The 144,179-nt window shown below is 34.8% G+C and overlaps 6 protein-coding genes and 1 long non-coding RNA gene across 16 annotated transcripts; 4 read left to right on the forward strand and 3 right to left on the reverse strand.

Moving 5' to 3' along the window:
• The first annotated feature begins 390 nt into the window (after positions 1-390).
• On the forward strand, positions 391-81,877 carry LOC122397536 (TGF-beta-activated kinase 1 and MAP3K7-binding protein 3). Of its 10 annotated transcripts, none has more exons than XR_006259116.1 (10): positions 391-610; positions 23,243-23,471; positions 37,864-38,353; positions 55,003-55,392; positions 63,535-63,744; positions 72,089-72,240; positions 72,797-72,890; positions 74,672-75,359; positions 81,527-81,583; positions 81,664-81,699. XR_006259116.1 is itself a non-coding variant. In XM_043396767.1 (10 exons), the coding sequence occupies exons 2-10, from the start codon at positions 23,358-23,360 to the stop codon at positions 81,687-81,689; spliced, it is 1,797 nt and encodes a 598-aa protein (XP_043252702.1). In that variant the 5' UTR covers positions 391-610; positions 23,327-23,357; the 3' UTR covers positions 81,690-81,877. The 10 variants fall into 10 exon arrangements, 2 of the variants coding, with proteins under 2 accessions (XP_043252702.1, XP_043252703.1); XR_006259115.1 differs by having other exon boundaries at positions 23,327-23,471; XR_006259117.1 differs by having other exon boundaries at positions 23,327-23,471; positions 55,006-55,392.
• A 47-nt stretch (positions 81,878-81,924) lies between these two features.
• LOC122397538 (pre-mRNA-splicing factor Syf2) lies at positions 81,925-87,251 on the reverse strand. The gene is made up of 4 exons (XM_043396769.1): positions 87,025-87,251; positions 82,683-82,823; positions 82,319-82,614; positions 81,925-82,243 (listed from the first exon to the last, which is right to left on the reverse strand). Exons 1-4 carry the CDS (start codon positions 87,115-87,117, stop codon positions 82,078-82,080), a joined length of 696 nt encoding a protein of 231 aa, XP_043252704.1. The 5' UTR covers positions 87,118-87,251; the 3' UTR covers positions 81,925-82,077.
• Positions 87,252-88,283: 1,032 nt separating this feature from the next.
• On the forward strand, positions 88,284-98,104 carry LOC122397188. The gene is made up of 2 exons (XM_043396167.1): positions 88,284-88,696; positions 96,326-98,104. The coding sequence occupies exons 1-2, from the start codon at positions 88,574-88,576 to the stop codon at positions 97,802-97,804; spliced, it is 1,602 nt and encodes a 533-aa protein (XP_043252102.1). The 5' UTR covers positions 88,284-88,573; the 3' UTR covers positions 97,805-98,104.
• A 2,961-nt stretch (positions 98,105-101,065) lies between these two features.
• Positions 101,066-113,253, forward strand: LOC122397184 (centrosomal protein of 162 kDa). The gene is made up of 6 exons (XM_043396158.1): positions 101,066-101,202; positions 101,386-101,655; positions 101,726-101,825; positions 101,891-105,345; positions 105,480-105,641; positions 111,803-113,253. The coding sequence occupies exons 1-6, from the start codon at positions 101,164-101,166 to the stop codon at positions 112,025-112,027; spliced, it is 4,251 nt and encodes a 1,416-aa protein (XP_043252093.1). The 5' UTR covers positions 101,066-101,163; the 3' UTR covers positions 112,028-113,253.
• Positions 113,254-118,618: 5,365 nt separating this feature from the next.
• LOC122397158 lies at positions 118,619-120,523 on the forward strand. Its single transcript, XR_006259084.1, has 3 exons — positions 118,619-119,319; positions 119,440-119,663; positions 120,380-120,523. It is a non-coding gene; the product is annotated as an uncharacterized LOC122397158 (long non-coding RNA).
• A 628-nt stretch (positions 120,524-121,151) lies between these two features.
• Positions 121,152-123,486, reverse strand: LOC122397464 (odorant receptor Or1-like). Its single transcript, XM_043396615.1, has 2 exons — positions 122,042-123,486; positions 121,152-121,823 (listed from the first exon to the last, which is right to left on the reverse strand). The coding sequence occupies exons 1-2, from the start codon at positions 122,401-122,403 to the stop codon at positions 121,403-121,405; spliced, it is 783 nt and encodes a 260-aa protein (XP_043252550.1). The 5' UTR covers positions 122,404-123,486; the 3' UTR covers positions 121,152-121,402.
• A 3,502-nt stretch (positions 123,487-126,988) lies between these two features.
• On the reverse strand, positions 126,989-136,038 carry LOC122397362 (zinc finger CCCH domain-containing protein 13-like). The gene is made up of 4 exons (XM_043396483.1): positions 135,662-136,038; positions 135,222-135,386; positions 130,248-133,841; positions 126,989-127,074 (listed from the first exon to the last, which is right to left on the reverse strand). Exons 1-4 carry the CDS (start codon positions 135,859-135,861, stop codon positions 127,035-127,037), a joined length of 3,999 nt encoding a protein of 1,332 aa, XP_043252418.1. The 5' UTR covers positions 135,862-136,038; the 3' UTR covers positions 126,989-127,034.
• Between the last annotated feature and the right edge of the window lie 8,141 nt (positions 136,039-144,179).

The raw sequence follows: 144,179 nt of genomic DNA on the forward strand, positions 1-144,179 counted from the left end.
CGAAGTGTTAAATTGAACAAAATCGATTCCAAAGTAGATTCCGATGGCAACGAAAAAGAACATACCTCGGCGACGTCGCTGTCCATTCGTGCGAGTTTTAAAATAGCACGCGGTCTCCCCTTCCCCGTGATCGCGACTGTTGCGTCTTCCATTCATAAATAGGGAAGCACTTGTACGAGCGGCCATCTTGACTACGGTGATCAATCGCGTTCTCTTTTATTTCGATCTCCAAGAACGCACGATGTCGCGTAAATCCTCAAAAGTTACGTAATAATAAATTAAAATAAAATGATCCCAACCTAGCGAAATAATTTTACCGAATAGAAATTATTTTCCCGCGAAGAGTTGTTCCGTTGACTACCGTCGTTTCAGTATGCAGTGCACAGCTGATCAGTGGCCACGGCGGACGGTCGACGCTTGCTCGTGCTTTGAAACCATCGAAAACGACGGAAAAGTTACCGTTATCCACGGCACTTTACAGTGACAGTTGTAATCCGAATCGTCGACGCGTGGGGAAAATATCGCGACGCCCGCAAAGTGTCTCCGTTAAGTGTTCGAAGTGTGCGTTACCGTTCCTCGTTCGTTGGACATTTCCAATGGTTGCCGTCCGGTGAGTTCCAAGCATTAAATCTGAAGCCGGATTCCCCTCTATGTAAAGTAATTACTTCATAATTCGATTCGATCTTGGAACGTACGAAAATTCCACGACCTTTTTATCACGCTGGTTATCTCGAAAACATGTTGTCGGGGAAAGAGGGGGAACGCGACTTTTAGTCTGACTTTTGGTCGCGTTCGGTCCACGCGACACGAAAATACACCTGCTACGGAATGCGCTGGAAATGCAACGCAACAACAATACATTCGTCGGTTATCTCCTTTTTAATCGCTTACCAAACCGAGTTTTCTGTTTACGGCCACGCGTGTTGATTTTTAAACGTTAGATCTGTTAGCTGTGTGGTATAATATCTATTTCACCAGATATACATCGATATTGATCACGCTCAACGTCATTTGTAATTTGATATAATTGATCGATCGCGATTCCTCGATAAACCATGCCAAACGTGTTCGAAATGAAATTTTTTGGCACTGACGGAAACGAGATTCAAAGGCCAGCGATATGTATTTATAATCGTGTAAAAGTGAGCTTCTTGGAGAGTTAATAGCTAACTTTAGGGGTACGTAAATTATTACGATCGTAAAAAAAAACGGCATATCGAGCAACTTGTGCCTCGTTTGCGATGTTCGTCTTTGTAACATTATCGCAACGAACGACCCGTTACCTTATATTGTTTCGGACAAATTATATGCGAAATTAGTTCGAAGGGAGATACGTAAGAAAATGCTGGATTTTTCGCTGATTGGATTACGAAATGTTTACGTAGTAGTTGATGCTGACGTTTTCTACGCCGAGGAGTAACATTATTTTCAGGATAGTGTTTATTTTTGCCTCCGGTCGTAACTTATTGTAGCTCTGCTTAACGTTAACGGTACCGTCCCTCGTCAATTATTATTCGCACGAGATTCGACCATTTTTTCACCGCTGTGACCCAACTCGGCCATACTTGTTCCGTTCTCGTGGCCCTGAAATTTGTATTCGTAGGGTAACTGATCGCAGCGTCATAGCAATTGGTATTTCTTACCTTCGTAAATTTAGAAAACATATAGTTACTGGTTAGGGCATATTATAAAAGTTACTGTCCTGTTTTCACAAACGGGTTCAATATTTTTTATGACACGCCTGGGACAAATTTTAATGGGAGATTCTAGGGGCCAAAATAAGACGAAAATCAAGAATACTAATTTGTTGATGGAGGCTTCGTTAAAAAGTTATTAACGTTTAAAGTTCCGCCTGTGGAACGGTGCACTATCGCGCGTGCGCAGCTGTTCGCAGATTGCTGTTCTACAGGCGAAACTTTAAACGTTAATAACTTTTTAACGAAGCCTTAATCAACAAATTGGTATTCTTGATTTTCGTCTTATTTTGGCTTCTAGAATCTCCCATTATAATTTTTTTCGCCCATTTTTCTGGGTCTCTAGGGCTTCATTAATACGCATTGTTTGAAATTCGAGTCATTAAAATCCTTCAATCCGTCCAGAAGTTATGATTTTTTAAACATACGCATGAAATTTCGGGGAAACATTTCTGGCCACACGGTATATCTTCGGTAATGAATTTTTTTCTCGAAAATGCGCAGGATTTCGGGGGTACGTCTATTCACCAAAAATGATCGTAATTGATCCTCGCAACCAAAAATAATTTTTCCAGAACGATTTGCCATTTTTTTTTTTCCGTCTAATAATTTCACACATTCTCGATTTTTTTTCTGGAAAGTGGGTAGGATTTCGAGGATGTGTTAATTCACCAAAAATGCTTGCAATGAGCCCCTGTAACTAAATATAATTTTTTTAATACGATTTGAAATTTTTGAATTTTCTCGAAAAATTTCACACCTCGAATTTTTTTTTCGAAATTGGGTAGGAATTCGAGGGCATGTCTAATGACCAAAAACTATTACAATTGACTTCTGTAACCGAAAATAATTTTTCCAGAGTGATTTGAAATTTTTCAATTTCACCGGAAAATCACACTGTCGATTTTTCTTACAAATTCGTTTTTCATTTTTAATAAATTTGTTTGACGCTCTACAGAAAAATTGTTTAATACTTTTTTGTAGGTACACATGAGTTCTACTTTAGAAAAAAGTTTCATTGAAATATGTTCACTATTGTAGGAGTTACGGTCGTTTGAAAATTTGGACCATTTTTATGGGGTTTTTCTCACTTTACGAGGTTGAGGAGCAACTTTTCGAATATTTTTGGAATTTCTACATATTCTCCACCCAAATACGCGTCGTCTGCCTTTTGAAACATTAACATCCTTTAATCTGTTCAAAAGTTATGATATTTTAACGATATGAACGAAATTTCGAGGAATCATTTCTGGACTGACATTATATTTTCAGTAATAAATTTTTTTCTCGAAAATGCGCAGGATTTCGGGGGTACGTCTATTCACCAAAAATGATCGTAATTGATCCTCGCAACCAAAAATAATTTTTCCAGAACGATTTGCCACTTTTTTTTTTCCGTCTAATAATTTCACACATTCTCGATTTTTTTTCTGGAAAGTGGGTAGGATTTCGAGGATGTGTTAATTCACCAAAAATGCTTGCAATGAGCCCCTGTAACTAAATATAATTTTTTTAATACGATCTGAAATTTTTGAATTTTGTCGAAAAATTTCACACCTCGAATTTTTTTTTCGAAATTGGGTAGGAATTCGAGGGCATGTCTAATGACCAGAAACTATTACAATTGACTTCTGTAACCGAAAATAATTTTTCCAGAGTGATTTGAAATTTTTCAATTTCACCGGAAAATCACACTGTCGATTTTTCTTACAAATTCGTTTTTCATTTTTAATAAATTTGTTTGACGCTCTACAAAAAAGTTGTTTAATACTTTTTTGTAGGTACCCATGAGCTCTACTTTAGAAAAAAGTTTCATTGAAATATGTTCACTATTGTAGGAGTTACGGTCGTTTGAAAATTTGGACCATTTTTATGGGGTTTTTCTCACTTTACGAGGTTGAGGAGCAACTTTTCGAATATTTTTGGAATTTCTACATATTCTCCGCCAAAATACGCGTCGTCTGCCTTTTGAAACATTAACATCCTTTAATCTGTTCAAAAGTTATGATATTTTAACGATATGAACGAAATTTCGAGGAATCATTTCTGGACTGACATTATATTTTCAGTAATAAATTTTTTTCTCGAAAATGCGCAGGATTTCGGGGGTACGTCTATTCACCAAAAATGATCGTAATTGATCCTCGCAACCAAAAATAATTTTTCCAGAACGATTTGCCATTTTTTTTTTTCCGTCTAATAATTTCACACATTCTCGATTTTTTTTCTGGAAAGTGTGTAGGATTTCGAGGATGTGTTAATTCACCAAAAATGCTTGTAATGAGCCCCTGTAACTAAATATAATTTTTTTAATACGATTTGAAATTTTTGAATTTTGTCGAAAAATTTCACACCTCGAATTTTTTTTTCGAAATTGGGTAGGAATTCGAGGGCATGTCTAATGACCAAAAACTATTACAATTGACTTCTGTAACCGAAAATAATTTTTCCAGAGTGATTTGAAATTTTTCAATTTCACCGGAAAATCACACTGTCGATTTTTCTTACAAATTCGTTTTTCATTTTTAATAAATTTGTTTGACGCTCTACAGAAAAGTTGTTTAATACTTTTTTGTAGGTACACATGAGTTCTACTTTAGAAAAAAGTTTCATTGAAATATGTTCACTATTGTAGGAGTTACGGTCGTTTGAAAATTTGGACCATTTTTATGGGGTTTTTCTCACTTTACGAGGTTGAGGAGCAACTTTTCGAATATTTTTGGAATTTCTACATATTCTCCGCCAAAATACGCGTCGTTTGCCTTTTGAAACATTAACATGCTTTAATCTGTTCAAAAGTTATGATATTTTAACGATACGAACGAAATTTCGAGGAATTATTTCTGGCCTGACATTATATTTTCAGTAATGAATTTTTTTCTCGAAACTGAGTAGGATTTCGGGGGTATGTCTGTTGACCCAAAATGATTGTAACTGACCCCTGCAACTGAAAATAATTTTTCCAGAACGATTTGAAATTTCTTTTTTCGCTGAAAATTCCGGCGTCGAATTTTTTTTTAAATTCGTTTTTCACTTCTAATAAATTTGTTTGACAATGTACGGAAAAGTTGTTTAGTACTTTTTTGTAGGTATCCATAAGCTCTACCTCCAGACTAAATTTCAATTAAATATATTCACTATTGTAGGAGTTACGGTCGTTTGAAAATTTGGACCATTTTCAAGGGGTTTTTCTCACTTTACGAGGTTGAGGAGCAACTTTTCGAATATTTTTGGAATTTCTACATATTCTCCGCCAAAATACGCGTCGTCTGCCTTTTGAAACATTAACATCCTTTAATCTGTTCAAAAGTTATGATATTTTAACGATATGAACGAAATTTCGAGGAATCATTTCTGGACTGACATTATATTTTCAGTAATAAATTTTTTTCTCGAAAATGCGCAGGATTTCGGGGGTACGTCTATTCACCAAAAATGATCGTAATTGATCCTCGCAACCAAAAATAATTTTTCCAGAACGATTTGCCATTTTTTTTTTCCGTCTAATAATTTCACACATTCTCGATTTTTTTTCTGGAAAGTGGGTAGGATTTCGAGTATGTGTTAATTCACCAAAAATGCTTGTAATGAGCCCCTGTAACTAAATATAATTTTTTTAATACGATCTGAAATTTTTGAATTTTCTCGAAAAATTTCACACCTCGAATTTTTTTTTCGAAATTGGGTAGGAATTCGAGGGCATGTCTAATGACCAAAAACTATTACAATTGACTTCTGTAACCGAAAATAATTTTTCCAGAGTGATTTGAAATTTTTCAATTTCACCGGAAAATCACACTGTCGATTTTTCTTACAAATTCGTTTTTCATTTTTAATAAATTTGTTTGACGCTCTACAGAAAAGTTGTTTAATACTTTTTTGTAGGTACACATGAGTTCTACTTTAGAAAAAAGTTTCATTGAAATATGTTCACTATTGTAGGAGTTACGGTCGTTTGAAAATTTGGACCATTTTTATGGGGTTTTTCTCACTTTACGAGGTTGAGGAGCAACTTTTCGAATATTTTTGGAATTTCTACATATTCTCCGCCAAAATACGCGTCGTTTGCCTTTTGAAACATTAACATGCTTTAATCTGTTCAAAAGTTATGATATTTTAACGATACGAACGAAATTTCGAGGAATTATTTCTGGCCTGACATTATATTTTCAGTAATGAATTTTTTTCTCGAAACTGAGTAGGATTTCGGGGGTATGTCTGTTGACCCAAAATGATTGTAACTGACCCCTGCAACTGAAAATAATTTTTCCAGAACGATTTGAAATTTCTTTTTTCGCTGAAAATTCCGGCGTCGAATTTTTTTTTAAATTCGTTTTTCACTTCTAATAAATTTGTTTGACAATGTATGGAAAAGTTGTTTAGTACTTTTTTGTAGGTATCCATAAGCTCTACCTCCAGACTAAATTTCAATTAAATATATTCACTATTGTAGGAGTTACGGTCGTTTGAAAATTTGGACCATTTTCAAGGGGTTTTTCTCACTTTACGAGGTTGAGGAGCAACTTTTCGAATATTTTTGGAATTTCTACATATTCTCCGCCAAAATACGCGTCGTCTGCCTTTTGAAACATTAAAATCCTCCAATCCGTTCAAAATTTATGATATTTCAAAGAGGCCGGGGTACATTTTTCGTTCAGGAATTTTTTTCTCGAAAATGCGTAGGATTTCGAATGTATGTCTAATTACCAATAATGCTTGTAATTGACCCCTGCATCAAAAAATAATTTTTTTAGAATCATTTGAAATTTTTTAATTTCGTCGAAAAATTTGCCCACCTACTCGAATTTTTTTCTCGAAAGTGGGTGGGAATTCGGGGGTATGTCTTTTCACCAAAAATGCTTGTCATTGACCTCCGTAACTAAATATATTTTTTTTAGTATGATTTGAAATTTTTTAATTTCGTCTATAGATTTCAGTACCTAATCGAATTTTTTTCTCGAAAATGCGCAGGATTTCGAATGTATGTGTAATGACCAAAAATGATTGTAATCGACCCCTGCATCCAAAAATAATTTTTTCAGAACGATTTGAAATTTTTGAATTTAATTTTTTAATAACTTTTTAACGAAGCCTCATTCAAGAAATTAATATTCTTGATTTTCGTCCTATTTTGGCGTCTAGAATCTCCCATTGAAATTTGTCCCATAAGTGGCCGAACACCCTGTGCTTTCCACCATGTACTTTCATTCACAGAAAATAATAAAGAAAATCATTCGAAGAATTATAAAAATAGAAAATATAATATAATATTTATTTAAAAAAAAAAATTGAAACAATATGTTTTTCAAATATAACAGTGTTAAAATCGTCGCAAATTGAAATATTAAACATTTATAAATATTACTATTAATATTAAATTTGTAAAAAGGTTATAAGTATGTTATTCGTAATACGATTCTTTTCGAAGTTTTGCATTAATGTGGTGGCTCTGAAGAACGAATTAAGCAAAGACTATGTTTAAAATTTATGTTAATATTTAAAGTCTACGCAATATATGCAACACTCGTGGGGTTAAGAGCAAGTAATTTTCGTAATTAATGTGGTAGTTTATTGCCTCGTTTAATGGACATTTAATGCTATGCGCACTACTTCACTCTGATCTATGTGCGCAGTCTCGTGATCAACAAGTGTCGACTAAAATTGGATAAGACAATTTTGTCTCTGTTCGATGTACCGAGCTTCGTGTAGTTTAAATGCATTAAGATAATTGTATATAATATATAAATATTTATTATATATGAAGTTTTTTCTGGCCCACGGGAATCGAACCTGGGACCCCAAGATTGGGAGTCGAGCGCCCTAGCCACAGAGCCACGGAGAACTCTATTTATTTGTTAATATATAAATATAAAATTGTTAATAAATTATGACCTATATATTAACCAGTTAACTGTGATTGACGAGTATATTCGTCATGGAGAAATGGCACGATTTTGTGTATTGACGAGTATACTCGTCATGCATATAAAGCAGTGACCATTGGTTATTTAAATTGTAATTTTCGAGAAACACAAAATATATTCTGAAATTTCAAAATATTTAGAATATTTTGAGGCCAAGCATTAGTAATAAAGGTGTCAATTTTATAAAATAAACACATCTTTTTGATCCAATATCTTAACAGCAACACTTACTCTGTGATTCACGAGTATACTCGTCATCGCTCGATTTTGGCGACACATATAGGTGCGCGCTCGCAAAAGGGGGCGCCACAGCTAACTGGTTAATAGATAATTTATTCATTCAATAAAATCATAGATATTTATATATTATCAAGCTATAGATATATATTTATAAATAACTATAGATATCAAATTAATAGATTTATACAGTTGATATAATATATTTATTATTTATAATAAACCTTTGACCTTTTCGTGTTTTCGCAATTTGCCAAATTTTTTATTAATTTATCCGATACTATTGCGGATTTGATGTGAATTATGGTCCGTGGTCTCATTTTAAATAGTAAAAATTCTTTGGGACGTTCAATAAAACGCTGAAAATTATTCCAAATGAGTGAAAATATTCGTGGAATTCGCTTTTCCCCGCATTGCCAGGGGTAGACGAAAACAGCCACGCTGTGTCTCCTGGGTTATTTCATGACACAAATATCTTCCCGGCATGCTGGAATTTCGCTTTTCCTTTTTCGCCTGTCCCGACGAACGACACTCTCGTTCCTCTCTTAAAATCCCCTCTGTTACCGATAGAAACATTCTGCGTGTATGGTGCAATTAGATCTATTTCTTTTTTTAATTTTTTTATTTGAAAATTTTAGACCCACTTTATCCGATGATAATTTTATATGCGTACTTTTACAAAGGAAAACAATATAACAGTTTGGTAACAATATATGGAAATATAAAACGTAATTATGTAGGTTTATCTCAATTTTGCATATTTTGGTCTACACTCGTTTTTTATGCCCCCATTTTATCCGTCATATACAGAGTATTCTCCCAACTCTGGAAAAAATTTTAATGGGAGTTTCTGGAGGCCAAAATAAAACGAAAATCAAGAATACCAATTTGTTGATGGAGGCTTCGTTAAAAAGTTATTAACGTTCAAAGTTCCACCAATACTGAATTTTTTTCCGAAAAGTGGGTAGGATTTCGGGGGTATGTCTATTGACCATAAATGATTGTAATTGACCCCTGGAACCGACAATAATTTTTTCAGAATGATTTGAAATTTTTCAATATCGTCGAAAAATTTAGGCACCTACCCCTGTCGATTTTCCTTGTTTTTTATTTTTATTAATTTTGTCCGACGCCCTATAGAAAAGTTGTCTAATACTTTTTTGTAGACACTCGTGAGCCCTACTTCAGAAAAAAGTTTCATCGAAATATATTCACTATTGCAAGAGTTATGGCTGTTTGAAAATTGCACCCATTTTTATGGGGTTTCTCGAACTTTACGAGGCTCAGGAACAACTTTTCGAATATTCTTAGAATTTCTAAATATTCTTGACCAAAATACGCGTAGTTTGCCGTTTGAAACATTAAAATTCTCCAATCCGTTCAAAAGTTATGATATTTTAAAGATATGAATGAAATTTCGAGGAACCATTTCTGGCCTGAAATTATATTTTCGGTTCAGAATTATTTTCCTCGAAAATGCGTAATATTTCGAGGTTATGTCTGTTCACCAAAAATGATTGTAATCGACCCCTGGAACCGACAATAATTTTTTCAGAATGATTTGAAATTTTTCAATATCGTCGAAAAATTTAGGCACCTACCCCTGTCGATTTCCCTAGTTTTTGATTTTTATTAATTTTGTCCGACACCCTATAGAAAAGTTGTCTAATACTTTTTTGTAGACACTCATGAGCTCTAGTTCGGAAAAAAGTTTCATTGAAATGTATTCACTATTGCAAAAGTTATGGCTGTTTGAAAATTGCACCCATTTTTATGGGGGTTTCTCGAACTTTACGAGGCTCAGGAACAACTTTTCGAATATTCTTAGAATTTCTAAATATTCTTGACCAAAATACGCGTAGTTTGCCGTTTGAAACATTAAAATTCTCCAATCCGTTCAAAAGTTATGATATTTTAAAGATACGAATGAAATTTCGAGGAACCATTTCTGGCCTGAAATTATATTTTCGGTTCAGAATTTTTTTCCTCGAAAATGCGTAATATTCCGGGGTTATGTCTGTTCACCAAAAATGATTGCAATCGACCCCTGGAACCGACAATAATTTTTTCAGAAAGATTTGAAATTTTTTAATATCATCGAAAAATTTAGGTACCTACCCCTGTCGATTTTCCTTGTTTTTGATTTTTATTAATTTTGTCCTACACCCTATAGAAAAGTTGTCTAATACTTTTTTGTAAACACTCATGAGCCCTACTTCGGAAAAAAGTTTCATTGAAATGTATTCACTATTGCAAGAGTTATGGCTGTTTGAAAATTGCACCCATTTTTATGGGGTTTCTCGAACTTTACGAGGCTCAGGAACAACTTTTCGAATATTCTTAGAATTTCTAAATATTCTTGACCAAAATACGCGTAGTTTGCCGTTTGAAACATTAAAATTCTCCAATCCGTTCAAAAGTTATGATATTTTAAAGATACGAATGAAATTTCGAGGAACCATTTCTGGCCTGAAATTATATTTTCGGTTCAGAATTATTTTCCTCGAAAATGCGTAATATTTCGAGGTTATGTCTGTTCACCAAAAATGATTGTAATCGACCCCTGGAACCGACAATACTTTTTTCAGAATGATTTGAAATTTTTTAATATCTTCGAAAAATTTAGGTACCTACCCCTGTCGATTTTCCTTGTTTTTGATTTTTATTAATTTTGTCCGACGCCCTATAGAAAAGTTGTCTAATACTTTTTTGTAGACACTCATGAGCTCTACTTCAGAAAAAAGTTTCATCGAAATATATTCACTATTGCAAAAGTTATGGCTGTTTGAAAATTGCACCCATTTTTATGGGGGTTCTCGAACTTTACGAGGCTCAGGAACAACTTTTCGAATATTCTTAGAATTTCTAAATATTCTTGACCAAAATACGCGTAGTTTGCCGTTTGAAACATTAAAATTCTCCAATCCGTTCAAAAGTTATGATATTTTAAAGATACGAATGAAATTTCGAGGAACCATTTCTGGCCTGAAATTATATTTTCGGTTCAGAATTATTTTCCTCGAAAATGCGTAATATTTCGAGGTTATGTCTGTTCACCAAAAATGATTGTAATCGACCCCTGGAACCGACAATAATTTTTTCAGAATGATTTGAAATTTTTCAATATCGTCGAAAAATTTAGGCACCTACCCCTGTCGATTTCCCTAGTTTTTGATTTTTATTAATTTTGTCCGACACCCTATAGAAAAGTTGTCTAATACTTTTTTGTAGACACTCATGAGCTCTAGTTCGGAAAAAAGTTTCATTGAAATGTATTCACTATTGCAAAAGTTATGGCTGTTTGAAAATTGCACCCATTTTTATGGGGGTTTCTCGAACTTTACGAGGCTCAGGAACAACTTTTCGAATATTCTTAGAATTTCTAAATATTCTTGACCAAAATACGCGTAGTTTGCCGTTTGAAACATTAAAATTCTCCAATCCGTTCAAAAGTTATGATATTTTAAAGATACGAATGAAATTTCGAGGAACCATTTCTGGCCTGAAATTATATTTTCGGTTCAGAATTTTTTTCCTCGAAAATGCGTAATATTCCGGGGTTATGTCTGTTCACCAAAAATGATTGCAATCGACCCCTGGAACCGACAATAATTTTTTCAGAAAGATTTGAAATTTTTTAATATCATCGAAAAATTTAGGTACCTACCCCTGTCGATTTTCCTTGTTTTTGATTTTTATTAATTTTGTCCTACACCCTATAGAAAAGTTGTCTAATACTTTTTTGTAAACACTCATGAGCCCTACTTCGGAAAAAAGTTTCATTGAAATGTATTCACTATTGCAAGAGTTATGGCTGTTTGAAAATTGCACCCATTTTTATGGGGTTTCTCGAACTTTACGAGGCTCAGGAACAACTTTTCGAATATTCTTAGAATTTCTAAATATTCTTGACCAAAATACGCGTAGTTTGCCGTTTGAAACATTAAAATTCTCCAATCCGTTCAAAAGTTATGATATTTTAAAGATACGAATGAAATTTCGAGGAACCATTTCTGGCCTGAAATTATATTTTCGGTTCAGAATTATTTTCCTCGAAAATGCGTAATATTTCGAGGTTATGTCTGTTCACCAAAAATGATTGTAATCGACCCCTGGAACCGACAATACTTTTTTCAGAATGATTTGAAATTTTTTAATATCTTCGAAAAATTTAGGTACCTACCCCTGTCGATTTCCCTAGTTTTTGATTTTTATTAATTTTGTCCGACGCCCTATAGAAAAGTTGTCTAATACTTTTTTGTAGACACTCATGAGCCCTACTTCAGAAAAAAGTTTCATCGAAATATATTCACTATTGCAAGAGTTATGGCTGTTTGAAAATTGCACCCATTTTTATGGGTTTTTTCAAACTTTACGAGCTTCATGAACAACTTTTCGAATATTCTTAGAATTTCTAAATATTCTTGACCAAAATACGCGTAGTTTGCCGTTTGAAACATTAAAATTCTCCAATCCGTTCAAAAGTTATGATATTTTAAAGATATGAATGAAATTTCGAGGAACCATTTCTGGCCTGAAATTATATTTTCGGTTCAGAATTTTTTTCCTCGAAAATGCGTAATATTACGGGGTTATGTCTGTTCACCAAAAATGATTGTAATCGACCCCTGGAACCGACAATAATTTTTTCAGAAAGATTTGAAATTTTTTAATATCGTCGAAAAATTTAGGTACCTACCCCTGTCGATTTTCCTTGTTTTTGATTTTTATTAATTTTGTCCGACGCCCTATAGAAAAGTTGTCTAATACTTTTTTGTAGGTACCCATGAGCTCTACTTCGGGAAAAAGTTTCATCGAAATATATTCACTATTGCGGGAGGTATGGCTGTTTGAAAATTGGACTTTTCTCGCTTTACGGTCTTAGCATTAAAATAAGTGCCAAGACAAATTTTAATTCGTGTAGTTTACAATTGCGTTGAAGTTTTGGTCTCCCAAAACATTGTACGGTTCCGATAGAATGTAAAATGTAATTTATTCGGGTCTAGTGAACCGTACAGTGAAATTACAGAGATGTTTTATCCCTATTATAATACACAAGGACGAGATTTCTCCGCGACCGCGTGGCGAGCTTCGCAGTCGACCAGTACTCCAACGTACAGCGCCATCGCGCGGCCATATGCGCGCCACAGTTTGGCAGATAAAACTTACTGTCCTTCCACGAGAAGAAGGGCACAGCGTGTTTACATTCCCACTCGTGCTGCAGTCGACTGACTCTCTCATCGCCACCGGCATTGGTCGGTATTGGCCCAATGCGGTGACGAAGATCGACAGCGGTCGTATCGAGAGACCGAGCGAGACAAAATATTCACTCGTGTCAGCAGCATTGGCGGTGTTCTGTCTCGCTCGGTCACGAATTGTCTGCCATCAATCTTCGTTACCGTTTTCGACCAATAACAATCAATATCTGTGGTGGTAAGAGAGTCGTCGGATTTCAACGAGAGTGGGATGTAAACACGCCGCGTAAACAGCTGTATTCGACGACTATATCCGTCGTGCGTGAAATTTAGTTACCATTTCCTATTTAAATTGTAATTTTAACGAAAACTAAAAAATAAAAGATACCAAAGCTCTTATATTGTCTTTTTATTTTTCTCATTTTAATTTTATAACCCACTGTACAGTATCTACGTCAATGCTTCTTGGCCAGCGAAAAGAATCTTTTCCACTTTTCCGCCGCGAAGAAAATGTCCGCTCCGCCCCCTCTTAGAAATTCGTGATACACGAGTCACGTTAAATTAGCATTGGATATGCACAATTTACGACGGGGTCAGGACAAATTTGATACGTTGTCGTCTTTCCGCATCGAGTATCTACCTACGCGCGTTTATTTTGCATTTTCGTCATTACCGTGTCGAAGATACCGTGTTGGCAAAGTCTGCCGCGGAAAACAGCAAAAACGTCCGCAAATTATTTCGAACGCTGGTCGAAAACGTTCAGAGCACTTATGGAACAGGAGAATCGTTTTTCGAATTTGAAGAAGAAAGATGGACTGTAAACCAGATTTATCGCCCCAGTTTAAATATCCGTAACACGTTACATTTCTGAAAATATTTCAGTTTGCACAAAATCCGAAATTGTGTGCCAAAACGTGGTCAATTTCGAGTGAAATGTCTCAGTGAAGTTAGGGAAAGTTCCGTTTGAAAATAGCTACCTCCTATTCGATAAATGTACCCAGCATCCGTCTTTCTTTTATCTTTTCGAAGATAGAAAAGGACAGTATAAAGAGAGACTCGCAAGTTCAATATTTAATTCAATATTACTCTACCAAATATTGACCAAATTATATCGTGTTTAGTCTCATTTTAATCAGAAAAATTTCCCCCGTATGATAGTGAAATTTTTATTAACAAAGAGTAAAAAATAAAAAACTTTCTTCTGCGCAGTTGTGTGGTCACAGACAGGGGCATTTAAACGAATACCGTTACGTCTCCGGTTACATTTCGTATCGTTGGTTCGAGGAGGCTCCCCCTAGCGGTGGGGATAAGAATCATTTACCGGAACAGCTCTCGAGGACATTTATTTTATCGAGTTTTTACATTATTCGGTTTGCAATGGAAACGACGCAGCCGGTTAGAAAGCACCCGACACTTAACTCCGTAGACGAAGGCGCGTGCCAATAAACAGTTTTCACTCTGATTGATGTTTCACTCACCTGACACTCGGGTACTGCCAGGTGCGAAACGAAGGGAGAAAGAGAGAAGGAAATTATTAATTCTAGCGCTTTATTTTCTCGTATGGCCACGCGCCAAATGCGAATTGCACGCGCGCAGTTTCTAACCACTCACAAGGAACCATCGCGAACGGTCCGGCTTCGATTTTGATGAAACTTTGTACACTTATAAAGCAGCCAAAAATAATCGACACGTATTTTTTTTTAGCTGCGGTAACTCGAGTTTAAGGGGTGAAACCACCCCTTGAAGTTTTGGCTCGAAACGGCTATCTCGAAAACGGAAAGAGATACAAAAAAATTGTTAATGGGCGAGGTTGATGGTTTCTTATGTACAATAACATGGTGTTAAAAAATTTAAAAAAATACAATTTGTTTATAACAAAAAAAAATTGATTAACTTAATTTTTCATTTTATTGAAATTTTCGTAATGACAAAAAATGACGAGCATTTTATTCCAAATCCATTGGTATGCGATTTTTTAAAATTGCCTCCTACAGTTTTGCAGATTTTTATGATTTACATCTTGCGCGCGCATCCATTATGGTAGTAGCCGTTCTAACTTTGATTTTAATGAAGCACTGTACGCTTGCACTACTTCTAGAGGACAAAATCGGGAAAAATACAAGAATACCAATTTGTTGATTGAGCCTTCGTTAAAAAGTTATTAAAAAATTAAATTAAAAAATTTCAAATCCTCCAGGAAAAAATTATTTTCGGTTGCGGGGGCCAATTACAATCATTTTTGGTCAATACATATACCCACGAAATCCTACGCACTTTCGAGAAAAAAATTCCTAATCGAAAATGTAATTTATGGCCAGAAATGTTGTACGAAAATTTCATGCGGATCTTTAAAATGTCATAACTTCTGAACGGATTAAAGGATTTTAATTTTCAAAAATGCAAACGATGCGTATTTTAATCAAGAATATGTAGAAATTCTAACAATATGCAAAAAGTTGATCCTTGACCCAGCAAAATGAGAAAAACCCCATAAAAATGGTCCAATCTTCAAACAGCCATAATTCCTACAATAGTGAATATATTTCAATGAAACTTTTTTCTGGAGTAGAGCTCATAGGTACCTACAAAAAAGTACTAAACAAAATTTCCGTAGGACGTCGAACAAATTTGTTAAAAATGAAAAACGAATTTTTAAGAAAAATTGACAAGTGCCTAAATTTTTCGGCGAAAAAAAATTTCAAATCGTTTTAAAAGAATTATTTTTAACTAGGGAGATTAATTACAATCATTTTTGGTGAATAGACATACCCTCGAAATCCTAACCATTTTCGAGAAAAAAATTCCTCATCGAAAATATAATTTCAGGCTAGAAAAGTCACTCTTTGGAACGTCATAACTTTTGAATGGATTGAAGGATTTTAATGTTTCACGCGGCAAACAACGTGTATTTAGATGAAGAATATGTAAAAATTGCAAAAATATGCAAAAAGTTGATCCTTGACCCCGCAAAATGAGAAAAACCCCATAAAAATGGTCCAATCTTCAAACAGCCATAATTCCAACAATAATGAATATATTTCAATGAAACTTTTTTCTGAAGTAGAGCTCATAGGTACCTACAAAAAAGTATTGGCCAACTTTTTTGTAGGGCGTCAAACAAAATTATTAAAAATGAAAAACGAATTTTTAAGAAAAATCGACAAGTGCCTAAATTTTTCGGCGAAAAAAAATTTCAAATCGTTTTAAAAGAATTATTTTTAACTAGGGAGATTAATTACAATCATTTTTGGTGAATAGACATACCTTCGAAATCCTAACCATTTTCGAGAAAAAAATTCCTCATCGAAAATATAATTTCAGGCTAGAAAAGTCACTCTTTGGAACGTCATAACTTTTGAATGGATTGAAGGATTTTAATGTTTCACGCGGCAAACAACGTGTATTTAGATGAAGAATATGTAAAAATTGCAAAAATATGCAAAAAGTTGATCCTTGACCCCGCAAAATGAGAAAAACCCCATAAAAATGGTCCAATCTTCAAACAGCCATAATTCCAACAATAATGAATATATTTCAATGAAACTTTTTTCTGAAGTAGAGCTCATAGGTACCTACAAAAAAGTATTGGCCAACTTTTTTGTAGGGCGTCAAACAAAATTATTAAAAATGAAAAACGAATTTTTAAGAAAAATCGACAAGTGCCTAAATTTTTCGGCGAAAAAAAATTTCAAATCGTTTTAAAAGAATTATTTTTAACTAGGGAGATTAATTACAATCATTTTTGGTGAATAGACATACCCTCGAAATCCTAACCATTTTCGAGAAAAAAATTCCTCATCGAAAATATAATTTCAGGCTAGAAAAGTCACTCTTTGGAACGTCATAACTTTTGAATGGATTGAAGGATTTTAATGTTTCACGCGGCAAACAACGTGTATTTAGATGAAGAATATGTAAAAATTGCAAAAATATGCAAAAAGTTGATCCTTGACCGCGCAAAATGAGAAAAACCCCATAAAAATGGTCCAATCTTCAAACAGCCATAATTCCAACAATAATGAATATATTTCAATGAAACTTTTTTCTGAAGTAGAGCTCATAGGTACCTACAAAAAAGTACTAAACAAAATTTCCGTAGGACGTCGAACAAATTTGTTAAAAATGAAAAACGAATTTTTAAGAAAAATCGACAAGTGCCTAAATTTTTCGGCGAAAAAAAATTTCAAATCGTTTTAAAAGAATTATTTTTAACTAGGGAGATTAATTACAATCATTTTTGGTGAATAGACATACCTTCGAAATCCTAACCATTTTCGAGAAAAAAATTCCTCATCGAAAATATAATTTCAGGCTAGAAAAGTCACTCTTTGGAACGTCATAACTTTTGAATGGATTGAAGGATTTTAATGTTTCACGCGGCAAACAACGTGTATTTAGATGAAGAATATGTAAAAATTGCAAAAATATGCAAAAAGTTGATCCTTGACCGCGCAAAATGAGAAAAACCCCATAAAAATGGTCCAATCTTCAAACAGCCATAATTCCAACAATAATAAATATATTTCAATGAAACTTTTTTCTGAAGTAGAGCTCATAGGTACCTACAAAAAAGTATTGGCCAACTTTTTTGTAGGGCGTCAAACAAAATTATTAAAAATGAAAAACGAATTTTTAAGAAAAATCGACAGGGCGTAGGTACCTAAATTTTTCAGCGAAAAAAAAAAATTTCAAATCGTTCTAAAAAAATTATTTTCAGTTGCGGGAGTCAATTTCAATCATTTTTGGTCAATATATATATCCCCGAAATCCTACGCACTTTTGAGAAAAAAATTCGGGAATGTGTGAAATTTTTCAACAAAATTAAAAAATTTCAAACCATTCTGAAAAAATTATTTTCGGTTGCAGGGGTCGATTGCAATCATTTTTGTTCATTACACATTCCCCCGAAATCTTGGGCATTTCGGAGAAAAAAATTCAGTACGGGCGGAACTTTAAACGTTAATAATTTCTTAACGAAGCCTCCATCAATAAATTGGTATTCTCGTATTTTTCCCGATTTTGTCCTCTAGAAGTAGTGCAAGCCTGCAGTGCTTCATTAAAATCAAAGTTAGAACGGCTACTACCATAATGGATGTGCGCGCAAGATGTAAATCATCAAAATCTGCAAAACTGTAGGAGGCAATTTTAAAAAATCGCATACCAATGGATTTGGAATAAAATGCTCGTCATTTTTTGTCATTATGAAAATTTCAATAAAATGAAAAATTAAGTTAATAAATTTTTTTTTGTTATAAACAAATTGTATTTTTTTAAATTTTTTAACACCATGTTATTGTACATAAGAAACCATCAACCTCGCCCATTAACAATTTTTTTATATGTCTTTCCGTTTTCGAGATAGCCGTTTCGAGCCAAAACTTCAAGGGGTGGTTTCACCCCTTAAACTCGAGTTACCGCAGCTAAAAAAAAATACGTGTCGATTATTTTTGGCTGCTTTATAAGTGTACAAAGTTTCATCAAAATCGAAGCCGGACCGTTCGCGATGGTTCCTTGTCAGTTCCTTCCTATCGGATGAATATCCTTCGATGTTACGCTAAACGTTAAGTATTTTCAATTCGAGAGCTACGTTCATGTTTGGACACTTGTACAAGGTAATTGCTCATTTGATGATACATCGTTTCACGCAAGTTTACCGTTTGCTCGCTGATTATAACGGTTTGTGGTACATTTATACGTAGGGTAACTTTTAACCTCAGAAACCGAAGTGCGCGCATGCGCAGTAGATTCTTTTCTCGAATCGATGGCATCGCGTAAGGGACTTTTATTTTCGAAAAGTGTCGGGCAAAATTTTATTCGAATATCGAGTTAACAGCCTCTGTATGTACCTTATCTTCCTTTTCATTTAATTCTGAGTTTTTGAATGTATACAAGTTTGATACAATAAAGATCATTATTATTATTTTCGAATAATTTCACAGAAATGTAGATAATCAGTAAAACTAAAATTGTCATATCAATTTTTATCCATTTGTTGCGGAGCACTTCGTTCCATAATTTTATTTTATTTGTGTATTTGATATCTTTATTACTCAAAACAATAAAAAAAAAAATACAAAAATTTTACAATGACAGAAATATTTTATACAGAGTAAAGGAAGAAGTTCAGGAATAAGACAGTTATTTCTAAACCCTGAATTAAAGAATTAAAACTAATTATTTAGGGATAATAGAGAAACAGTCGTTTATTTATAACGACTATAATAACGTTATTGTGAGAATTTTCTCTGCTTATAAGGTTCGTAATTAACATGGATCGTGTCTTTGAGGAAAACGTCTATGATCGTCCTTGTGTATTTATAAGTATGTATATACGTAGCTTGAGCTCGCGAATTCGATTTAGAGATTCGAACGAACGAAAGCATCTTGCATGGAGAGTGAACGGTATTTCGGATAATTCGACTGGATTTTCGTAAATCTGTCGACAGAGTCGGGAGAGAGATTTATCGTAACTTTGCGCAACGCGGACACGTGAGTGCACCTGCAGGGCGAGAGGCGCATGCGCGTTCGCGTGGGAGCGTGGCACGCGCAGTGCCGGCTAATTATGTAGCACTCCTACGTGGCATGCGGCACAGGTGTCCACCGTTTCGTTACTCGTTGCCAATTCCGTAACGTACCGGGTGTTTCGGATTTAGAGACCTTTGAAACCCAACCACCGCTCAAAGCAAACCTTTCGCAAACGTATCTTTGAACTCGAACGAATTCCAGGACGAATTCCTTGGCACTTGCCTCTCATTGTTTAACATTATTTTTATTATTAACCCCTTTGGCGTACAATGACGAGTCCGACTCGTCATGAAGTTCCTTACTTCAAATTCCGCAGTAACTATACTCGTCATGAAGTTTAATATAGATATTAAAATCGACAGATCGTGACGGTTGCAAATTAACCTATAAATATACAAATAAATTTTTTCATGAGCATTGCATGTACGAACAAATTCAAACGAGATTAAATAGTACACGGTGGAGAAAATACTTTTAATTAAATCGTACGTCAAGAAGTTAACGGAATTGAAATTACAAGGCGATTTACGCGACAGAGGTTCTCAATCTAATTGCCAGACTCCTAGGATGATCTATTCGAGCGTCAGTAAGATAATAATACGTATATCGTGAAGATTAATATTTCATCTTTTGTGGTTCATTTTTGATATTTCGTTTCAGCAATTCCAATTATTTCCACTTATGCCCTACGATTTATACAGGGTGTTCTGCATTTTTCCGTACACATTTCAGCAGTCTGTAAAGTGTTATATAACAAAAAATTCAAAATAAGACGAAAATCAAGAATATCAATTTCTTGATTGAGGCTTCGTTAAAAGTTATTGAAAAATTAAATTAAAAAATTTCAAATCGTTAAGGAAAAATTATTTTTGGTTGGGAGGGTCATTTACAATCATTTTTGGTCAATAGACATACCCTCGAAATCCTAACCATTTTCGAGAAAAAAATTCCTTTCCGAAAATATTATTTCAGGCCCAGAAATGTCACTCGAAAATTTCTTGCGTATCTTTAAAACGTCATAACTTCTGAACGGATTGGAGGATTTTAATGTTTCAAACGGCAAACAACGTCTATCTTGGGGAAGAATATCTAGGAATTCTAAGAATATTGAAAAAGTTGTTCCTTGACACCGTAAAGTTAGAAAAACCCCCATAAAAATGGTACAATTTTCAAATAGTTATAACTCCTGTAATAGTCAATAGATTTCAATGAAACTTTTTTCTGTAGTAGAGCTTATGGGTACCTACAAAAAAGTATTAGACAACTTTTCTGTTGGGCGTTAAACAAAATTACTAAAAATCAAAAACAAATTTTTAAGGAAAATCGACAGGGTGCCTTTTTTCGACGAAAGTAAAAAATTTCAAATCATTCTGGAAAAACTATTTTTGGTTGTGGGGGTCAATTACAATCAATTTTGGTCATTAGGCATAACCCCGAAATCCTACGCATTTTCAAGAAAAAAATTCAGGAATGTGGACAAATTTTTCATCGAAATGGAAAAATTTCAAATAATTCTGAAAAAATTATTTTTAGTTACGGGAGTCAATTAGAATCATTTTTGGTGAATACACACACCAACGAAATTTTACGCATTTTCGAGAAAAAAATTCATTACTGAAAATATACTGTGTGACCATAACTGTCTGTTACCCTGAAAATTGTAAAGTATCAAATCATTCTAAAAAAATTCTTTTTGATTGGGAGGGTCAATTACAATTACTTTCGGTGAATACACATACCCCCAAATTCCTACTCAATTTCGAGAAAAAAATTCTTTTCCGAAAATATACCGTGTGGCCAGAAATGTTTCCCCGAAATTTCATGCGTATGTTTAAAAAATCATAACTTCTGGACGGATTGAAGGATTTTAATGACTCGAAATTCAAACAATGCGTATTAATGGAGCCCCAGAGCCCCAAAAAAATGGGCGGAAAAAATTATAATGGGAGATTCTAGAAGCCAAAATAAGACGAAAATCAAGAATACCAATTTGTTGATTGAGGCTTCGTTAAAAAGTTATTAACGTTTAAAGTTCCGTCTGTGGAACAGCAATCTGCGAACAGCTGCGCACGCGCGATAGTGCGCCGTTCCACAGGCGGAACTTTAAACGTTAATAACTTTTTAACGAAGCCTCAATCAAGAAATTGGTATTCTTGATTTTCGTCTTATTTTGGTCCCTAGAATCTCCCATTAAAATTTTTCCCATGGTTGACCAAACACCATATATAAACAAATTCTTATCTCTTCAGTATATTAAGAAAAAACATTGTCTTTTATATTCGGCTAATTCAACTGGCTTGAATTCTATATTCTATTTTTAATGTGTCTTATATTAATATTCATAAAAAATTACGCTTCGAAAGGTGCTATAGTGCTAAACTTATAAAAATCAAATTAAAAACTCGTAAATTCGACAGATGGCAAGTGTTTAAAAACATGCATCGACAAAATTTCTGTAAAAATGATCAATGGTATTACAAATTCCTTTACTAGTATTTTACAGTATTTTACAGTCTTATTTTGGTCCCTAGAATCTCCCATTAAAATTTTTCCCAAGTTTGGCCGAACACCCTGTATATTGCAAAGAATAGATAAGAATAGCAGTTTTCTTAATACATGTAAATTTAGAGAAAGAAAATAACACCATCAATGGGGCAAAAATAGGTCAATGTAACTCAAAAATGACACACTGTATAAAATTGTTCCAATTTCCAAAAATCATCGAACAGCTTTCAAAATCGATATGTAGCTATCCCTAGTATAGTACTATTGATTTCTAGTGGCAAAATAATTAAATTGCAAATAGAAAAAATTCGAGTTAGGTTAGGGTCGAAAAGGTTAACCTTTCAAAACTTATCCAAGTCCCAAAAAAATTCAGGACTTCCAAGATTTCCACGGCCCTGAAGACTTTGAAGGCTTCGAATCAGATTCGAAATGATTCGAATTTTCCTTTTACAAAGGACTCTTACAAAATGGCCCCCCGGTTAAATTAGCTGAACTTTTGATATGATGTAGTTCATTATGTCTTGATGAAAAGTTCCAACGGGCCCAAAAGCTCGTAAATTGAACAATCAAAAGTGAATAATAGTGCTCCATATTCGAGACTACCACGTTTGAGCATATTCGAGTGTAAGAATCACTGTTACACACTGTCCCATTTATCTGATCTCTTAAAACTCAATGATAGTACTTTGGGCCCATGACCCCCTGACCCCCTGCAGAAAGATGATGACGATGAATCACAGATCGACACTTCGTTGTCAAGATTACAAGACTTGTTACAAGACTAAAAATTTGTTCACAATTTTGGGCCCATTGGGGCCTTTCATCAAGACATCATGAACTACATCAAAAGTTCAGCTAATTTAACCAGGGGCCATTTTCTATGAGATCTGTGCTTCGAATCGATTCGAAACGTTCCAAATCCCATCGCTGACTTTTGGGCCCCACGCAGGCTAAGCCCCCATCATAAATCGTTTGAAAACGAAATATCGTCGAGCTAAATGCCCTCGACGTCGCTAACAAACTCGTATCGCGCAGAAATGATTTTTTTCGTCCATCGAGACTATTCTGGGAGGGTGATATTGATAAACTATCGAGATAAAAAAGAAAGAATGAGGACCACTGTAATATACATTGATTCGTGTTCTCGCTGCCCGCTGAACAGAGTCAGTGATCGTGTCTCGTCGTCGGCTGTTTCTATCGACGAATACGCATGAACTGGTGTAACGAGAGAACCTGGCACCCGCAGGTAGGCCTTGCCAGGAGGATGGGGGCCCACGATGGGGGAGTGCCATTGCTCTAACATCGCTATCATGCAGCTGTTCCATGAGCTGAAGCAGCAGTTCCCTGCGCTCCCTGATCACGTCGTCTCCCAGTGCATCGCCCAGGTACAGGTGCTCTTTGCCCGCCACGCTGCTCTCGGGAACTCGATCCGGAATAAGTACAGTACTTCAGTGTTGTACAGGTCGTGACTAATCTGCATCTCTCGGGTAGACAGATCGGTGTTCAAACGGACGATTCGACTACCGGTAACACCGATTTCTCTGCGCACTAAGGTCTGGTAAACGAATCGACTCGAGAAACTTCCTATAGACTACTTCACGGAGAGGAACTCTTTTATTTCTTACGTCTAGAATGCACACACTTGGTGTACACTTGAGAGTTTTACTCTCGAGAACAATGGTAAAGTTTGTAAAGGAGCGATATAACACTTTTCAGGACAGTAACATGTAAAGTTCGTAAAGATTTGATAAAGTGTGATATATTTTCACAGTTTATCAGGTGACGTTCCTTCTACCACCGACAATGTGTACAACTTTTATCATTGTTATCAATAGACTGTGGATTTTTATGCAAATTCATATTTTGCGAATTAACGGAATGAGAGCTTTGTAAAGATTTCATGTGTACGACTGTGTGGCAGACCACGCGACCCCTGTGTACGACAGTCTACTTGCGCGCGCATGCGCGGAACCTCGCCCGTAGCAGTACTGCGATGTTACGGCCAGGTGGCGTAGCTTCTCGAGCGCTTTCTCGCGAGAGAATTGCAGTATCGCGGATATATATGTCGGGACGATCGTCTGGTCATAAATTGCTTTTGCACGAAGCGGAGACGGGGCATACTAGTTCCTTATATTTTTGCATATTAAGTGCACTGTGTAATTTTTTGAAAATTAAAATTTCCCATAAATGCATAGACATCCGCAGTCTAGTTATCAATAATTTAAGTTTTCGATCGAATAAATTTGTTATAGATTGATCTTATCGGTGTTTACCTTGAAAAGTTTGACTCTGTTTCGATGTTTCGTCCTTTAGAGGGCTCTAAGCTTGGTTTCACTAATTTTTAAAAGCTACCATCGAGTGTGAGAACCTTTTTATGGGTACAGTATTGAAAATAAGGGTTCCTTTACGAAAGGTGATAAATAGACTGCGGATGTTTGTGCATTTATGGGGAATTTTAATTCTCAAGAAACTACAGAGTGCACTTAACACATTACCGACCGATAGCCTATTAATCGACTTTTTTACCGGCCAATACTTACCGACCGATAGCGTATTAATCAACTTTTTTACCGACCGATAGCCGATTAATCAACCGCTACCGGTCGGTAAAGTGTTAATATGCAGAAATATAAGAAATACTTGAAGTAAGATACGAATTATTATATTCAAGGGTTGAGACATCTACAAAGCTCCCGTTTTATTAATTCTATTAATAAAAATATGAATTTGCATAAACATTGGCAGTCTAGTGATAAAACAATTTCTTACGTGAAAGATCTTTCTCTTGATATGTATTTTTAACCTGATCCCCAAGAATAAAACTTTCAAGTATAGACTGAGATATCGAGGACTTCCGTTTTTTGAATCTGTTCCTCCAGTTGAGTCGATTTGTTTACTAGCTGGACCATAGGACCATAGGTACTTTTTATGGTCTTTGAATTCGTATTTAACCCGTCGAGTCGATACGTATGTATGTGTGATTCGAATTAAAACAAAATAACTTCATTTTAGAATTCCATTATTCCCATTAATAAATATGCATTTTATGGATTTGTTATTTAAAAAGTATACAGGGTGTTCCGGACAACTCTGGGAGAAATTTTAATGGGAGATTCTAGAGGTCAAAATAAGACGAAAATCAAGAATACCAATTTGTTGATGGAGGCTTCGTTAAAAAGTTATTAAAAATTTAAATTAAAAAATTTCAAATTGTTCTAAAAAAATTATTTTTGATTGCAGGGGCCAATTACAATAATTTTTTGGCCAATAGACATACCCTCGAAATCCTAACCATTTTCGAGAAAAAAATTCGAGAAGTTATGAAATTTTTCGACGAAAAATAAACTTTTCAATCGTTCTGAAAAAATTATTTTCGGTTGCGGGAGTCGATTACAATCATTTTTGGTCATTAGGTATACACTTGAATTCCTAACCATTTTCGAGAAAAAAATTCGAGAAGGTATGAAATTTTTCGATAAAATTAAAAAATTTCAAAATGTTCTAAAAAAATTATTTTTGGTTGCGGTGCTCAATTACAATCATTCTTTGTGAAAACACATATCCCTGAATTCCTACCCACTTTCGAGAAAAAAATTCTTTAACGAGAATATAATTTTTGGCCAGAAATGTTTAGCCAAAATTTCATGGGCATCTTTGAAACATCATAACTCTTGAACGGATTGAAGGATTTTAATGTTCAAAAAAGCAAACGACGCGCATTTTGGCCAAGAATATGTAGAAATTCTAACAATATTGAAAAAGTTATTCCTTGGCCCCGTAAAGTAAGGAAAAACCCCCTAAAACTGGTCCAATCTTCAAACGGTCATAACTCCTACAATAGTAAAGGTATCTCATCGAAATTTTTTTCTGAAGCAGAGTCCATGGATACCTGCAAAAAAGTATTAGACAACATTTCTGTAGAGCGTCAAACAAATTTAAAAAAAAAATCGACATGGTGCTGAAATTTTTCGGGGGAAAAAAAATTTCAAATCATTCTGGAAAAATTATTTTTAGTTGCGGGTGTCAATTACAATCATTTTTGGTCAAAGGACTTAACCCCGAAATCCTACCCATTTTCGAGAAAAAAATTCGAGAAGGTATGAAATTTTTCGACAAAATTAACAAATTTCAAATCGTTCTGGAAAAATTATTTTCGTTTGCGGGGGTCAGTTACAATCATTTTCGGTCATTAGACATACACTTGAATTCCTATCCACTATCCAGAAAAAAATTCGAGAATGTATGAAATTTTTTGACAAAATTAAAAAATTTCACATCGTCCTGGAAAAATTATTTTTGGTTGCGGGGTCAATTACAATCATTTTTGGTCATTAGACATATGCTTAAATTCCTACCCAGTTTCGAGAAAAAAATTCGAGAAGTTATGAAATTTTTCGACGAAAAAAAAAACTTTTAAAACGTTCTGAAAAAAATATTTTTGGTTGCGGGGGTCATTTACAATAATTTTTGGTCATTGGACTCAACCTCGAATTCCTACCCGTTTTCAAGAAAAAAATTCGAGAAGGTATGAAATTTTTCGACAAAATTAACAAATTTCAAATCGTTCTAAAAAAATTATTTTCGGTTGGGGCGGTCAATTACAATCATTTTTGGTCATTAGACATACCCCTGAAATCCTACTCACTTTCGAGAAAAAAATTCGAGAAGGTATGAAATTTTTCGACAAAATTACAAAATTTCAAATCGTTCTAGAAAAATTATTTTCGTTTGCGGGGGTCGATTGCAATAATTTTTGGTGAATAGACCTACCCCCAATATCCTACCCATTTTCGAGAAAAAAATTCAAATACGAGCAAAACTTTAAACATTAATAACTTTTTAACGAAACCTCCATCAACAAATAAGTATTCTTCATTTTCGTCTTATTTTGGCCTCTAGAGTGTCCCACTAAAATTTTTCCCCAGGAATAGCCGAACATCTTGTATAGTATTTGACTTTTCAAAAAACTAATTTGCTGATCCCTGCCATGGACAATTACACGCGCTACTCGTTGGATCGAGTACTCTGAAAAGAGCTACTCATTTGCATAAAGTGTTCTCGTAACTAGTCTGCAAAGATCTGTCGGCTCTTTTGTCATTGCTAAAAAAAAAAACAGCAGCACAATAACGACTAACCCAGCCATATACACACGAACATCATAACCCACGCATAATACATATCATTCCTCCCATTTGCACGAGCGTGGAACCTGTGTTCATTGTACTATGTACGTCCTTGTGTGTTGAGCGTTTGTATTTTGTTCCTTTTTTAATTTTAACAACAACGCACTCGGGAAACAACGGTGTTCTTTTAACCAGCTCTAATCATTTGCGATAGTAACGATCAGCGACGGAAGTTCTGAGGTTTTTCGTTCCAAGGAACTATCGAGTATACCACGTAATAGTAATTACACAGTAATTACGCGGTATAGTTGTCACGGGAATCTCAGAACTATCCGTAACAATGTCCACGGAAGCCTCAAACTTTTAACCATTTGCGGTCCGTCTGTCTCGTCGCAGGTTCTCAACTTACTACGAAGAATACTTTAGGATTAAAACAAGTATTCTTCTGTACCTCATGGAACAAGTCAGTCTGCGAAAGGTAACAAAAGTCACAGCTAATGTTAGTCTATGTTAATACGTTCGCTGTCCCGTGATCCCAGTGGGTTAGGACTCGTCTCACTCAGGAGTAGGAGTCTTTGCAAGTAGAAAACCTCCAACTGTATCACTTCAATTTTAACGCTCTTTTTTCAAATGATAGAATACTACGAATGGTATCTGTTGGAAATTAACAACACTCTCTGATAAACAGTTCAATATATATATTTATATTTGTTTCTACAATGGGCCATGTAGCCACACGCGTTCACTCGACCATCGACCAAATACCACTGCCTTTGTTCTCGGGCCACGCGCCCGGCACCGGCAACCGGCTCGCCCCGAAGGCTCCCGAGCCTACCCGAGTCGCCCCGAAGGCTCCCGAGCCTACCCGAATCGCACACGAAAGACGCGCAGTTGCACCGCGCTCCTTTCTTCCAACAGTATTAGATCAAACATGTGAAAAAATAGTTCATACATTAATTTGGCATTAGATCCCTAATCAGCGGCTTTAAATATCTTAATATACTGATCTTGGTGCAAATCAGAGAGCTATTTCATATTTTATCCGCGTTTTTGTCATTTTTTGTGCAATGTACGACCATGTGCTACCAGATCGCCATTTTTCATTTTTTACTCTGAAGGGAAATGCAATCCAGGCCTTAGTGTCGCCGATTTAGTTCAAATTTTGCAGAGTAATATATTTGATCCCCCTATTTATGAAGCTATATAATTATATGGACCACTAACTAATAGTTTATCAAATACTTGCAATTAAAGATTCACCATTTCATAAATACAATTCTATTCAAGATGGCCACGTCTAACGATCTACTTTACCGACGAGTCAGAATCGTCCACAGCGAGCTCAGGTTCAAATCCACGGCAAATGAGAATAATTTCTTCTTTCTTTTCTATTTTTTATCAACTTTTTTTACATACAAAGACTAGTAATGGATTTTAAATAAATTATAAATAAAATGAAAATGAAAAATTTAGTCCCTAGTCTACAATTCTCAATGGGGACTTCCCCGGGGTTCTCAAATGGACCACTAACTAATAGTTTATCAAATACTTGCAATTAAAGATTCACCATTTCATAAATACAATTCTATTCAAGATGGCCGCATCTAACGATCTACTTTACCGACGAGTCAGAATCGTCCACAGCGAGCCCAGGTTCAAATCCAGGGCAAATGAGAATAATTTCTTCTTTCTTTTCTATTTTTTATCAACTTTGTTTACATATAAAGACTAGTAATGGATTTTAAATAAATTATAAATAAAATGAAAATGAAAAATTTAGTCCCTAGTCTACAATTCTCAATGGGGATTTCCTGGGGTTCTCAAATGGACCACTAACTAATAGTTTATCAAATACTTGCAATTAAAGATTCACCATTTCATAAATACAATTCTATTCAAGATGGCCGCATCTAACGATCTACTTTACCGACGAGTCAGAATCGTCCACAGCGAGCTCAGGTTCAAATCCACGGCAAATGAGAATAATTTCTTCTTTCTTTTCTTTTTTTTATCAACTTTTTTTACATATAAAGACTAGAAATGGATTTTAAATAAATTATGAATAAAATGAAAATGAAAAATTTAGTCCCTGGTCTACAATTCTCAATGGGGATTTCCCCGGGGTTCTCAAATGGACCACTAACTAATAGTTTATCAAATACTTGCAATTAAAGATTCACCATTTCATAAATACAATTCTATTCAAGATGGCCGCATCTAACGATCTACTTTACCGACGAGTCAGAATCGTCCACAGCGAGCTCAGGTTCAAATCCACGGCAAATGAGAATAATTTCTTCTTTCTTTTCTATTTTTTATCAACTTTTTTTACATACAAAGACTAGTAATGGATTTTAAATAAATTATGAATAAAATGAAAATGAAAAATTTAGTCCCTGGTCTACAATTCTCAATGGGGATTTCCCCGGGGTTCTCAAATGGACCACTAACTAATAGTTTATCAAATACTTGCAATTAAAGATTCACCATTTCATAAATACAATTCTATTCAAGATGGCCACGTCTAACGATCTACTTTACCGACGAGTCAGAATCGTCCACAGCGAGCCCAGGTTCAAATCCAGGGCAAATGAGAATAATTTCTTCTTTCTTTTCTATTTTTTATCAACTTTGTTTACATATAAAGACTAGTAATGGATTTTAAATAAATTATAAATAAAATGAAAATGAAAAATTTAGTCCCTGGTCTACAATTCTCAATGGGGATTTCCCCGGGGTTCTCAATTGGACCACTAACTAATAGTTTATCAAGTACTTGCAATTAAAGATTCACCATTTCATAAATACAATTCTATTCAAGATGGCCACGTCTAACGATCTACTTTACCGACGAGTCAGAATCGTCCACAGCGAGCCCAGGTTCAAATCCAGGGCAAATGAGAATAATTTCTTCTTTCTTTTCTATTTTTTATCAACTTTGTTTACATATAAAGACTAGTAATGGATTTTAAATAAATTATAAATAAAATGAAAATGAAAAATTTAGTCCCTGGTCTACAATTCTCAATGGGGATTTCCCCGGGGTTCTCAAATGGACCACTAACTAATAGTTTATCAAATACTTGCAATTAAAGATTCACCATTTCATAAATACAATTCTATTCAAGATGGCCGCATCTAACGATCTACTTTACCGACGAGTCAGAATCGTCCACAGCGAGCTCAGGTTCAAATCCACGGCAAATGAGAATAATTTCTTCTTTCTTTTCTATTTTTTATCAACTTTTTTTACATACAAAGACTAGTAATGGATTTTAAATAAATTATGAATAAAATGAAAATGAAAAATTTAGTCCCTAGTCTACAATTCTCAATGGGGATTTCCCCGGGGTTCTCAAATGGACCAATAACTAATAGTTTATCAAATACTTGCAATTAAAGATTCACCATTTCATAAATACAATTCTATTCAAGATGGCCGCATCTAACGATCTACTTTACCGACGAGTCAGAATCGTCCACAGCGAGCTCAGGTTCAAATCCACGGCAAATGAGAATAATTTCTTCTTTCTTTTCTATTTTTTATCAACTTTTTTTACATACAAAGACTAGTAATGGATTTTAAATAAATTATAAATAAAATGAAAATGAAAAATTTAGTCCCTAGTCTACAATTCTCAATGGGGATTTCCCCGGGGTTCTCAATTGGACCACTAACTAATAGTTTATCAAATACTTGCAATTAAAGATTCACCATTTCATAAATACAATTCTATTCAAGATGGCCACGTCTAACGATCTACTTTACCGACGAGTCAGAATCGTCCACAGCGAGCCCAGGTTCAAATCCAGGGCAAATGAGAATAATTTATTCTTTCTTTTCTATTTTTTATCAACTTTTTTTACATACAAAGACTAGTAATGGATTTTAAATAAATTATGAATAAAATGAAAATGAAAAATTTAGTCCCTGGTCTACAATTCTCAATGGGGATTTCCCCGGGGTTCTCAAATGGACCACTAACTAATAGTTTATCAAATACTTGCAATTAAAGATTCACCATTTCATAAATACAATTCTATTCAAGATGGCCGCATCTAACGATCCTCTTTACCGACGAGTCAGAATCGTCCACAGCGAGCTCAGGTTCAAATCCACGGCAAATGAGAATAATTTCTTCTTTCTTTTCTATTTTTTATCAACTTTTTTTACATACAAAGACTAGTAATGGATTTTAAATAAATTATAAATAAAATGAAAATGAAAAATTTAGTCCCTAGTCTACAATTCTCAATGGGGACTTCCCCGGGGTTCTCAAATGGACCACTAACTAATAGTTTATCAAATACTTGCAATTAAAGATTCACCATTTCATAAATACAATTCTATTCAAGATGGCCGCATCTAACGATCCTCTTTACCGACGAGTCAGAATCGTCCACAGCGAGCTCAGGTTCAAATCCACGGCAAATGAGAATAATTTCTTCTTTCTTTTCTATTTTTTATCAACTTTTTTTACATACAAAGACTAGTAATGGATTTTAAATAAATTATAAATAAAATGAAAATGAAAAATTTAGTCCCTAGTCTACAATTCTCAATGGGGATTTCCCCGCGGTTCTCAAATGGACCACTAACTAATAGTTTATCAAATACTTGCAATTAAAGATTCACCATTTCATAAATACAATTCTATTCAAGATGGCCGCATCTAACGATCTACTTTACCGACGAGTCAGAATCGTCCACAGTGAGCCCAGGTTCAAATCCAGGACAAATGAGAATAATTTCTTCTTTCTTTTCTATTTTTTATCAACTTTGTTTACATACAAAGACTAATAATGTTAGTAAATATAATTCCAGCTTTGCTACTACACAAATTATTTAGTTTTAACTCAGCATACTACTTATCACATACAAAAATGTCCACTTTCTCCCGGATTAATAAGAAAAATGTATTCTAACATTCTACAAAAAATCGTTAAAATCAAAGGGGTACAGTTTGGAGTCCCTTTATTAGGCTCATGTATTGTATGAAGAAAGAAAGATGGAACCTGTAAGGAGTAGTTGATCGTATTGGGTCAGACATTTAAATCAGCCTTCCTAATCGTTATTATTAGACTGCGGATGTTTATGCATTTATGGGAAATTTAGATTGTCAAAAAACTATAGAATGCATTTAATATGCAAAAATATTCAAAAATATTTTTTGTTATAAAAGTATAACAAAAACTCATGCAAGATAAGAATTATTGCATTTAGGGGTTGAAAGAACCCTCTACGAAGCTCTTATTTTATTAATTTTGTTAATAAATATATGAATTTGCATTAAAATACGCAGTCTAGTTATTATTCACGAACAATTACACGACTCTATCCACATAGTTCTCAACGTGAAACTGGTCTTCCTTCTTCCTTATAATGCAATGATTCACGGTCAAAATAGGTCACATAGCGATTTTAGAATTATGTCATATTTAGGGTGTCCCAGTTATCTTGGCAATTTTAAATAATTTTATTGTTCTTAACGATACGAATCAGTAATTCAGGAATATAGTGTTTGCATCAAAGGGGAAAATATGGTAAGTGAAAGTTTGTCCCCAAGATTATCGTTTTCAAGATTTCAAAGCCATGCTCAACAATTTTGAGAAAATGGTACTTATGTAAAACGCGTTGTAAAATTTCGGTGAAACATTATATTTAAGATTTATATTCTAGTCTCAAGATCTGATTAGATTTTGAACAAAATTGGTGCATTGACAATTATGGATTTTGTACCTTTTTGGTGTTGCTAATATATCTATACGGGGCGTTCGACTATCCCGGGGAAAAATTTTAATGGGAGATCCTAGAGGCCAAAATAAGACGAAAATCAAGAATATCAATTTGTTGACTGAGGCTTCGTTAAAAAGTTATTAACAATTAAATTAAAAAATTTCAAACCCTTCTGAAAAAATTATTTTCTATTGCAGGGGGGAATTACAATCATTTTTGGTCGATAGACATACCCTCGAAATCTTAACCATTTTCGAGAAAAAAATTCGAGAAAATATGAAATTTTTCGATAAAATTGAAAAATTTCAAATCGTTCTAGAAAAAATATTTTCAATTGCAGGGGTGAATTACAATCATTTTTGGTCGATAGACATACCCTCGAAATCTTAACCATTTTCGAGAAAAAAATTCGAGAAGGTATGAAATTTTTCGATAAAATTGAAAAATTTCAAATCGTTCTAGAAAAAATATTTTCAATTGCAGGGGTGAATTACAATCATTTTTGGTCGATAGACATACCCTCGAAATCTTAACCATTTTCGAGAAAAAAATTCGAGAAAATATGAAATTTTTCGATAAAATTGAAAAATTTCAAATCGTTCTAGAAAAAATATTTTCAATTGCAGGGGTGAATTACAATCATTTTTGGTCGATAGACATACCCTCGAAATTTTAACCATTTTCGAGAAAAAAATTCGAGAAGGTATGAAATTTTTCGATAAAATTAGAAAATTTCAAATCGTTCTAGAAAAAATATTTTCAATTGCAGGGGTGAATTACAATCATTTTTGGTCGATAGACATACCCTCGAAATTTTAACCATTTTCGAGAAAAAAATTCGAGAAGGTATGAAATTTTTCGATAAAATTGAAAAATTTCAAATCGTTCTAGAAAAAATATTTTCAATTGCAGGGGTGAATTACAATCATTTTTGGTCGATAGACATACCCTCGAAATTTTAACCATTTTCGAGAAAAAAATTCGAGAAGGTATGAAATTTTTCGATAAAATTGAAAAATTTCAAATCGTTCTAGAAAAAATATTTTCAATTGCAGGGGTGAATTACAATCATTTTTGGTCGATAGACATACCCTCGAAATCCTAACCATTTTCGAGAAAAAAATTCATTACTGAAAATATTATTTCAGGCCCAGAAATGTCACTCGAAAATTTCTTGCGTATCTTTAAATCGTCATAATTTCTGAACGGATTGGAGGATTTTAATGTTTCAAACGGCAAACAACGTGTATTTTGGTGAAGAATACCTGGGAATTCTAAGAATATTGAAAAAGTTGTTCCTTGACACCGTAAAGTTAGAAAAACCCCCACAAAAATGGTCCAATTTTCAAATAGTTATAACCCCTGCAATAGTGAATATATTTCAATGAAACTTTTTTCTGAAGTAGAGCTTATGGGTACCTACAAAAAAGTATTAGACAAGTTTTCTGTTGGGCGTTAAACAAAATTACTAAAAATCAAAAACGAATTTTTAAGGAAAATCGAAAGGGTGCCTTTTCTCGACGAAAGTAAAAAATTTCAAATCATTCTGGAAAAACTATTTTTGGCTGTGGGGGTCAATTACAATCAGTTTTGGTCATTAGGCATAACCCCGAAATCCTACGCATTTTCAAGAAAAAAATTCAGGAAAGTGAACTTTTTCATCGAAATGGAAAAATTTCAAATAATTCTGAAAAAATTATTTTTAGTTGCGAATGTCAATTACAATCATTTTTTGTCATTAGACATACCTTCGAAATCCTTCTCACTTTCGAGAAAAAAATTCGAGAAGGTGTGAAATTTTTCGACAAAATTACAAAATTTCAAATCGTTTTGGAAAAATTATTTTCGCTTGCAGGGGTCAATTACAATCATTTTTCGTGAATACACACACCCCCGAAATTTCACGCATTTTCGAGAAAAAAATTCATTACCGAAAATATAATGTCTGACCATAACAGTCTGTTACCCTGAAAATTGCAAAGTATCAAATCATTCTAAAAAAATTATTTTCGCTTGCAGGGGTCAATTACAATCATTTTTCGTGAATACACACACCCCCGAAATTTTACGCATTTTCGAGAAAAAAATTCATTACCGAAAATATACTGCGTGAAAATGTTACTATAACTTTTTAACGAAGCCTCAATCAACAAATTAGTATCCTTGATTTTCGCTTTATTTTTACCTCTAGAATCTCCCATTAAAATTTTTCCAAGGAGTGGTCGAACACCTTAATTAATAGTAATTAATGAACGTAGTCAAAAATTTGAAAAAATTTAATTTATCTTTTCTTCTTCGTTACATCGATTTACATTATATTAATATACATTTAAAAAAATTTTTTAAACTTTGACTTAAGCCACTTTCATAATTTAAATAATTATTAATGCATATAACGCCCTCTTTGAAACCATGCTACTTTTGTGTACTATAATTTTTCATACAACGCATTATATGTTTTACTGTTTGCAGTATTCTTCTAATAAGTGTGAAAACCTTGTCGAGACAACCATCGAAATTTAAAAGACATTTTATCGCTTATAAAATTAATTTAATTTTTGTTTATCTTTTTATAAAATTTTTTACTACTGCATTTGTAAATTCTTCCCGATTAAAATAACACTAAACATAAAAAATTCCATACATTTATTCCAAGAATACTGTATATTACAATCCTAAAAACAGTATTTGATCGATTTTGACTATGAACCGCTGTATTATACATATTCCATGCCAGATCGAACACTTTTTAGAGCAACATTTTGCATTTGGATGAAACTTGGATGTGTTTCAGCCCTAAATGATATTTAACACTTTACCGACCGGCAGCGGTTGATTAATCGGCTATCGGTCGGTAAGCGTTGGTCGGTAAAGAAGTTTATTAATACGCTATCGGTCGGTAAGTGTTGGCCGGTAAAACAGTCGATTAATAGGCTATCGGTCGGTAATGTGTTAAACGTGTATCGAAGGATTTTTCGAAATTTTGAAAATTGTTGATTGTACAGCTATTTGAACAATGATACAAACATTTGCTCAATAAATTATAACTGTTAAATTGCCCAATAGAATGAGAATGAGCTTGAAGGGAAAAGACTCTCAAATAAATATTAATTTATTTAAAAAAAATTTCTTCAACTTTATATATAATTCTTTTACAGAGATATGCTAGCTTCTAGTAGTTAGAAGACATTTTAAAATCTGAAAAAACTTGAAAATATAGTTATGTATCCTCTTCACAGAATAACTTTTAAAAAAGGTAACAATTTAATATTATCCATATGAGGAGTAATCGAAGTTTATTGAAACGATTAGCGTGATTGCGTTGTACAGTATGGTCCATTAGAAACAAGGTATTTTATTTATTTTAAATAATAAAAAAATCTTGTAAATAGTTTGTCTATGAAAGTGTAGAAAAGATTTGATAACTTCCTAACGACTAAGTTTAGGGCATAAGTACGTTAGTACTTTTATGTAGAGCATAAAAAACTACATCGACTGGCGCAGTGAAAAATGTAGGTTTCCATTTTAAAAAAAAGTTCAGTTGCATATTTCTGATGCACCAGTGCACAAAAGTGCATAAAATTAGTTGCATATACCGCATCGTCTGATACCATTTAACTTTGATTTGTAACATATTTTTCTATTCCCAACCGTTTCGGAGATATAGCCTGTTCCAGTTGCGACACCCTGTATACGACATAGGGGATCAAATAATCCTTTGAAATTCGTTATAAGATATCCAAATTTAAAGCAAATCCAAAACATTGCTCCAAAAAAATATGTTCGATTTAGCGTGCACACGGCAGCTTTGACTTGGGGGCCCAGAACGCTTAATTTTCGTCCATGGGGGACTGTAAATGGGTTAAATGTTTATGCGCTTCGCGAGCACACTTGGACCGCCACTAACGTGGTCGGAATTGGAGTAATCGAGTGCATCGATGGGGAACACCAGTAACGACGAACTGCCTTTAGCGCCCCAACGGAATGGCGGAGAAAGCAGGAACCACATAAAGAAAGATGGCGGGTGTGAATCTTTGCTTCTCGTTCTTGCAACGCATGAAATTCGACCTTACAACAATCGACATACGATTTCGCGTAATTTTCCTATTTTCCTATTTTCTGCGATCATTAGTTGTCTCAGATAGTTTATTCGAGTTGTCAAGCAACTGTTTCGCTCGTTTATTATCGTCAAGTGAGCACAACAATCAGGTAAGAGCGTCCATTACACTTTTATGCGCGAATTTTTTGCATTTCGTATCTTTTATTTAATTTTTTAGTTTGCCTTGAAATTAATGTGACTTCGAGTGAAGGTTATGTGTCAAGTAATTCTTCATTACAGAATATATAATAATAGATCATCCAAAATTGTTAAAATACTTTATTTATTATTTATTATAATGAATCTTGTAATAAAGAAACAAACACTCTTATTATCGATTATGAAAGAGAAACTTAAATCTACGAATATTCCTCGACATGTGCTTTCCACATTTTTGCACACAGCGCCCCCTGTTTATAAAAACTGGTAAATTCTAAAACACCAAAGAAAAGATGAATTTGAAGTCATATTTCTAACAAAAATTACTCATGTTATAAATATTTTAAACAGTATTAAGAAATATAACAATCCGAATGAAGTGTTACACGTAGATGAATCGCTAAAGGAAGTTTGTCGTTACTATCGTCGCCATCGATGCACTCAGTTATGACCGCAACGTCAGATATTGGCCATACTCGGGTGGTACGACTGGTCCGCAAAAGGTTAACGCAGCTTGCATCGATCCCTTAGGAAACCACCCAGGCCCGTCTAGTCCAACCGAAACAACGAGTGTCAGAAGATATTCCTCGATAAAGTTAACCAAACAATCGTTAGCAAATCGGGGAGCGGAAATTGGCTGACTCGGGTGAATGTGTGCGTTGCAGAACAGTCACGACCGGGAGACATGCGCGAGAAGCCTGCGCGCCACCCAAGATTCACGACCGTCTCCGGGTGCGTTCCCGCCAGCCGCGCTCTGCGGTGTACCTCAGCACCAGCAACAACAACAACACGCGCAACAGCAACGGATGAGTTTAGCCACGCAGCAACGTTGCTGCGCCATGAGCCAAGCGCAACGAATCACCTGTACGAGCAGTAACGCTCGACCACACAGGCCAGCCTCGCTGGACATCGGCGCGTCAAGGCGCTGCCCACTCAGCTGTACACGCGCAGCCGCGATATCGACATCGTCACCGATCGCGGTTAACCCTCTCACCCCCTCCTCAGCGCCGGCTGCGTGCGCCGCGAGAGGTTTCTTCGAGGATTGCACGGGACCAGCCGACGCGAACTGCACCAACCACGTACAGAACACGGGAAACGAGCCAGCTGGATTCGAACTGAACGTGAACGTTGCCTGCAGTCCTGCTAGCAATCGCGGTACTCATCCACAGTAGCCAGCAACACTAATCTCTAATACAGTCCACTTGATCAAACGCAATAGTATTTTTGGTATATTCCTAGCAAACGGCCTAGCAAATCGTTCACCGATCTGGATGAGTTATACGTCATTCGATTCGTCTAATTCAATACATTATTGATATGCATTTCATTATCTGCGGAAATTCGTTATTTTTTTTATAAACTTGTCGTAAAGTTACGGTAAAAAAGTAAGGTTAAGTATATTTTGACAAGTCCACAGGTGGAAACAAGCGACTGTCGTTACTCTGATCAAAATGCTAGGTAGTCAAATGCTAATTTGTTAAACATTTATCGAATGAAATTTCTACTATTTCTGCTAATATTTCATTGAATAAATCACCATTTTTCTATTAGGTACATTTACTAAATACATAATGGCTCAGGCATTCGATGAAGTTACTCTTCTTAAAAATATAAAATATCGATAGTATTATATGTTATAAAAAAGATTAAAAAATGTGTAGCATGCCTCCGAGTGGTTTCAATTTAATTCGTGTAAGCATCGGTAATGGGATCCTCAAAACTGACGCTGTGATTAATTTTCAAGCGACCTCTGTGATATTTTCTATGACAAAATGTTGATTCATCGATCTCGACAATCTACTCTACTCTTCCAATTGCTGGGCAGTATTTTTATTTAATTTTAGTTATATAATAATACGACATTGCTCATAATTATATGTTAGTATATATGTTAATTTTAAAACATCTATAGCTGAGTTTGTTTTTAGAAAACCACGTTCTTTGCTTCGCAAATATCTTTATATTACAATGTCTTTTACGTTTAGTTTAATCGACAGATCCTGGAATAGTTATCCTGCATTGCCAATTTTCATAACATTTCCACGTTGCAGATAGTACAAGAAACAGAAGAAAAGCAGAAATTGTTTCGGTAATCATTTGTTTCAACTGTCATTTCTGATTTTCTTCTGTTTCTTGTACTTTGCGAATTTTGTTCAACCGTGCTATAAAAATGACCGAATTAGTAGTTCCAGAAGCGTGGACCTTATTTAAATTGCACGAATTTTGTAAAAATAAAGAAGCTTTATTAAAATTTTTGCAAGATAAAAAGTTGATTGCCAAAAATCTAAACACTAGATTGCCCAAGGAAGTCATTTTGACTGCTTTTTAATTTCAATTAGAAAAACAATTATGTATATAATGACACAATTTCTTAGAATTTTGTGACTTTTTGCAAAACATATAAATGCGTTTATTAATAATTGTAGTTACCTCCCCCCTCCTTCATTTCCGGTATATATACAGGGTGTCCCGTAAATAGTGTAAGAAACGGAAATGGGGGGTAGGTGAGACAATTCTAAGCTACAATTTCCTTTGCAAAAATGTCGGATGGGGCTTCGTTTTTGAATTATTAACGAAAAACACTTATATCGCCCAAAAGCAGTCATTTTGACTGCTTGGGAAATTTTAAATAATCAAATGACTTATTATTGAATTGAGTAAATTTCTTATATGACCAGTTCGACTCTGTTTTGAAATAACAGTTTTCATTTTTTTTCGATTACCAACACATGATAACATACAAGTACATGATAAATTGTCGATTTGGGGGTACCTAACCCAGACCTAACCCAGACCTAACCCAGATCTAATCCAGACATAACCCAAACCTAACCCAGACCTAACCCAGACTCTAGATCTGGGTTAGGTCTGGATTAGATCTGAGTTAGATCTGAGTTAGGTCTGGATTAGATCTGAGTTAGCTCTGGGTTAGGTCTGGGTTAGGTCTGGATTAGATCTGAGTTAGCTCTGGGTTAGGTCTGGATTAGATCTGAATTAGATCTGAGTTAGGTCTGGGTTAGGTCTGGATTAGATCTGAGTTAGCTCTGGGTTAGGTCTGGATTAGATCTGGGTTAGGTCTGGTTTAGGTCTGGGTTAGGTCTGGATTAGTTAATAATCCAAATTATCTTAACCCTTTGCACTCCTATGTCGAGTGTGATTCGACATCAATTTTGATCTCAGGAGCACCTTCGTCAAGTCTCACTCGATATTCTTTCAAGTCCAAACCAAACAGATATGATACACTTGGAAATTACAAAATACAACAACAGTGTGAATGAGACCTAACCCAGATCTAATCCAGACCTAACCCAGATCTAATCCAGATCTAATCCAGACCTAACCCAGATCTAATCCAGACCTAACCCAGACCTAACTCAGATCTAATCCAGACCTAACCCAGACCTAACTCAGATCTAACTCAGATCTAATCCAGACCTAACCCAGACCTAACTCAGATCTAATCCAGACCTAACCCAGACCTAACTCAGATCTAACTCAGATCTAATCCAGACCTAACTCAGATCTAATCCAAACCTAACCCAGACCTAACTCAGATCTAACTCAGATCTAATCCAGACCTAACCCAGATCTAATCCAGACCTAACCCAGATCTAATCCAGACCTAATCCAGATCTAATCCAGACCTAACTCAGATCTAATCCAGACCTAACCCAGACCTAACCCAGACCTAACCCAGATCTAATCCAGACCTAACCCAGATCTAATCCAGATCTAATCCAGATCTAATCCAGACCTAACCCAGATCTAATCCAGACCTAATCCAGACCTAACCCAGACCTAACCCAGACCTATTGATAAATTGCAGTTTCTCAATAAGCTAAAGTAGTACTTGTTATTCGAATCTTTATGCAGTGATACTTGTTCTAACAAGTTGTTTATTTTATTTCTGCGCCGTAAATTCATAATATTATAACATAATATTAAAAATTAATTTTAAACAAATTTTTTTACACATTAGTTAGTCTTTCACAACGCAGTAATTTTGACTGCTTTTGGGCAATATAGGTATATACTAAGTTTCAGTCTTTCTAGCGTTAATTGTCCACAGTGTGGAAACGTAATGAAATTAGACAATGAAAATTGGCGTTGTAGAAAAACAATTGCAGCATCTCTTAGTGCTTGCAAACGAAAGCGAACTTGTGATGTAAAAATATGTGTAAAACGTGGAACGTGGTTTTCAAAAACAAAGCTTTCTTATGAAATGGTATTAAAATTAACTTACACGTTAGTCCATAATTTTGATCAATATCAGATTGTACGAGAATTACAATTGAATAAAAATACTGTTTCTCGATGGAATTATTTTGTAAAACAAGTTATGACTGATTGGCTACAACATTCGTGTGAAGTACTTGGCGGACCAGGCAAAATAGTAGATATAGACGAATCTAAGTTCGGACGAAGAAAATATCACAGAGGTCATCGTGTAGAGGGACAATGGGTTTTTGGAGGAATAGAAAGAGGAAGTGGAAAAATATTCCTGGTGCCTGTTGAAAGTAGGGGCACAGAGTCCCTGCTTTCAATAATTAAACAATGGGTGTTGCCTGGCACAACAATTATTTCAGATTGTTGGAAAGCCTATAACATCTTAGAGAAAGAGGGGTACAAACATCTTACCGTAAATCACAGCTTACATTTCAAAGACCCAGAAACAGGCGCTCATACAAATACGATAGAAACTACGTGGAGGCATAGTAAACACTTTTTGCCTGAATATTGTCGGCTAGTATTTGTAATTTTGCACGTTTTTTAATATTTTCTGTAACATATAATACCACAAAATTTTCTATTTTTAGCAAAAAAGATAATTTCATTGGGTATTTAAGCCACTACGTATTTTACAAATTTTCCAAGCAAGGAAAGGATGATTTATTTAACCAGCTATTAAAAGAAATTGCAGAAATTTCATTTGATTCTACAGATAACCAAAATATACCAGACCTAGATGATAATGAAATTTAATAATAAAAAAAAGTTAATCCAACGCGCTGCATACAATAGTAATTTATTATATTCTCTACCCGTAAACACTGTTTGGGGGGGGACAACATTTTTTGCTCTTGCTGCGTACACTGTCTACCTACAAGTACTGTCTGAGTTGACATGAACATAGCAACGATAGTCACTTGTTTCTATCTGTGAACCTGTCAAAAAATGTACCTAACCTTACTTTTTTACTGTAACCTTACGACAAGTTTATAAAAAAATAACGAATTTCCGCAGATAATGAAATGCATATCAATAATGTATTGAATTAGACGAATCGAATGACGTATAACTCACCCCGATCGGTGAACGGGCCGTATGCTAGGAATGTTCCAAATTATGTATTTTATCTTCGTCAATTTGAGAATATCGGACGGCACGATTTATGAGATGACCTAATAACAAGTGTTAGCAAAGAATGACAAAGGAAAAAGGTTTCCAGTCTCCTGTAACCAACACGGTACTCTACATCGAGTGTTTTTCCTACATTTTTCTAGAAACGACGCGACAGTCAATTTTTTAAATGAAACGTTTTGTTATGCCCTGTGGGAACGTGCATCGAGACGAATTCATCCATGTTCTACACGATTATCTGAAAAGTCATACAATGGCTGATACGAAAAAAATATTATAAATATTATAAGTCGTAAACAACAAAAGATATAAAAAATTAGTTGAAATTGAAGTTATAGCGTTTTTCGAGGCGTATAAAGCTGCGTGTGAATTTTTTTTTGAAAAAATCATTGTTTTTCTGCAAAATTGAATTCCCCCTTCCTCATATTTTTCGAAAAACTTTTTTTCTAATCGATAAATGTTACTATTTATGGTGAATTCAGCGATGTATTTTAATATGTCGGAGTTAAACTCTCGTTATGTGACATGATGGGAGCTTGGGGAACAGGCAGATAATGAAATGAGACAGTAATAATGTCCGAAACAAATTTACTGTTGGTACAAAGTATAGCTTATCGTCTAACTTAGCGCGGTACAGTTCCCAAGAGAGACTCTGGCCCCTGAGCTCGGGAACCAACCACTCTTCACCTTGGTTCCCGTGCTCCAATCGCCCCACTCATGGACTCTGTATAGCGCTGCTCGATCGCGCTTGCGCTCATAACCGATCTAAGGACTCCACAAATATATAATTATTTATATAGATATAAGAGATAAGTTATTGTTAGATTTTAATGAATTTATTTTAGAACAATATAATACAAACTACGCGTACAAAACGCGTTTCAAAATCGCGCGCGGTACAAAATCTAGTTCTTCCCGAAACAGTGTGTTACTTCCTCGGACGCTACGACGAGAAAGGCGGGGAATCCCGAACTCTCCCGAACAGCCGCGAATCAACTGGAGAAAAGACACTCGTCCCGAGGCGGCGCCTTCGGGAAATGCGCGTGCGCAATGACCCAGTGATTAGCGCGCCAAAATTCAACAGTTATTTTATATTTCGGATTTTACTCTTTCGATGTTTCGTGATATTGAAAGAGGATTCATAGTCCACGATAATGATATTCGAAAATTAGAAGCAAAAGAAAACATTGATTTGCCAACATTTTCAGCAGGAAAGTCGTGGATATTTAAATTTAAAAAGCTGCATGGAACAGTGTCACGTAAAATAACAAAATATTGTAACATACCGAGAACGTGAAAATTCTCAAGAAATAGATACAGTTATCGATCATTTTATTGAACGTGTGAAACTCAAAATTAATACTTATGGTGCAAAAAATGTATTTCATTCGAAACTTTATTCAATTCGCCAAATGTTCGTGTTTCTGCAACCGAAAATAATTTTTTCTGAACGATTTGAAATTTTTGAATTTTGTCGAAAAATTTCACTCATTCTCGAATTTTTTTTCTCGAAAGTGGAGAGGATTTCGGGGGTATGTCTATTCACCAAAAATACTTGTAATTGACCCCTGTAACTTAATATAATTTTTTTAGTATGATTTGAAATTTTTTAATTTAGTCTAAAAATTTTAGTACCTTCTCGAATTTTTTTCTCGAAAGTGGGTAGGAGTTCAAGTGTATGTCTAATGACCAAAAATGATTGTAACTGACCCCCGCAACCGAAAATAATTTTTCCAGAACTATTTGAAATTTTTTAATTTTGTCGAAAAATTTCACTCATTCTCGAATTTTTTTCTCGAAAGTGGAGAGGATTTCGGGGGTATGTCTATTCGCCAAAAATACTCGTAATTTACCCCTGTAACTTAATATAATTTTTTTAGTATGATTTGAAATTTTTTAATTTAGTCTAAAAATTTCAGTACCTTCTCGAATTTTTTTTTAGAAAACGGGTTAGATTTCGGGGGTATGTCTATTCACCAAAAATTATTGTAATCGACCCTTGCAACTGAAAATAATTTTTTTTGAACGATTTGAAATTTTTGAATTTAATTTGTTAATAACTTTTTAACGAAGCCTCCATCAACAAATTGGTATTCTTTATTTTCGTCCTATTTTTACTTCTAGAATCTCTTATTAAAAATTAAAGTTAGAATACGCGAAGTATGTATAGGTGTTGATTTGATGAACACAGTATGGATGAATGAGATTATAAACTATCAAAAAATATTATTCTATATTTTCAGGTTATTTTTGTGTGTACATTAACACCTTTTCAATTGTACTACTGGATCGGAAATATTGCGTATATTGTAGAATTTCTACAAAATAAATGAATTTCATCGTATGATGACGAAATTGATCTTACAATTATGCAAATGACATGTAAAACGAACGGAGATATGGCACTTATCAAAGATCGTATCAACGTCGCAAGTATAGGTCGAACAACAGTCAATGCAAATAGATAACAATATTTTTAAAATGCGAACGAAATAATTAAAATAATTATATATTATAATACATCGCTGAATTCACTATAAATAGACTCTTTTATCGATTAGAAAGAGCGAAAGTTTTTCGGAAAAATAGGGGTAGAGGGAATTCAATTTTGCAAAAAAAATTGATTTTTTCATAAAAATTTATACGCAGCTTTATAGGCTTCAAAAAACGGTATAACTTTTATTTCAACTATTTTTTAACACTTTACCGACCGGTAGCGGTTGATTAATCGGCTATCGGTCGGTAAACGTCGACCGATAAAACAGTTGATGAATAGGCTATCGGTCGGTAAGCGTTGGCCGGTAAAACAGTCGATTAATAGGCTATAGGTCGGTAAAGTGTTAATATCTTTTGTTGTTTACGACTTATAAGCACGTATATACTTAGAAAGGGTGGTTGGGATAAAAGGGTTGATATCTCCCTCAAAGTGCAAAACGAATTACATCTTTCTTCTCAGATAGGTCTAATAAATATTTACGCCAAGTTTCATCAAAATCGGAGTATATCAATTCGCGATGTTCCCTTGTTAGTACAAAGATATAAACAATTTGAAAAACAGAATAAAACAACAACGTGCATTGGATACCTAGCGTAATATTAACACTTTACCGACCGGTAGCGGTTGATTAATCGGCTATCGGTCGGTAAGCGTTGGTCGGTAAAGAAGTTGATTAATACGCTATCGGTCGGTAAGTGTTGGCCGGTAAAAAAGTCGATTAATAGGCTATCGGTCGGTAATGTGTTAAGATGCAGTCGACAATTCCAAAAATTATTTTAATTAACACGTTGATTACGTTAACAAAGTGTTTCAATGCCCAAATCTAGAGGTTAAGTAGATGAAGCAATAAGGTCTGCATGACGTATCAATTTGTCAACAAATTGGTCATTAGAGAATTATTCAGTTACATAACTAAACTGCGTCCTTCCGAAGGAAAGAAATTGTCAATTCTCGTGGAACACTACGAGGTAGCATTTCTACTTGTTAGCAAGATCATACATGAAATATTAAATGACGTTCCTAAACTTAATCATTAGAACATAAAATTGACTATAATTCAGGAACTAAGCAAAGTAAATCATACCTTTGTATGAACTTTTTTTTATTTTTCGGTGTTAAATTTATCCATAAAGCTTTACTTATTAAAATACTTGCAAGTTTGTACAAATTTGTGTATTTTATAAAGCGGTTCTCAATTTAAAAAGAAGATCTATTGGCAAATCGTGTGAAATAGTGTTACATAAAAGGTCAGGATCATGTTTCATCAGATGCTGCATATTAATGAAGTAGAAAGTACTCTGAGCCAATACTTAACACTTTACCGACCGGTAGCGGTTGATTAATCGGCTATCGGTCGGTAAGCGGTGGTCGGTAAAGAAGTTGATTAATACGCTATCGGTCGGTAAGTGTTGGCCGGTAAAAAAGTCGATTAATAGGCTATCGGTCGGTAATGTGTTAACAGGGACAACTCAAAATATAATTCTTCGAGCTACACTGTGCAATGTGCATTAACACGTTGACTGCCAGTCCAAAATCCTAAAATTGTCTACGAGACCAAAACTTCGATTTTAGACAATCGTAAATTACACAACTTAAAAGTTGTCACAGTTACTTTCGTAACCTCGTTAAAATTTACGAAGCCTATTAAAATTTATTTTCTTTAACATCTTAACTTGAGAATTAATTGTTCTAGTTTCACTGTTAAAAGTTCTGTCACTCACGTATGGATGGCATATATTTCTGTTTGCTTAACGACACAACTATGTAAATTCAATTTTAAAATATCAGGTGGAAAAAACAGTGGAGGAGCTTTCATCAGATTGAAATTCGTGAATGTCGCTGACGACTGATAACAGTAGGGTGGATCTTACTTAGCATTGGTAAAACTTTTTTTGGGACGAAGCCTGTTAGAATTATAGTTAGAAAAAATAACCTATGCAAAATCTGAAATTGATCGAAGAACGGGAAGATGGGCCACCATCGAATTTAAAAATTTCATAATTTTTCATCATTATAGACTATTGCTGATACATTTCTATACCATTTTGAAATTTTCAAAAATTCAGTTTCAGCATCTTTTACGTAATGAAGTAGACTTTTGTTTAATGTCGGTTTTTCATTTTTCCAACATCGCTCCCCCATTTCTAAAAATCTGAAAAAATTATAGATTAATAATCATAACAAGACACTAACGCTGTAAAAATATAAACGTGGTCATTTAATAATTTCTATTAAAAAAAAATATTTTTATAATTTTCGAATTTTTTAAAAATCCATTTCGCGGTGAAAAATTCTGAAAAAATTCACAAACACGTACGCCGTGGAGCAAAATACCACCAATTTTTTTCTAAATCTTTGATACGATACAACAAAAGATATACAGCTTAAAGTGAAAATTACGTTACGCCCTGTAACTACCCTCTCAGTAAGGGTACGGGGTTGATATTTGACACAAATGGTTTTCTTTGAATGGTCTATTAACTGATATGTTCACTGATCAGTTTGGCTCAAGGGCACTTTTGACCATCTTATACGGCTACACCCTTTGCAACTATTTATGATATTTAACACCAGAATCATTAACGTTAGCCTTTTTTTTATAGTAAAGTTGTAGAGGATGTTATATTGCGAATGGTGAAGGCAATGAACAACGAAGTCATAGATAATTCTTTCAAATGGTTAAAAATTATTCCTTAAGGTATAAAAAATGATATTAACACTTTACCGACCGGTAGCGGTTGATTAATCGGCTATCGGTCGGTAAGCGTTGGTCGGTAAAGAAGTTGATTAATACGCTATCGGTCGGTAAGCGTTGGTCGGTAAAAAAGTCGATTAATAGGCTATCGGTCGGTAATGTGTTAACACGGATCTAGATTATTTCCTTTTCGAAGAAACAAAAAGATACGACATGTACATATTTACTATACCAATGAAACTTTTAAGAAAAGGTCCTAACGTGGAAATATGTTGAGAAATATAAATGTGAGTTTAACAATTACAAATTATCAATGATACTGCTGTATGTGGGGTTGTGCTGGTGGAAGAATATATAAATATGATAAAAAAATGAAAATAGTATATATTACAAATTATATCAGAATATAAAAAACAATTTTCAATGTAACGAAAGATAGTTTAATGAATGATATGTACCTCCCATTCGATAGAATTTATTAAAAGCGTATTTTAACATAATAAAAATATTTTCATTTTTCACTCCTCTAGATTCCATGTTCCTATTCCTTAATTATTTTTAAAATGCATTTTTCTACGATATTATGTATTCTAATATATAAAAGTAACATCCTTTAAATGAAAGTACATATGTAAAAAATTTCTTTAATAAAAGTTGTACTATTCAAGGACAAACAAAATTTTGTTCTCAAAATCATGATTTTTGTAACGCAATCGTAGTTTTTTTTGTGTACATTTTTATGTAGCATGAACTAAAAGTGGTAGAGAAATGTATTATAGTGATGGATTAATGGCGAAAAACGAATTGTAAAAATTTTCATATTCAATGCAGCACATACTTCCGTTGCTCGATCAATTTCAGATTTTGCATAGGTATTTTTTTATCCAATGACATAGTTGTGAGAAGCATCGAGAAAAAACATTGACTGATGGTTGAAAAATGAGGTTCACTCGAGTCTTAACACATTACCGACCGATAGCCTATTAATCTACTTTTTTACCGGCCAACACTTACCGACCGATAAAACAGTTGATTAATAGGCTATCGGTCGGTAAGCGTTGGCCGGTAAAACAGTCGATTAATAGGCTACCGGTCGGTAAAGTGTTAAAATATTAATAGGAAAGTCCTGTATTCGTGTCACCAATTATGAGTGTTTCAGTGTTTTTTAATTATTTTATTTCTTTTTCAAATTGCTCTTTCACCTTTACGTATGATTCGTATTATAGTGATGGACTAATGGCGAAAAACGAATTGTAAAAATTTTCATATTCAATGCAGCACATACTTCCGTTGCTCGATCAATTTCAGATTTTGCATAGGTTTTTTTTTATCCAATGACATAGTTGTGAGAAGCATCGAGAAAAAACATTGACTGATGGTTGAAAAATGAGGTTCACTCGAGTCTTAACACATTACCGACCGATAGCCTATTAATCGACTTTTTTACCGGCCAACACTTACCGACCGATAAAACAGTTGATTAATAGGCTATCGGTCGGTAAGCGTTGGCCGGTAAAACAGTCGATTAATAGGCTACCGGTCGGTAAAGTGTTAAAATATTAATAGGAAAGTCCTGTATTCGTGTCACCAATTATGAGTGTTTCAGTGTTTTTTAATTATTTTATTTCTTTTTCAAATTGCTCTTTCACCTTTACGTATGATTCGTATTATAGTGATGGACTAATGGCGAAAAACGAATTGTAAAAATTTTCATATTCAATGCAGCACATACTTCCGTTGCTCGATCAATTTCAGATTTTGCATAGGTTTTTTTTTATCCAATGACATAGTTGTGAGAAGCATCGAGAAAAAACATTGACTGATGGTTGAAAAATGAGGTTCACTCGAGTCTTAACACATTACCGACCGATAGCCTATTAATCGACTTTTTTACCGGCCAACACTTACCGACCGATAAAACAGTTGATTAATAGGCTATCGGTCGGTAAGCGTTGGCCGGTAAAACAGTCGATTAATAGGCTACCGGTCGGTAAAGTGTTAAAATATTAATAGGAAAGTCCTGTATTCGTGTCACCAATTATGAGTGTTTCAGTGTTTTTTAATTATTTTATTTCTTTTTCAAATTGCTCTTTCACCTTTACGTATGATTCGTATTATAGTGATGGACTAATGGCGAAAAACGAATTGTAAAAATTTTCATATTCAATGCAGCACATACTTCCGTTGCTCGATCAATTTCAGATTTTGCATAGGTATTTTTTTATCCAATGACATAGTTGTGAGAAGCATCGAGAAAAAAACATTGACTGATGGTTGAAAAATGAGGTTCACTCGAGTCTTAACACATTACCGACCGATAGCCTATTAATCGACTTTTTTACCGGCCAACACTTACCGACCGATAAAACAGTTGATTAATAGGCTATCGGTCGGTAAGCGTTGGCCGGTAAAACAGTCGATTAATAGGCTACCGGTCGGTAAAGTGTTAAAATATTAATAGGAAAGTCCTGTATTCGTGTCACCAATTATGAGTGTTTCAGTGTTTTTTAATTATTTTATTTCTTTTTCAAATTGCTCTTTCACCTTTACGTATGATTCGTATTATAGTGATGGACTAATGGCGAAAAACGAATTGTAAAAATTTTCATATTCAATGCAGCACATACTTCCGTTGCTCGATCAATTTCAGATTTTGCATAGGTATTTTTTTATCCAATGACATAGTTGTGAGAAGCATCGAGAAAAAAACATTGACTGATGGTTGAAAAATGAGGTTCACTCGAGTCTTAACACATTACCGACCGATAGCCTATTAATCGACTTTTTTACCGGCCAACACTTACCGACCGATAAAACAGTTGATTAATAGGCTATCGGTCGGTAAGCGTTGGCCGGTAAAACAGTCGATTAATAGGCTACCGGTCGGTAAAGTGTTAAAATATTAATAGGAAAGTCCTGTATTCGTGTCACCAATTATGAGTGTTTCAGTGTTTTTTAATTATTTTATTTCTTTTTCAAATTGCTCTTTCACCTTTACGTATGATTCGTATTATAGTGATGGACTAATGGCGAAAAACGAATTGTAAAAATTTTCATATTCAATGCAGCACATACTTCCGTTGCTCGATCAATTTCAGATTTTGCATAGGTTTTTTTTTATCCAATGACATAGTTGTGAGAAGCATCGAGAAAAAACATTGACTGATGGTTGAAAAATGAGGTTCACTCGAGTCTTAACACATTACCGACCGATAGCCTATTAATCGACTTTTTTACCGGCCAACACTTACCGACCGATAAAACAGTTGATTAATAGGCTATCGGTCGGTAAGCGTTGGCCGGTAAAACAGTCGATTAATAGGCTACCGGTCGGTAAAGTGTTAAAATATTAATAGGAAAGTCCTGTATTCGTGTCACCAATTATGAGTGTTTCAGTGTTTTTTAATTATTTTATTTCTTTTTCAAATTGCTCTTTCACCTTTACGTATGATTCGTATTATAGTGATGGACTAATGGCGAAAAACGAATTGTAAAAATTTTCATATTCAATGCAGCACATACTTCCGTTGCTCGATCAATTTCAGATTTTGCATAGGTATTTTTTTATCCAATGACATAGTTGTGAGAAGCATCGAGAAAAAAACATTGACTGATGGTTGAAAAATGAGGTTCACTCGAGTCTTAACACATTACCGACCGATAGCCTATTAATCGACTTTTTTACCGGCCAACACTTACCGACCGATAAAACAGTTGATTAATAGGCTATCGGTCGGTAAGCGTTGGCCGGTAAAACAGTCGATTAATAGGCTACCGGTCGGTAAAGTGTTAAAATATTAATAGGAAAGTCCTGTATTCGTGTCACCAATTATGAGTGTTTCAGTGTTTTTTAATTATTTTATTTCTTTTTCAAATTGCTCTTTCACCTTTACGTATGATTCGTATTATAGTGATGGACTAATGGCGAAAAACGAATTGTAAAAATTTTCATATTCAATGCAGCACATACTTCCGTTGCTCGATCAATTTCAGATTTTGCATAGGTTTTTTTTTATCCAATGACATAGTTGTGGGAAGCATCGAGAAAAAACATTGACTGATGGTTGAAAAATGAGGTTCACTCGAGTCTTAACACATTACCGACCGATAGCCTATTAATCTACTTTTTTACCGGCCAACACTTACCGACCGATAAAACAGTTGATTAATAGGCTATCGGTCGGTAAGCGTTGGCCGGTAAAACAGTCGATTAATAGGCTACCGGTCGGTAAAGTGTTAAAATATTAATAGGAAAGTCCTGTATTCGTGTCACCAATTATGAGTGTTTCAGTGTTTTTTAATTATTTTATTTCTTTTTCAATTGCTCTTTCACCTTTACGTATGATTCGTATTATAGTGATGGACTAATGGCGAAAAACGAATTGTAAAAATTTTCATATTCAATGCAGCACATACTTCCGTTGCTCGATCAATTTCAGATTTTGCATAGGTTTTTTTTTATCCAATGACATAGTTGTGAGAAGCATCGAGAAAAAAACATTGACTGATGGTTGAAAAATGAGGTTCACTCGAGTCTTAACACATTACCGACCGATAGCCTATTAATCTACTTTTTTACCGGCCAACACTTACCGACCGATAAAACAGTTGATTAATAGGCTATCGGTCGGTAAGCGTTGGCCGGTAAAACAGTCGATTAATAGGCTACCGGTCGGTAATGTGTTAATATAATCGTGTTATTATTTGTAACAATTGTTGAAAATTAAAGATATGTGAAATAATTAAAAGTAAATATTGTTAGTGTGAATATTATACGGTTTCACAGTTTTTGTCAATTATAGTGTTGAAAAAAAAAAAAAATAAAAAAGTGAGAAACAAAAAAAGATCCAAACATGAATGATGTTAGTGCATTATTCAAAACAGCTATCTAAAACTTTGAAATTTTATACAGAGTGTCCCGCAACAAATGATGTGGCTAACAAGGACGTAATTCTGCGTTTAAATATAAATCGCCATTTTAAAAAAAAATTGATATTTCACCTGTTTGGGGAATGCGCGTTACACATGCGCAGAGGGTGAACTAACCAAATATATATTAATAATCATTATACGAGTATATTTATAGAGATTAGAGTATTTTAATATTTGTAAATATTAAAAAACATATTATATGATTTCAAAAATGTTCTACAATCCCAAAAAATTTTAACGTGAAACTTACGCGAAGGGTCGTAACTTGTAGTTTAAGAAACTTGGTTTTATACAGGGTGTTCGGCTAACCATGGGAAAAATTATAATGGGAGATTCTAGAGGCCAAAATAAGACGAAAATCGAGAATAGTAATTTGTTGATGGAGGCTTCCTTAAAAAGTTATTAACGTTTAAAGTTCCGCCTATTTTGAATTTTTTTCTAAAAAGTGGGTAGGATTTCGGGGGTAGGTCTATTCACCAAAAATTACTGTAATTGATCCCCCTAAACGAAAATAATTTTTTTAGAATGATTTGAAATTTTTTAATTTCGTGGAAAAATTTCACATTTTCTCGAATTTTTTTCTCGAAAATGCGTAGGATTTTGGGGGTATGTGTATTCACCAAAAATGCTCGTAATTGACCCCCGCAACCGAAAATAATTTTCCCAGAACGATTTGAAATTTTTGAATTTTGTCGAAAAATTTCACTCATTCTCGAATTTTTTTCTCGAAAGTGGGGAGGAATTCGGGGGTAGGTCTATTCACCAAAAATGATTGCAATTAACCCCCGCAACCGAAAATAATTTTCCCAGAACGATTTGAAATTTTTGAATTTTGTCGAAAAATTTCACTCATTCTCGAATTTTTTTCTCGAAAGTGGGGAGGAATTCGGGGGTATGTCTATTCACCAAAAATGCTTGTAATTTACCCCTGTAACTTAATATGATTTTTTTAGTATGATTTGAAATTTTTTAATTTAATTTTTTAATAACTTTTTAATAAAGTCTCAATCAAGAAATTGATATTCTTGATTTTCGTTTTATTTTGGCCTCTAGAATCTCCCATTAAAATTTTTCCCAGGTGTAATGAAAATTGTTTATTATTTATGAAAATTGCTAAACAAATGGGGCTAATCTTCTAATGTTTTTTTTTTCTATTCTTCATTGTTTGTAGTTTGTACTTTGTCCTGTTCACGTCGACTCCTTTCAGTCTTAACACGTTCACTGCGGTTTTTCGTAGATTTTCACATTTCCGTGTACAGTATAGGCGCAATAATAATAATTGAAAAGCGGTAGAAAAATTACAAGGATATCATTTTATTGTGTAATAAAAATTCAATGAAGTATAGTTCGTATGGAACAAAATACAATATGTGGTATACAGGGTGTTCAGTCACCCTTGGGAAAAATTTACATGAGCGATTCTAGAGGCCAAAATAAGACGAAAATCAAGAATACCAATTTGTTGATTAAGGCTTCGTTAAAAAGTTATTAACGTTTAAAGTTCTGCCTGTAGAATGGCAATCTGCGAACAGCTGCGCATGCGTGATAGTGATCCTCACTCATAAAACTGTAAGGCTGTGGATACGTCACTCAGTAGAGTTTCTCACGCTCGAGTGAGAACCACTATCGCGCGCACGCAGCTGTGCGCAGATTGCCCATCTACAGGCGCAAATTTAAACGTTAATAACTTTTTAACGAAGCCTCAATCAACAAATTTGTATTCTTGATTTTCGTCTTATTTTGGCCTCCAGAATCTTCCATTACTATACAGGGTGTTTCCTTAACTTTTGCCCACCTTTTTTCGAGCACTTCTGTCAATCTGACAAAAAAATGTTTCCAACAAAAGTTTATCAATGTCTCATGTACTACAAGATAAAACAGTGAATTTAAAAAAATTATAATTTTTTCAATAAGAAGTCGAGGACAACTTGATTTTTTTAAATAGCATTGCATATTTTTTACTTCATATTATTATAGCTTGTCTTAAGACGAATTCAACGACCTGCCATAGCATGACCTTCGGATGACCTTGAACCGAGAAAATTGACTCCAATGCCCTGCTCACAATGCCCGCATAGTTCGTTAATATCTCGATTTTAAGTTCAGAAATCGTTGGATAGGAACACATGGTCTAATTCCGTCTTGTTTAAAATTCATTTTTATATTTAATTTTTCTCAAGCTAGAAGAGCAATTGACGAGAAAGTTCGGCACGTTGCTATATCCTACGCACCGCAGTGAATACGTTGACCCTTTCCCGTAGCGATAGTTCGTTAGAAGATTTCATAACGCAATCTTTTTCTGATTTCATCGTGAACCAGCAGACTTTCGAACGGTGCCTACGATCGGTGGCGCCTGTAAACGAAGCGATCTGATCGTCGATCCGCGGCCACATTACGCGGAGCCATTGTTAAACGTGGAGAACACGGGGCCGCAGATCGATCACACGCGAAGCTACACATCGGTCAGCCTGACGCTGAGGCCGCCGTCCTCGGAACCGCAACCACCGATCGACATCAGATCACAGGGCTCGAGCCTGACCTACTCGAGCTCCTCCCTCGATCCACGGGGTTTTCAGAGTCGTCTGCAGATCAGCATCGGCGCGGGAGCCGTTGGCGGCGTAGCTGCCGCGAGGATCAGACCGCCCATGAGGCCCAGCAGGCCCAACAGCTTGATACCACCGGTTCAAACTGGACCTCAGAGGCCACCAGGTCCGTATTATTCAGTTCCTATATTATTAACCCCTTAAGGGGCCTTTCTACCTTGTGGGATTAAAAAAATCGATATTTTTTTTTTTTTGCATTTTCCTTTAGTATGTAGTCTCGAAAATATGTCTACCAAATATTAACCCTTTTAGTGCCTATGCGAAGAACACCGAGCCAATTTTACGAGTTTGTTATGGTTAGAGAAAAAGCTCATAAAAACCAAACTAAGAATATTTATAAAATTCAAAAAGCAGCATATTACGAAATAAAGAAAGAATAAAGTAATGGCAATTGAATTTCAATATTTATTGCAAATCATATAAATAACATGATTATAAAATATGATAAAAAAACATAGAAACAAGTTTCTCTTCTACAAACAATATTTACACATAAGAATAATCATTGTTTGATCACAGTTTTATGTAGGTCACGTAGCATAAAGTATAAGTAATTGATTTTCAATGATTTTTTTAATAAATAATCAATTCAAAATATGACGAGGCTTTGTTAAAGAGTTATTAACGTTTAAAGTGGAGACCTTACTGAATTTTTTTCTCGAAAACGCGCAAGGATTTCGAGGGTACGTCTATTCACCAAAAATGATCGTGATCGACTCCCACGATCGAAAATAATTTTTCCAGGACAATTTGAAATTTTTTTTAACCCCCGTTGAAAAATTTCACACCTTGTCGAATTTTTTTCTAGAAATTGGGCAGGAATTCAGGGGTATGTGTATTCACCAAACATGATCGAAATTGACCCCCGCGACCGAAAATAATTTTTTCAGAACGATTTGAAATTTTTTTTTCGTCGTAAAATTTAGGCACCCAATTAGATTTTCGGTAAGGAATTTTTTTCTAAAAAATGCGTAGGATTTTGGGGGTATGTGTAACGATAAAAAATGATTGTAATTGACCCCTGTAAATAAATATAATTTTTTTAGTGAGATTTTAAATATTTCAATTTCACCTAAAAAGTTCAGTACCTACTCGAATTTTTTTCTCGAAAGTGCGTAGGAATTCAGGGGTATGTCTATTTACCAAAAATGCTTGTAATCGACTCCTGTAATTAGATATAATTTTTTTAGTACGATTTGAAATTTTTAAATTTCGTCTAAAAATTTCAGTACCTACTCGAATTTTTTTCTCGAAAGTGGGTAGGATTTCGAGGGTATGTCTATTCACCAAAAATGATTGTAATTGACTCTCGCGCCCTAAAATAATTTTTCCAGAACGATTTGAAATTTTTTAATTTTGTCGAAAAATTTGTTCACCTTTCTAAATTTTTTTCTCGAAAGTGCGAAGGATTTCGGAGGTATGTGTATTCACCGAAAATGATTCTAATTGACCGTCGCAACCGAAAATAATTTTTCCAGAACGATTTGAAACTTTTTTTTTCCGCCGAAAAATTTCAGCACCTATCTTTTTCTTAAAAATTCGTTTTTCATTTTTAATAAATATGTTTGACGCTGTATGGAAAAGTTACTTAGTACATTTTTGTAGGGATCCATGAGCTCTACTTCCATACTAAATTTCATCGAGATACGTTCACTATTGTAGAAGTTACGGACGTTTGAAGATTAGGCCATTTTAATTGAGGTTTTTTTCACTTCACGGTGTTAAGGAACAACTTTTCGAATATTGTTGGAGTTTCTATATATTCTTGGCCACAATACGCGTTGTTTGCCGTTTGAAACATTAAAATCCCCCAATCGGTTCAGAAGTTATAACATTTTAAAGATTCACATATTTCAGGGAAGCATTTCTGGCCTCATATTAGATTTTCAGGAATTTTTTTCTCGAAAGTGTGTAGGATTTCGGGGTATGTCTATTCACCAAAAATGCTTGTAACTGACCCCTGTAACTAAATATAATTTTTTTAGTACGATTTGAAATTTTTTAATTTCGTCTGAAAATTTCAGTACCTACTCGAATTTTTTTCTCGAAAGTGCGCAGGATTTCGGAGGTATGTGTATTCACCAAAAATGATTGTAATTGACTCTCGCACCCTAAAATAATTTTTCCAGAACGATTTGAAATTTTTTAATTTTGTCGAAAAATTTGTTCACCTTTCTAAATTTTTTCTCGAAAGTGCGAAGGATTTCGGAGGTATGTGTATTCACCGAAAATGATTCTAATTGACCGTCGCAACCGAAAATAATTTTTCCAGAACGATTTGTAACTTTTTTTTTCCGCCGAAAAATTTCAGCACCTATCTTTTTCTTAAAAATTCGTTTTTCATTTTTAATAAATATGTTTGACGCTGTATGGAAAAGTTACTTAGTACATTTTTGTAGGGATCCATGAGCTCTACTTCCATACTAAATTTCATCGTGATTCGTTCACTATTGTAGATGTTACAGACGTTTGAAGATTAGGCCATTTTAATTGAGGTTTTTTTCACTTCACGGTGTTAAGGAACAACTTTTCGAATATTGTTGGAGTTTCTATATATTCTTGGCCAAAATACGCGTTGTTTGCCGTTTGAAACATTAAAATCCCCCAATCGGTTCAGAAGTTATAACATTTTAAAGATTCACATATTTCAGGGAAGCATTTCTGGCCTCATATTAGATTTTCAGGAATTTTTTTCTCGAAAGTGTGTAGGATTTCGGGGTATGTCTATTCACCAAAAATGCTTGTAACTGACCCCTGTAACTAAATATAATTTTTTTAGTACGATTTGAAATTTTTTAATTTCGTCTGAAAATTTCAGTACCTATTCGAATTTTTTTCTCGAAATTGCGCAGGATTTCGAGGGTATGTCTATTCACCAAAAATGATTGTAATTGACTCTCGCACCCTAAAATAATTTTTCCAGAACGATTTGAAATTTTTTAATTTTGTCGAAAAATTTGTTCACCTTTCTAAATTTTTTCTCGAAAGTGCGAAGGATTTCGGAGGTATGTGTATTCACCGAAAATGATTCTAATTGACCGTCGCAACCGAAAATAATTTTTCCAGAACGATTTGAAACTTTTTTTTTCCGCCGAAAAATTTCAGCACCTATCTTTTTCTTAAAAATTCGTTTTTCATTTTTAATAGATATGTTTGACGCTGTATGGAAAAGTTACTTAGTACATTTTTGTAGGGATCCATGAGCTCTACTTCCATACTAAATTTCATCGTGATTCGTTCACTATTGTAGATGTTACGGACGTTTGAAGATTAGGCCATTTTAATTGAGGTTTTTTTCACTTCACGGTGTTAAGGAACAACTTTTCGAATATTGTTGGAGTTTCTATATATTCTTGGCCAAAATACGCGTTGTTTGCCGTTTGAAACATTAAAATCCCCCAATCGGTTCAGAAGTTATAACATTTTAAAGGTTCACATGTTTCAGGGAAGCATTTCTGGCCTCATATTAGATTTTCAGGAATTTTTTTCTCGAAAGTGTGTAGGATTTCGGGGTATGTCTATTCACCAAAAATGCTTGTAACTGACCCCTGTAACTAAATATAATTTTTTTAGTACGATTTGAAATTTTTTAATTTCGTCTGAAAATTTCAGCACCTACTCGAATTTTTTTCTCGAAAGTGCGCAGGATTTCGGAGGTATGTCTATTCACCAAAAATGCTTGTAACTGACCCCCGTAACTAAATATAATTTTTTTTAGTACGATTTGAAATTTTTTAATTTCGTCTGAAAATTTCAGTACCTACTCGAATTTTTTTCTCGAAAGTGGGTAGGATTTCGGAGGTATGTGTATTTACCAAAAATGATTGTAATTGACCCCTGCAATCGAAGATAATTTTTCCAGAGCGGTTTGAAATTTTTTAATTTAATTGTTAATAACTTTTTAACGATGCCTCGGTCAAGAAACTGATACTCTTCATTTTCGTCTTATTTTGGCCTCTAGGATCTCCTATTAAAATTTTTCCCAGGGTTGGCCGAACACCCTGTATAATATGACGACTCCAGAATACATACGTTTCCACCACAAAGTAGTGTTGAAAGGGTTAAACCCAAAAATAATTTTTTAAACGCTTATGCAATAAAATTAGACCCCTTATAATGTTTTACAAATTTTGTTTCGAGACAGAGCTTTCTTCTAATGCGAAGAATAAGACACCATCGCATACGCAACGATATATCGTTTGTTGGCACTTTTCGCAAGTGTAGCGAACGACGATATATCGTCGTTCGGCGCTAAAAGGGTTAAATTGAAATTCGGAAAACTAACGAAGTTATGGCCTGCTGAAATGTACCGCGCGCAGGTATAACAACTGGACGTGAAACTTTAAAGCTGTTTTTCTCGAAACTACATTTTTCGGCACTGCGTGCGTGATAACTAGAAAACTATTCAAGATATCAACATCAAATTTATACAGTATGTTCAGAACTGGTCTCCCTATAGCATGAACTAGGATAATTGCGATATATGCAATACTTTTTCTTTTATTAACAAAAAAGCAACCAAATATATGAAAATATTCAGTATTTTTTCGTAAAATAGCTGCCATTTTGCCATTTTTTGTTTTTTTTTAAATGATCCTAGTTCATGCTATAACCACACTCATCTGTATTAAGAATATCGTTGGTTTTAGGATTTCGAATAACTTGTTCGCAAGATATCACGTACGCAGTCGGGTGCCGTTTCGTAAAAACTGTTGTTTGATGATCAACAAAAACAACGTAATCAATAGATATTATGCGTTGCAAAAATTCGTAAATATAGCTAAATGTATAATAAATGTATCTACAAAATCCGGAATTAATCGCTCTTTAATAACCCGCAAAAAAAAAATCACAAAGAAACACGTATTTTTCATGCCTACAAGGTAGAATGGCCCCTTAACGCACAGTTTTTTTTGAAAAAACCGGCCAAAAAAAATCAATTTTTTTTTTTTTTGTAAAAAAAAACACAATTTAGGTAAAACACATTGTCTTGGTAAAAAAATTTTAAAAATACAAAAATAATCAAAATTTTTATTACAATTTGGGATTTTGATCCACATTGCAGAAAGGAGTCGATTATTGCAATGTTACGCGTACATCGACTTTTTTTATCTTTCTTTTTGAATTGCTATTTCGGAAAAACACATATTTTTACGAGTGAAAATATTTATTTACACTTTTACATTGTTATTTTCAATTCTCGACTATATTTGAGTGTGAAAAATTATAGCAGCATATAATACAACGCCCTTACGGGGTTAAGGGGTAAAACCACTGTAAAAACCCGAAATAAAGCGTTTTTTTTTGCGATATGGAAAAGTAAGGGGATAATAATATTCAAGAATGTTATTAACCATGTCCGTTAAGTGTTTAACAAAAAATATTTATTCAAAAATAGTGCAAAATAACGACGCTGGAGGCGCTTTGCGGCACGCAGTGTAACTGACGCAAATTTTGTATCTGGAAAACAAAAATTGTCTCTTAATCTACATGAGTATAGCTAGAAAAATATTTAGGGAGTTTTTGAAACATTAATTTTTGTATGATTTTATATGGCGAGCATTTGAAGTAAAAAGTTCAATTTTGTACAGAAAAATGGGGCAATCATTTGTTAATAAATAATGTTAAAATTAACTTATCGAAGATCCCTTACGTATTCCTCTATGCTCATGTACATTAACACATTACCGACCGATAGCCTATTAATCGACTTTTTTACCGACCGATAGCGTATTAATCAACTTTTTTACCGACCAACGCTTACCGACCGATAGCCGATTAATCAACCGCTACCGGTCGGTAAAGTGTTAAGAGAAAATTTTTTTGTTTTTTTTTTTCAGATACAAAAAGGGTCAAATGACCCCAAACCGAATTGAACGAACGATGGGTCATTCGATAGCTTATAAAAAAAAAACCCCTGCGTGCCAATTTTTAAATTGAAATCTCGACCGTGGGGGTAGTAATGGGGTGAAAACGAAAATCATGTTTTTGTACAATTTCTCTTGACCTATTGAGTAAAAAAATGTAAAAAAATTCGGAGATATTTCGGGTACCGGGGCACATATTTTGGGAGATTTTCAGATTTTTTGATCGAAGAACCAGGTAGTAAAAAATAAAAAACCGCAAAAAATGCAGAAAAATGCCGATTACGTATTGAAGGGGGTCCGGAACTACTTTTATATTTTTATAGTAAACAGGTATTGCTATTACTATTATTCTCAATTTTTTTCAGATTTTTCATTTTGGCGCGTGGCAGTAAAAAAAAATAAAAACTGATTTTTTCCTCATTTTTTGCATTTTAGAGTAACTTACACGTTGAATTTTTATGTATTATTGAAACTACATGTAGCGACCAGTTAACAAAGTATGTAAACAAATATATTTTATTTGTATCTATTTTAAAAGCATTTGCGGCCTTTTTCCGTATGAAAAATTCGGAAATATGAATTAATATTTCTTTAACAATTTTTCCAAAAAATCTGAAAAAATTACGCATTAATAGTCGTAATGTTACGCTATAGCTGTAAAAATATGAACATTGTCACGTAAGTAATTATGGCAATATAAAGCATTTTCACCATTTTTTAATCATTTTTTATTTTTTTGACTACGTTCCTCACCTTCAAAAAATCTGAAAAAATTACGCATTAATAGTCATAATGTTACGCTATAGCTGTAAAAATATGAACATGGTCACGTAAGTAATTATGGCAATATAAAGCATTTTCACCATTTTTTAATCCTTTTGTATTTTTTTTACTACGTTCCACCCTTTTAAAAAATCTGAAAAAATTACGCATCAATAGTCATACTGTTACGCTATAGCTGTAAAAATATGAACATTGTCACGTAAGTAATTAAGGCAATATAAAGCATTTTCACCATTTTTTAATCATTTTGTATTTTTTTGACTACGTTCCACACCTTCGAAAAATCTGAAAAAATTAGAAATTACTAATTATTTTGAGAGCTTTATACTCTATAAAAACAAACGTGGTGACTTGATTACTTCGACAAAAAATCGCCAATTAAAATATTTTCGAATTTTTTAAAAATCGAATTTGCATCCAAAAATTCTGAAAAAATTCTCGAATATGTACATCAATCGATAGAATAACCATGATTTTTTTCATAATTTTTAATTGAGCAGAGCGGGAGATATTAAGGATAAACCAAAAAATGATTTTCACCCTGTAATTACCCCTGTAGTAGTGATACCGGGTTGAAACTTTCTGAAAAGGGGTTTTTTCGAACTACCTATCGAGTGGTATTAGCCCCGTTCAATTTGGTTTGGGACCATTTGGGTGTAATTTGTTTAACATGCGTATCTTTAAAACTTCATAACTTTTGAACGGATTGGAGGATTGTAATGTTTCAAACGGCATACAACGCGTATTTCAGTGGAGAATACGTAGAAATTCCAAAAATATTCGAAAAGTTGTTCCATAATCCCGTAAAATGAGAAAAACACCCATAAAAACGGCCCAATTTTCAAACAGCCATAACTCCTACAATAGTGAACATATTTCAGTAAAACTTTTTTCTAAAGTAGAGCTCATGGGTACCTACAAAAAAGTATTAGACAACTTTTTTATACGGCGTCAAACAAAATTACCAAAAATGAAAAACGAATTTTTAAGAAAAATCGACTGCGGAAAAAAAAAATTTTAAATCGTTCTGGAAAAATTATTTTTAGTTGCAAGGGTCAATTACAATCATTTTTGGTCATTAGACGTACCTTCGAAATCCTTCTCACTTTCGAGAAAAAAATTCGAGAAGGTATGAAATTTTTCGACAAAATTACAAAATTTCAAATCGTTCTGGAAAAATTATTTTTAATTGCGGGGGTAAATTACAATAATTTTTGGTGAATAGACCTGTCTCCGAAATCCTGCGCATTTTCGAGAAAAAAATTCAGTACTGACGGAACTTTGAACGTTAATAACTTTTAAACGAAGCCTCCATCAACAAATTAGTATTCTCGATTTTCGTCTTATTTTGGCCTCTAGAATCGCCCTGTATATTAATAACATGTATTTTCTCTTATTTAGTCATCGTCGTTTCGAGCCAAAACTTCAAGGGGTGGTTTCACCCCGTAAACTCGAGTCACCGCGGCTAAAAAAGGATACGGGGTCGATTATTTGTTGGCTGCTTTATAAGTGTACAAAGTTTCATGAAAATCGAAGTTGGATCGTTCGCGAAATTGAACTTGTTCGTCGTTGAACTGATCGAAACGTTGGGATTTCAGGGCTTCCAGCAGGACCTCCTAGTCAGTTGCCGAGGCCTACGACGACTATGAGCGCCCCCACCACACCCTCTGTACCGACGACAACGAATGTCGTTCCTCCCATCAGCCTTCCAACGACACCGTCAAGACCGACGACCTCGCCGCCCTCTAGCCCCGTTGGCGAACGGATACAGGCCAATTCCGATCAGAATCGATCGCCGTTGAATCAAGGTACTTATATCACCCCCCCTGCCCCACGCGTCGTCCACCGAAATAACTCTCGGTTGAGCTATTTTTATTTTTTCCTATATTTGCCCGATACCGAGTGAGCGGCCATCTTTGTATTTTTTTCGTGGACCCGAATTGTACAGAATTTTCATTGTAACAGTCGTCACGATTATTTGAACGTTCTCGATAATGTAAACAGAGAAATATTATAAACAGAACGAGTTGCTTGCAATTGAAAAACCATGAAACTGATATATACACTGATTCTGACGTTATTAACACCAGATATACGGGCATTGATCGCACGTATATTTATTGATACATTTCATTGTTGACGGTTACCTTACAATACGATTTTTTCTTTTAATTAGAATATGTATTCGTGCCATTGCATCCAAGTTGTTAAAAAAATAATATTTACGCATTCTGCAATTTTAAATGTGGAATCAAACATCCGTCAAATTGAAAATTTCCGTAAATCGAGTGTTAACAACATTCGTCAGTTTTGTCGTAAATGTTTTGGTCGTCGTTTTATAGCTCTCGGCATTATGGGATAATTATAAACTTAAGAGAACGTTTATTTATAAAAATTGTTCCGTTAGAGTAAGAACTATATATACGTTACGGTTAGGTAATGTTAGTTAAAAATAAAATGTTTATTTGCGACGGAAGGAAGAGACTAATCAAATTTACGATTGCAGAATTGTGTTAAATTCGAAGATTGTTCGTAAAATTTTTCATGTTATGAAAATACAGTGTAATGTGGTACATATAGTCATAAAACAACGTTCTAAATATGAAATATGGGATAAAGTAAACACATTGATATAAAAATACAAGTAAAATAGAAATGTAGAGTGGTACCTTTGAAAATGAATGTACAAAATTGATGAAATATTATATTAATTAAAGTATAGAGGAAGTAATTATTTAGGAAAGTGTATAATGCCTAAGAAGACGTTATTATCGTGTAATTTACGGTCGCTGAGACTTTTTAGATACTTCCGGGAATCTGACAAAAAAATATTATGAACGAAAATTAGTTAATGTCTAGTTGTTAATCCAGTACAATATTAAAAATTGTCAAATTACTTTTCCTTCGTTCGAAATCTTTTTAAATAGCATCGTACCATTTTTTTCAAAATATTTACAAAATACTTCTATTTTTTACAAAATACTTGTATTTTTTACAAAATACTTGTATTTTTTACAAAATACTTGTATTTTTTACAAAATACTTCCATTTTTTTTACCAAATACTTTCATTTTACCAAATATTTCTATTTTTTACCAAATACTTTCATTTTACCAAATATTTCTATTTTTTACCAAATACTTTCATTTTACCAAATATTTCTATTTTTTACCAAATACTTTCATTTTGCCAAATATTTCCATTTTACCAAATACTTCCATTATTTACTAAATACTTCCATTTTTTAACCAAATACGTCCATTTTTTACAAAATACTTCTATTTTTTTTTACAAAATACTTCTATTTTTTTACAAAATACTTCTATTTTTTACAAAATACTTCTATTTTTTACAAAATACTTCTATTTTTTACAAAATACTTCTATTTTTTACAAAATACTTCTATTTTTTACAAAATACTTCTATTTTTTACAAAATACTTCTATTTTTTACAAAATACTTCTATTTTTTACAAAATACTTCTATTTTTTACAAAATACTTCTATTTTTTACAAAATACTTCTATTTTTTACAAAATACTTCTATTTTTTACAAAATACTTCTATTTTTTACAAAATACTTCTATTTTTTACAAAATACTTTCATTTTACCAAATATTTCTATTTTTTACCAAATACTTTCATTTTACAAAATACTTCCATTTTTTTTACCAAATACTTTCATTTTACCAAATATTTCTATTTTTTACCAAATACTTTCATTTTGCCAAATATTTCTATTTTTTACCAAATACTTTCATTTTACCAAATACTTTCATTTTACCAAATACTTTCATTTTACCAAATACTTTCATTTTACCAAATACTTTCATTTTACCAAATACTTTCATTTTACCAAATACTTTCATTTTACCAAATATTTCTATTTTTTAACCAAATACTTCTATTTTTTACCAAATACTTCTATTTTTTACCAAATACTTCTATTTTTTACCAAATACTTGTATTTTTTACAAAATACTTGTATTTTTTACAAAATACTTCTATTTTTTACAAAATACTTCTATTTTTTACAAAATACTTCTATTTTTTACAAAATACTTCTATTTTACAAAATACTTCTATTTTACCAAATACTTGTATTTTTTACCAAATACTTGTATTTTTTACCAAATACTTGTATTTTTTACCAAATACTTGTATTTTTTACCAAATACTTGTATTTTTTACCAAATACTTGTATTTTTTACAAAATACTTCTATTTTTTGCAAAATACTTCCATTTTTTTAACCAAATACTTCCATTGTTTACTAAATACTTCCATTTTTTTTTACCAAATACTTCCATTGTTTACTAAATACTTCCATTGTTTACTAAATACTTCCATTTTTGCAAAATACTTCCATTTTTTACCAAATATTTCTATTTTTACCAAATACTTTCATTTTACCAAATATTTCCATTTTACCAAATACTTCCATTATTTACTAAATACTTCCATTTTTTAACCAAATACGTCCATTTTTTGCAAAATACGTCCATTTTTTTTTTTACAAAATACTTCTATTTTTTACAAAATACTTCTATTTTTTACAAAATACTTCCATTTTACCAAATACTTCCATTTTTTGCAAAATACTTCTATTCTTTACAAAATACTTCTATTTTTATTTTTACAAAATACTTCTATTTTTATTTTTACAAAATACTTTTATTTTTACAAAATACTATTGAATTATATTAATGCTTAACTTGAATATTAATAAGGTATTATATTACATTTAATGCTAGAACAGTTGAGTGCTATTCTGTAATTATTTTTTTGTAATTTCGTGCTTCTGAAAAACTCTACTTTTTTTTATTTTTTATTATTGAGGTATACAGTCCTTTCGTATAGCTTGAAATTATGTACAAATTTAGTATAGTATGGTTGAGTATGATTTTTTTTAACAACTTATTTAACAAAAACCGTTTTATTTGACTTCGTTGAGTTTTTCTCTTGATACTATCTATAATTCTATAATTTCATTTCACGCATTGAATACTGACTAATTTTTGTTTGTAACACATTTTAATAATTACAATTAAACCTTTAATTACCACTCCTGTAAAAAAAACCTAGTCTTATAAAAGTAATTTTGATTAGACTCTGGAAAACATCAATTAAAAGAAGCAACTTTTTAATGAATATTAGAGAATTTTATTATTGATGTCAGTTTTAAAAAAAACGAATATGACCCTGATTTTTTTATTATAGTAAAACTGTGTTTCGTCAATGTTTAATTTTGTATATCGTTACCGATTGAATGCTGAACTAGTTTTTGTTCATAATCCTTTCTTGTTACATTATTGAAAGTATCTAAAAAATAAATAATAAATAATAATTACATAAATATGAAAACAAATACATAATTACTAGCATTGTGTAAAAACCCGCGACATAATTACTATTGTGGGTATTTGTTCAAAAAGATCTTTATTTAAATATTAAAAGTGGCTAGGAACTAATTTTAAGACTATTTGAATAACAGCTACGCTTAAACTGATATAACTTAGAACGACAACTTAAAACAACAACTTAAAACGACAACTTGAAACGACAACTTAAAGCGACTTGTTACGGCAACGTCTTGTCAAGCGAGTCTCCTTTTTCCGCTCGAAACATCCCATTTTAAAACCTTTTCCGCCCCACCATTCAAGCTTCTTTCGGGCGCGTACATGAACAAATATGGTCATGCTTGCGTTTCGCACCCCTGCGCGAGAGGACCCCGAACGCGTCACTGGGCCCCGCTGACCCAGGGGTTTTCCCCGTCCCTTTCGACCTGTAACGCTTTCTCTTTTAACCTATAGTTCTTACTCCGCTCAAGTTCCTCGCATTTCCCGATACCACACTATAAATGTGGATTAAAGTCTTGGAGACAACAACGTGAAGAGTAAAAAATGCCCAGTTACAAGAAATGGTTTTTTAACAGCACTTTATTGCTAACGGTCGTTTAAAAAGTGAAGATGACCCTGATTTTTTTGTCTTTCGACGGTGTTTAATTTTGCATACTGTTGTCGATCGAATGTTGGATTAACGTTTATTTATGATACTTTTATTGCTGAATTATTTGAAATGTATAAAAGTCACGGTGACCGTTACAATGAATACAAATATTAGTTGCAGTGATTACAAACACTTTTAAAAAATGGAAAATAAATACATAATTACTAGCATTATGTAAAAACCCGCGTCACAATTACTACATGAAGAGTAAAAAATGACCGGTTACAAGAAATGGTTTTTTAACAGCACTTTATTGCTAACGGTCGTTTAAAAAGTGAAGGTGACCCTGATTTTTTTGTCTTTCGACGGTGTTTAATTTTGCATACTGTTGTCGATCGAATGTTGGATTAACGTTTATTTATGATACTTTTATTGCTGAATTATTTGAAATGTATCAAAGTCACGGTGACCGTTACAATGAACACCCTGTATATGTAGGAAACGTACTTACACGTACATTTACCTGTAGACTGACCAGTCAGCCCGTCGCACGTATACGTAGTACGCCCACGCACGGAACACTGAGAACGATATTTACGCATTCCTGACCCCACGCTCCGTCTATAGATAGCCAGGCTCGCGGTTACTCTACGCGGACCACCTGATCCGCTTTTCCTTCTCACGGACGACGCACAGTGGGGTATTTGCACCTAAAAAGTAAAACACCTAATAATTAAAATCCTATATCTATTTTGTATTTTTTTATTTTATACAGGGAAATTCTAGAGGCCAAAATGAATCGAAAGTCAAGAATATCAATTTCTTTGCTTCGTTAAAAAGTTATTAACAAAATTAAATTGAAAATTTTTCAAATCGTTCTAAAAAAATTGCAGTCAGTTGCAAGGGTCGATTACAATAATTTTTGATTATTACACATACCTCCGAAATCCTATCCACTTTCGAGAAAAAAAATCGGGTAGATGCTGAAATTTTTCGGCGAAAAAAATATTTTTCAAACGGTTCTAAAAAAATTATTTTCAGTCGCAAGGGTCGATTACAATAATTTTTGGTTATTACACATACCTCCGAAATCCTATCCACTTTCGAGAAAAAAAATCGGGTAGGTGCTGAAATTTTTCGGCGAAAAAAATATTCTTCAAATGGTTCTAAAAAAATTATTTTCAGTTGCAAGGGTCGATTACAATAATTTTTGGTTATTACACATACCTCCGAAATCCTATCCACTTTCGAGAAAAAAAATCGGGTAGGTGCTGAAATTTTTCGGCGAAAAAAATATTTTTCAAACGGTTCTAAAAAAATTATTTTCAGTTGCAAGGGTCGATTACAATAATTTTTGGTTATTACACATACCCCCGAAATCCTACGCATTTTCAAGAAAAAAAATTCCTTACCAAAAATGTAACTTGAGGACGGAAATGCTTCTAAAAAATTTTATGCGAATCTTTAAAACGTCATAATTTCTAAATGGATTAAAGGATTTTAATGTTTCGAACGGCAAACAACGCGTATTTTGGCGAAGAATATGTAAACATTCAAAAAATATTCAAAAAGTTATTCCTTAATTCTGCAAAATGAGAGAAACCCCCTAAAAATCGTCTAATTTTCAAACAGCCATAACTCCTACAATAGTGAATACAATTTCAATGAAACTTTTTTCTGAAGCAGAGCTCATGGGCACCTACAAAAAAGTATTAGACAACTTTTTTATAGGGCGTCAAACAAAATTACTAAAAATCAAAAACGAATTTTTAAGAAAAATCGACTGGGGGAAAAAAAAATTTTAAATCGTTCTGGAAAAATTATTTTCAGTTGCAAGGGTCAATTACAATCATTTTTGGTCATTAGACATACCTTCGAAATCCTTCCCACTTTCGAGAAAAAAATTCGAGATGTGAAATTTTTGGACAAAATTACAAAATTTCAAATCGTTTTGGAAAAATTATTTTCAGTTGCAAGAGTCGATTAGAATAATTTTTGGTTATTACACATACCCCCGAAATCCTACGCATTTTCGAGAAAAAAATTCAGTACTGGCGGAAATTTAAACATTAATAACTTTTTAACGAAGCCTCTATCAACAAATTAGTATTCTTGAGTTTCGTCCTATTTTGGCCTCTAGAATCTCCCAGTACAATTTTTCCCAGGAATAGTCGAACACCCTGTATAAAGTACCGATTAAATTAAAATAAATGATTACACGAAGTCCTAATTAAATTAAAAGTATCTAATTATGACAATTCCTGAAAATTAGATGAAAATAAATAATTACAAGAATGTTGTGCCAGGTTATAAATATCATTTTACGACATTTTTTCTATATCATTACAGGTTATAAATTAAACTTTACTAAAATATTAGTATATAATCATTTGATGATATTTTTTCTTAACACATTACCGACCGATAGCCTATTAATCGACTTTTTTACCGACCAACGCTTACCGACCGATAGCGTATTAATCAACTTTTTTACCGACCAACGCTTACCGACCGATAGCCGATTAATCAACCGCTACCGGTCGGTAAAGTGTTAAGTATTGGCTCGGAGTACTTTCTACTTCATTAATATGCAGCATCCGATGAAACATGATCCTGACCTTTTATGTAACACTATTTGACACGATTTGCCAATAGATCTTCTTTTTAAATTGAGAACCACTTTATAAAATACACAAATTTGTACAAACTTGCAAATATTTTAATAAGTAAAGCTTTATGGATAAATTTAACACCGAAAAATAAAAAAAAGTTCATACAAAGGTATGATTTACTTTGCTTAGTTCCTGAATTATAGTCAATTTTATGTTCTAATGATTAAGTTTAGGAACGTCATTTAATATTTCATGTATGATCTTGCTAACAAGTAGAAATGCTACCTCGTAGTGTTCCACGAGAATTGACAATTTCTTTCCTTCGGAAGGACGCAGTTTAGTTATGTAACTGAATAATTCTCTAATGACCAATTTGTTGACAAATTGATACGTCATGCAGACCTTATTGTTTCATCTACTTAACCTCTAGATTTGGACATTGAAACACTTTGTTAACGTAATCAACATGTTAATTAAAATAATTTTTGGAATTGTCGACTGCATCTTAACACATTACCGACCGATAGCCTATTAATCGACTTTTTTACCGGCCAACACTTACCGACCGATAGCGTATTAATCAACTTTTTTACCGACCAACGCTTACCGACCGATAGCCGATTAATCAACCGCTACCGGTCGGTAAACTGTTAAGATACGAAAGTACCAATGCTCATATTATATTGTACTACGCATTTTTAATGGCTCTTTTTCCAAAAATAATTCTAGGTAACTTAGGTGAGCTTCAAGAGCTCCCCCCCACCCTCTCAATTTTTAACGATACGACTTATAGTGTAATCTTTCTAGGGTTAAAAGGATTATCTGATCTAGAATATTAAAAAATCGTATTGTTTTTCCCGTTTTTATAATGTTAGGTATAGAGGTTATGTATTGAAAAATAGATAGTCAAAATTCGTAAAATTGACAAAATCATAGGTAGACAGCGGATATTTGTGCAAATGCATATGTTTATAGGGAATAAATAAATTTATAGATTTTAGACAGAAATTTGAACTATATAGAGAAATTGAATTATCTAAAAAGATTGAATTATTATATACTGAATTTATATATAATATATTGAATTATTATAAATCAATGACAATGTCATTGAATTACGATGCAACTGAAATACAATATAATGAAATTAGCACAACTTTGTTACATGCTAATCAATCAAATAAACTTGATCCCCATTTATTTGTTTCCTGTACATCTGTGGTTACTTATTTAGAGTAACGAGTATTTGTAATTTATAAACACAAAACATTATAAGTAGACTGCGTATGTTTATGCATTTATGGGAAATTTTAATCCTCAAAAAACTACAGAATGCATTTAATATGCAAAAATATAAGAAATACTTAAAGTAAGATACGAATTATTATATTTAGGGATTGAGACAGCCCTCTGCGTAGCTTCCGTTTCATTAATTTTATTAATAAATATGTGAATTTGCATAAAGATCCGTAGTCTAATTATAAGTTTCAATGGGTTTCAAAGTTTCGAGATTTCAAGTGTCCTTGTTTCATTGTACGTTACTGTTCCTTATTTCTGCGTAATACAATGTAAATTGTTTCTCCGTCCTTACAGTGGCGGAGCACCAAAGGAAATTGGTCGCTGAACAGTTAGTCAGAAAAGAAAGACTCGCCAAGGAACTGAGGGCCGAGAAAGGACGACTCGAAGCAATGAAAAAGGAACTGCAGTCTCTCACGAGGCCATATGATTCCTTAATGCCACCGCAGGTACAAAATTAGATTACATACCTTTAAGCGATGACCATTGTGTTTTCTTTTTAAATAGAAGCCTGTGTTCGCAAAGTTTTAGAAGAAAATGTTTGTAAATATACTCCGTATTACTTCAGGTGTTTGTTCATTAATTATAAACGATAGTTACAAGTGCACACAAGTCGCAGTAAGGATTTAGAAAAGCCGCAGTTTGATCATTGTTGTTATAGTAGCCTGTCTGTTAGAATTATTGCTTTTCCATTTACAGAATTACGTAACAATACATAAACAGGTCACCAGTTATTGAAAACTATTTATAATATAAATTGTTCTTAAACTATCCATTTAATTTCTCGATAACATTTTTAATAATTGGAGAACGGTTCCAGACTTTACTGTAAGTAGCAGCGAACGACAATGGTTCTAATCATGACATAAACGAGCCAAAAACTAACAGTATAATTTTGACCAACAGTTTATATCCAAGTTTCAGCAAAATTGTTAATCCAGAAGGTGTCGAATTTCTCATGCAATGACCTTATTCGTAATTCAGACAACAATGTTTGTTTCGCAGGAATTGAAGAAAAAGTTAAGAAGCGAAATCTATCAGCTGCAGGTTGAATGTGACATACTAGCGGACGAAGTGGATCAGTGGTCAGACCCAAGGGGTAACAATTTTATTTAAAATTAAAAATAATAACGCTTAAGTTCTCAGTTTACTTTCAACTCGAGCGTTACTCTCACATAATTTCGAAATTCAGGGTTTACTCTCGACTTGAAAATAAACTCTTAATGCAAGTGTTAATTGAGCGTTAGTCTGAATCAGAAATAACGCCTAAATAAAGATACTTTTGGTAAGTATTTAAGTAAAATATGTATTTTAGAAAAGCAAGTGTGAATGTTCAACTTTTAAAGTAAATTCTAAAATTCTACTCGTTTAACCTTAAATATTAAATGTACACGCTTGAACATGAGAGTCAACTTTGAAATATTTAGCGTAATCACCCAATTTTTAGATTTAGCTTTCAAAAGTTGAGTGTGGATACTCAACGTTTAGCGTAAACACTTGAAATTCAGGGTTTACTCTCGACTTGAAAATAAACTCTTAATGCAAGTGTTAATTGAGCGTTAGTCTGAATCAGAAATAACGCCTAAATAAAGATACTTTTGGTAAGTATTTAAGTAAAATATGTATTTTAGAAAAGCAAGTGTGAATGTTCAACTTTTAAAGTAAATTCTAAAATTCTACTCGTTTAACCTTAAATATTAAATGTACACGCTTGAACATGAGAGTCAACTTTGAAATATTTAGCGTAATCACCCAATTTTTAGATTTAGCTTTCAAAAGTTGAGTGTGGATACTCAACGTTTAGCGTAAACACTTGAAATTCAGGGTTTACTCTCGACTTGAAAATAAACTCTTAATGCAAGTGTTAATTGAGCGTTAGTCTGAATCAGAAATAACGCCTAAATAAAGATACTTTTGGTAAGTATTTAAGTAAAATATGTATTTTAGAAAAGCAAGTGTGAATGTTCAACTTTTAAAGTAAATTCTAAAATTCTACTCGTTTAACCTTAAATATTAAATGTACACGCTTAAATATGAGAGTTAACTTTGAAATATTTAGCGTAAACACCCAATTTTTAGATTTAGCTTTCAAAAGTTGAGTGTGGATACTCAACACTTAGCGTAAACACTTGAAATTCAGGGTTTACTCTCGACTTGAAAATAAACTCTTAATGCAAGTGTTAATTGAGCGTTAGTCTGAATCAGAAATAACGCCTAAATAAAGATACTTTTGGTAAGTATTTAAGTAAAATATGTATTTTAGAAAAGCAAGTGTGAATGTTCAACTTTTAAAGTAAATTCTAAAATTCTACTCGTTTAACCTTAAATATTAAATGTACACGCTTGAACATGAGAGTCAACTTTGAAATATTTAGCGTAATCACCCAATTTTTAGATTTAGCTTTCAAAAGTTGAGTGTGGATACTCAACACTTAGCGTAAACACTTGAAATTCAGGGTTTACTCTCGACTTGAAAATAAACTCTTAATGCAAGTGTTAATTGAGAGTTAATCTGAATCAGAAATAACACCTAAATAAAGATACTTTTGGTAAGTATTTAAGTAAAATATGTATTTTAGAAAAGCAAGTATGAATGTCCAACTTTTAAAGTAAATTCTAAAATTCTACTCGTTTAACCTTAAATATTAAATGTACACGCTTAAACATGAGAGTCAACTTTGAAATATTTAGCGTAAACACCCAATTTTTAGATTTAGCTTTCAAAAGTTGAGTGTGGATACTCAACACTTAGCGTAAACACTTGAAATTCAGAGTAAATGCCAAAAAATTAGTGTAAAGCTTAAAAACTGAGTATTTTTTCTGTGACGGTTGCCTTATTATTTCCAACGCAATGTGTGTATTGTTCTGTTTCTTTCGCAGTGCCTCTAGGTGAGACGAACGAAGAGTTTTATCAGGATATTTACACCGGTCAGCCTTTACCTCCGGTGTCTGGTAGTTTTAATCCACCACCTTTGCCGAGCCAGCCACCAGTGTGGCAACCAGAAATATCCGGAAATAACATCGACAGAGACGAACGGGACGGTCCCTCTTGGGTCTGTAGAATGTGTACATTTGACAATCATCCGTTAATGAACAAATGCGAACAGTGCGATATGCCGAGGCTGTTGGATCATGGAAACACAGGTACGACCGCGAAGAAACCGATAAAGGAGCTTACGACTTTGTTAAAACGCTTTGCCGTCGACCCACCGCCCCCGCCATCGACGGAATAGTAAACCGACGTGTGTGCCTTAACAGCATGTGATTTTTCCATGATACATTTACCAAATTTATCGACTTCTATGCATCAGTACTGTGACAAAGTGCACGATCAAAGGTGATAATAATTACTTCAGGATACCTGCTCCTAAGAATATGTATTAACGACCACAAAGACAAATGACGTAATATAAATAAAACAGACCCACAGCGTACTTGATTGTAACGCATGTCTAATCTGTTGATGTATCATACGTTACTTAAATATCATTAATATCGCCGTGCTGTGTTGTTGTTTTCAACGGTGAAACAAGATGATAACCGAAAACCGTGTTTTTTATGCAAACTGGTGAGTAATGAAATTTTTTCAATCTATAATGTTACCCGCTTACAAGGAACCATCGCGAACGGTCCGGCTTCGATTTTGATGAAACTTTGTACACTTATAAAGCAGCCAAAAATAATCGACACGTATTTTTTTTTAGCTGCGGTAACTCGAGTTTAAGGGGTGAAACCACCCCTTGAAGTTTTGGCTCGAAACGGCTATCTCGAAAACGGAAAGACATAGAAAAAAATTGTTAATGGGCGAGGTTGATGGTTTCTTATGTACAATAACATGGTGTTAAAAAATTTAAAAAAATACAATTTGTTTATAACAAAAAAAAATTGATTAACTTAATTTTTCATTTTATTGAAATTTTCATAATGACAAAAAATGACGAGCATTTTATTCCAAATCCATTGGTACGCGATTTTTTAAAATTGCCTCCTACAGTTTTGCAGATTTTGATGATTTACATCTTGCGCGCACATCCATTATGGTAGTAGCCGTTCTAACTTTGATTTTAATGAACCACTGTAGGCTTGCACTACTTCTAGAGGAGAAAATCGGGAAAAATACAAGAATACCAATTTGTTGATGGAGGCTTCGTTAAGAAATTATTAACGTTTAAAGTTCCGCCCGTACTGAATTTTTTTCTCCGAAATGCCCAAGATTTCGGGTGAATGTGTAATGACCAAAAATGATTGTAATCGATCCCTGCAACCGAAAATAATTTTTTCAGAATGGTTTGGAATTTTTTAATTTTGTTGAAAAATTTCACACATTCTCGAATTTTTTTCTCAAAAGTGCGTAGGATTTCGGGGGTATATATATTGACCAAAAATGATTGAAATTGACCCCCGCAACTGAAAATAATTTTTTTAGAACGATTTGGAAAATTTTAGTTTCACCGAAAAATTTGTCCATCTACTCGAATTTTTTTCTCGAAAGTGAGTAGGATTTCGTGGGTATGTCTATTGACCAAAAATTATTGTAATTGACCCTCGCAACTAAAAATAATTTTTCCGGAACGATTTGAAATTTTTTAATTTTGTCGAAATTTCAGCAGGTCGATTTTTCTTAGAAATTTGTTTTTTATTTTTAATAAATTTGTTCGACGTCCTACGGAAATTTTGTTTAGTACTTTTTTGTTGATATCCATTAGCTCTACTCCCATACTAAATTTCATTGAGATAGGTTCGCTACTGTAGAAGTTATGGACGTTTGAAAATTGGACCATTTCTATGGGGTTTTTCTCACTTTACGGTGTCAAGGAACAACTTTTTCAATATTCTTAGAATTTCTACATATTCTTCACTAAAATACACGTTGTTTGCCTTTTGAAACATTAAAATCCTCTAATCCGTTCCAAAGTTATGATATTTTAAAAATTCACATGAAATTTCAGGGAAGCATTAGATTAGATTTTCGTTAGTGAATTTTTTTTCTGAAAAATGCGTAGGAATTCGAAGGTATGTGTATTGATAAAAAATGATTGTAATTGCCGCCCGTAACCGAAAATATTTTTTCCAGAACGATATGAAATTTTTTAATTTTGTCCAACAATTTGTGCACAAATCCCTTGTCGATTTTTCTTTAAAATTCGTTTTTGATTTTTAGTAATTTTGTTTGACTTTCTATAGAAAAGTTATGTAATACTTTTTTGTAGGTACCTATGAGCTCTACTTCAGAAAAAAGTTTCATTGAAATATATTCACTATTGTAGGAGTTATGGTCGTTTGAAGATTGGACCATTTTTATGGGGTTTTTCTCATTTTGCGGGGTCAAGGAACAACTTTTTGCATATTTTTGCAATTTTTACATATTCTTCATCTAAATACACGTTGTTTGCCGCGTGATACATTAAAATCCTTCAATCCATTCAAAAGTTATGACGTTCCAAAGAGTGACTTTTCTAGCCTGAAATTATATTTTCGATGAGGAATTTTTTTCTCGAAAATGGTTAGGATTTCGAGGGTATGTCTATTCACCAAAAATGATTGTAATTAATCTCCCTAGTTAAAAATAATTTTTTTAAAACGATTTGAAATTTTTTTTCGCCGAAAAATTTAGGCACTTGTCAATTTTTCTGAAAAATTCGTTTTTCATTTTTAACAAATTTGTTCGACGTCCTACGGAAATTTTGTTTAGTACTTTTTTTGTAGGTACCTATGAGCTCTACTTCAGAAAAAAGTTTCATTGAAATATATTCACTATTGTAGGAATTATGGCTGTTTGAAGATTGGACCATTTTTATGGGGTTTTTCTCATTTTGCGGGGTCAAGGAACAACTTTTTGCATATTTTTGCAATTTTTACATATTCTTCATCTAAATACACGTTGTTTGCCGCGTGAAACATTAAAATACTTCAATCCATTCAAAAGTTATGACGTTCCAAAGAGTGACTTTTCTAGCCTGAAATTATATTTTCGATGAGGAATTTTTTTCTCGAAAATGGTTAGGATTTCGAGGGTATGTCTATTCACCAAAAATGATTGTAATTGTTCTCCCTAGTTAAAAATAATTTTTTTAAAACGATTTGAAATTTTTTTTCGCCGAAAAATTTAGGCACTTGTCAATTTTTCTGAAAAATTCGTTTTTCATTTTTAACAAATTTGTTCGACGTCCTACGGAAATTTTGTTTAGTACTTTTTTGTAGGTACCTATGAGCTCTACTTCAGAAAAAAGTTTCATTGAAATATATTCACTATTGTAGGAATTATGGCTGTTTGAAGATTGGACCATTTTTATGGGGTTTTTCTCATTTTGCGGGGTCAAGGAACAACTTTTTGCATATTTTTGCAATTTTTACATATTCTTCATCTAAATACACGTTGTTTGCCGCGTGAAACATTAAAATACTTCAATCCATTCAAAAGTTATGACGTTCCAAAGAGTGACTGTTCTAGCCTGAAATTATATTTTCGATGAGGAATTTTTTTCTCGAAAATGGTTAGGATTTCGAGGGTATGTCTATTCACCAAAAATGATTGTAATTAATCTCCCTAGTTAAAAATAATTTTTTTAAAACGATTTGAAATTTTTTTTCGCCGAAAAATTTAGGCACTTGTCAATTTTTCTGAAAAATTCGTTTTTCATTTTTAACAAATTTGTTCGACGTCCTACGGAAATTTTGTTTAGTACTTTTTTTGTAGGTACCTATGAGCTCTACTTCAGAAAAAAGTTTCATTGAAATATATTCACTATTGTAGGAATTATGGCTGTTTGAAGATTGGACCATTTTTATGGGGTTTTTCTCATTTTGCGGGGTCAAGGAACAACTTTTTGCATATTTTTGCAATTTTTACATATTCTTCATCTAAATACACGTTGTTTGCCGCGTGATACATTAAAATCCTTCAATCCATTCAAAAGTTATGACGTTCCAAAGAGTGACTTTTCTAGCCTGAAATTATATTTTCGATGAGGAATTTTTTTCTCGAAAATGGTTAGGATTTCGAGGGTATGTCTATTCACCAAAAATGATTGTAATTAATCTCCCTAGTTAAAAATAATTTTTTTAAAACGATTTGAAATTTTTTTTCGCCGAAAAATTTAGGCACTTGTCAATTTTTCTGAAAAATTCGTTTTTCATTTTTAACAAATTTGTTCGACGTCCTACGGAAATTTTGTTTAGTACTTTTTTTGTAGGTACCTATGAGCTCTACTTCAGAAAAAAGTTTCATTGAAATATATTCACTATTGTAGGAATTATGGCTGTTTGAAGATTGGACCATTTTTATGGGGTTTTTCTCATTTTGCGGGGTCAAGGATCAACTTTTTGCATATTTTTGCGATATCTACGTATTCTTGATTAAAATACGCGTCGTTTGCATTTTTGAAAATTAAAATCCTTCAATCCGTTCAGAAGTTATGACATTTTAATGATCCGCATGAAATTTTCGGACAACATTTCTGGCCATAAATTACATTTTCGATTAGGAATTTTTTTCTCGAAAGTGCGGAGGATTTCGTGGGTATATGTATTGACCAAAAATGATTTAATTGGCCCCCGCAACCGAAAATAATTTTTTCCTGGAGGATTTGAAATTTTTTAATTTAATTTTTTAATAACTATTTAACGAAGCCTCCATCAACAAATTGTTATTCTTGTATTTTCCCCGATTTTCTCCTCTAGAAGTAGTGCAAGCCTACAGTGCTTCATTAAAATCAAAGTTAGAACGGCTACTACCATAATGGATGTGCGCGCAAGATGTAAATCATCAAAATCTGCAAAACTGTAGGAGGCAATTTTAAAAAATCGCATACCAGTGGATTTGGAATAAAATGCTCGTCATTTTTTGTCATTATGAAAATTTCAATAAAACGAAAAATTAAGTTAATAAATTTTTTTTTGTTATAAACAAATTGTATTTTTTAAAATTTTTTAACACCATGTTATTGTACATAAGAAACCATCAACCTCGCCCATTAACAATTTTTTTCTATGTCTTTCCGTTTTCGAGATAGCCGTTTCGAGCCAAAACTTCAAGGGGTGGTTTCACCCCTTAAACTCGAGTTACCGCAGCTAAAAAAATATACGTGTCGATTATTTTTGGCTGCTTTATAAGTGTACAAAGTTTCATCAAAATCGAAGCCGGACCGTTCGCGATGGTTCCTTGTTAGATCAACGATTTTCAACCGGTGTTTCGCGAGTTTAACCTAACCTAAAATGATCTTTTGATTATAAATGCTGTGCCGCTTTTCCTCCATATTTTGCCTCTTCTGAAAAAAATATTATACTTACTTTCGTCAGTGAATAATACTCTTTCCCAAAATTATTTATTTATAAAGGTCGCATGAACAGCAAGGTCATTACCACGATATATGAGATATGTAGTTACAAATTAATCGCAGATGTATAATAGCTAAATCTTATTATATAAACTCACTCTTTTCAGAAATGAAAGAGTTATAGTAATGTCTTCCAGACTGCCGAGGCAGTTAAACAAAACATGTTCAACAGATAGTCTAACGTTACAGGAGTTACAGATCGTTGGTGAATTCTTAGTAATTTTGAGCGTGGAGAAATCCATGTAAATACAATTTCTTTATTGCCATTTTGAATAGCTGAAGTTCGCTGAAATATATGCTGGATTATCGGTTCTCTATTTTCAAAATTTTTTAAACAGTCTATGACACTTAGAATCTGAAAAAGGCATACATTTGTAGTCGTTGGAGTTGATAATTAATTTTAAAGCAATTAGAACAGCAAAGGCTTCGGCATAAAAAATAGAGCAGAAATCATGGAGTCCATGTAATTTATAATCATTCGATGATATGATAGCGCATCCTGTCCCATCGTTGGACTTAGAACCATCAGTATAGACTTGAATGCGATCTGGATATTTCTGGATAATTTCATAACAGAGATTTTTATAAGTAGCATCGTTGGTTTGTTCTTTACAAAAGTCAGATAACGATAAATCAACTATAGGTTAGGGTGTTAGCCAGGAAGGAACGCACAACATAGAAATAGGTATTGTTGGTGGAACTTCTTCAATTATATCATTTATTTCAAGTTTTTGGGAAAAGGGTTTGGAATGGAAGCGTTTAGCATCATAATTTCTGTTTCATCGATGCTAGAAAACATTCTTATAAGTAGGATTTGTAGTTGAAAGCTTCGTAGCGTACGTCAAGCTAAGTTCCCTTCTTCTAAATTCCAAAGGTTCTTCTTCGCCTTCAGCTAGGAGACTCAGAATAGGACTTGTTCGAAAAGCACCTACGGCTAGTCTTATACAATTAGATTGAATAGCGTTTAGAGAGTTTAAGAAGTAGTCGAAACCTATTTTTATCATTTACCAAATTCCTGCGATCCTGATAACATTAGTTTGTTCTTTAGAAAGCGAAATCCACAAAATAACTCAACATTTCTTGCTATCAACGCACCATAAATAAAAACAAACTTTCAGAGAACGAGATGAACAAAATTCTTTTCACATACGTATCATTGAAAATACATAGCGATTACTTTGTCAATTTTGAACAAAAGCGATACAAAATTATTAATCTTTTGTAATCGACCAAAAATGTACGCTTTTTTTGTCAGTGGTTGATAACGAAATTTAGTATATTTCTTGGTGTACTGAAAAATAAGAACGGTTGAAAATCGCTGGCTTGGACACTGATAAATACGTAAACCGTGCTGTCAATTATAAAAGCAGTGTAGCAAGTTTGTATGTTTAATTTACAGGCGAGACACAAGATATTCATATACGAGTTACACATCATCACAACTTTTCGCCAAGTCGTGAGTATACATTAAAATACATAATGAAATTGAATATGATATAAAAAAAAGGGAGTTTTATATTTCTTTTTTTTTTCCAGGAACAGTACATAGTTGGGTGGTATGACGTGAGCTGCATTAGAAACATGAGAAACTGTATATAAAATTATTATTTAAATTAAATAAAAAAAAAAAAAATTGTTGTACGAAATCAACAGACCGCCCAGAGGGGAGCACAAAAATTTTATCAAGTTAATTCAGTTGAATTTGTTTTTTTATTTACGATAACGTATGACATTTGAATATAATATATAATTTGATATATAATCTGATTTTTTTCGATACACGAATACACGGGATGAATCGGTAAACCGCAAAAAAATACCACCTGCACTTCCGATTACTAAACGGTCAACGACTAAACGGTAGTCTGACTCCTATTTGTAAGAGTTTTTAAATACCTATTTAAAATACAAGTTATTTGTAGTAAATCCATTAGTAATAACGTTCTCCCATTATATAGCTGTGCCCCTTTCCAAGTTTAATTTCGTTTCGCGTGTGTATTCACCATAGAATCTCTCCAATTTCTGGTTAAACTTGGCGTTACGTTCATTGATATAATCGATATCTGCATCGTCGTTGTGCATCCTTCTCCTGCTGTACTTATCTCTCTTTGCAATTCTGAAAAAATTGGTAGAAAATTAGTAGCATATGCGTACTAGAATAAATTCAAATTCTTTGCCATAAAATACTAACTGCTTCTCCAAATCTTCAACCATTTTATCTACGGCCTCCTTTTTGTCTTCGTGCAGACCATGCAGTATGGTATTTTTGTCCCCGTAAAAAGCTGGGCCCAATTTGCTTCTGGCTTCGTCGTACGAATCCATATTTGGCTTGATATTTTTTACTAGCCTGTTGTATTGTCGTATAGCTGCTTGTTCGTAATCGGAGAACCCTGGGTCTGGATTCTTTCTATTCTTCTTTTTCCTTGCTATGCGCTCCGCTTCCGCTGCATCTATATGAAGCAATTTTGTCCTTTCGTAATCTTCCCCCTATAAAATACATAACAAATACATAAAAAATGTTGTTCGTTGCAACATTTGTGAACTATACTGTTTACTTTGTCTTGAGCCTCTTTTCTTGACGCTTCATCTTGCACGATCCATTCCGCTTGTCGTTTACGTGACTCCCAATTCGAAGGGAGTTTGTTCCTTTTGTCCTCTTCAACAACCTCCTTATGATTTTGTTGTCTAGCTTCGTTCTATAAAACAAACAATCGGTATATTCCTAGCAAACGGCCCGTTCACCGATCGGGGTGATTTATACGTCATTCGATTCGTCTAATTCAATACATTATTGATACGCGTTTCATTATCTGCGGAAATTCGTTATTTTTTTATAAACTTGTCGTAAAGTTACGGTAAAAAAGTAAGGTTAAGTATATTTTGACAAGTCCACAGGTGGAAACAAGCGACTGTCGTTACTCTGTTCAAAATGCTAGGTAGTCAAATGCTAATTTGTTAAACATTTATCGAATGAAATTTCTACTATTTTGGCTAATATTTCATTGAATAAATCACCATTTTTCTATTGGGTACATTTACTAAATACATAATGGCTCAGGCATTCGATGAAGTTACTCTTCTTAAAAATATAAAATATCGATAGTATTATATGTTATAAAAAAGATTAAAAAATGTGTAGCATGCATCCGAGTGGTTTCAATTTAATTCGTGTAAGCATCGGTAATGGGATCTTCGAAACTGACGCTGTGATTAATTTTCAAGCGACCTCTGTGATATTTTCTATGACAAAATGTTGATTCATCGATCACGACAATCTACTCTACTCTTCCAATTGCTGAGCAGTATTTTTATTTAATTTTAGTTATATAATAATATGACATTGCTCCTAATTATATGTTAGTATATATGCTAATTTTAAAACATCTATAGCTGAGTTTGTTTTTAGAAAACCACGTTCTTTGCTTTGCAAATATCTTTATATTACAATGTCTTTTACGTTTAGTTTGATCGACAGATCCTGGAATAGTTATCCTGCATCGCCAATTTTCATAACATTTCCACATTGCAGATAGTACAAGAAACAGAAGAAAAGCAGAGATTGTTTCAGTAATCATTTGTTTCGACTGTCATTTCTGATTTTCTTCTGTTTCTTGTACTTTGTGAATTTTGTTCAACCGTGCTATAAAAATGACCGAATTAGTAGTTTCAGAAGTGTGGACCTTATTTAACACTAGATTGCCCAAGGAAGTAATTTTGACTGTTTTTTAATTTCAATTAGAAAAACAATTATGTATATAATGACACAATTTCTTAGAATTTTGTGACTTTTTGCACAACATATAAATGCGTTTATTAATAATTGTAGTTACCTCCCCCTCCTTCATTTCCGTGTTATACCTATATCGCCCAAAGGCAGTCATTTTGACTGCTTGGGAAATTTTAAATAATCAAATGACTCTTATTATTGAATTGAGTAAATTTCTTATATGACCAGTTCGACTCTGTTTTGAAATAACAGTTTTCATTTTTTTTCGATTACCAACACATGATAACATACAAGTACATGATAAATTGTCGATTTGGGCGTACCTAACCCAGACCTAACCCAGACCTAACCCAGATCTAATCCAGACCTAAGCCAGATCTAATCCAGACATAACCCAGACCTAACTCAGACCTAACCCAGACTCTAGATCTGGGTTAGGTCTGGATTAGATCTGAGTTAGATCTGAGTTAGGTCTGGGTTAGGTCTGGGTTAGGTCTGGATTAGATCTGGGTTAGGTCTGGGTTAGGTCTGGATTAGATCTGAGTTAGCTCTGGGTTAGGTCTGGATTAGATCTGAATTAGATCTGAGTTAGGTCTGGGTTAGGTCTGGATTAGATCTGAGTTAGATCTGAGTTAGGTCTGGGTTAGGTCTGGGTTAGGTCTGGATTAGATCTGAGTTAGCTCTGGGTTAGGTCTGGGTTAGGTCTGGATTAGATCTGAGTTAGCTCTGGGTTAGGTCTGGATTAGATCTGAATTAGATCTGAGTTAGGTCTGGGTTAGGTCTGGATTAGATCTGAGTTAGCTCTGGGTTAGGTCTGGATTAGATCTGAATTAGATCTGGGTTAGGTCTGGTTTAGGTCTGGATTAGGTCTGGGTTAGGTCTGGATTAGTTAATAATCCAAATTATCTTAACCCTTTGCACTCCTATGTCGAGTGTGATTCGACATCAATTTTGATCTCAGGAGCACCTTCGTCAAGTCTCACTCGACATTCTTTCAAGTCCAAACCAAACAGATATCATACACTTGGAAATTACAAAATACAACAACAGTGTAAATAAAACACTTATTTTAACAGGTAAATTTCAAATAAAACACTTAAAAGCATTGTTCGTCAAGTCCCATTCGACATTTTTTCGAGTCCAAACCAAATCATACACTTGGAAATTACAAAATACAACGACAGTGTAAAGGAGACCTAACCCAGACCTAACCCAGATCTAATCCAGACCTAACCCAGATCTAATCCAGACATAACCCAGACCTAACCCAGACCTAACCCAGACCTATTGATAAATTGCAGTTTCTCAATAAGCTAAAGTAGTACTTGTTATTCGAATCTTTATGCAGTGATACTTGTTCTAACAAGTTGTTTATTTTATTTCTGCGCCCTAAATTCATAATATTATAACATAATATTAAAAATTAATTTTAAACAAATTTCTTTACACATTAGTTAGTCTTTCACAATGCAGTCATTTCGACTGCTTTTGGGCAATATAGGTATATACTAAGTTTCAGTCTTTCTAGCGTTAATTGTCCACAGTGTGGAAACGTAATGAAATTAGACAATGAAAATTGGCGTTGAAGAAAAACAATTGCAGCATCTCTTAGTGCTTGCAAACGAAAGCGAACTTGTGATGCAAAAATATGTGTAAAACGTGGAACGTGGTTTTCAAAAACAAAGCTTTCTTATGAAATGGTATTAAAATTAACTTACATGTTAGTCCATAATTTTGATCGATATCAGATTGTACGAGAATTACAATTGAATAAAAATACTGTTTCTCGATGGAATTATTTTGTAAAACAAGTTATGACTGATTGGCTACAACATTCATGCGAAGTACTTGGCGGACCAGGCAAAATAGTAGAAATGGACGAATCTAAGTTCGGACGAAGAAAATATCACAGAGGTCATCGTGTAGAGGGGCAATGGGTTTTTGGAGGAATAGAAAGAGGAAGTGGAAAAATATTCCTGGTGCCTGTTGAAAGTAGGGACACAGAGTCCCTGCTTTCAATAATTAAACAACGGGTGTTGCCTGGCACAACAATTATTTCAGATTGTTGGAAAGCCTATAACATCTTAGAGAAAGATGGGTACAAACATCTTACCGTAAATCACAGCTTACATTTCAAAGACCCAGAAACAGGCGCTCGTACAAATACGATAGAAACTACGTGGAGGCATAGTAAACACTTTTTGCCTGAATATTGTCGGTTAGTATTTGTAATTTTGCACGTTTTTTAATATTTTCTGTAACATACAATACCATCAAATTTTCTATTTTTAGCAATAAAGATAATTTCATTGGGTATTTAAGCCACTACGTATTTTACAAATTTTCCAAGCAAGGAAAGGATGATTTATTTAACCAGCTATTAAAAGAAATTGCAGAAATTTCATTTGATTCTATAGAATAGCAAAATATACCAGACGTAGATGATAATGAAATTTAATAATTAAAAATAAGTTAATCCAACGCACTGCATACAATAGTAATTTATTATATTCTCTACCCGTAAACACTGTTTGGGGGGGTGTAACATTTTTTGCTCTTGCTGCATACACTGTCTACCTACAAGTACTGTCTGAGTTGGTCTGGATTATATGGGGTGGGAATTGTTGCGGCACATACTGTCTACCTGACCGACTCGTGCAAAGTCTATCCGTAACAAAATGATTTTTATGCATACGCATTCTACAAATTCCCGTTCGGCAATGTAGCATTATCAAATTAGATCAATCATTTATATTTGTAACACGAACATAGCAACGATAGTCACTTGTTTCCACCTGTGGACTTGTCAAAATATACTTAACCTTACTTTTTTATTGTAACTTTACGACAAGTTTATAAAAAAATAACGAATTTCCGCAGATAATGAAATGCATATCAATAATGTATTGAATTAGACGAATCGAATGACGTATAACTAATGTTTGTGAATAAACGGTAGAGGTAAGTACATCCAAAATAGATTTAATAACAAGGTCGGTGGAAGAGTTGTAACAAAATGTTACCCTGAATATAACCATAAATTTAATGAGCAAGATGTCAAAAAAATAAAATTGATTAGTAATAAACTTTTATTCGCGAAAAGTACTTTAATAACATATTTAATTTAGGAGTACGCGTTCCACCAACGTATTCTACACTTTTATACTTACTCTTTTCGCGTGAAGATCTCGCAAACGTTTCATTCTCTCCGCCTGCTTGTCCGTAAACGACTTTTCGGTCGAAGTTGTGCCTTCATTTTCCATTGCAAAACTAGAGCTTTGATTCTTCAATATTGTTATTTTGAAACGGATAACTGTCACTAACTGTGAGGTTAAGTCGAAATTCTCGAGATCGTCTCGCTTTAGATTTCTTTGCGCATGCGCCTTAGAAACGGTATCAGTACAGTATTCTGATGACGCGACTAAAGGTAAACATATGCCCCCCTGATTTACTGTTTCTGAAATTGACATCAAAATTTCCGAAATATTGATAAAGAGTACGAGATGAGGTATACACACGGTGTTCGGTGACATATTATAATATTATTACAAATAATAAGATATATCAATGTTTGTAATAATTATTATATTATTTGTATTTTAGGTTCTTTTATATCTCGATGGAGATCAAACCTGTAAAGTAATAAGAAAATTAAAATATACATACTATATTAGTTTAAAATGTAAGTATGTACAAGTGTTAAAAATTTTACAGACAATGCTTAATGCGATTTTTTGGTGTAAAATACAAACAGAAGAGAAATTTATTACATTACTTTTGTATTTTTCTAGTAATAATAACAATGTCTGAAAACATAGAAAGTTATTCTGAAAATTAGAGTACAAATTCGCACACTATCTGACATAAAGAAAATATAGGTAATTAACTTTCTCAAAGTTTAACGTTATATATTTGATAGTTTTTTTATTAAAAAAAATCTCAATATATAATTTAAAAATTATCTTGCAAAAATGTGAATATCTACGTAAAACATATATTTTAGCATTTTCAAATTGCTCTTGGAACATTTCAGTTCGTATTTTATTTCATCGATTGTCACGATTACGGGGGGCCCAGTAAAGTTGGTTTCCATGACGACGAGTATCCACGGCGCTGGTTGTCGCTTTCGCCGTGACAGACTGCGCATGCGTGAAAAATAATGTAACAACGGCGAGATCACTGCTACTTAATCATCGAGTCACGGAACATAACGTATCGCGGTAACGCCGACAGATGTCGCTAATGTACGATTCGTCGACCAAAAAGGCGAGCACCAAGTTCGTACGACTTTTGTAACCGCAGTGGTAGGGCCGACCGAAATCGATCTTCTTCTCCTTAGCGAACGAGAGCGCGTTAAGCGGACCACATCAAAGATACGTAGAGCGCAGTGGTAATCGGGTGAATATTTTGCCCGCCGGTAGGAGTACGATACGTACCGGCCGAGGTATCACGTTCGCGTCGACGTTCAGCAACACGCGCTTGCACGAATGCCCGTGTTTACGCGTACCCCGGCCAACACGGTGAGAACGTGACGCAGAATTATATACGGCGGGTTGACCGGCGGCGCAGAGGATAGTTCGCGCTGCGGAGCTTTTTCAGAATTTTCCCGCGGAGCGCGTGCTAGGGTAACGCGAGGGCATACGTTCGAGACGAAGTGAGAGGGACATTGTAAGCCTCGCACGTGGGTCCTCCGAACAAATTAATTCTCCCTGTACCGTTATGGAGACCCTCGAATCGAGTCGCGTGTGCCGTCTCTGCGGCAAGCAATCCGGTATCTCGATTAATATATTCGACAAGAACGAAAACCACGTGAAGAAAATCAACGCCATTCTCCCGATTATGGTACGTCATGCATCTTTCACACTCTTCTCTTTTTTGGCCAAGAGATTTTTGCGCGCATTCGATAATCGTAAACGCCCCCCCCACCTCGACCACCTTTCTTTGCCACGAATCGAACACGCAAGTTTCGTTTTAATCGAGCCAGTTTTATGTTTCTATTCGTAATTCACGCGTTTCGATCGATAATGCATGGATCGTGTTTACGATAGCAAAAGTGAGGTTATCATTACTTTGCGCGCCAATATGCATCGTTAATTTTTCCAACGTGTTGCGTAACTTTGAAAATAAATAAATTGTTCCTTTGTTTGCCTCTTTGATACAAAGTGTCGCGCGAATGTTTCTCGATGGAACAAACGCGATACGTTTTAAGAAAAACAAATACAAAGCTTGTTGATATCGAGAGTAATTGGAATTCTATTTTCGAAGTAATGCTCGACAATAAGAAGGGTTGCTAGTGACTTTAAAAACCAGTTCGAAAATGTTGGAAATCATTTTGTTTTATTACTTTTCGAATTAAAGAAAATAAACTTAATATTTGTTTATTAATTTTACATGAAAGAAAATAACAATTGAGAAAGAAAAAAACTTAAAAGACTGCGATAATTGGACGCGCATGTTTTCATCCTTGTAAATACAAAAAACATGAAAGGGGCGCATGAAGCAATGCAGCCAACCACACGAAAACAAAGTTTACCAACCAAACGTCAAAACAGATATCCAAGGATTACAGAACCATATTTTAAAATGCTCCCTTAATTTTGTATTTGTGTGACTTAAAGTAGGCCCAATAATTCTCCAAAGATTTTTAATTTTGTTTTTCCTAACGATTTCGTCAAAATATCAGCAATTTGATCGTTGGTACATTGATCGGTCCCTTTTGATAATCATAGACAAAATGGTAGCTGACTTCTGTATGCTTTGAATTTTTACTAAATGTTCCGTTGTTTGACAGTGCTACGCTCCACTGTTCGATCTTTTAAAATTAATACATAAAATTGTGGAAGCACTCGTACCAATCACGTGGACTCTCTCCGAGTCCATACAGTGATTTTCTTACTAGACGTACCTGACGTACTTATTTGGTTTGATTTTACAGCCATCCGGAGGATAAATATGTACCTCCGATTTAATATTACCATTTAAAAAGGCCGTTCGGGCATCCATTCGTTCAATGTCACAACTTTTAGTACATCCGACGGATAAAAGTATTTTTAAGGTGGTTATTCTCGCCACCAGCAAGTAGATCTCTTCATTTTCTTCTTTATAAGCTTGTCGAAATCCCTCGGCTACTATGCGAGCTTTGTAGTTACCGTCAGACTTCATACGATAGATCCATTTAACTTCCGCGATTTCTTTATTGACAGGTTTATTTACCAGCGACCATGTTTGATTCTCTTCAAGACTTTCAATCTCTTTATCCATTGCGTTCAACCACTTGCCAGATTCAGAACAGTTTACTGCTTCTTCGTAACCTTCCGGTACTTTTGCATTATTGTAGTTTATATAAGCGATATGATCATCAAATCTCTGCAGTCTCAGAGTTTCTCTTTTAGAGCGACCAGTATTTTTCTTATTCTTAATCTCGTTCCATTCCTCTTCACTTTCTTTTCCATTTATTATACTGCGTGTCATTGAATATTTGCAATGCAAATTCCTCTTTGTTACTTTCTGCCATATTTCTTTATATGCAACTTCGTTCTTCTAACAGCTAGTGTCTTTTCAATCCTTTACAACCACAAACCACGCTCTGCTACCATGTTCGAATTAAAGAAAATAAACTTAACTTGTGTAATATTTGTTTATTAATTTGACATGAAAGAAGATATGTTAACAATTGAGAAAAGAAAAAAAGAAACTTGAAGACAAGTTTCCATCCTTGTGAGCACACTCCCAGTATTCGTACCCAAAAAGAACAAAAGGGGGCGCATAAAGCAATGCAGCCAACCACACATAAACGAAAGTAACTTTTACCAACCAAACGTTAAAACAGATATCCAAGAATTATAGAAACATATTTTAACAATTACGGACTACTCGCTGGATCATAACTTACACGTTATTGTGTAAAATACTTTAATGTTTGTTTTATTCGCCCAGGACCATATAATAAACGTTGAATATAATTATTAATGTTAATTTCGTGTCAGATTTATCGATGCTAATTATACTTACCAAGAAAACTGTTTTACGTGAAAGATCACTGTACCACTATGGTGACCTTGAAATCGAAGTCATTCTCAGAATTATGTAACTTTGTTATTGTCTTCTCTTTAATCCAAATGTGTAATTAACGATATTTTAACTGCTTCTTGGGGAAATAAAATATTATATTCTTCAATTTAAAATATAATCGAGGTTAATATCGTGTGATTATACCCCGTGGAAAATAGAACATAATATGCATTTATCCTTCGTTTTTCCCCATCCTTTCACACATCGTCACGACATACAGGGTGTTCGGTCAACACTGAGAAAAATTTCAAAATAAGACGAAAATCAAGAATATCAATTTCTTGATCGAGATTTTGCGGCGGACAATTACAAATCATTTTTTGGCGAATAGACACACTTTTGAGAAAAAAATTCGAGTAGGTGGTCAAATTTTTCCGATAAAATTAAAAAATTTCAAATCGTTCCGGAAAAATTATTTTCGGTTGCGGGGGTCAATTGCAATTATTTTTGGTCATTAGACATACCCTCGAAATCCTACCCACTTTTAAGAAAAAAATTCGGGAATATGTAAAACTTTTCGACAAAATTAAAAAATTTCAAATCGTTCTGGAAAAATTATTGTCGGTTGTAGGGGTCAATTACAATCATTTTTGGTGAATACACATACCCCCAAAATCCTACGCATTTTCGAGAAAAAAATTCGAGAAAATGTGAAATTTTTCCACGAAATTAAAAAATTTCAAATCATTCTAAAAAAATTATTTTCGTTTAGGGGGGTCAATTACAATCACTTTTGGTCAATATATATAACCCCAAAATCCTACGCATTTTCTAGAAAAAAATTCGAGAAGGTGCTGAAATTTTTCGGGGGAAAAAAAAATCTTTAAAATGTCATAACTTCCGAATGAATTGATGGATTTTAATGTTTAAAAAGGCAAACGACGCGTATTTTAATGGAGAATAGGTAGAAATCCAAAAAATATTGGAAAAGTTGTTCCTTAACCCCGTAAAGTGAGAAAACCCCCGTAAAAATGGCTCAATTTTCAAACAGCCATAACTTCTACAATAGTGAACATATTTCAATGAAACTTTTTTCTGAAGTAGAGCTCATGGGCACCTACAAAAAAGTATTTGACAACTTTTCTATAGGACGTCAAACAAATTTATAAAAAATGAAAAACTCATGTTCAAGAAAAATCGACAGGTGCTGAAATTTTTCGGCGAAAAAAAAAATGTCAAATCGTTCTGGAAAAATTATTGTCGGTTAGGGGGGTCAATTATAATCATTTTTGGTGAATAGGCATACCTCCAAAATCCTACGCATTTTCTAGAAAAAAATTCAAGACGATATGAAATTTTTCGACAAAAATTTTTCTCGCGAATTTTCATGGAAATCTTTGAAACGTCATAACTTCTGAACGAATTGGAGGATTTTAATGTTTCAAACGGTAAAAAACGCGTATTTTGGCGAAGAATATTTAGAAATCGCAAAAATATTCGAAAAGTTGATCCATGACCACGCAAAATGACGAAAACCCCATAAAAATGGGACCAATTTTCAAACAGCCATAACTCTTGCAATAGTGAATATATTTCAATGAAACTTTTTCCCGAAGTAGAGCTCATAAGTACCTACAATAAAGTATTAGACAATTTTTCTATAGGGCGTTGAACAAAATTAATAAAAATCGAAAACTAGGAAAATCGATAGGGGTAGGTGCCCAAATTTTTCAACGATATTAAAAAACTTCAAATCATTCTGAAAAAATTATTGTCGCTTGCAGGAGTCAATTACAATCATTTTTGGTGGATAGACATACCCCCGAAATCCTACAAACTTTCGAGAAAAAAATTCGTTACCAAAAATATAATCTGAAGCCTGAAATGGTCTCTCGAATTTTCATGGAAATCTTTGAAACGTCATAACTTCTGAACGAATTGGAGGATTTTAATGTTTCAAACGGTAAACAACGCGTATTTTGGCGAAGAATATTTAGAAGTCGCAAAAATATTCGAAAAGTTGATCCTTGACCACGCAAAATGACGAAAACCCCATAAAAATGGGACCAATTTTCAAACAGCCATAACTCTTGCAATAGTGAATATATTTCAATGAAACTTTTTCCCGAAGTAGAGCTCATAAGTACCTACAATAAAGTATTAGACAATTTTTCTATAGGGCGTCGAACAAAATTAATAAAAATCAAAAACTAGGAAAATCGATAGGGGTAGGTGCCCAAATTTTTCGACGATATTAAAAAACTTCAAATCATTCTGAAAAAATTATTGTCGCTTGCAGGAGTCAATTACAATCATTTTTGGTGGATAGACATACCCCCGAAATCCTACAAACTTTCGAGAAAAAAATTCGTTACCAAAAATATAATCTGAAGCCTGAGATGGTCTCGCGAATTTTCATGGAAATCTTTGAAACGTCATAACTTCTGAACGAATTGGAGGATTTTAATGTTTCAAACGGTAAACAACGCGTATTTTGGCGAAGAATATTTAAAAGTCGCAAAAATATTCGAAAAGTTGATCCTTGACCACGCAAAATGACGAAAACCCCATAAAAATGGGACCAATATTCAAACAGCCATAACTCTTGCAATAGTGAATATATTTCAATGAAACTTTTTCCCGAAGTAGAGCTCATAAGTACCTACAATAAAGTATTAGACAATTTTTCTATAGGGCGACAAACAAAATTAATAAAAATCAAAAACTAGGAAAATCGATAGGGGTAGGTGCCCAAATTTTTCGACGATATTAAAAAACTTCAAATTATTCTGAAAAAATTATTGTCGCTTGCAGGAGTCAATTACAATCATTTTTGGTGGATAGACATACCCCCGAAATCCTACAAACTTTCGAGAAAAAAATTCTTTACCAAAAATATAATCTGAAGCCTGAAATGGTCTCGCGAATTTTCATGGAAATCTTTGAAACGTCATAACTTCTGAACGAATTGGAGGATTTTAATGTTTCAAACGGTAAACAACGCGTATTTTGGCGAAGAATATTTAGAAATCGCAAAAATATTCGAAAAGTTGATCCATGACCGGGCAAAATGACGAAAATCCCATAAAAATGGGACCAATTTTCAAACAGCCATAACTCTTGCAATAGTGAATATATTTCAATGAAACTTTTTTCCGAAGTAGAGCTCGTAAGTACCTACAATAAAGTATTAGACAATTTTTCTATAGGGCGACAAACAAAATTAATAAAAATCAAAAACTAGGAAAATCGATAGGGGTAGGTGCCCAAATTTTTCGACGATATTAAAAAACTTCAAATCATTCTGAAAAAATTATTGTCGCTTGCAGGAGCCAATTACAATCATTTTTGGTGGGTAGACCTATCCCCGAAATCCTACAAACTTTCGAGAAAAAAATTCTTTACCAAAAATATAATCTGAAGCCTGAAATGGTCTCGCGAATTTTCATGGAAATCTTTGAAACGTCATAACTTCTGAACGAATTGGAGGATTTTAATGTTTCAAACGGTAAACAACGCGTATTTTGGCGAAGAATATTTAGAAATCGCAAAAATATTCGAAAAGTTGATCCATGACCGGGCAAAATGACGAAAACCCCATAAAAATGGGACCAATTTTCAAACAGCCATAACTCTTGCAATAGTGAATATATTTCAATGAAACTTTTTTCCGAAGTAGAGCTCGTAAGTACCTACAATAAAGTATTAGACAATTTTTCTATAGGGCGACAAACAAAATTAATAAAAATCAAAAACTAGGAAAATCGATAGGGGTAGGTGCCCAAATTTTTCGACGATATTAAAAAACTTCAAATCATTCTGAAAAAATTATTGTCGCTTGCAGGAGCCAATTACAATCATTTTTGGTGGGTAGACCTATCCCCGAAATCCTACAAACTTTCGAGAAAAAAATTCTTTACCAAAAATATAATCTGAAGCCTGAAATGGTCTCGCGAATTTTCATGGAAATCTTTGAAACGTCATAACTTCCGAATGAATTGGAGGATTTTAATGTTTCAAACGGTAAACAACGCGTATTTTGGCGAAGAATATTTAGAAATCGCAAAAATATTCGAAAAGTTGATCCATGACCGGGCAAAATGACGAAAACCCCATAAAAATGGGACCAATTTTCAAACAGCCATAACTCTTGCAATAGTGAATATATTTCAATGAAACTTTTTCCCGAAGTAGAGCTCATAAGTACCTACAATAAAGTATTAGACAATTTTTCTATAGGGCGTCGAACAAAATTAATAAAAATCAAAAACTAGGAAAATCGATAGGGGTAGGTGCCCAAATTTTTCGACGATATTAAAAAACTTCAAATCATTCTGAAAAAATTATTGTCGCTTGCAGGAGCCAATTACAATCATTTTTGGTGGGTATACCTATCCCCGAAATCCTACAAACTTTCGAGAAAAAAATTCTTTACCAAAAATATAATCTGAAGCCTGAAATGGTCTCGCGAATTTTCATGGAAATCTTTGAAACGTCATAACTTCTGAACGAATTGGAGGATTTTAATGTTTCAAACGGTAAACAACGCGTATTTTGGCGAAGAATATTTAGAAATCGCAAAAATATTCGAAAAGTTGATCCTTGACCACGCAAAATGACGAAAACCCCATAAAAATGGGACCAATTTTCAAACAGCCATAACTCTTGCAATAGTGAATATATTTCAATGAAACTTTTTCCCGAAGTAGAGCTCATAAGTACCTACAATAAAGTATTAGACAATTTTTCTATAGGGCGACAAACAAAATTAATAAAAATCAAAAACTAGGAAAATCGATAGGGGTAGGTGCCCAAATTTTTCGACGATATTAAAAAACTTCAAATCACTCTGAAAAAATTATTTTTAGTTACAAGGGTCGATTTCAATCATTTTTTATTAATACACATACCCCCGAAATCCTACGCATTTTTGAGAAAAAAATTCGAGAAAATGAGAAATTTTTCGACAAAATTAGAAAAATTCAAATCGGTTTGGAAAAAATATTTTTGATTGCAGGGGTTGATTTCAATCATTTTTGGCGAATAGACCTATCCCCGAAATCCTACCCACTTTCAAGAAAAAAATTCGGGAATATGTAAAACTTTTCGACAAAATTAAAAAATTTCAAATCGTTCCGGAAAAATTATTTCTAGTTGCGGGGGTCAATTGCAATTATTTTTGGTCATTAGACGTACCCTCGAAATCCTACCCACTTTCTAAAAAAAAATTCAGTACGGTCGAAACTTTAAACGTTAATAATTTTTTAACGGAGCCTCCACGAACAAATTAGTATTCTTGATTTTCGTCTTATTTTGGCCTCTAGAATCTCCCATTAAAATTTTTCTCAGGGTTGATCGAACACCCTATAAATCAAATTAAAAATAAAATATTTGTTTGTATCATTGGGCGATCACGTTAAATACAGATTACGAAATTATCGATTATGTATCCCCCCGCAGGTGCACGAGATGGATCTGTTGCCGAAACACATGTGCTATCGTTGCAGCTACAAGTTGGAGGAGTTTCACAAGTTCTACGTCGATTGTTTAAAAACGGACGCTGGTTTGAAGAGTCAGCTGTCCTGGATGCGGAAAGGGAATCCCAAGGAGAGGGTCGGTATACCGATGGTGCATATAGAGAACATCAAGCTCGAGCCGCCGGATTACGGCGCGTACGACGCGACCCCTATGGTCGATAACGCGAACTACATGAACTCGATGAGCTCGGTAACTTTCCAGCCGAACGATATCCCGTACGCCGCTTACACGCAATGCAGACGCTGCTGTGATAAAATGGACCAAAGTAATCAGACCGTGGCAACGAATTACGAGAGCACGGTGCCGAGGTGCAACAGGCTGAACGACGTTGGAACCGAAACCGATGGCAGCGCCAACGAGTCACGGGCTGTAAAAGAAAATGCCTTAGTCGGTAAAACGTTTCAGGAACGCTCGAACCCCGCAACGCGTGTCGACGAAAATGTAAAGAATTCGAGATGGTGTAGGCCAACATCTTCCAGCTTCGATCACGTGCACAATACCAAATGTAAATCGATCGCGAGGGAAGAAGTAAACGTTCGTAATTTGAGGCCTAGAAACGGTCTCGTGGACTATGTGGGAACTAGAAAGAAAATGGCCCCGAAATTGCAAATTAAAACTGAAAACCCCGACGATTTCGAGGGTCACGTACTTCGGCCCAGAAAGAAAATGATCGACTATTGCGATCGAACAACGCAGAGAAGGAACTCCGAGTACAAAAAGAATCGAATTTCACGAGGTGGTAAATACAATAGCAAGGGCAGAGTTCAGAACATCGTGAATAATTTTAAAGTGTCGTCGAAGAAAAAGGTTAGGTTCGCGGTGAAGCAGGAACAGCACTCCGATCTCGAGGACATGGTTTTCGACAAATTGTCCGTAACGCTGCCAAAGAATTACAAAACGAGGAGCATCGGTAATCTAGCTGATAACATCGACGCATTGCCCAACGATCTTCTCTTTAACGTACAAAGCGACAGAAATTGTTTGTTGACCTGCGAGGAACACGATGTTGATTTCAGTGTTGCCAACAATCTAAAATCCTTGAGTAACGCCGCGAAAAACAATTTGAAGTCCGGAAAAATTGACTTGGATCGAATTGCAACGATAAGTTATGCGCCGAAATATTTAAGAAGTAAAGACTTTTTTCTTAGAAACGGAAAAGTGAAGAAAGTCAGAACCACGAATCTGTCGACCAAGAAGTTACGAAGAGACCTGCGCAGTATAACTGGCGCAGCTAAAACGAACAGCAGAACCCTCATGGAAACAATCGGAGGTATCGTTAATACGAAGAAGATCTCTGCATCGATAAAGTTGATCGATAACAATCTAAAGCACTTTTGCGAGGAATGTAATTTAAGCTTCATCAACAGAGAGTTATTTAAACTACACACGTGTTATCATTGATCGCAACTGCTTTATAAAATAATGTGATCGAATAGAGATTTATTTTTGCTCGATACGTAATATTTTCAGAAGATGATTTGTATTAAACGTACAGGGGGTCTGAAAAGTTTTGGATTACTGCGAAACATATTAGGACGGGCATGCAGGAAGTCGTGCAATAGCATGAACCAGCGATGAATATGTACCTAAGTAATGTATTTTATACGATAGAATTTATCATTGATGTAACATCTTATTATTTTTATGAACGAAGATATATATATATTTACAAATGATTGTCAGACGTTGACATAAAATGGTTACGACAAACGTTACGATGTACGATTCAAAGTTTATGTAGATAAAAGATTCACGGATCGCCTTCGAAGTTTAAAAGATTTATATATAAATTACACATATGTATATTTTATGAAATAGAAGAAATATAGATTCATATACATGGATTCTGTGATACGTAGATGTTCTGTGTACAACGTTGTCTTTGTATGATAGTAAAATTAATGTTTGTCACTGACATCATCACTATTAAGGAACGATACCCATTCTATATACTTAGTGTGCCACGTATCATCATCTATTAATCTTTCGTACTTCTAACCGTATATTTGATACACAATATTGCTTTGCGTGGTTATTGGAACCAACTGCAACTTGTTTAACGTATTCTTTTTTCTTATAAATAGTAATTTACATGGATTCTGTGATACGTAGATGTTCTGTGTACAACGTTGTCTTTGTATGATAGTAAAATTAATGTTTGTCACTGTCATCATCACTATTAACGAACGATACCCATTCTATATACTTAGTGTGACTCGTATCATCATCTATTAATCTTTCGTACTTCTAACCGTATATTTGATACGCAATATTGCTTTGCGTGGTTATTGGAACCAACTGAAATTTGTTTAACGTATTCTTTTTTCTTATAAATAGTAATTTTGGGGTTAGTGGAAAAGATGGTAAGAAAAGCTTATTGGGAATAGGTCGAAAATTTTAATTGGAGATTGTAGAGGCGAAAATCAAGAATATCAATTTCTTGACTTCATTAAAAAGTTATTAAAAAATTAAATTAAGAAATTTAAAATCATTATGAAAAAAATATTTTTCGTCGCGGGACTCAATTACAATCTCACTCAGAAGACTGTAAGTCTGTCGATACGTCACTGAGTAGAGTTTCTCATGCTGAGTGAGATCCGCTACCGCGCGCACGCAGCTCTGCGCAGGTTGCCTATTTACAGGCGCAACTTTAAACGTTAATAACTATTTAACGAAGCCTCGATCAACAAATTGGTATTCTTCATATTCGTCTTATTTTGGCCTCTAGAATCTGTCATTAAAATTTTTCCCAGGGGTGGCCCCTTAAGAAAAAACATTGTCTTTTATATTAATTTTGACACCTTAACATTGATTTTTTCCGCATTCGGCTAATTCAACTGGCTTGAATGCTTTGTATATATTTTGATACTGTTTTACTTTCACATTTTTCATCTTCAAACATTTAAAAAAAATGTATGCATCCAAATCGGAAATTTAATGGTAAAAATGCACTTTTGAATTTTTCGTATTTGTCCTCTGTTAAGCTAAAATCCTAGAATTCTTTTATTCAATAGAAAATTAAGATCCCCTTAATTTTTGTAATAAAATTGTATTTTCTTTTTTTTTTTCATAAATCGATGCATCGTTGTATCCTCTTGAAAAAAGTATTAGAGGCTTTAGGTCGAAAATTGAATAGTTTAGGAGTTATTAGTTTAGTCCTGAACTCTCATATACAGAGTGTTCGGCCACCCCGGATGAAATTTTAATGGGAGATTCTAGAGGCCAAACTAAGACGAAAATCAAGAATACCAATTTGTTGTCTGATGCTTCGTTAAAAAGTTATTAACGTTTTGAGTTCCGCCTGTAAAACGGTCTATGAACAGCTGCGCATGCGCGATAGTGATTCTCACTCAGAAGACTGTAAGTCTGTCGACACGTCACTGAGTAGAGTTTCTCATGCTGAGTGAGATCCACTATCGCGCGCGCACGAAGTTCTGCGCAGATTGCCTTTTTACAGGCGCAACTTTAAACGTTAATAACTATTTAACGAAGCCTCAATCAACAAATTGGTATTCTTCATATTCGTCTTATTTTGTCCCCTAGAATCTGTCATTAAATTTTTTGTTTCACTTATAACACTTATCTTTGTCTCTTATTTATGACAGTAGAAGACTATTCCAAATATGGTTTATATACGCCATTTATACTCGATAACAGCTATATATCGTATCGACACGATTGAAAATGAAGGTTTAGAGTGAATCGAGCGTTTCAAAGGAAACTACATGTGTTTAAATTAATTTAGCACAATTTCTCTCTCATTACGTACCAGGTGGCGAAAATATCGCGTTCACGTTCCTATCAAACAGACAAAATTATTCGTCGAAATGGAAAAATTTCAAATAATTCTGAAAAAATTATTTTTAGTTGCGGGAGTCAATTACAATCATTTTCGGTGAATAGACATATCCCAAAAATCCTACTCAGTTTCAAGAAAAAAATTCAGGAATGTGGACAAATTTTTCGTCGAAATGGAAAAATTTCAAATAATTCCGAAAAAATTAGTTTCAGTAAAACGGTAATCTATGAACAGCTGCGCACGCGCGATAGTGATCCTCACTCGGAAGACTGTAAGTCTGTCGATACGTCACTGAGTAGAGTTTCTCATGCTGAGTGAGATCCACTATCGCGCGCGCACGAAGTTCTGCGCAGATTGCCTTTTTACAGGCGCAACTTTAAACGTTAATAACTATTTAACGAAGCCTCCATCAACAAATTAGTATTCTTGATTTTCGACATATTTTGACCTCTAGAATCTCTCATTAAAATTTTTCAACACCTTGTATAATAATTGAATTTATGCAAAATGCTTATTGTTTCTTTTCATTTGTTACATCATTATGAAACACAAATTTTATTTTTCGTTCTTATCGCGTACTAAGTGTATCCGTTATCCCTGCGTTTATTATTTTCAAATGAAAAATGTTCTTCGCGAATAAAAAGTTGCAATCTTAACAAAATATTAATATCCCTATATCGATAAGTTAGTTAATACATCGTGATTGCAGAAGTGAGAAATATTTTTCCGTTTATTCTTGCCAGTTGTCATGTTTGCGATTTATAAATTTTTGTACGAGGGTTCCAGAAATCATTGTACGTTACTGGGATAGGTGAGGTCGCTAGTGTCGCTGCAAAGCGACCATCGAGCGAATTAAATCTAACAAACAAACAAAAAGTACGGCAGGTGTCAAAACGACTCTGAAAAAATGATCGATCAATCTGATTTAATTGCACAAAAGTATTGTCAATAAGAAATCCGAATGTCTTCGAACTCAAAAAAGTCTCCTCGCTCCGAAAATGTGAGTTACATTAACCTGTACGTTTTTATAAAGTGCATTACACACTCTCGCATATCGTCGATTATTTTCAATTAAATTCAAGTTTGTACATAGAATTTTTTTTAACCGAAGTGTAAAAAGACATTCACAAGTTTTATTTCTCCCTAAGAAGTCCGGTTTCATACATGTTTCATTTATATACAGCTAATATCAACCGAAGATGATACCTTCAGCTCTTCTATAAGTCTCAGCATAGGTGAGAATTCAGTTAGAATAAAAGAGAAACCCAAAGTGGACAAAGAAATCGAGCCAAATGGGAGAACTAAAAAGGATAAATGGTGGCTAAAGAAGCCAGAAACCAGGCTCGAAATATCCAACGTTCCGATGGAAGGGAAGATGAAACAATCTCCGTCTCCGTCACCGGACGTTAGTTCTTCGATGAAAGAATTTCTTGAAAAGGAGAAAATGTGCAAAGTAATTATATTTCTGTCGCAGATAGGAATTACGCGAATTTGAATAAATATGTGTTCTTTACTTTACGCAGGCCATGCATAAAAATGAAATCGAAATCAAAGACAAAGACGACACCTTGTGCGACATTTTGGCTTCCGCAGCATTCGATAAATATCCCTCTGATTTTGAAAGTAAGTATTTCTGTATTCAATTTTGTCAAGTACGAACAGGTTGAGAACTTTATTTATACGCTTAGATGCGACTGACGACGACATAGGAAGTATCTTAGAAGAAATGAGCAAGATCGCTGGTGCTCTCAGTCCAAGTTCAGCTCCGGATCGTACAAAATCTAGGAACTCGACTAAAAATCCAACGGAAGAAGAGAAATCGGTGGAAGAGCTGTTGGAGGAAGCGGAGAAACTTGTTAGAAAGAATAGCAGTAGTTTGTCCAAGAGCGGATCAAAATCTGACACTTTAGTACCTGAGAATATTCCAGACGACGTAGAAAATCTCGACAGAGTTAGGCAATTAGAAGCGGATATCTTTCAATTGATAGAAGAGGAAGTGCACAAGGAAACGGAGAAGATCAAAAAGAGCCCAAAGAATGAAAAGAAACGGAACAACAGTCCCGGATTTGAGGTTATATATGAAAACGTAAATAGCTTGAAAGCACCGAAAACATTGGAGCTTCAACGAAGAAAGTTCGAAGAACAGAAAGTGGAGGTATCGAGCAGTTCTGATTTGGACGATCCAATCGACAGACATTCCAAATCCGAAGAGTTGAAGAGTACTAAAAAGATAGAATCGGACAAGGAGAATCTGCAGAAGGAGATAATCGACGTAGATAAGGATTTTTTCGAAGATTTATTAAACAGATCCAAAGAACGAACTGACGGTGGGATATCAGGTAGCTCAAGCTTCGGACAAGAGGATTTTTCCCATTTTTTAAAACTTTTGCAAGGTCAGACTGATAAAATAGAACAGGACTCAAATGAGTTCAATTCTGGAAACGCGTTTTTTTCCAAATCAATGAACGAAAGAGCATCTATCGTTGAAGGAGAATCCGCGAACGATATGAGCCCCGAATTTCCTGAGAAAGAAATTTCCGATATATTAGAGAAAGAACTACCGCAAACAGATTCTAGAATGGTCGAAGAAAATCTTAAACAATCTCAGAATGTTAGTAGTAGCGATAAAAATGAATTGAAAGAGCAGTTATCTCTGAAACAAGTAAACGTATCGAAGGATGGTAGGAAATTAGTTAATACCAAGGAAGAGCTGTACACAGTTGGTCTAACGCCAAGATTAGAATTATTTGCAGACGCAATCCCGAAATTATTGGCTGAGAGGACAATAGAGAATGCAACGCAACAAATCAAAGAAGCTTCAGAAAATGTCAAAACGAACATACGTAAAGCAACATCCAGTTCCGAGATTAAAAGTAGCATCAATGCAAATACTCAACGTAGCAATTTAGAACGAAAATACAACTACGCAGCTAGCACTTCGGGTGCTAAACAACAGAAGAAAGAAACGAAGTTTTCCAAGTCTAAAAGTTACGATCAGATTTGCAAGCCACATTTTAGAACTTCCGTAGAAAACGTAAGGGCATCTAAAGCTTCAGATACTGGAAAAAGATCAACGATATTAAAGCCAAAGTTGCAGCCTACGATCAAACCGATTACAAAAATCTCTCCTACGACCAGATCATCTCCGAAGCCAAAAAAGGATATTAAGACTGGTTCTACCCCTACTTTGTCTTCCACGTACAAAGGGTACAGAGTGAAGTCACCGGACAGCCATGTAAAATCCATGATGGCTGGTGGCGATAACAAACAGAATCTAACGAAGCAAAATTGGGAAATATTATGTCGTCAACAAAGACATGAAAATACTCTTTTGAAACAGCGGTTAGAATCTGAGATAAAAATGTATAAAAACCAAGTAGATAACATGCGGATATCTTTTGAGGAAGAATTGTTCGCACTGAAGAAGCAGAACATAATTTTGAAGGCGAAGGTAGACGAGTATTCGTTGAATGAGAAACGTCCAGAGTCCCAACCTAAAAAGGACACGAAGCTTCTGCTTTTGGAGAAGGAGCTGGAGAAACAAGAGAACTTGATTTGTGCTTACGAGACGGAGAACAAAAAGTTGCTGCAAGATGCGAAACGTATGCAAGAGGAAATGAAGAAGCTGCAGAAGCAAAAGAGTACTGCGTTGGAATCGAATAAAATGCAAGAGCTTGCGGATAAAGTCAAGGATCTCGAAGAAGAAGCTCTGAAACTTAAGTTAGAAGTTTCCCAGCTCAGAGAGAAGAATGCTGATTGTGCGCTGAAGAACGAAGACTTGTATCAGCAGAATGGTTTGTTGAACGATGAATTAAATATGTTCAAGGATCAACTGAGAACGAAGAATGACTTCATCACTAATCGATTGCAAGCCATGACTTCAGCGGAATTGGAATTGAAGAAACAAGTGGAGGATCTGACCGTGAAATTGAGTTCTAAGACCGAGCAGCTGCGAATAGTGAAACTGGAGTTCGACAAACTTCAGCAAAATGTGCTTCCGTTGGAGAAGGAATTGCTGGAGCTTCGAGTCAAAGAAGGCGCACTCTATGATAAGCTACGGGTAGCTAAAAGCCACGTAGAACGTGAGAAACAGTTGACGCAGAAGCTTAAAGACCAAGTGATTTTAGGCAGCAAGAAAATCACTGATTTGAACAGACAAGTGCGCGAAATGGAAAGGATACTCAAAAGAAAGAATCCCGACTCTGTGTCTGCTCTTATATTGACTGCGAATTCTGAGCAAGACAAAATTGGCGCAGAGAAGCTCAGGTTGTTGGAGGAGCGAATCGCAAGTCTAGAGAATGAAATTAAGGCGAAGGATGATTTAGCGCAGACGAAGTTAGAGGAATTCCAGAAAAAGTTTGCTGATATGAAGGAGAAATACATTACTCAGATAATGGAGCTGGAGGAGAAACTGTTGGAAGTGAATATAAAGGATCGCAAAGTGTGCAACGATATGTTCACTCAAACATTGTCGAAACCTGTGGAGAACAAGAGCGTAGAGACTGTTAGGAAGGAAGAAAGAGCTGGATCATTCGAGAAAGAAAAACCGCTGATTAAAGTTGGCGCAAAGACTCAGAGTTCCAAGGAAGACGCTCATCTTTTGGCCACGATAAGAGGATTGAAATTGGAATTGACGAACAAGGATAAAACTGTGTTAAAGATTACCAAAGAGTTTCAGGAATTGCAGAAAACGAATAAAAGATTACAGAAGGAGAGGGAGAAACTGTTGAACGACAGAAGGTCTATCAAGACGATAGATTTTGAGAAGAATCGAGGTATGGTGTCCTCCGATTCCAAGCTGCTGAGCTTGAGATCTACGGAAGGGAACGATCAGAATTCAAACTTTTACCAGAACGGTCACATGTCTGATACGAACACACAGCGACTGTCTGCCTCTGTGCAAAAGCTGTACGACCCTTTACAGTATACAGAAAATGGGGACAATAATCTTGTGAAGAGATTAACCGATGAGAATGATATTTTGAAGGAAGAATTGAACAAGATGAACAAGGACTTCATGGCGTTGAAGAATAAAAGGCTGCACGATTTGAATCTCTTGCAAGAGGAACACGAACGCGAGATGGCCAGCTTGCTGAAGGAGTACAGTGTTAAACTCGGAGACTCTAAAGTGGTAAAGTTGCAGGTTCGTAGTATTACGTGCAGTATTGACTGTTATCTTTCATTTGCGTATTCGATTCCTTTGTTACTAAATGCTTGCACGTAGTACGTCTGTTTCTAGATGTACAATCACATAGGTTGTTACTTTTGTGTCGACAGGGCCAGATAAACACTCAGGTGGCTGTAATATCGCACTTGAAACAGCAAATTGAGAAGTTAAGGGATTACAAGGAGCAAGTGGTCGTTCTGAAGGTGGAACGTGAACATTTGGAAAACAAAGTGAAAACGTTGAATGAGAAAATCAAATACCTGTCGACTCCGGTATGTACAGAAGAATGCATGCTTTGTAGTGTCGTCTTGACTCGTTGCTGGATAAAATGTAATTAAATTGAAGGTTAATTGCTTGCAGCAGGTATAATTGATCAATTGCCAATTGAAATTGCAATTAACAATTGCATAGTTAAGACAAAATCGTTAGATGTAGTGTGTGCAATCTTTTAATAGTATTTGCACGAAACATGCGCTTTCTGTGCGGATTATTTTGTACGCAGCGAACGTCTTATACACGAAAGATACGTTTAAAACATAATATAAACAATTATCGTATGCTAAAGCTTCCTTTTTTTAACTAACGTAAAACGAGGATTTACAAAATTAAAATTAGCTATAATTTTCAAGAGTTTTGTAGTTGTAACTAATGATTTCTAAATGTTAATGATACCACGCGAAAGGGACTAGAAAAGAATTATAATCAATGGAAAAAATAGAAAAATAACATTTATTTAACACCTTACCGACCGGTAGCGGTTGATTAATCGGCTATCGGTCGGTAAGCGTTGGTCGGTAAAACAGTTGATTAATACGCTATCGGTCGGTAAGCGTTGGCCGGTAAAGAAGTCGATTAATAGGCTATCGGTCGGTAATGTGTTAAGATAAAGTCGACAATTCCAAAAATTATTTTAATTAACATGTTGATTACGTTAACAAAGTGTTTCAATGTCCAAATCTAGAGGTTAAGTAGATGAAGCAATAAGGTCCTGCATGACGTATCAATTTGTCAACAAATTGGTCATTAGAGAATTATTCAGTTACATAACTAAACTGCGTCCTTCCGAAGGAAAGAAATTGTCAATTCTCGTTGAACACTACGAGGTAGCATTTCTACTTGTTAGCAAGATCATACATGAAATATTAAATGACGTTCCTAAACTTAATCATTAGAACATAAAATTGACTATAATTCAGGAACATAAGCAAAGTAAATCATACCTTTGTATGAACTTTTTTTTATTTTTCGGTGTTAAATTTATCCATAAAGCTTTGCTTATTAAAATATTTGCAAGTTTGTACAAATTTGTGTATTTTATAAAGCGGTTCTCAATTTAAAAAGAAGATCTATTGGCAAATCGTGTCAAATAGTGTTACATAAAAGGTCAGGATCATGTTTCATCAGATGCTGCATATTAATGAAGTAGAAAGTACTCTGAGCCAATACTTAACACTTTACCGACCGGTAGCGGTTGATTAATCGGCTATCGGTCGGTAAGCGTTGGTCGGTAAAGAAGTTGGTTAATACGCTATCGGTCGGTAAGTGTTGGTCGGTAAAGAAGTCGATTAATAGGCTATCGGTCGGTAATGTGTTAACATGAAGTATAATGATAAATGAAATATTGCAATGGTGCATAACTATAGCACCACTATAATTTTCAAGAGTTTCGTAGTTGTAACTAATGATTTCTAAATGTTAATGATACCACGTGAAAGGGACTAGAAAGGAATTATAATCAATGGAAAAAATAGAAAAATAACATTTATTTAACACTTTACCGACCGATAAAACAGTTGATTAATAGGCTATCGGTCGGTAAGCGTTGGCCGGTAAAACAGTCGATTAATAGGCTATCGGTCGGTAAAGTGTTAAGAACACGTAAGAAACGAATTTCTCAACGAAACCAACCTCTTCAAAATCTAAGACCAACACAGTAACACTAATGACCACGATGTGATGTGACGTAAAACCTTACATAAAAAAAAAAAAACAATTATATTATTAAGAACATCGAATAAATTATCAATGAAACGATTTCTGTTAAAAGAGGTAAATATGGACAAAATAACCCCCAATTTGCAATCATAAATAATGAAAAGGCTTTTTTTTTAAATGATCAAATTTTTGGCAGGTTTGGGTTTCGGCATCTAAAATTTTAATAATTATTTTAGAGATTCAAAGAAATTATGAAAGCACAATTATTTACGGGAAATATAAATAATGAATGAAGTGGAAAGTGGAATAAATTGCAAAATAATGAATAAAGTGGAAAGCGAAAAAAGAATTATAGATCATTGAATTGGAACGATAACTTAAATTGGAAATAAACGTATGAAATACAATAGTTCGATGATATTTAGTAGATAAAAATTGATATCGGTATTGTATGTAAAAAACATTGCCAGAAGTACTTATTAATAATCATAGAGAGCAATGAAATGAAATAGAAGATAACGGTGCATACATTCTGTGGATTGCATGTGCAATTATACTATAACTTGCGAAACAAAAAGCAATGCGTCAAACTCGAAGAAATAATTGTTACATTTCGTTCTGTTCTCCTTCAGATGATAATTCCTCACTAAAGTAATCATTGAACGTATGGAAATTTGGTGTCGAACAAACTCGAAGAACCACGATATTGTTACAACATGTGAACAACAATCTACAACACGTTGGTCAATTTTGCAGTCGCAAGTATGTCCAACAATTGATAAAAAAGAGTCCACTATTATTTCTGTCGATTAATATGCGAACAAAATATTTTAAACAGTTGACGTGGTCTGAATACCTTTACGTTTTAAATAGAATACTATTATTGGGATTCAAATCGATATGACTTTTATGAACTTGGGACTTAACGAACATAGAAGGCGTTCCTATTTGAAGTTTAAAAATGCTATGGTTTTTGAAATGGTCCGCATAATATATTATAACTTCTTTTATTTGATAAGATCCGGATGAATACAAGCAGAGATTATTAATATATTTGCCCTAGAATTTTCATAATGACTATTTTATTGAAGAATTATCATCTAAAGACGAACAGAACGAAATATAACAATTACTTCTGCGTTCAATAGATCACTTTTTGTTCGATAAATAAATTATAGTACATATAATTACGAGCATATTTTCTCAAATATGTAGATCATTATCTATCATTTTCATATATCGTTTTGTATGATTGTTAATTAATATTTCTGATAAAGCTTTTTCTTGCACGATACAAATCACTTACTACTGCATCAATGTATCATTTACTACTTTTATTTATTGATTCGACTTGTATCTTCGTAGTTTCAAGAGTAATTTTCAGCCTCTCTTCTAATAGTGCCTTTTTTAAATAACTTTTGTAACTTATAAGAATATCAATTTGCTGATGGAGGCTTCGTTGAAAAGTTATTAACGTTTCAAGTTTCACTAATATACTTAATTAATATTTCTGATAAAGCTTTCTTTTGCACGATACAAATCACTTACTACTGTATCAATGTATCATTTACTACTTTTATTTACAAAATAACGTTTGAATTTTTGAAGTTACGATCATTTTGAGATTGTAAAACAGCCTTTATCATTGAATTTTGCCCTCATGACCTGCTTGACATATATCTTTTGCATAGATTTTGTGTCTTTTTTTTTTTATTTTATTTTATTTGGCGAACAAAGTTTTAATTTTAATGGGAGATTCTAGAGGTGAAAATAAGACGAAAATTAAGAATATCAATTTGCTGATTGAGGCTTCGTTAAAAAGTTATTAACGTTTAACACTAGAAAGACTGAAACTTAGTATATAACTATATTGCCCAAAAACAGTCAAAATGACTGCATCGTGAAAGAATAATTAATGTGTAAAGAAATTTGTTTAAAATTAATTTTTAATATTATGGTATAATATTATGAATTGAGGGCGCAGAAATAAAATAAACAACTTGTTAGAACAAGTATCACTGCATAAAGATTCGAATAACAAGTACTACTTTAGCTTATTGAGAAACTGTAATTTATCAATAGGTCTGGGTTAGATCTGGGTTAGGTCTGGATTAGATCTGAGTTAGGTCTCGGTTAGGTCTGGGTTAGATCTGGATTAGATCTGGGTTAGGTCTGGATTAGATCTGGATTAGATCTGGGTTAGGTCTGGATTAGATCTGGGTTAGGTCTGGGTTAGGTCTGGGTTAGGTCTGGATTAGGTCTGGGTTAGGTCTGGATTAGATCTGAGTTTGGTCTGGGTTAGGTCTGGATTAGATCTGGGTTAGGTCTGGATTAGATCTGGATTAGATCTCGGTTAGGTCTGGGTTAGGTCTGGGTTAGGTCTGGATTAGATCTGAGTTAGGTCTGGGTTAGGTCTGGATTAGATCTGAGTTAGGTCTGGGTTAGGTCTGGGTTAGGTCTGGATTAGATCTGAGTTAGGTCTGGGTTAGGTCTGGATTAGATCTGAGTTAGGTCTGGGTTAGGTCTGGATTAGATCTGGGTTAGGTCTGGATTAGATCTGGATTAGATCTGGGTTAGGTCTGGGTTAGGTCTGGATTAGATCTGAGTTAGGTCTGGGTTAGGTCTGGGTTAGGTCTGAGTTAGGTCTGGGTTAGGTCTGGATTAGATCTGAGTTAGGTCTGGGTTAGGTCTGGATTAGATCTGGGTTAGGTCTGGATTAGATCTGGATTAGATCTGGGTTAGGTCTGGATTAGATCTGGGTTAGGTCTGGGTTAGGTCTCATTTACACTGTTGTTGTATTTTGTAATTCCCAAGTGTATGATATCTGTTTGGTTTGGACTTGAAAGAATGTCGAGTGAGACTTGACGAAGGTGCTCCTGAGATCAAAATTGATGTCGAATCACACTCGACATAGGAGTGCAAAGGGTTAAGATAATTTGGATTATTAACTAATCCAGACCTAACCCAGATCTAATTCAGATCTAATCCAGACCTAACCCAGAGCTAACTCAGATCTAATCCAGACCTAACCCAGACCTATCTCAGATCTAATCCAGACCTAACCCAGACCTAACCCAGACCTAAACCAGACCTAACCCAGATCTAATTCAGATCTAATCCAGACCTAACCCAGACCTAACCCAGACCTAACCCAGACCTAAACCAGACCTAACCCAGATCTAATTCAGATCTAATCCAGACCTAACCCAGACCTATCTCAGATCTAATCCAGACCTAACCCAGACCTAACCCAGACCTAAACCAGACCTAACCCAGATCTAATTCAGATCTAATCCAGACCTAACCCAGACCTAACCCAGACCTAACCCAGACCTAAACCAGACCTAACCCAGATCTAATTCAGATCTAATCCAGACCTAACCCAGAGCTAACTCAGATCTAATCCATACCTAACCCAGACCTAACTCAGATCTAATCCAGACCTAACCCAGACCTAACCCAGAGCTAACTCAGATCTAATCCAGACCTAACCCAGACCTAACCCAGACCTAACCCAGACATAACCCAGACCTAACCCAGACCTAACCCAGACCCTAGATCTGGGTTAGGTCTGGGTTAGTTCTGGATTAGATCTGAGTTAGATCTGAGTTAGGTCTGGGTTAGGTCTGGGTTAGGTCTGGAATAAGTCTGAATTAAGTCTGGGTTAGGTCTGGATTAGGTCTGAATTAAGTCTGAGTTAGGTCTGGGTTAGGTCTGGGTTAGGTCTGGGTTAGGTCTGGAATAAGTCTGAATTAAGTCTGGGTTAGGTCTGGGTTAGGTCTAGGTTATGTCTCGGTTAGGTCTGGATTAGATCTGGGTTAGGTCTGGGTTAGGTAAGCCCAAATCGACAATTTATCATGTTCTTGTATGTTATCATGTGTTGGTAATCGAAAAAAAATGAAAACTGTTATTTCAATAGAGAGTCGATCTGGTCATATAAGAAATTTACTCAATTCAATAATAAGAGTCATTTGATTATTTAAAATTTCCCAAGCAGTCAAAATGACTGCTTTTTTGGGCAATATAGGTATAACATATATATATACCGGAAATGAAGGAGGGGAAAGGTAACTACAATTATTAATAAACGCATTTATATGTTGTACAAAAAGTCACAAAATTCTAAGAAATTGTGTCATTATATACATAATTGTTTTTCTAATTGAAATTATAAAGCAGTCAAAATGACTTCCTTGGGCAATCTAGTGTTAAAGTTCCACTATCGCACACACGCAGCTTTCCACAAATCACCGTTCTACAAGCGGAACTTTAAACGTTAATAACTTTAAAACAAAGCATCAATCAACGAATTGGTATACTTGATTTTCGTCTTATTTTGGCCTCTAGAATCTCCCATTATAATCTTTCCCAGAGGTGGCTCTCAGTTCACCAATTGCTATTTGTATCAGTGTATTCAGTTGATATTTGACTTTTCAATTGTAATTGAAATTTTGATTTGATTCTTCGATTTCTAACAATTTCTCCATCTTCGTTTTAGAGCACGGAACAATTACAGTTACTGCAGGACAAGATCACGCTTCTTCAGCAACGACACGAAAGCCGGGAAATGACACTGCAGTCCTTGGTGCGCGATTTGCTTCGAAATCGAACGCAGTGTAAAGACTGTAAAAACGAGAAGGGTAAAAATCGACAGTTATGCTACTTCCGGCAAGAGCTTGATCATATTCTCGGGATGCTTCAAGAGATCGCCAATGTTCACTGATTCCGTGAACACACGGCAGACACAGGCGCGAAGTGGTGCTCGCGAAATGTGAAGAATGTCCACAGGGTGCAATAGAGCGTCTCGAACGGGAGAACATTCGATTCGTTATCGGGCATTGTGATAATTCGTATGATCGAATGTACCGGAGCGTCGCGTAAGTTTTCATTAGGGGAAGTAACTGTTAGGCACACGTTATACATATAAACGTTATTCGAGCGCACAGCCGAAGAGCTTGGCCGATGTCTTTTATCGACACTTCTACAGATGCCGAACGTTTAGCTGTTCGAGATCGCTTTTACGACACTTTTAGACGTTATCGCCATACGAAATGAACAAACCAGTGAAATCATATCGATCCTGAGAAAAATCGCGTCTAACGATCGACTGGGATCACTGCCAAAGATATTAACGATATATTTAATAAATGCCGGGGTTACCATTTTATCGTAACTTCCCGTCGACATTCCTTCTTGCCAGTGTGCGCGCGAAGCGCATAGTCTACGTCCATATTCGGTGTAATAAGAATGTAATAATCGACTATCAAATGGACATAGAAATATTTTGATCTATATTTACTGAAAGCAAACTTTTTATTTATCTAACGACGTAGAATTAATTATTAAACCGGACTGCTTCCGAATCGGAACTAGTTTTAGCATCGTACTAATCGTTGAGACGTCGTACACGTCGTACGAATATAGCGGAAGTGCCATCAAAACGAGATATATCTTCCAAAGTCGCGTAGAACTTAGTTTTTTACATGAGGCTTTTCCATATCACGCTGTACAGAAGCGTTACCCATGACTCATCCCTCAATAATCGTATTTATTTCTTATTTATATTCGCATAATCTTCGCCATCAACGAAGCCATTTATATAATACTATCGACTTGTCCAGTTGTATCGTATATTCATTACACTTTAGAGACACTCATTATGTCACGTTATGTGTTATCGGGGAGAGTTTGAAACTGCATGCAACCACGATAAACGAACCACGCCCATATCGCACAAATCGAACGTGTTGTAAACGTAACTATGTTGAATGTACTCGTTACAGAGCGATCGCAGTTATAGAGCAGTTGTTTGCTTTCAGGTTGTAATTATTTTAATCGAATCATTGTAATCACACGAACGGAAAGTGTAGTTACCTCTTTAAGACTGGATGTACGTCAAAATCATCACTCTCTTTTTTTTATAATTAATTTTAAGCGGAGTCGTCGTAATGTACAAACCACAAGATTATAACTTTAATAAATTAATTTTCTTCTCTTTACCATTTCATTTCTGCCAATTATTCTAGCGGTACATTGATTATTATCATTATTTATTTTTAAACGGGCCTTAGACGTTTATTATATGTACAATGAATATAAAGGGTGTTCGTCCTGGGAAAAATTTCAATGGGTGATTCCAGAGGTAAAAATAAGACGAAAATCAAGAACATCAATTTCTTGACCGAGGCTTCGTTAAATAGTTATTAACGTTTACAGTTGCGCCTGTAAATAGGCAACCTGCGCGGAGCTGCGTGCGCGCGGTAGCGGATCTCACTCAGCATGAGAAACTCTACTTCAGTGACGTATCGACAGACTTACAGTCTTCCGAGTGAGGATCACTATCGCGCGTGCGCAGCTGTTCATAGATTACCGTTTTACTGAAACTAATTTCTTCGGAATTATTTGAAATTTTTCCATTTCGACGAAAAATTTGTCCACATTCCTGAATTTTTTTCTTGAAACTGAGTAGGATTTTTGGGATATGTCTATTCACCGAAAATGATTGTAATTGACTCCTGCAACTAAAAATAATTTTTTCAGAATTATTTGAAATTTTTCCATTTCGACGAATAATTTTGTCCGTTTGATAGGAACGTGAACGCGATATTTTCGCCACCTGGTACCTAATGAGAGAGAAATTGTGTTAAATTAATTTAAACACATGTAGTTTCCTTTGAAACGCTCCATTCACTCTAAACCTTCATTTTCAATCGTGTCGATACGATATATAGCTGTTATCGAGTATAAATGGCGTATATAAACCATATTTGGAACAGTCTTCTACTGTCATAAATAAGAGACAAAGATAAGTGTTATAAGTGGAACAAAAAATTTAATGACAGATTCTAGATGCCAAAATAAGACGAATATGAAGAATACCAATTTGTTGATCGAGGCTTCGTTAAATAGTTATTAACGTTTACAGTTGCGCCTGTAAATAGGCAACCTGCGCAGAGCAGCGTGCGCGCGATAGCGGATCTCACTCAGCATGAGAAACTCTACTCAGTGACGTATCGACAGACTTACAGTCTTCTGAGTGAGAATCACTATCGCGCATGCGCAGCTGTTCATAGACCGTTTTACAGGCGGAACTCAAAACGTTAATAACTTTTTAACGAAGCATCAGACAACAAATTGGTATTCTTGATTTTCGTCTTAGTTTGGCCTCTAGAGTCTCCCATTAAAATTTCATCCGGTGTGGCCGAACACTCTGTATATGAGAGTTCAGGACTAAACTAATAACTCCTAAACTATTCAATTTTCGACCTAAAGCCTCCAATACTTTTTTCAAGAGGATACAACGATGCATCGATTTATGAAAAAAAAAAAGAAAATACAATTTTATTACAAAAATTAAGGGGATCTTAATTTTCTATTGAATAAAAAAATTCTAGGATTTTAGCTTAATAGAGGACAAATACGAAAAATTCAAAAGTACATTTTTACCATTAAATTTCCGATTTGAATGCATACATTTTTTTAAAATGTTTGAAGATGAAAAATGTGAAAGTAAAACAGTATCAAAATATATACAAAGCATTCAAGCCAGTTGAATTAGCCGAATGCGGAAAAAATCAATGTTAAGGTGTCAAAATTAATATAAAAGACAATGTTTTTTCTTAAGGGGCCACCATTGGGAAATATTTTAATGGGAGATTCTAGAAGCAAAAATAAGACGAAAATCAAGAATACCAATTTGTTGATTGAGACTTCGTTATGAAGTTATTAACGTTTACAGTTGCGTCTGTAAATAGGCAACCTGCGCGGAGCTGCGTGCGCGCGGTAGTGGATCTCACTCGGCATGAGAAACTCTACTCAGTGACGTATAGTATACGTATATTATACGAAAAGTTGTTCCATAACACTGTTCAACACGAATTTTGTTTTTCCGTACCCACTAGGTGATTCTTGTAGAGCTCTGTTTCCTAAACACGAATGTGAAAATGGAATTGCTGTATCACCCTCAGTTTTCGAAAAACACGAGTTTTTGCGAAAACGTTCAATTTTGGGCAAAAACGAGGTATTACGCGAAAATTAAAAACATCAGACAGCTCCACTTAATCTTAAAAGATAGAGGAGAGATTCCTGAATATGCTAACATCGATAGTTATAATATTTTGTGCTTTTGAACGGTTGTAAATGATCGCCAAAGTTTGAAAAAGTGTCGAAGTACGTACTTTATACACAATACTATTGCATATTTACGAAAAGTTCTTTACCTGACACGAATTTTATACACAGGATCCGATTCTGCAGACATTTCTGAAGAAGAAACTGTACAATACAAGTGTAGAAGCCGTTCTCAATTGTCACAGGTCGAAGAAATGTGTGTTGGGAACGCGTGCAGGACGTTTTACCGCCACGCGGCCATCGCTTGCCTATCTCGGCGCGGCAGTGCCGTAGCTACCTACAAGCGAAACTGGTATAATGGTGCAATAGGGTATGCACTCTGTATACAGGGTGCTCGGCCACCCTTGGGAAAAATTTTAGTGGGGGATTCTAGAGGCCAAAATAAGACGAAAATTAAGAATATTAATTTGTTGATGGAGGCTTCGTTAAAAAGTTATTAACAATTAAATTCAAAAATTTCAAATCGTTCTGGAAAAATTATTTTAGGTTGCAGGGTCAATTATAATCAGTTTCGGTGAATAGACATACCCTCGAATCCTGCGCATTTTCTAGAAAAAAATTCGAGAAGATGCTGAAATTTTTCGCGATAATTAAAAAATTTCAAATCGTCGTGGAAAAATTATTTTTAGTTGCAGGAGTCAATTACTATCATTTTTTTCATTAGACATACCCTCAAAATCCTATCCACTTTCGCGAAAAAAATTTGAGAATGTGTGAAATGTTTCGACGGGAGAAAAAAATTTCGAATCGTTCTGAAAATATTATTTTCAGTTCCGAGGGTCGATTACAATAATTTTTGGTGAATAGACATACCCTCGAAATTCTGCGCATTTTCTAGAAAAAAATTCGAGAAGATGCTGAAATTTTTCGAGAAAATTAAAAAATTTCAAATCGTTCTAAAAAAATTATTTTCGGTTGCAGGGGTCAATTACAGTCATTTATGGTGAATAGAGATACCCCCGAAATCCTACGCACTTTCGAGAAAAAAATTCATTACCGAAAATATAGTTTCTGGCCAGAAATGCTACCCCGAAAAATGTTTAAAATGTCATAACTCCTGAACGGATTGGACGATTTTAATATTTAAAAAAGCAAACTACGCGTATTTTGCTAAGGAATACGTGGCAATTCCAAAAATATTCGAAAAGTTATTTCTTGACTCCGCAAAATGAGAAAAACCGCATAAAAATGGTCGAATTTTCAAACAGCCGTAACTCCTACAATAGTGAATATATTTCGATGAAACTTTTTTCTAAAGTAGAGCTCATGGGCACCTACAAAAAAGTATTAGACAACATTTCTGTAGGGCGTCAAACAAAATTACTAAAAATGAAAAACGAATTTTTAAGAAAAATCAATAAGGTGCCTTAATTTTTCAGGGAAAATGAAAGGTTTCTAATCGTTCTGGAAAAATGATTTTCGATTGCGGGGGTCAATTACAATCATTTTTGGTGAATAGACATACCCCCGAAATCCTGTGCATTTTTGAGAAAAAAATTCAGTACAGGCGAAACTTTATACGTTAATAACTTTTTAACTAAGCCTCAATCAACAAATTGGTATTCTTGATTTTCGTTTTATTTTCGCCTCTAGAATCTCCCATTAAAATTTTTCCCATAGGTGGCCGAGCACCCTGTATAGTATGTTTGATTTTTTTTGTAACTTTTATTGCTTAATATATTTGTATACTCTATGGTACCAATCACTGAATTATATTCTCAAAATCCATGTAAACTAATCAATGGAATCACTCGATCGTGTACGCTTTTCTTAGAAAGATCTCGAGTAAATCCTTGCTATTCACACTTCGCTCTTGGGAATATTATTCCTATTCCTATTCTTCCAACCCAACAATAAAATGTTGTTTATTTTTTTACGGCTTTATATTTAATAAACCATTCATATACATACAATGAGCATCGAAATTGTTTAGAAATGGAAATGATCGAGAAATGTTTTTTACAAATCCACAAACAGATTAAAGAATCAAAAATGATAAACATATACAGGAATTGGGAGCCTAAGATATTATCGGTGTTGCATCCATTATGCGTAGCTACGGCACTGCCGAGCCGAGGTAGCCTAGCGATGGCCGCGTGGCGGTAAAACGCCGTGCACGCGTTGCCGAACAACATTTTCTCAACCTGTGACAATTGAGAACGGTTTCTACACTTTTCTTGGACAGTTGCTTCTTCAGAAATGTCTGCAGAATCGGATCCTGTGTATAAATTTCGTGTCAGGTAAAGAACTTGAGATTTACAAAACAGAATTCAAACTGTGTGTGATAATATTCCAACTGATACTCTAATAAACGTGGAAAAGGAGTTTGTCAAAGTAGATTTAAAAATAAACATAAAAGTCTATAAATTATAATAGTTGTTATATTCAATGGCTTCTTTGTTAGCTATTCGAACTGAAAATAATTTTTTCAGAACGATTCGAAATTTTTTTTCCCCGTCGAAACATTTCACACATTCTCAAATTTTTTTCTCGAAAGTGGATAGGATTTTGAGGGTATGTCTAATGATAAAAAATGATAGTAATTGACTCCTGCAACTAAAAATAATTTTTCCACGACGATTTGAAATTTTTTAATTAAGTCAAAAAATTTCACACCTTCTCGAATTTTTGTTTCGTAAATGGTTAGGAATTCGGGGGTATGTCTATTCACCGAAACTGATTATAATTGACCCTGCAACCTAAAATAATTTTTCCAGAACGATTTGAAATTTTTGAATTTAATTGTTAATAACTTTTTAACGAAGCCTCCATCAACAAATTAATATTCTTAATTTTCGTCTTATTTTGGCCTCTAGAATCCTCCACTAAAATTTTTCCCAAGGGTGGCCGAGCATCCTGTATACAGAGTGCATACCCTATTGCACCATTATACCAGTTTCGCTTGTAGGTAGCTACGGCACTGCCGCGCCGAGGTAGGCAAGCGATGGCCGCGTGGCGGTAAAACGTCCTGCACGCGTTCCCAACACATTTTTTCGACCTGTGACAATTGAGAACGGCTTTTACACTTCTGTTGGACAGTTGCTTCTTCAGAAATGTCTGCAGAATCGGATCCTGTGTATAAAATTCGTGTCAGGTAAAGAACTTCGTAAATATGCAAAAGTATTGTGTATAAAGTACGTACTTCGACACTTTTTCAAACTTTGGCGATCATTTACAACCGTTCAAAAGCACAAAATATTATAACTATCGATGTTAGCATATTCAGGAATCTCTCCTCTATCTTTTAAGATTAAGCGGAACTGTCTGATGTTTTTAATTTTCGCGTAATACCTCGTTTTTGCCAAAAATTGGACGTTTTCGCAAAAACTCGTGTTTTTCGAAAACTGAGGGTGATACAGCAATTCCATTTTCACATTCGTGTTTAGGAAACAGAGCTCTACAAGAATCACCTAGTGGGTACGGAAAAACAAAATTCGTGTTGAACAGTGTTATCGATAGAATGACGCCATTTTTTTTTTGTGGGGGTTACATCAAACAACAGATTTATAAAATATCGCTACGAAGCACTGCAGATTTACAAAACAGACTTCAAACTGTGTGTGAAAATATTCCAACGGATACTCTAATAAACGTGGAAAAGGAGTTTGTCAAAGTAGATTTAGAAATAAACATAAAAGTCTATAAATTATAATAGTTGTTATATTCAATGGCTTCTTTGTTAGCTATTCGTTGGCTACTCTCCAGGTGACGTGATTAGGTTAGGTCAACACGACGCGCGAGTGATAGTGAAATTAGAAAAATGACGCCTTTCTTTAAATAACGATATCTCTGAAACGGAAAGTCGGATCGACGTTAAACAAAAATGATTTCAAAGAGGAAGCTTTGCCTCTCCTAACAGTGGTACTGTTATGCGGGCAAACACGAGTAAGTTCAGACAAATCACTGAATAAGCCGATTTTATTACATGTTTCCTATTAGCGTACTTTGTTATATAATACTACACATCATACATGAACAATCAGTATACTATTATTTTTCTCGCAGGTACTGTAATTACGTGGAGTGGTGACCACAGAATAAATAAATTTCAGGAAGGAGACGGCTCCAAACTGAAGGCGTGGTTGGAAGTGCTTTTGCGACGCGTTTTGCTGAAAACCAAGTCAGAGTAAGCGACACGAATAAAATACAGATCAAAGAGGAAAAGTCGGGACTGTCCGACGCAGATTTTAACGAGTGCCGTGGGACAAAGGTATATACCATACCTATCGGTGAGTTTTTGAATCTTTTGTTCTTCCCAACCGGCTGTTCCTGATTATTAATTGCGACTTACTTCTCATAATTAAATTTTCAATCACATCTACTAGTCAATCGATTACTTCAATAAATTTAATCGAGTAATGCCCAACTCTGGATCGTACAGGTTTCATTCGTTTAAAGAACAAGAGGATTCCTTTAATTTTGTTCCCTACTATTACTGACTATGCGGGCACCCCATAACTGTAAGCCAGCAGTTTGATTCTGTAACACTGTATTAAAATGTAGACGGATCAGTCCCGGCTCTCCTCTTGTCAGTCTATTTGTACTTTATCAAAGGACATTTTTGAAGTTGCCATTTCTTTTATAATTGGACACAGTGATTTCGAAATCATTATATTATACTATTATGAATAGGGGTAATTTCCTTTGTAAAAGTTAATCGAAAATATAGAATAAATTGTTTTCGTATGAGGCTTAGAGTCCTGTTTACTTTACTAAATTTGACTATTCGCTACTATATCGCGTGTCTAATGTTTGTGGTACGTTTAGGTTAGATTTGTGTTTAATATGTTCATTCAGAAGGGGTGGTAAATCTTTATTACAAATAATGCGCATACCTTCTAGTGTTAATAAGCTTGCTGGAGCATGTTGACCGCCGAGTAAGAAGTTTTTATTATCTGCAAAAAGCGTATATTTGAAATGTTTAATTATAACATTTTCTGTGCAGCTTGAACCATCGTTTTCTTTGAATACTAATGGTAATCAAGCTGTACGATTCAAAGGGCTTAGCCTACGTTAGAAAACTAAAATTCGAATGCATTACACAAATGGATAACGCTGTCATTTTTTAACAAGGAGACAAAATTAATCGACAAATAATAATGAAACGTTAATCATTTGAAACGGCTGTTAATGTCACAGAATGAACCGAACTGTTACGACAGTCTTTTAGACAACTGTTGATAGCAGTAGCGTAAGAAAATATATATTTTGTACTGACTGTCTTGAAACATTCAAGATTTATGGACACAAGATGCATGGTGTTAAATTCGATGGGCACTGTTGCGCGTCTCATAATCATTATAAGAATCTTCTTAGCGTCGTTGTCCAAAGACATCCAATTACTTTCGATTACCATATCGAAAACTTCGAGACTCTAGCGAGAAAAGTGTGGTATAAAATTTCAGCGATTTAATTGTAAATTGATTTCTTTGCTGTAAGAACGTATGTACTTTCACTTTGACTTCGTTCCCATACCAACAGTAGTACAATATCTGCATAAGTATGCTGCATGTAGGGAGTATTATTTCGATCATTTTTGAATTTATTTCTGATTGCTTCAATCGGTAAAGGCTTAAACCACATAATGATATGCTCACCGCAAACTGAATAAATACCATTGTCTTAAATTTCTCGTTCACCATCACGGCGAATCTGTAATAATATCGAAATTGGTTTCCAAAATTTTTTATAAGCGCAACCATAACATAAAATTTCTACGATCGTGATAAGTGTTAGGTTTAAAATAATTAAGCTTCTTTTTAATTTATCTTTTAAATCAGCTCACATTTTTTCGTTATTACCAATTATATTCTATTTGAATGAAATATTTTCTAATTTTTATAGCAATTTCTCATGCGTACATTGGGTATCTATTAAAATGTGGAAGATTTTTCCGGGTTAATTAATTCTTCGTGTGAAAACAAATTTAAAAATTCTTACAATTACTTTTGTTTTATCTACCGATATTTTATTTTTGATAAAAAAAAGAAGGTTTTGTTTCTGTGTAATTATTAAATGAAGTAAGCTTGTAGAAAAAATGGATGACCAACTTGTATATATCGTTATGAAGATGAGCACATTGTTTCGCCGAATCTTTCTCATTCTTTGCAATATGATTCAAACGATGCCGTAGTATTTCGAATTGGCCGTACGTGTGAATTAACAGGCCGCCGAGTAGAGTGTCGCAACCAATGTTCAAAAGCATGGCGAGTGTGATTCCCGCAGTCTGATAAGCATAGGTGATAAGAAAAATAGAGGAAGAAGAATAGTTGTACGGTAACCAGGCGCGGTACGTTAATTTTCGATTTCGGAATTTCTTTAAGAACGACGATAAAATCATCCATCCTATACTTAATGCAACTACCGTCATGTAAGCAATTGCGTTCCGTCTGTAACGATATTACTGTATTACTGTACGATCTGAAATTTTTGTGAAACAGCATTTCGTAGTTTCGTCAGTATTGCAGCATGGCATTCGTAATTATCGGTTGGAAATTATCAACGTGTGAAGGTTTACTGCAATCCTGGCAAAACTTCAAGATCCTATCAGGATCTAAAGCGATTGTTACTATTACTATAACTAGCGATAACATAGATATAGACTCACTCCGCCACCTTGTCGAATTTCGTTCGAATTTCGATTTCTTCGGTGTTCGCTGGCAACAAAGGCTTCCTTTCCAGTTCGTCGATCAAAATTGCATAATTGTCACGATTATGTAACAGGCTCCACATTTTGAAACAAGTAAGAGCGACCCCCACTGTCCAATAAATATTCTCGCTGAACTCGTCCTGACTATTGACGTTATATACTATGTCCAAAATTTGAGTTAAACAGAAGCTGTGTAACAGGACGAACAGAACGAACGTATAAACAGTGTAGAGAAACTTTTTAATCGGAGACGTCCACGAAGATGTTTGCGAGCAGCCGGCAAAGGTGTTCACCTTAAATATCCACCGTAATAAATGCATTATTTACTGCAGATAATTTATCTTGTTTTTTACATACTACCCAACAGAGAGTTGCACAGAAATTGCGTTTAGTTTAGTTTAAATTGAAATTTTATTACTTTAACACGAAATTCGACATAGATCTTGACAAGCTTACTCTAGGGATGCTATTCTGCTTGTTTGTTGGTCGAAGGTTTAGGGTTCACTGAAGACTGTGGAATGTCGACAGGTATCTCTTGTTTACCCTCCAAGAAATGAATTTCTTCGAATTGCTTCCTGTTACGCGCTATATTATTACCATGATAACAGAGAACGCGACGACGCGACTTATTTATATTTTATAAGAGCAACTATGTGGCTCTTACCATTCGTATTGCTACTTTGCATATCGTACGATGTTTTCCATCGAAACATTATGCACGGTTGCACTTAGTGTGAAAAATATATAGAAAAAATTGAACGATAAATTCCGCGATGTATATAAAATGCAAAAATAGAAATTTTTAATGAAAACGGGGGAATCGATACCTGAAACTTACGAGATATTGTCATCATTCTTGCATTCGACCGTCTGCATATTTCAAATACGCGTTTTACGACCCCCGTTGAATTTTATTTTCTTCGACAGATGGAAAAGCAAAGAGTCGCGACGAGGCAACTTAGTCAGTGCATCGGTAACAGGTTTCAATAGAATTTATTGATTACGTTTCCGTGCGTAAGTCAGATTTAAATCTATCCAGATTTCAATGGTTTTCGAGGAAGTAATTCTTCACGTACTTAGTTTTAATTCGTATTGGTAAAAGTGCTGCAATTTTATTTAATTTTGAGAAGATAGCGTTTGTCGCTAACACGAAAATGGTAAGATAGGTTCAGTGACTTCGGGCGTTGCATCAAAATGTTCTATCGAAATTCAGTAAAGAAAATATGTTCCACGGAAACTATATTATTTATCGAAATTTTGTTGCGTGAATTGGCAAGAAGAATGAACGGAGAATACATATGTATATGTTACAGTGAAACACCGAAATCTGGAGAATGTCGACTTTCACCGGTGAATGTCAACATTCACATAGTCGCTTAGTGTATGACCGAAATATTTGCTAAACACCCTCATTTCTGACTTACACCGGTAAATGTTGACATTCACCATGCACTAATGGTGAGTGTTGAACATGTTGGAGATTTATATTTTCTTCTCCGTAATTCAGTCGCTATAAAACGTCACAAGGGTGACGTAACTTTTTCGCCTCTCTTTCTGAAAGGATCTAACCCAGACCTAACCCAGACCTAACCCAGACCTAACCCAGACCTAACCCAGACCTAACCCAGATCTAACCCAGACCTAACCCAGACCTAACCCAGACCTAACCGAGATCTAATCCAGATCTAACCCAGACCTAACCCAGAACTAACCGAGACCTAACCCAGACCTAACCGAAATCTAATCCAGATCTAACCCAGACCTAACCGAAATCTAATCCAGACCTAACCCAGACCTAACCGAAATCTAATCCAGATCTAACCCAGACCTAACCGAAATCTAATCCAGACCTAACCCAGACCTAACCGAAATCTAATCCAGACCTAACCCAGACCTGACCCAGACCCTAGATTTGGGTTAGGTCTGGGTTAGGTCTGGATTAGATTTCGGTTAGGTCTGGGTTAGGTCTGGATTAGATCTGAGTTAGGTCTGGGTTAGGTCTGGGTTAGGTCTCGATTAGATCTGAGTTAGGTCTGGGTTAGGTCTGGGTTAGGTCTGGGTTAGGTCTGGGTTAGGTCTGGGTTAGGTCTGGGTTAGGTCTGGGTTAGGTCTGGGTTAGGTCTGGGTTAGGTCTGAAATAAGTCTGAATTAAGTCTGGGTTAGGTCTGGATTAGGTCTGGGTTAGGTCTGGATTAGATTTCGGTTAGGTCTGGGTTAGGTCTGGATTAGATCTGAGTTAGGTCTGGGTTAGGTCTCGATTAGATTTGAGTTAGGTCTGGGTTAGGTCTGGATTAGATCTGAGTTAGGTCTGGGTTAGGTCTGGGTTAGGTCTGGGTTAGGTCTGAAATAAGTCTGAATTAAGTCTGGGTTAGGTCTGGATTAGGTCTGGGTTTGGTCTGGGTTAGAAAAAGATCACGATTTACTGCAGTATCCATTTAGTATAAATTAGGGTATCGGGAAAAAAATTAAGAAAACGTTGCTCGCGTTATCAAAGCTTGCATAAGACTGACAAAGCTGATTGACTCCGAGCAGAACAAAGGATTTGGCAGGAGAGAGCCAGTCGCTTGTTTTTTGACTCTTCTGTTTTGGAACTCCACCAGAGCATATCTGTGATTGTCGACACACACCGGAGAGGGTCCGAATGTACAACAATGTAATGAAATATTCGATCTTTCACCGTCGTATTTGGTATCTGTTGACATTCACCGGTGAAAGTTGACATTCTCCAATTTCGGTCATTCACGGTAACATATATACCTCGACGATTGGTTAGTTGTAAAGTCAAATCAGAGCGTTCGACGTGATCACAGCATTCATTTTGTAATGCAGCGATTAAAAATGACTATCGATCCGATGAATGTGATCAATTTGCTATTAGCAACATTTCAAATATTTAATGGATACTCTCGTAACGAGAGAGGAAGTACAACTCAAGGAAAGCATTAAAAAAATGTTGCTCGATAGCATATTTGAATTTAATGAAATTGAAGTTTCTGAAGAACGGTCATTGGAATTTTTGGATCAATTTAAAGAATGTGAGGTTAAGGTTGTCGATGAAGATGACGCAGACGAAAATTGGTCCGGGGAGACATATACTGGAGTTTGTTCGCAGCGTGACGAAAACTTTGATGTTTATTACAAACGGAATGCAGTTGTTAGTTTGTTAGTTTCTTAGTTTGTTAGTTTCTTAGTTTCTTAGTTTCTTAGTTTGTTAGTTTCTAGTTTCTTAGTTTCTTAGTTTGTTAGTTTCTTAGTTTCTTAGTTTCTTAGTTTCTTAGTTTCTTAGTTTCTTAGTTTCTTAGTTTCTTAGTTTTGGAAAGGTGGAGAAATGAGACGTAGACTTGCTACCGTTCGACATAATTTTAAACTTGTTTCATCCGAACGACAATTACGAAGATGGACTCATCAAAATTGAAGCAAGAGGAACTAGAAAAGAAAGATTGCCTCAAATTTCCGAGTTCGTGACAACATATTTGAAGAGAGCTATTGATTCCGGTTATATTTTGCACGATAGAGATATTCGACGATGGGCTTTACAAGCATACAAGGAACAAGGTAACGATTACGTGACGTTTAAAGCTTCCAAAACATGGCTGTATAATTTTAAAAAAGCTCATCGTATCGTTTCTCGAAAAGCAACAAAATTTGTAACACGAAAGACAATAGAAGACGATGAAGTATCGAAAGTTAAAGCTACGGGATTTTGTCAGTGAAGTAAAACCATTGATCACGAGTTACGGACTTAAAAATTTGTATAATTCAAACCAGAGTTGATTTCAATTAGAAATACATTCTGTTTTTAATGCGCCGCAATGTATTTCACATTAAACTCTGCATTATAATTTTGAACAGTAAATATATATATGTCGGAATCCATTAAACAGTTGTTGTTGTTCTAATTGAATGTTACTACAGTTCGTGATAATAAAGTTATATCGCCCCTTATCGATTCTTAAATTTAATCGATGCAAAGAACGTCATCGGAAACGCAAACGTACGTCTGGTTGGCGTTTACGTTTGAACGTGGCCTTTGAAGGTAGCCGAGTTGGTTGTCTGGTTACCGAAACTTTTGAAAGAGAAGAGAATTGAAAAAGGGTGATCGGACAGAAAGATTGTGCGAGTAAATCGAAATGGAAATCCTTGCGAAGGACTCATTAGTTTCACGTTGAGCATTCTTTCTTTCGTTCCGTTTAAGTGTTTGAGTTTATTATTTGTGGAAGTTTATTTAGTTCGAAGTTTTAAAAGAATATGCATATGATAACAAGACAAAGGCTTGGTCGCACGAGAGGACCAAATGTTCACCGCCCTAGAGAAGTGGTTCAAGATTCTGTTTCTCCGACATATAATTATACACATATAATGATGTTGAAATTAATTCATTTGATGGAGGTATTTTTGACTCGAGTCTAAAGTGGCCACAGTGTTCCAGTTTGTCGTACGTGAAAATAATATGCTGAAGTGTAAGATTTTCCATATTTTGGCGACTTGACAATGTAGTATCGCTTTAAGTAATCACGTTATTGCAAACACCAAAGTGTTCTTTCTTTTCAAAGTTTCGTAATCGAGTGTTCTATGGAAAATTCAAATTCAAATTCCTTCGAATCCTTTGATGTTGCAAAATTGTCCAAGATTCTACAGAATCATTGAATCGAGTACTTTTATCGTAACAGATATCGTTTGAGATCAAGTTAATTTTAGTATAGTAAATACACAGTGTTGATTTTCGTTTGAACAATTTATTGGGATAAAATATAGTTTTTTGGACACATGCGATACATTTCTGTTTCTACATGAGATATACATCAACTGTACATTATAATACAGCTAGAACATTGTTGCAAGTACACTGCGACACAACGCGTAGAACTATTACGTCAGAACAAAGACTAGAAGCAAGCCATGATAGCAGCGGATCGTTGTTTCCATCCAATGAGCGAAGTAGTTTGTTCATTTACCATAGAATAACACGTGACGCCTGTCTCACAACGGTGCTGTAACAAAACAATACATTTCATGAGTCGTAATAGTCAATTTAATTAAAAAGAAAACAAGTTGATTGAAAGCATTGGTAATCTTATGTGTCAAAATAAAAATTGTAATCTTTTTTCAATATTTTGACTCGTAAGCAAATCTTCTACGGTAGTTTCAGTATGAAATTGCAATAATTATAATTAGACTGCGAATCTTCATGCAAATTCATATTTTTATTAGTAAAATTAGTACCTTAGTTTAAGTATTTCTTATATTCTTGCGTATCAACTGAATTTTGTAGTTTTTTTGAAAATTAAAATTTCCCATAAATGTGTAAAAGGAGTCGAAAATATCGAAAATAATTTTTTGAGACCGACTTGAAACTTTTCGATATCGTCAAAAAATTTAGGCACGACTTTACTTAAAATTAGTTTTTGATTTTTAGTAATTTTGTTCGATGCTCTACAGTGAAGTTGTCTAATACTTTTTTGTAGGTATCCATGAGTTCTACTTCGAAAAAAAGTTTCATTGATATATGTTCACTATTGTAGGAATTATGGTTGTCTGAAAATTGGACCATTTTTATGAGGGTTTTTCTAATTTTACGGGGTCAAGGAATAACTTTTCCAATATTATTAGAATTTCTATATATTCTTCGCCAAAATACGCGTTGTTTGCCGCTTGAAACATTAAAATCGTCCAATCTGTTCAGAAGTTATGGCGTTTTAAAGATTCGCATGAAATTTTGAAGTGACATAGAATATATTTTCAGTAAGGAATTTTTTTCTCCAAAATGGTTAGGATTTCGAGGGTATTCCTCTTAACTAAAAATGATTGTAATTGATCCCTGCGATCGAAAATAATTTTTTGAGACCGACTTGAAACTTTTCGATATCGTCAAAAAATTTAGGCACGACTTTACTTAAAATTAGTGTTTGATTTTTAGTAATTTTGTTCGATGCTCTACGGTAAAGTTGTCTAATACTTTTTTGTAGGCATCCATGAGTTCTACTTCGAAAAAAAGTTTCATTGAAATATATTCACTATTGTAGGAATTATGGTTGTCTGAAAATTGGACCATTTTTATGAGGGTTTTTCTAATTTTACGGGGTCAAGGAATAACTTTTCCAATATTATTAGAATTTCTATATATTCTTCGCCAAAATACGCGTTGTTTGCCGCTTGAAACATTAAAATCGTCCAATCTGTTCAGAAGTTATGGCGTTTTAAAGATTCGCATGAAATTTTTAAGTGACATAGAATATATTTTCAGTAAGGAATTTTTTTCTCCAAAATGGTTAGGATTTCGAGGGTATTCCTCTTAACTAAAAATGATTGTAATTGACCCCTGCGATCGAAAATAATTTTTTGAGACCGACTTGAAACTTTTCGATATCGTCAAAAAATTTAGGCACGATTTTACTTAAAATTAGTTTTTGATTTTTAGTAATTTTGTTCGATGCTCTACGGTAAAGTTGTCTAATACTTTTTTGTAGGTATCCATGAGTTCTACTTCGAAAAAAAGTTTCATTGAAATATATTCACTATTGTAGGAATTATGGTTGTCTGAAAATTGGACCATTTTTATGAGGGTTTTTCTAATTTTACGGGGTCAAGGAATAACTTTTCCAATATTATTAGAATTTCAATATATTCTTCGCCAAAATACGCGTTGTTTGCCGCTTGAAACATTAAAATCGTCCAATCTGTTCAGAAGTTATGGCGTTTTAAAGATTCGCATGAAATTTTTAAGTGACATAGAATATATTTTCAGTAAGGAATTTTTTTCTCCAAAATGGTTAGGATTTCGAGGGTATTCCTCTTAACTAAAAATGATTGTAATTGACCCCTGCGATCGAAAATAATTTTTTGAGACCGACTTGAAACTTTTCGATATCGTCAAAAAATTTAGGCACGATTTTACTTAAAATTAGTGTTTGATTTTTAGTAATTTTGTTCGATGCTCTACGGTAAAGTTGTCTAATACTTTTTTGTAGGTATCCATGAGTTCTACTTCGAAAAAAAGTTTCATTGAAATATATTCACTATTGTAGGAATTATGGTTGTCTGAAAATTGGACCATTTTTATGAGGGTTTTTCTAATTTTACGGGGTCAAGGAATAACTTTTTCAATATTATTAGAATTTCAATATATTCTTCGCCAAAATACGCGTTGTTTGCCGCTTGAAACATTAAAATCGTCCAATCTGTTCAGAAGTTATGACGTTTTAAAGATTCGCATGAAATTTTTAAGTGACATAGAATATATTTTCAGTAAGGAATTTTTTTCTCCAAAATGGTTAGGATTTCGAGGGTATTCCTCTTAACTAAAAATGATTGTAATTGACCCCTGCGATCGAAAATAATTTTTTGAGACCGACTTGAAACTTTTCGATATCGTCAAAATATTTAGGCACGATTTTACTTAAAATTAGTTTTTGATTTTTAGTAATTTTGTTCGATGCTCTACGGCAAAGTTGTCTAATACTTTTTTGTAGGTATCCATGAGTTCTACTTCGAAAAAAAGTTTCATTGAAATATATTCATTATTGTAGGAATTATGGTTGTCTGAAAATTGGATAATCGAAAACGATGAGACACGAATCGATTTGTAATAACTGCAACTGCGCGTCTTCCGTGCGCGAGTCGGGCAGGCTCGGGAGCCTTCGGGGCGAGTCGGGTAGGCTCGGTAGCCTTCGTGGCGAGTCGGTTGCCGGAGAACAAAGGCAGTGGTGTTTGGTCGATGGTCGAGTGAACGCGTAATGCGTAGGAAAGGAAGTAACCGGTGAAAGATGAAGAATAGATAGAGAGAGAGAGAGAGAGAAATAGAACACGTGCGAGAGACAAACGTTAAGCGAGAGCAGAATCGGAAATAAAGTAAAATACCTTAGTATAATAATTAGAATAGTTAAGAGAGAATAGACTTATATTGTCGTTCCTCTATTTTTCAGGTGATATTAAGTTGTAATTAGTGTAAATAGTGTATATAATGTACATCATAAATATAAGAATAAAGCTCTATTTTTCCGAGTAACACTGATTGTCTATTCTGTAACACTAGCTATAAAATAATAACCCTATATATATATATTGAACTGTTTATCAGAGTGTTGTTAATTTTGCGAAGCCTCATAAATCCAACAAATACTAAATATTTAATTCTATGATCTTCAGATATCATAAATGGACGTACCTGACGAAAGATTGTTTCCCACGAAAGATGGAGAGGCTGTACAGTGCGCAGAGACCGATTACAAGTGCCTGGCGCAAAACATCGAAGGTGAAAGCGTATTTTACAGAATTCTCCTCTTTCGAATAGCTTGGAATATTCACTCGAGATGATTTAACATATTTTTCAGCGTTCAGGTCCACGGAATCCTTCAAATTTGAGAAGATACGAGCTCCTTTGTCCGAGAAGCTGAGTCTTTGGACCAAACGAGATCGTTTCATGTCGTTTAGGGGTTTGCTTCGAAGCGTCTTTTCAGTCAGTCTTTGTTCTCTTTGGTTCGATCGAGGATCGTTTAGAATAGTGGCGCTAGATCGATGCAATCTGTTAAGATTCGATCTCTTTTGGCTACGTTCTGCCTCGATTCTTCGATCATTTCGATGTTCCAAAGCAGTAGCTTCTGAGGATCTCTTGGAATCCACGAGTTGTCGACGATCTAAGCTTCGATCCCTTCGATCGCTGGATGAGTGTCTTACACGTCGCGCTAAATTATGATTATCAGTTAGGGAGGACATAGAGGGAGCCACAGATTCACTTGTTATGTACAATCGACTCGTCCTATCGCGTCGTTCGGAGCTAACGAGTCTAGAATGACGATCAGTTCTAGTTCTCACTTCTTCTTGGTTTACAAGTTGGAGAACAGTGGATCTCCTTTCTGACGATCGTCGATCACTGGGTAAATCTCTGAATCTACGTTCTAGATCACGTTTAGCAGTTTCGTAGGACCTGGTGAGAGGAATTCTAGATTCACGAGCTATGTACAAAGCATTTGTCCTCTCCCTTTGATCCACGAAATTAAGTCTCGAACGTTCCGAAAGACGACGATTGGTTCGAATTTCTTGACGACGTGAAGATTCCAAAATGGTCGACCTTCTTTCTGAGGATCGTCGATCGTTGGATGAGTCTCTTACTCTACGTTCTGTGTCGCGTTTAACAGTTTCAGGTAACCCGGTGAGAGTAGCTCGAGATTCACGCGCAATATTCAGTTTATTCGTCCTTTCACGGAGTTCCAGGCTGATTTTCCTATCTGAGGATCGTCGATCGTTGGATGAGTCCCTCGATCGACGTTCTGTGTCGCGTTTAACAGTTTCACGAGCCAAATTCAGTCGATTTGTCCTTTCAAGGCGTTCTACACTATCAAACGTGGAAAGACGACGATCTGTTCTAATTTCTCGGCGAATTGCAGGTTCCAAAACTTGTGTTTTCCTTTCTGAGGATCGTCGATCGTTGGATAAGTCCCTCGCTCTACCTTCTGCGTCACGTTTGATATTTTCACGAGCTAAATTCAATCGATTTGTCCTCTCACGACGTTCTAAGCTGTTAAGTGTGGAAAGACGACGATCTGTTCTAACTTCTCGAGGAATTTCAGACTCTGAAACGGGTGATTTCCTTTCTGAGGATCGTCGATCGTTGGATAGGTCCCTCGATCGACGTTCTGTGTCGCGTTTAACAGTTTCACGAGCCAAATTCAGTCGATTTGTCCTTTCAAGGCGTTCTACACTATCAAACGTGGAAAGACGACGATCTGTTCTAATTTCTCGGCGAATTGCAGGTTCCAAAACTTGTGTTTTCCTTTCTGAGGATCGTCGATCGTTGGATAAGTCCCTCGCTCTACCTTCTGCGTCACGTTTGATATTTTCACGAGCTAAATTCAATCGATTTGTCCTCTCACGACGTTCTAATCTGTTAAGTGTGGAAAGACGACGATCTGTTCTAACTTCTCGAGGAATTTCAGACTCTGAAACGGGTGATTTCCTTTCTGAGGATCGTCGATCATTGGATAGGCCCCTCGATCGACGTTCTGTGTCGCGTTTAACAGTTTCACGAGCCAAATTCAGTCGATTTGTCCTTTCAAGGCGTTCTACACTATCAAACGTGGAAAGACGACGATCTGTTCTAATTTCTCGGCGAATTGCAGGTTCCAAAACTTGTGATTTCCTTTCTGAGGATCGTCGATCGTTGGATAAGTCCCTCGCTCTACCTTCTGTGTCACGTTTGATATTTTCACGAGCTAAATTCAATCGATTTGTCCTCTCACGACGTTCTAAGCTGTTAAGTGTGGAAAGACGACGATCTGTTCTAACTTCTCGAGGAATTTCAGACTCTGAAACGGGTGATTTCCTTTCTGAGGATCGTCGATCATTGGATAGGTCCCTCGATCGACGTTCTGTGTCGCGTTTAACAGATTCACGAGCCAAATTCAATCGATTTCTTCTTATATTATCGTTCCTGGAGCGTTCTAGAGACCAACGATTGGTTCCAAAATCCTCTTTGTTCACAGATTCTGCGACTATGGATCTCTTTTCCAAAGACATTCGATTGTTAGATCGATTCGTCACTCGTCTCTCTGAATCGCGTTTCTCACGAGCTAGATCCAACCAATTGCTCTCTCGTCGTTCAGAATTACCCATTCCAGAGGATCTAGGAAGAGAAGTCTCACGTTTTTCGTTCAATCTAGCGTTCAAACGGCGATCAATCTCATCGATCATCCCTCTGCGTTGGTTCCTCGCATCTCGTTGCTCTCTTCTTTCGAATCTACGATCCAGGTTCGATCTAGACTCGCGTCTAGCGATCTGTCGCATACGATCTTGCGATTGGACGTTTCTCACGGTGTTTTCTCGTCGAAAATCTGTGGATTCGAGTTTCATAGATCGTGCAAGGGGTTTCCGTTCTCGAGAAGCTTCATACCCACGCGATCGCGATAATCGTTGATCAGCAAAGTCACGTTCAGTTCGTGAATTCTCACGATCCAAGGATCGAGAGATTTGTCTGTCAACGCGACGAATCATCGTGGTCCTTTCGACATCACCAGGGGATCTAGAGTCAAGTCGTCTGATATTTTCAGTGGTTCTGATCAGCGATCTTCTGTCTTGGTCCCTCGAAGCACCAGAAACTTGCCTTTCACGTGAAACTGATCGAACGTTTCGTCGATTTTCTTCGTAGTTGGAATTCGAGGCTCTGGAAACCGATCTACGATCATCGACGCGTCTTTCTGCACGATAAACAATACGATTTCGACGATCCTCGCGATCATTTTCTAGGTTTCCATTGATACGACGCTCCGGGTTCCTCGAGGCTCGATGATCCAGCGAACGAGATCTACGTTCTCGGATCTCGAGTCGATGGTCGCGATCTGTAGTCGATAATCTACGATCTCTGATGTCGAATCGATCGTTCGAGCGGACGAGGCGTTCACGACGTTCGTTCATTCCAATTGTCGAAGCTTCTCGATGATCCACACGCGATCTACGATCCAATGATCGAGTGGTGAGTCGTGAATCGTCCAGATCCAAGGAACGAGATGATCGAACAAGCCTGGAGGAATTGTCATCAAGGTTTGGTCCTCGTCTAGCCAATTTCTCCCCACTTTTGCGGTCCGTTCGAGTTCGAGAGACGTGATCCAGGTTTCGTGATCGAGAGATCCTCCGATCGACCGGTATTTGACTGCTTCTGACGCTTGCAGTCTCCCCGGAGATCTTTGGAACCCTTGCAGGGTCCTGCTCGAGGATCGAGCAGGAAGGCAACTTGGTGAAAGGATTCAAGTTTGGGCAGGCATCCACTCTGAAAATAAACAATTAGCATTAGTAGCATAATTCATAGGATGAGTCGTATGCAGTTCGTTAGCCATTGAGAAAAATGGTAATTAAAACAGTGTTTATTTCTCTTATAATAAGTGTATGAGTTGGATGTACATACACTGTGGATCATAACTATAGCGCCATTATAATTTTCAAGAGTTCCGTAGTCGTAACTAATGATTTCTAAATGTTAATGATACCACGCGAAAGGGACTAGAAAAACATTATAATCGATGGAAAAAATAGAAAAGTAACATTTATTCTTAAGAAAAAGAAAAAGAAATCTCAATTCCAAAAATTGGATCTTTTCATCATCGTGGATCATTAATGTGATATGAAACAGTATTTTTTTATATTCTGCGTGTCGTCGAGTAACTTTAGCCGGACCCAAAGCGAACAAACTATTTCTTAAAAAATTTCTTTTCAAGGATAGAAATTCAACGTTATTTTTGTGCTGGATCGGCTAGTTACGGTCCTGAGTAGTCGCAGCGCCACGCGGCGGACAGCGCGAGAGTTAGAGTGTCGCGAGAGAGTCGAGTAATCGCCACGATGCGAGCCTATTCTTTGCAATTCGCATATATATCTATAATAAACTATTAATTTCACTACGAAAACCACGATTTGGTTATTCAGACACATTTTCAACGTTTCGAATTGTTATTGAATATAATATCATAATATATATAATACTATTGAAATATTGCAATGGTGCATAACTATAGCACCACTATAATTTTCAAGAGTTCCGTAGTCGTAACTAATGATTTCTAAATGTTAATAATACCACGTGAAAGGGACTAGATAAAAATTATAATCAATGGAAAAAATAGAAAAGTAACATTTATTCTTAAGAAAAAGAAAAAGAAATCTCAATTCCAAAAATTGGATCTTTTCATCATCGTGGATCATTAATGTGATATGAAACAGTATTTTTTTATATTCTGCGTGTCGTCGAGTAACTTTAGCCGGACCCAAAGCGAACAAACTATTTCTTAAAAAATTTCTTTTCAAGGATAGAAATTCAACGTTATTTTTGTGCTGGATCGGCTAGTTACGGTCCTGAGTAGTCGCAGCGCCACGCGGCGGACAGCGCGAGAGTTAGAGTGTCGCGAGAGAGTCGAGTAATCGCCACGCTGCGAGCCTATTCTTTGCAATTCGCATATATACCTATAATAAACTATTAATTTCACTACGAAAACCACGATTTGGTTATTCAGACACATTTTCAAGCTTTCGAATTGTAATTTCATTGGAACAGACGATTTTTTTAAAGGTTGTGTAATCTTGAGGGCTCTCAGGCGCAATAGTGTTTTAGTGCAACAGTGGTCGGTGTTTGAAATATCGAAAAAGTGTATCGTCTTACTCGTGTGGTGCTCGATGCTCCAATTCGGGTCCTGCCAGACTTCCCGCACGGCCTTCTTTGTCCCTGGAGACCAATCCCAGCGTTAGGCAAGCTAACGACACTATGAGAAGGCCCATATATTGCCAGGCTCGCACTGGCAGCGCGACGTGCCTCGTACGCCGCATCCTTTGGAACATAGAGATAAGTTTGCATAAATTCCTTCGCCAAATCGCAATAAAACAGAATCTCCATTCTCGGAAGAATGAATTTTAAACAGAGCGCATATTTATCGACTTTCAGAGGTTATTTGGTACGAACAGTTTACGATTTTACCATTACACGTACGATTTTAAGGGTGTCTATGATATAAATTATTGATATTTGAAAGAACATATTTAAAAAATATTTTTAAAAAAGGCGTTCGAAAAGTAGAGGTTCGAATGTATTATTTTCTTTCTTACCCGACTTGTTCTTGTTTCTCGAGCTGCTTGGTATATTTAGAGATGCTGTGGAGAGTTCGGTGGATACTTCGTGTTGCTCCTCTGAGCTCCAGAGAGCTTCTGATGCTCCTGGCCTCGAGGAGCCGGGCTTTTATACTGGCGGAGACCTCGCGCAATTTGATAGAAGTTTCAATTCCACTGCTTATCAGCGTCGACCACATGGGGCCCCATTGCCTCCGGCACGTGAAAATCACCGTGAATGAGATCGGGGAGACCGCTGTATCGAGCGGAGCAACTACGAACGCCTCTGTAATCGGTTAACCATCCGGAAAATTGGAAACCGGGACACCTGTGTGGCGGCTGATATGTCGGTTACCTGGTTGGGCGCGCGAGCGAACTTTTAACACTAGATTTACGGGCACTAATCACACGCATATTTATCGATACCTTTCATGTTGACAATTACCTTAAAATACGATTTTTCTTTTAACCAGTTAACCAGTATAACCAGTATGTGTCGCGATAATCAAGCTATGACGGGTATAGTCGTCAAACACTGAGTATGTGTAATATGAAATTGGGTTGTAATAAAATGACTTTTATTTGTTTTATTTCATTACTCACATTTATTTATTTCCTTAAATTAACATAAATATTTTGCATATGAACGAAAAAAGAACATGAAGAATCAATTTCATACTTTAACTTGCTGTTAGCATGGTACAATGCATAATGAATATATGAATCCGTAATTGCTTCTGTGATGACTAATAAAAGACAACGATACGTTTACGAAAACTAATTCGTAGTATATGTGGTTTTTTTTATATTAATTATTTATAATTTTTATTTGTTTGTTTCATTTCGTCTTGACCTCTAAACATTTTAAACATATTGAAATTTACGAATATAATTTAGTTTTCGCCGAAATTACAATTTAAATATCAAATTGTATCAAAATTTTACGCATGACGGATATAGTCGTCATGACACAAAATTCTGCCACATCTCCATGCCGGATATAGTCGTCAAACACACTTAACTGGTTAAATATCAAATTGCAACAAAATTTTACGCATGACGGATATAGTCGTCATGACACAAAATTCTGCCACATCTGTATGACGGATATAGTCGTCAAACACACTTAACTGGTAAAATATCAATTTGTAACAAAATTTTACGCATGACGGATATAGTCGTCATGACACAAAATTCTGCCACATCTCCACGACGGATATAGTCGTCAAACACACTTAACTGGTTAAATATCAATTTGTAACAAAATTTTACGCATGACGGATATAGTCGTCATGACACAAAATTCTGCCACATCTCAATGACGGATATAGTCGTCAAACACACTTAACTGGTTAAATATCAATTTGTAACAAAATTTTACGCATGACGGATATAGTCGTCATGACACAACATTCTGCCACATCTCCATGACGGATATAGTCGTCAAACACACTTAACTGGTTAAATATCAATTTGTAACAAAATTTTACGCATGACGGATATAGTCGTCATGACACAAAATTCTGCCACATCTCCATGACGGATATAGTCGTCAAACACACTTAACTGGTTAAATATCAATTTGTAACAAAATTTTACGCATGACGGATATAGTCGTCATGACACAACATTCTGCCACATCTCCATGACGGATATAGTCGTCAAACACACTTAACTGGTTAAATATCAATTTGTAACCAAATTTTACGCATGACGGATATAGTCGTCATGACACAAAATTCTGCCACATCTCCATGACGGATATAGTCGTCAAACACACTTAACTGGTTAAATATCAATTTGTAACAAAATTTTACGCATGACGGATATAGTCGTCATGACACAAAATTCTGCCACATCTCCATGACGGATATAGTCGTCAAACACACTTAACTGGTTAAATATCAAATTGTAACAAAATTTTACGCATGACGGATATAGTCGTCATGACACAAAATTCTGCCACATTTCCATGACGGATATAGTCGTCAAACACACTTAACTGGTTAAATATCAAATTGTAACAAAATTTTACGCATGACGGATATAGTCGTCATGACACAAAATTCTGCCACATCTCCATGACGGATATAGTCGTCAAACACACTTAACTGGTTAAATATCAATTTGTAACAAAATTTTACGCATGACGGATATAGTCGTCATGACACAACATTCTGCCACATCTCCATGACGGATATAGTCGTCAAACACACTTAACTGGTTAAATATCAATTTGTAACAAAATTTTACGCATGACGGATATAGTCGTCATGACACAAAATTCTGCCACATCTCAATGACGGATATAGTCGTCAAACACACTTAACTGGTTAAATATCAATTTGTAACAAAATTTTACGCATGACGGATATAGTCGTCATGACACAAAATTCTGCCACATCTCCATGACGGATATAGTCGTCAAACACACTTAACTGGTTAAATATCAATTTGTAACAAAATTTTACGCATGACGGATATAGTCGTCATGACACAAAATTCTGCCACATCTCCATGACGGATATAGTCGTCAAACACACTTAACTGGTTAAATATCAATTTGTAACAAAATTTTACGCATAACGGATATAGTCGTCATGACACAACATTCTGCCACATCTCCATGACGGATATAGTCGTCAAACACACTTAACTGGTTAAATATCAATTTGTAACCAAATTTTACGCATGACGGATATAGTCGTCATGACACAAAATTCTGCCACATCTCCATGACGGATATAGTCGTCAAACACACTTAACTGGTTAAATATCAATTTGTAACAAAATTTTACGCATGACGGATATAGTCGTCATGACACAAAATTCTGCCACATCTCCATGACGGATATAGTCGTCAAACACACTTAACTGGTTAAATATCAATTTGTAACAAAATTTTACGCATGACGGATATAGTCGTCATGACACAACATTCTGCCACATCTCCATGACGGATATAGTCGTCAAACACACTTAACTGGTTAAATATCAATTTGTAACAAAATTTTACGCATGACGGATATAGTCGTCATGACACAAAATTCTGCCACATCTCCATGACGGATATAGTCGTCAAACACACTTAACTGGTTAAATATCAATTTGTAACAAAATTTTACGCATGACGGATATAGTCGTCATGACACAACATTCTGCCACATCTCCATGACGGATATAGTCGTCAAACACACTTAACTGGTTAAATATCAATTTGTAACAAAATTTTACGCATAACGGATATAGTCGTCATGACACAACATTCTGCCACATCTCCATGACGGATATAGTCGTCAAACACACTTAACTGGTTAAATATCAATTTGTAACCAAATTTTACGCATGACGGATATAGTCGTCATGACACAAAATTCTGCCACATCTCCATGACGGATATAGTCGTCAAACACACTTAACTGGTTAAATATCAATTTGTAACAAAATTTTACGCATGACGGATATAGTCGTCATGACACAAAATTCTGCCACATCTCCATGACGGATATAGTCGTCAAACACACTTAACTGGTTAAATATCAATTTGTAACAAAATTTTACGCATGACGGATATAGTCGTCATGACACAACATTCTGCCACATCTCCATGACGGATATAGTCGTCAAACACACTTAACTGGTTAAATATCAATTTGTAACAAAATTTTACGCATGACGGATATAGTCGTCATGACACAAAATTCTGCCACATCTCCATGACGGATATAGTCGTCAAACACACTTAACTGGTTAAATATCAATTTGTAACAAAATTTTACGCATGACGGATATAGTCGTCATGACACAACATTCTGCCACATCTCCATGACGGATATAGTCGTCAAACACACTTAACTGGTTAAATATCAATTTGTAACAAAATTTTACGCATGACGGATATAGTCGTCATGACACAACATTCTGCCACATCTCCATGACGGATATAGTCGTCAAACACACTTAACTGGTTAAATATCAATTTGTAACAAAATTTTACGCATGACGGATATAGTCGTCATGACACAACATTCTGCCACATCTCCATGACGGATATAGTCGTCAAACACACTTAACTGGTTAAATATCAATTTGTAACCAAATTTTAATGCATGACGGATATAGTCGTCATGACACAAAATTTTGCCACATCTCCATGACGGATATAGTCGTCAAACACACTTAACTGGTAAAATATCAATTTGTAACAAAATTTTACGCATGACGGATATAGTCGTCATGACACAAAATTCTGCCACATCTCCATGACGGATATAGTCGTCAAACACACTTAACTGGTTAAATATCAATTTGTAACAAAATTTTACGCATGACGGATATAGTCGTCATGACACAAAATTCTGCCACATCTCCACGACGGATATAGTCGTCAAACACACTTAACTGGTTAAATATCAAATTGTAACAAAATTTTACGCATGACGGATATAGTCGTCATGACACAACATTCTGCCACATCTCCATGACGGATATAGTCGTCAAACACACTTAACTGGTTAAATATCAATTTGTAACAAAATTTTACGCATGACGGATATAGTCGTCATGACACAACATTCTGCCACATCTCCATGACGGATATAGTCGTCAAACACACTTAACTGGTTAAAATACGATTTTTCTTTTAATTAGAATAAGTATTCATGCCATTGCATCAAACAAATTCAACATAAGTTGTTAAAAAGTAATATTGAAGCGTTCTGCAATTTTAAATATGGAATCTGACATCCGTCAAATTGACGGCTTCCGTAAATCTAGTGTTAAAACGGACGTTAGATCGTGTTGGATTATTAATAAATAATCCTTCACAAAACTGAATCTAACAGTGAAGAAACACTGTCCATTGTCTGTAGTCGAAGACCGTATTTTCACCATCGGTTCTAGGGGCCTGGGTCTGTCTTTGTCATCGAAGGCAAGGGAAATAAACACGATGCAGGCAATGGTTTCTTTCATTTTAAGTGGACGCCAGTTTTCCTTTTTAGGGGACCTAAGCGTCGCGTCACTTCTTGTTCAGTTTTAGCAGAGTAAAGACGTCCTTCTAAACCAAAGAATAAATTTTCATTTAGTAAAAGAAGGACTACTACTTTTTCACCCAAATCCAATAGATCGATTTAGAGTAATCCAGATTCTTTGGTTTCTTCGTGATAAATAGCTGGGTTAATGGTACAGGTGACCCTCCTATAACACGGCAAATGGGTTACTACTGTTACTAGATAATGTCGTGTTGTGTGAAACCGTGTTATATGAGATCCAGAGACAGTTTAAAAAGGGAGTTGCGTTTCGAAAAATTATTAAAAACGTATATTTTTTTTTATTCTATGTGAGCTACTTAATTTTCGTGAAATGTATAACAAAGCAAAAAATATTATTTTAATTTGAAGCAACCTTGATTTATTCAATTATAATTCGTTTATACAGGGTGTTTAAATAAAGACCAAAATAAGACGAAAATCAAAAATACTAATTTGGTAATTGTTCACTAGTAATGAATTTTTTTCTAGAAAGTGGGTAGAATTTCGGGGGTAGGTCTATTCACCAAGAATGATTCTAATTGATCCCCATAACTAAAAATAATTTTTCCAGAGCAATTTGAAATTTTTTTTTTGATCGAACAATCTAGGAATCTTCTCGAATTTTTTTCTCGAAACTGTATGGGATTTTGGGGGAATGTCTATTCACCAAAAATAATTGTAATTGACCCCCATAACTAAAAATAATTTTTCCAGAACGATTTGAAATTTTTTTTTTTCGCCAAACAATTTAGGCAAGATTTTTCTGAAAAATTTGTTTATGATTTTTAGTAATTTTGTTTTACGCCCTATAGAAAAACTGTCCAATACTTTTTTGCAGGTATCCATGGGCTCTGCTTTGGAAAAAAATTTCAATAAGCTACCTGTACTATTGTAGGAGTTATGGTCGTTTGAAAATTGGATCAGTTTTATGGATTTTTCCTCATTTTACGGTGTCAAGGGACAACTTTTTCAATATTGTTAAAATTTCTATATATTCTCCACTGAAATACGCTTTGTTTGCATTTCGAAAAATTAAAATCCTCCAATCCGTTCAAAAGTTATGGTCGTTTGAAAATTGGATCAGTTTTATGGATTTTTCCTCATTTTACGGTGTCAAGGGACAACTTTTTCAATATTGTTAAAATTTCTATATATTCTCCACTAAAATACGCGTTGTTTGCATTTTGAAAAATTAAAATCCTCCAATCCGTTCAAAAGTTATGATAGTTTAAAGATTCGCATGAAAATGATTTTCGGTAAAGAATTTTTTTTTTCAAAAGTGCATTGAATTTCGGGGTATGTCTATTCACCAAAAATGCTTGTAATTGACCTCTGTAACTAAGTATAATTTTTTCAGAATGATTTGAAATTTTTTAATTTAATTTTTTAATAACTTCTTAACGAAGCCTCAGTCAAAAAATTAATATTCTTCATTTTCGTTTTATTTTAAACACCCTGTATATTTTCATGTAAAGTCACTATAGTTCATTATTCCTTCGCGTCATCATTTTCAGGTAATTTAGTTTTTTAACACTTTACCGACCGGTAGCGGTTGATTAATAGGCTATCGGTCGGTAAGCGTTTGCCGGTAAAACAGTCGATTAATAGGCTATCGGTCGGTAAGCGTTGGCCGGTAAAACAGTCGATTAATAGGCTATCGGTCGGTAAAGTGTTGAGCAAAAATCATGCTATCCAGTGCTGTAGAAATACAGTGCTATAGGATACCGTGTTGTAGGAGGGCTAACTGTATTTATTAATACTTAGAACTTGCCTAAATTCTAAAAATTTTGCAAATCACAAGGCGAAGGAAGCCTGTTTACAGTTTCCTGATACGAAAATTATTACAAATATAAAAAATTAGTACGGACTATTTGTAATTTATTTTGTACTTCCTTCACAATTTTCCGTTTTTCTCTCCTGAAATCTGATTCTCAAATCGCTTTACGACATTTCTATTAATAAATCGACTTCTATTAAAAATTTTTGCTATTTTATTGTATTACTGCATTTTGAGCAAATTGAATATTATTTTTCTCTCTTCACTTTCTCTCCCTTTTCTCGATATTATTATTCGTGCTTTTTCTGTTATTAATCGATTGCAGTTTGAGATGATTGTTAGAAAAAATTACTATTGGGGAATCCCCCACCTATACTACCGGACAATCGGACAGATGCAACTGTAAATTTTGCTAAATTTTGTATAATATGCTAATATTTCTATTCGTTCATAAAACGCTCAAGAAATGCATTTTTATTACCATTTCATGCGTTACTTTATTTATGTTATTGCTTCTGTTAAATAATTGTTGGAATGTATGCAAATGCGATAGTCTCGATCTATGCGCCATCTGTAAATAAGGGAGAAGAATAGGTGTGTGAGTAAAAAGGTCGTTTTTCAGTCAGATGCAACTGTAAATTTTGCTAAATTTTGTATAATATGCTAATATTTTTATTCGTTTATAAAACGCTCAAGAAATGCCGTTCATTTTGAAAGTGGCCTAAGTCCACTTATCTTCAAATCGAGATATTTAAGGGTTTGTGTTTCAATGAATTTAAAAATATACGTATAGGATACTAATGAGTCACACTGCTTAAGTGTATCTAAGGATGTTAAGTTTATAGTTCCTATTAAAATAGTGGCAATTATTAAGTGAATATTATGCGTTTTCTTATCAAGAATGGAGTTAGGCCTACCCACATAAAAGGTATATATAACCGTAGAAAATAGTAATAAATAAATAAATAAATAAATAAATAAATAAGTAACAGTACTAATATAAAACGAAACAACTATACATGTTCCCGGGCCCTGCATATATAAAATAATGCAGGCTAAGTAAAAAGCTAAGAGGTATCCCAAAACATAGCTAGAAATGTACAAAAGTAATAAAATGTAATGTAAAATGTAATAAAAGAGACTAAAATATCATAAAAGGTGAAAATCTGAGCTAAAAGATTTCCACCGGGTAAGATTTCCCCTTGTCAATTACCATACGGCGCCACAGAAATTAGGCCGAAGATAACTGATCGACCACTCGTTGTCTACCGACAACGGTAACATACCGATCGACGGAGAAGGTCCACTTACCGCCATCTAGCCGAGGTTAGTAGTAGATCCCCGGTGCTGCCCTCCAGCAATCAATCGACTGGAGATATCTCCTCCACCGTTGGTAACCTCTCCGAACACATAACCCAGACCTTTTTTTTTTTTGTACGTGGGGAAATCCTCATGGACACCCCGAGGCCCTAAGTAGGGGGGGCCTCGGGGTAGTGCCGGACTCTTACCGGCTAAAACCCCACGGTGACCGTCCTCCGGCGCTGCGGCGAGGGACCGGGAACTCTAGTGAGACATCACAGAGTCCCCCGCCGCGCCTTGCCTGTCGAGGCTCATCCCGGGGGGAAGGACGACATGTCCTTCCCCCCCTGATTTCTCCGCCACGGACGCCAGGTCACCCGACGCCCGCAGCCCCGGGGCTGCCTTCGGTGCT

This window comes from Colletes gigas, unplaced genomic scaffold (genome assembly GCF_013123115.1).
Source record: "Colletes gigas isolate AHSC1104 unplaced genomic scaffold, ASM1312311v1 Colletes_gigas_Sc00009, whole genome shotgun sequence".
NCBI lineage: Eukaryota > Metazoa > Arthropoda > Insecta > Hymenoptera > Colletidae > Colletes > Colletes gigas.

Coding starts and splice junctions, on each gene's coding strand:
- LOC122397536 (XM_043396767.1), top strand. CDS start 23,358: ATGGGGGAGTGCCATTGCTCTAACATCGCTATCATGCAGCTGTTCCAT. Junction 38,354..55,002: donor CAGTCCTGCTAGCAATCGCG/GTACTCATCCAC, acceptor ATCGTGAACCAG/CAGACTTTCGAACGGTGCCT. Junction 63,745..72,088: donor TCGATCGCCGTTGAATCAAG/GTACTTATATCA, acceptor CCGTCCTTACAG/TGGCGGAGCACCAAAGGAAA.
- LOC122397538 (XM_043396769.1), bottom strand. CDS start 87,117: ATGGAAAATGAAGGCACAACTTCGACCGAAAAGTCGTTTACGGACAAG. Junction 82,615..82,682: donor GAAAAGAGGCTCAAGACAAA/GTAAACAGTATA, acceptor TGTATTTTATAG/GGGGAAGATTACGAAAGGAC. Junction 82,244..82,318: donor GTTGAAGATTTGGAGAAGCA/GTTAGTATTTTA, acceptor CAATTTTTTCAG/AATTGCAAAGAGAGATAAGT.
- LOC122397188 (XM_043396167.1), top strand. CDS start 88,574: ATGGAGACCCTCGAATCGAGTCGCGTGTGCCGTCTCTGCGGCAAGCAA. Junction 88,697..96,325: donor ACGCCATTCTCCCGATTATG/GTACGTCATGCA, acceptor ATCCCCCCGCAG/GTGCACGAGATGGATCTGTT.
- LOC122397184 (XM_043396158.1), top strand. CDS start 101,164: ATGTCTTCGAACTCAAAAAAGTCTCCTCGCTCCGAAAAT. Junction 101,203..101,385: donor AGTCTCCTCGCTCCGAAAAT/GTGAGTTACATT, acceptor ATTTATATACAG/CTAATATCAACCGAAGATGA. Junction 101,656..101,725: donor AAAAGGAGAAAATGTGCAAA/GTAATTATATTT, acceptor TACTTTACGCAG/GCCATGCATAAAAATGAAAT.
- LOC122397464 (XM_043396615.1), bottom strand. CDS start 122,403: ATGCATTTATTACGGTGGATATTTAAGGTGAACACCTTTGCCGGCTGC. Junction 121,824..122,041: donor AAATTCGACAAGGTGGCGGA/GTGAGTCTATAT, acceptor ATATCGTTACAG/ACGGAACGCAATTGCTTACA.
- LOC122397362 (XM_043396483.1), bottom strand. CDS start 135,861: ATGTGGTCGACGCTGATAAGCAGTGGAATTGAAACTTCTATCAAATTG. Junction 135,387..135,661: donor GAGAAACAAGAACAAGTCGG/GTAAGAAAGAAA, acceptor TATGTTCCAAAG/GATGCGGCGTACGAGGCACG. Junction 127,075..130,247: donor GGGAAACAATCTTTCGTCAG/GTACGTCCATTT, acceptor GTTTTGTTACAG/CACCGTTGTGAGACAGGCGT.